Source organism: Nicrophorus vespilloides, unplaced genomic scaffold (genome assembly GCF_001412225.1).
Source record: "Nicrophorus vespilloides isolate i.1.1-1 unplaced genomic scaffold, Nicve_v1.0, whole genome shotgun sequence".
In the NCBI taxonomy this organism is placed as follows: Eukaryota; Metazoa; Arthropoda; class Insecta; order Coleoptera; family Silphidae; genus Nicrophorus; species Nicrophorus vespilloides.
The window spans coordinates 1-138,127 of record NW_017097115.1 but is presented as its reverse complement, the minus strand read 5'-3'; the positions used below and the strand labels follow the sequence as shown (position 1 = coordinate 138,127).

General features: G+C 35.9%; 23 protein-coding genes, 1 long non-coding RNA gene and 1 other non-coding gene across 31 annotated transcripts; 14 read left to right on the top strand and 11 right to left on the bottom strand.

The window, feature by feature from the left end:
• Positions 1-18,860: 18,860 nt before the first annotated feature.
• LOC108558966 (sodium/hydrogen exchanger 10-like) lies at positions 18,861-49,367 on the bottom strand. 3 transcript variants are annotated; one of them, XM_017916068.1, is made up of 10 exons: positions 25,986-27,698; positions 25,756-25,930; positions 25,321-25,625; positions 24,992-25,256; positions 24,703-24,937; positions 24,402-24,650; positions 23,833-24,346; positions 23,660-23,783; positions 23,510-23,605; positions 18,861-18,881 (listed from the first exon to the last, which is right to left on the bottom strand). In XM_017916068.1, exons 1-10 carry the CDS (start codon positions 27,578-27,580, stop codon positions 18,876-18,878), a joined length of 3,564 nt encoding a protein of 1,187 aa, XP_017771557.1. In that variant the 5' UTR covers positions 27,581-27,698; the 3' UTR covers positions 18,861-18,875. The 3 variants fall into 3 exon arrangements, with proteins under 3 accessions (XP_017771557.1, XP_017771556.1, XP_017771558.1); XM_017916069.1 differs by lacking the exon at positions 18,861-18,881 and adding an exon at positions 49,162-49,367 and having other exon boundaries at positions 23,453-23,605; positions 25,986-27,217; XM_017916067.1 differs by lacking the exon at positions 18,861-18,881 and having other exon boundaries at positions 23,451-23,605.
• LOC108558962 (sodium/hydrogen exchanger 10-like) lies at positions 27,801-32,496 on the top strand. The gene is given in 9 exon segments (XM_017916065.1): positions 27,801-29,216; positions 29,267-29,455; positions 29,536-30,084; positions 30,135-30,622; positions 30,687-30,989; positions 30,992-31,265; positions 31,324-31,572; positions 31,624-32,014; positions 32,103-32,496. Coding segments are annotated over 9 exon segments (3,906 nt in total). The 5' UTR covers positions 27,801-27,810; the 3' UTR covers positions 32,160-32,496.
• On the top strand, positions 32,539-34,571 carry LOC108558969 (origin recognition complex subunit 6). Its single transcript, XM_017916074.1, has 5 exons — positions 32,539-33,418; positions 33,584-33,707; positions 33,759-33,997; positions 34,057-34,250; positions 34,308-34,571. The coding sequence occupies exons 1-5, from the start codon at positions 33,306-33,308 to the stop codon at positions 34,409-34,411; spliced, it is 774 nt and encodes a 257-aa protein (XP_017771563.1). The 5' UTR covers positions 32,539-33,305; the 3' UTR covers positions 34,412-34,571.
• Positions 32,704-32,775, top strand: Trnaa-cgc. The gene has a single exon. It is a non-coding gene; the product is annotated as a tRNA-Ala (tRNA).
• On the top strand, positions 34,670-37,483 carry LOC108558961 (sodium/hydrogen exchanger 10-like). The gene is made up of 6 exons (XM_017916064.1): positions 34,670-36,213; positions 36,266-36,440; positions 36,495-36,814; positions 36,866-37,112; positions 37,169-37,403; positions 37,476-37,483. The coding sequence occupies exons 1-6, from the start codon at positions 34,670-34,672 to the stop codon at positions 37,481-37,483; spliced, it is 2,529 nt and encodes an 842-aa protein (XP_017771553.1).
• On the top strand, positions 36,526-39,025 carry LOC108558968 (sodium/hydrogen exchanger 11-like). The gene is made up of 7 exons (XM_017916073.1): positions 36,526-37,704; positions 37,763-38,036; positions 38,090-38,338; positions 38,399-38,537; positions 38,663-38,788; positions 38,854-38,890; positions 38,950-39,025. The coding sequence occupies exons 1-7, from the start codon at positions 37,536-37,538 to the stop codon at positions 38,982-38,984; spliced, it is 1,029 nt and encodes a 342-aa protein (XP_017771562.1). The 5' UTR covers positions 36,526-37,535; the 3' UTR covers positions 38,985-39,025.
• Positions 40,002-66,452, top strand: LOC108558967 (phosphoenolpyruvate carboxykinase [GTP]-like). Of its 2 annotated transcripts, XM_017916072.1 has the most exons (4): positions 40,002-40,640; positions 40,895-40,928; positions 64,276-64,539; positions 64,603-66,452. In XM_017916072.1, exons 2-4 carry the CDS (start codon positions 40,909-40,911, stop codon positions 66,254-66,256), a joined length of 1,938 nt encoding a protein of 645 aa, XP_017771561.1. In that variant the 5' UTR covers positions 40,002-40,640; positions 40,895-40,908; the 3' UTR covers positions 66,257-66,452. The 2 variants fall into 2 exon arrangements, with proteins under 2 accessions (XP_017771561.1, XP_017771559.1); XM_017916070.1 differs by lacking the exons at positions 40,002-40,640; positions 40,895-40,928 and adding an exon at positions 63,882-64,183.
• Positions 66,453-67,594: 1,142 nt separating this feature from the next.
• On the top strand, positions 67,595-69,123 carry LOC108558978 (lethal(2)neighbour of tid protein). Its single transcript, XM_017916086.1, has 2 exons — positions 67,595-67,889; positions 67,949-69,123. Exons 1-2 carry the CDS (start codon positions 67,634-67,636, stop codon positions 69,103-69,105), a joined length of 1,413 nt encoding a protein of 470 aa, XP_017771575.1. The 5' UTR covers positions 67,595-67,633; the 3' UTR covers positions 69,106-69,123.
• A 24-nt stretch (positions 69,124-69,147) lies between these two features.
• LOC108558977 (DNA-directed RNA polymerase I subunit RPA1) lies at positions 69,148-74,367 on the bottom strand. Its single transcript, XM_017916085.1, has 9 exons — positions 74,158-74,367; positions 73,932-74,099; positions 72,892-73,876; positions 72,491-72,834; positions 72,310-72,424; positions 71,901-72,252; positions 71,513-71,838; positions 69,376-71,450; positions 69,148-69,254 (listed from the first exon to the last, which is right to left on the bottom strand). The coding sequence occupies exons 1-9, from the start codon at positions 74,318-74,320 to the stop codon at positions 69,157-69,159; spliced, it is 4,626 nt and encodes a 1,541-aa protein (XP_017771574.1). The 5' UTR covers positions 74,321-74,367; the 3' UTR covers positions 69,148-69,156.
• Positions 74,368-74,611: 244 nt separating this feature from the next.
• On the top strand, positions 74,612-75,279 carry LOC108558980 (40S ribosomal protein S27). The gene is made up of 2 exons (XM_017916089.1): positions 74,612-74,719; positions 74,970-75,279. Exon 2 carries the CDS (start codon positions 74,970-74,972, stop codon positions 75,222-75,224), a length of 255 nt encoding a protein of 84 aa, XP_017771578.1. The 5' UTR covers positions 74,612-74,719; the 3' UTR covers positions 75,225-75,279.
• A 66-nt stretch (positions 75,280-75,345) lies between these two features.
• On the bottom strand, positions 75,346-79,859 carry LOC108558979 (AP-1 complex subunit beta-1). The gene is made up of 6 exons (XM_017916087.1): positions 79,652-79,859; positions 79,101-79,587; positions 78,850-79,040; positions 78,319-78,791; positions 76,672-76,998; positions 75,346-76,612 (listed from the first exon to the last, which is right to left on the bottom strand). Exons 1-6 carry the CDS (start codon positions 79,757-79,759, stop codon positions 75,421-75,423), a joined length of 2,778 nt encoding a protein of 925 aa, XP_017771576.1. The 5' UTR covers positions 79,760-79,859; the 3' UTR covers positions 75,346-75,420.
• Positions 79,860-80,278: 419 nt separating this feature from the next.
• Positions 80,279-83,373, bottom strand: LOC108558981 (sialin). Of its 2 annotated transcripts, XM_017916091.1 has the most exons (5): positions 83,254-83,373; positions 82,434-82,768; positions 82,141-82,380; positions 80,909-81,832; positions 80,279-80,852 (listed from the first exon to the last, which is right to left on the bottom strand). In XM_017916091.1, exons 2-5 carry the CDS (start codon positions 82,707-82,709, stop codon positions 80,730-80,732), a joined length of 1,563 nt encoding a protein of 520 aa, XP_017771580.1. In that variant the 5' UTR covers positions 82,710-82,768; positions 83,254-83,373; the 3' UTR covers positions 80,279-80,729. The 2 variants fall into 2 exon arrangements, with proteins under 2 accessions (XP_017771580.1, XP_017771579.1); XM_017916090.1 differs by lacking the exon at positions 83,254-83,373 and having other exon boundaries at positions 82,434-83,167.
• LOC108558982 (GPN-loop GTPase 3) lies at positions 83,212-84,519 on the bottom strand. The gene is made up of 3 exons (XM_017916092.1): positions 84,419-84,519; positions 84,275-84,357; positions 83,212-84,220 (listed from the first exon to the last, which is right to left on the bottom strand). Exons 2-3 carry the CDS (start codon positions 84,317-84,319, stop codon positions 83,453-83,455), a joined length of 813 nt encoding a protein of 270 aa, XP_017771581.1. The 5' UTR covers positions 84,320-84,357; positions 84,419-84,519; the 3' UTR covers positions 83,212-83,452.
• Positions 84,520-84,736: 217 nt separating this feature from the next.
• Positions 84,737-85,832, top strand: LOC108558971. Its single transcript, XM_017916077.1, has 4 exons — positions 84,737-84,795; positions 84,854-85,038; positions 85,106-85,442; positions 85,501-85,832. The coding sequence occupies exons 1-4, from the start codon at positions 84,774-84,776 to the stop codon at positions 85,635-85,637; spliced, it is 681 nt and encodes a 226-aa protein (XP_017771566.1). The 5' UTR covers positions 84,737-84,773; the 3' UTR covers positions 85,638-85,832.
• A 505-nt stretch (positions 85,833-86,337) lies between these two features.
• On the bottom strand, positions 86,338-94,029 carry LOC108558970 (clathrin heavy chain). Its single transcript, XM_017916075.1, has 12 exons — positions 93,554-94,029; positions 92,415-92,821; positions 92,090-92,354; positions 91,777-92,029; positions 91,375-91,711; positions 91,146-91,320; positions 89,089-91,091; positions 88,773-89,022; positions 87,988-88,707; positions 87,648-87,929; positions 87,363-87,591; positions 86,338-87,278 (listed from the first exon to the last, which is right to left on the bottom strand). The coding sequence occupies exons 1-12, from the start codon at positions 93,599-93,601 to the stop codon at positions 87,178-87,180; spliced, it is 5,070 nt and encodes a 1,689-aa protein (XP_017771564.1). The 5' UTR covers positions 93,602-94,029; the 3' UTR covers positions 86,338-87,177.
• A 735-nt stretch (positions 94,030-94,764) lies between these two features.
• LOC108558963 (60S acidic ribosomal protein P2) lies at positions 94,765-95,872 on the bottom strand. Its single transcript, XM_017916066.1, has 4 exons — positions 95,769-95,872; positions 95,314-95,485; positions 95,042-95,134; positions 94,765-94,862 (listed from the first exon to the last, which is right to left on the bottom strand). Exons 2-4 carry the CDS (start codon positions 95,483-95,485, stop codon positions 94,789-94,791), a joined length of 339 nt encoding a protein of 112 aa, XP_017771555.1. The 5' UTR covers positions 95,769-95,872; the 3' UTR covers positions 94,765-94,788.
• Positions 95,873-96,619: 747 nt separating this feature from the next.
• On the top strand, positions 96,620-97,773 carry LOC108558976 (coiled-coil domain-containing protein 42A-like). Its single transcript, XM_017916084.1, has 4 exons — positions 96,620-96,727; positions 96,783-96,956; positions 97,006-97,161; positions 97,213-97,773. Exons 1-4 carry the CDS (start codon positions 96,665-96,667, stop codon positions 97,693-97,695), a joined length of 876 nt encoding a protein of 291 aa, XP_017771573.1. The 5' UTR covers positions 96,620-96,664; the 3' UTR covers positions 97,696-97,773.
• On the bottom strand, positions 97,733-106,518 carry LOC108558974 (fatty acid synthase-like). Its single transcript, XM_017916082.1, has 22 exons — positions 105,751-106,518; positions 105,588-105,690; positions 105,349-105,522; positions 105,083-105,287; positions 104,817-105,020; positions 104,632-104,761; positions 103,937-104,580; positions 103,699-103,884; positions 103,371-103,642; positions 103,138-103,315; positions 102,908-103,085; positions 102,604-102,846; positions 102,385-102,545; positions 102,070-102,327; positions 101,633-102,017; positions 100,994-101,572; positions 100,809-100,939; positions 100,596-100,752; positions 99,004-100,547; positions 98,655-98,949; positions 98,288-98,548; positions 97,733-98,230 (listed from the first exon to the last, which is right to left on the bottom strand). Exons 1-22 carry the CDS (start codon positions 105,790-105,792, stop codon positions 97,799-97,801), a joined length of 6,762 nt encoding a protein of 2,253 aa, XP_017771571.1. The 5' UTR covers positions 105,793-106,518; the 3' UTR covers positions 97,733-97,798.
• A 94-nt stretch (positions 106,519-106,612) lies between these two features.
• Positions 106,613-110,230, bottom strand: LOC108558975 (cyclin-L1). Its single transcript, XM_017916083.1, has 7 exons — positions 109,803-110,230; positions 109,545-109,729; positions 108,000-108,120; positions 107,451-107,720; positions 107,221-107,396; positions 106,937-107,161; positions 106,613-106,869 (listed from the first exon to the last, which is right to left on the bottom strand). The coding sequence occupies exons 1-7, from the start codon at positions 110,052-110,054 to the stop codon at positions 106,638-106,640; spliced, it is 1,461 nt and encodes a 486-aa protein (XP_017771572.1). The 5' UTR covers positions 110,055-110,230; the 3' UTR covers positions 106,613-106,637.
• A 1,004-nt stretch (positions 110,231-111,234) lies between these two features.
• LOC108558973 (cytochrome c oxidase subunit 6C-1) lies at positions 111,235-111,918 on the top strand. 2 transcript variants are annotated; one of them, XM_017916079.1, is made up of 3 exons: positions 111,235-111,340; positions 111,551-111,717; positions 111,786-111,918. In XM_017916079.1, exons 2-3 carry the CDS (start codon positions 111,551-111,553, stop codon positions 111,856-111,858), a joined length of 240 nt encoding a protein of 79 aa, XP_017771568.1. In that variant the 5' UTR covers positions 111,235-111,340; the 3' UTR covers positions 111,859-111,918. The 2 variants fall into 2 exon arrangements, with proteins under 2 accessions (XP_017771568.1, XP_017771570.1); XM_017916081.1 differs by having other exon boundaries at positions 111,291-111,340; positions 111,531-111,717; positions 111,786-111,914.
• A 1,623-nt stretch (positions 111,919-113,541) lies between these two features.
• LOC108558972 (serine-rich adhesin for platelets) lies at positions 113,542-121,418 on the top strand. Of its 2 annotated transcripts, XR_001890921.1 has the most exons (6): positions 113,542-114,294; positions 115,464-115,824; positions 115,913-117,121; positions 117,189-119,786; positions 120,398-120,502; positions 120,944-121,418. XR_001890921.1 is itself a non-coding variant. In XM_017916078.1 (5 exons), exons 2-5 carry the CDS (start codon positions 115,464-115,466, stop codon positions 120,982-120,984), a joined length of 4,209 nt encoding a protein of 1,402 aa, XP_017771567.1. In that variant the 5' UTR covers positions 113,543-114,294; the 3' UTR covers positions 120,985-121,418. The 2 variants fall into 2 exon arrangements, 1 of the variants encoding a protein (XP_017771567.1); XM_017916078.1 differs by lacking the exon at positions 120,398-120,502 and having other exon boundaries at positions 113,543-114,294.
• Positions 121,419-123,141: 1,723 nt separating this feature from the next.
• LOC108558985 (probable ATP-dependent RNA helicase DDX27) lies at positions 123,142-125,696 on the bottom strand. The gene is made up of 3 exons (XM_017916095.1): positions 125,510-125,696; positions 123,605-125,357; positions 123,142-123,545 (listed from the first exon to the last, which is right to left on the bottom strand). Exons 1-3 carry the CDS (start codon positions 125,609-125,611, stop codon positions 123,166-123,168), a joined length of 2,235 nt encoding a protein of 744 aa, XP_017771584.1. The 5' UTR covers positions 125,612-125,696; the 3' UTR covers positions 123,142-123,165.
• Positions 125,697-126,564: 868 nt separating this feature from the next.
• On the top strand, positions 126,565-130,189 carry LOC108558984 (GMP reductase 1-like). The gene is made up of 6 exons (XM_017916094.1): positions 126,565-126,777; positions 128,628-128,747; positions 128,852-129,109; positions 129,164-129,352; positions 129,420-129,603; positions 129,664-130,189. The coding sequence occupies exons 1-6, from the start codon at positions 126,691-126,693 to the stop codon at positions 129,861-129,863; spliced, it is 1,038 nt and encodes a 345-aa protein (XP_017771583.1). The 5' UTR covers positions 126,565-126,690; the 3' UTR covers positions 129,864-130,189.
• Positions 130,190-130,360: 171 nt separating this feature from the next.
• LOC108558983 (putative vitellogenin receptor) lies at positions 130,361-136,827 on the bottom strand. The gene is made up of 11 exons (XM_017916093.1): positions 136,574-136,827; positions 136,303-136,505; positions 136,098-136,228; positions 135,799-136,045; positions 135,455-135,739; positions 134,910-135,399; positions 134,637-134,838; positions 133,950-134,579; positions 133,501-133,883; positions 132,244-133,445; positions 130,361-132,176 (listed from the first exon to the last, which is right to left on the bottom strand). Exons 2-11 carry the CDS (start codon positions 136,502-136,504, stop codon positions 130,612-130,614), a joined length of 5,337 nt encoding a protein of 1,778 aa, XP_017771582.1. The 5' UTR covers position 136,505; positions 136,574-136,827; the 3' UTR covers positions 130,361-130,611.
• A 382-nt stretch (positions 136,828-137,209) lies between these two features.
• Positions 137,210-137,827, top strand: LOC108558964. Its single transcript, XR_001890920.1, has 2 exons — positions 137,210-137,366; positions 137,469-137,827. It is a non-coding gene; the product is annotated as an uncharacterized LOC108558964 (long non-coding RNA).
• Positions 137,828-138,127: the final 300 nt, after the last annotated feature.

Sequence of the window (138,127 nt, the reverse complement as noted above, 5' to 3'; positions counted from 1 at the left end):
GAAAATATAAAACGTGAATCACAATCGCCTCGTGTGATCTTTCTCTCTCATTCTCGCTCTCTCACATATACGCTTTTCCTCATCCAACGTACGCGAATGAGTGCGTTTAATATCACAACACCCTCGCCGCAATTTGAATCGACCGGGGCTTCGTCTCATCGGGAATTTCTCGGCTCTTTTCCAGAGAACACGCACTTTCAAAACAATACAATAGAAAACAAAAAAATACTAACAGGAAACCGAATTTTCAGCGAACGCAATTATTCATATTTAACTGGGAATTAACAGATATCAACGCACGCTATTCTCGCGTATTGTCTACAATGAAATCTGTATTCAAAATACAATTCTTATTGTAAACCGCAGCAAACCTCAATACGACAATGATGTTAGGATTTATCTCTAATTTCGCTGCACATGAATCAACGGCATTTCTTTTTTTTTTCCCGTTTGCCACTGATTCATGCGTAACTCGGATGAATATTAAATAGTTTCACTCGTATGAATCGAATAACGTTTTATTAATTTGTCACAACTTGGCATTATTATTGGATAAATTCTAATATAAAATTAATTTTTCTCTTTTAAAAACGACGAATTAACATAAACCTCAATAATCCATTAGATAGTTAATTTTTTTGATTAAATATATAATGATTTATTCAAATAGAAAAAAAATGTTCAAAAATCTATATTATTAATATTAACAATTTTTCTTGTAAAAAAAAGTTTTGTATTAGATTTATTTCCTTGTTTTTGAAGACATCATTATTATATTATATATATATAATATCATTTAGCAACTTTAAAGATACATTCAAAGTGACCTAAGTCCATTTATATTTAAGAGTTTGCTAATAAATCCAGTATTACAAATTCTCCGTTCACCAAAAATCTTGTTGATATTAAATCGTCTTGTTTCAATTCATTTAGAATAAACTTCTTGCATTTCTGGCAATATTAATTTAAGATATTTGAAGATCCGCACTTTCTCACATTATCAATAATGAAATGAACTTAGACCACTTTCAAAATGTTTAACAGAAGTTACACTATGATTACTTAATCAACGATACGTGTAAAATTACTTGAACATCTTACATATAAATATTCGTTTTGTTTTGTTTCTTTTTTTTTCCAAAAGACTTTACAATTATTCAATTATTTTACGAAGCTTGAAAAATCCTTGAGATCTTTGAACCGTTAAATACGAGTATATGAACTGTTTATACTATACATTGTTTTTGTTTATTATAATCGGTTATTAACTTAATGAACATTCCAAAAAATTAGTTAATTAATTTGATTTTTATGATTAATAATTGCCATTTTTCCTACCGGGAAACTAAAAATATGTTCAAAAAAGGAAATTTTCTTCATAAACCGAGGTTGTTCACAAAATTCCTTCGCATTACATATTGATGTTTGAAAACGGAATTATTTGGGAATTAATTTTTAAATAATTCAATAAAGTAAAGTTTTAGATCGTTAATAGTGGAAGTAATTCGCAATTAATATTTTCCATAAAATATTTCATATCAATGAAAACTTATGTTTTTCAACATTAATATTATTAATTTGTTTTATGTATACAACTTAGGAAAGTAGCACTAATAATAGAAACTAATAATACAAATGAACTAATTAACGAACTTGACGTCTATTTGTTGCATCTTTAAGTCGTTAGTTAACTAATAATAGGTCAATGTTAAGATTCAATGTACAATGTTATATATTATCAATTTGTTTTAAATATCATTTAACAAAGTCGATAATTAGTTCAATTACATCTAACTAATTATCGACACTTATATGTAATAAATGTGAGATATTACATTCAATGAAATATTGCATTATTTGAAAAACGGAAACATAGATTATTATAAAATTACATTTGAAAGAGTTGAACAAAGTAGAAAGAATATAAACAGTTCAATTTTCCTCACAAAGTTTTTTTTTTAAGAAGGTACGTTTGTTGAAGGTGGTTAAGATGAGTACAGTTTTATTACATTTTTGTAGTAATAAAAAATTGTTAGTAGTCCGAACGCGGATCCGATATGGCATACACTTAAGTGTTCATTCACATATCTTCGGATGAATTTGTACATTTATGAGGTCTCGACTTCCTCCTCCTGATGTACGCAGCTTATGGAATGAGACGCGTGTCATTCATGCGGCCGACCGGCTGTGGCCACTTGATGATGGATGTTGGATCCACGATTTCGTCGCTACGAACAACAACAAAAAAAAACCTGGACGTGATCCATGTCCAAAATGTATTCGAAAAGGAACGCCAGAGGTGGTGGTGGAACGATATGTGAAGAAGAAACGGCCGGAGGAAGAGAAGAAGAAGAAGAGGAGGAGGTTGTTGCGGAGAAGGCATGCTCGAACCGCAGCCGCCCATCTAACTATTAACTATTGTGTGAGAATGTACAGTTAGCATTAAGGTTCGTGTCTGTTTTATCAAATATGTATTCATTCGCCTTTGCCGCAGGAAGTGTATGTGCATGTACCAAATGTCCTCCTCCTCCTTCACCGCTTCTTCTTCTTCTCCTCCTGTCACCCCGCGACCGGCCCAAACCGAACCGATCAAACGTTTTCTACTTCTCCCTCTCGCCTCTTCCTCCTCCATCAATCAAGACTTGCATCTCATTCCAATGAACATTCGTCCAAGAATATTGATCATATTCTTGCACCTCTGGAAATGCAACCATCAACATACACAGAAAGAAGAATAAATGATAAAAGAAAGAAACACACAACATGTCACAATTAATTTGCGGCCATAAAAAACCGGGCCGGCACACAGAAACAAAAACAAAGTTGAGCTTTAAAATGTTCATTAAATAATTAAAACTTCCGACGAAAGTGACGTGCAATTATAAAACGGCAACGGACCGTACACTTGCCTGCGTAGGAAGAAGCAGCAGAGAGATGTAAATTTCGAAAATTCTTGAAAATTCAATTCGAACTAAATCTTGTTTTTAACCTAACCTCTGTCATTGATGTCAAATTGCCACTCAAAACAATTAAACACAAAATGCCAACTGCGTCAAATCTAATTCTTCAAATAACCTTAAATCTGTCATAGTTGTCAAACAATTTTGTTTAATGTCAAATACAGTCACTTCTTGACTTACAATGGGATTACAATAATAACTTTCATTTCATACAACATTTGTATTTTATTTCTAATTTTTACATTACGAAGAATGCAAAATACGAAAAGTTCAATTCAATTTGAAACAACTAAACGCACGCTGTATTCCAACTGCGTCAAATCTAATGCTGTTCTTAACATCTGTCATAGTTGTCAAATGCGTTCTTTATATGTCGAGTCATAAATCTTAACGTTATTTATATATCTATTGATTTATTTTTTAAAACTATGCAGTGAACGAGTTTAGTTATAATAAATAAGGTATGTTATATAATGCTGGTACGTTTTTAAGTGGCATCTGCAAATGCTTCTTATACCATATAAAACGATTAATATAAGCTCAAATAAATATGGCAGGTGAAAGCTGATTATATTTTTTTGTATTAATTGATATGGACTTCCTTTACATAATTACTTTATTCATCTTAATTTTAACAAATTGCATCTAAACTGTTTGTCTATTTTCATGACTTTCATACGATAATTTCAACGTTCATTGAGTAACAAGATGATAATCTATGTTTTGAAATATTTTATACTAGAATCCCCCAATTTACACGGTAGATATATTTGTCAGAAAAATGTGTAAATCGAAATTGTAAATCATAAATCAAACAAAAATATTGAAAGGCAAAAAAAATGTTCCTTCAGATCATTTTATTTTCAAACTTTATTTTGAAAAATTGCAATAGCGAAAACGTGTAAAAAAAATGTATCGTGTAAGCTTATATTATTTTTGAACTTTTATTTTAAATTTAAACCGTGTAAAGAAAGTAGCGTATAATACGAATTATAGGTGTATTAATGATATCTAATCTAAGATAAATTGACAATAATTGAATCTATTTAAAAATATGTTTATTATGTAGAAATATTTCTGTTGATAGATAATTTGTAAATAATATTTAAATCTCTGCAAAACAATCTCATTTTGTTTGAATCTTATATTTCGTTTATAAAATTGTAATTCTAATATCTAAATAAATTGTACTCAAAGGAATGTCATCAGACTGTATCACTTTTCGCGACTCACTTCGATCTGCCATCATAAATTTATATTATTTTAATATGATTTAATTAAACTAAAAGCTTGAATGCAAAACAAATAAGAAGTTTGAAAAAGTTTATAATAATTTTTAAATTCTTTAATTTCGTTAATTATATAATATAATAAATGATTAATAATAGTTTAACACATGTAAATTACAGAGTCGCATGAAATGATGAATTGCACATTTAATAGTTAAAATTCATTTGTCTATTTCACAGGTCACCGAGATCAGAAGCAGAATATAAACAAGCGTTCACCTTGTTTGTGAAAGTATTCTCTCTAGATTCATTTTAATTTTTGCTCACCGTTCTTTGTTCAAAATACGTTTCATTTAATTATTTTGATGACTCTCTTCTTTTCGATGCGGTGTTACGCAATTGAAAGCAAATCCATAATTTTCTCTACTTTTGGACACTTTTTCTTCAATTCCAAAGATCCTAGTATAAATCTGATTTATTCAATGCTTCTATCAGTCCGAATTCAACAAAGATTGAAAATTTCAAAACAAACTAAATTTCAATTCTGCAATGATAAACACCACAAAATTAGTACATAAAAGTCCTTTGCAGATGTTGTTTTTTTTTATTATTATTGCACAATATTATACGTTTTTATTTTGTAATTTATTGTTGCAATGAATATTAATAATAATAATAATAAAATTAATAATAATTGAAACAAAATAAAAAATACTCAATACAATAATATAAATAAATTTTGTGCTGTTTATTTTTATGTTATTTCTTTTAATAATATTATAAAATTGTATTACATAATCTTTTATAAATGATTTATAGAATATATATAATTTTGATACACGATATTTGTGCAATAATGAAAAAAAAAAACAAGTATGGAATGTGATCGAAAAGTGGATTGAGTTTAAAACTTTCATTAGGTTTGATTACATAAAATGAATGATAGATGTATTGGCCGCATTTTTTTGGATGATTTTCCCGCGGCGTCGGTGTTCAAGAAGGCGAAGAACGTGTAGGAGGAGGAGGAGAAGGAGAAGGCATTGGATTCGTGTGCGTGTGCACATAGGTCTGCTGTTCTGAATTACGGCGAGGAGAGGATGACAGAAAAAGAGAAGAATATATCGAATGTATAAGAATCTGTAGAGTGGGAGCGAGATGGGAGGAGTGGAGAGAAAAAGAAAGAGAGACAGGGAGCCTGCTGTATTGAGGACTGCATTAGCATGCAGAAGACGGTGGACTCCTTAGAGAGACATTTTATATACTCTCCGTTACATTCCTATCCGGCTTTTCAGTTTGGAGATGTGCCAAAAACATCTCGCCTATTGTCCACGCCGCATACTAATTCATAGATATCTATTGACGATAAACGACGACCCGACGACGTCCTTCTCCAATCGGTTGGTACATTCGAGAAATCGGACGCTTTCGATCCAATACCAACTGTGCATCCATCTCCATATATATTCAACACATTCAACCACTTATTCCACTTACTCTTTCCATAACAACGAATATAGAAATTTATTTAATTCTCTAAATAATCAAATTAAATACTTCACATTTTGCATAATACATTTAATCTCTATATGCATTCAGCACGTACCACTTATATAGGGTGTCCCAGCAAATCCGGAATATTGAAATTTCAAATAAAACACACTTTTTTTTGAGAAAATACCGAAGTTTACAGAAGTGTTAAGTTGAACAAATCTCTGTATAACAAAGTTTGAAGGATAGGGTATGCAAGCAAGAACGGAAAATATAAATTTTATACTAAACACATTTTTGTGTATTTACTTTTAAATTTATATTTTTCAGTATTGCTGGGACACTCTACATAAAGATTTATTCAATTTTCCAAACAATTCATGTTTTAGATATCATATTTAAGAAAATCGATCCACTTCATCCAATCCTAACATTCCCTTTGTTATAAAGAGATTCAAGCTAAATACTTCATATTTCACGTAATATATTTAAGAAAATCGATTAATTTCATTGAATATAATTGAATTTCCATATACCACTTGTTTCACTTATTCTATACAAATGCATACAGTTAACTTATACAGGGATTTATTCAATTTTCTAAGTAATAATATTTTTATTCGCCACAAATGCGACTAAAGTGTTAATGACCTAAATCTTTGCACCCATATACACAATTAAACATACAAATTACCATAATAAATCATACAAAAAAGGCATTCTGAAAAATAATTTATGTTTTGTTGGGTTGTCCGGATAATTCATACCAATTTCGATGCCTATATATATGAAAATTATGAAAAACAATGAAAAAGTGAGATTGAGAATCTAAGTTTGAATCGGATCAAATTAAACTGACATATTTAGTATCCTCGTGAAGATGAAAGAAAACAAAGCGCATTGTAGACTTTGACACTTTTCTATTACTGTAAAACCAAAAATGCCACTAAAGCAATAACTAAGATATATTCTACTTACGGAGAAGTCCATTTAGCTAAAGCAAAATGAACTTTAGGAACATAATTCTCTAAATTTAGAGCTGATGATTTCAACATTAAAGTTCTGCTAGTAATAACGATGAAATCAAGACTTTGATCGAGAATAACTCGCACTACACACCACGTGAATGAGCAGAGATACTAAAAATATCAAAAACATCTATCAACGAACGTTTTTGAAGCTTGCTTACATAAACCGTTAAGATATATGAGTTTTGCACAATTTAACGGACAAAAATCACGACAATATCAGCCACTATATTTCTTTTAGAAGGTTGACCGCCAACGGGTTTGTATGCGAATCAAGCCTGTTCGTGTATTTTTTCAAGAAATATTTGACAACTTCTTCCACTGTTTCTATTCCAAAGTCCTGGCGCAGTCTCTTATTGACGATTCTTCTAATACATTTAGATTGGATTGCTCATGATTGCTTTGTCATCTGCATGTTTGTTTTCTCTGTTGGTGTATCTGCAGTGTATAATAGATATAAAATTGGTCCCAAGACACTACTTTGTGGAACGCCCTATTCGATGGGACTGAACTCAGTTTGTCCTTCTTCCAATTTGATAAAAAAAAACTTTCGATCATTTAGGTTAGATTTCAACATGGATGAGGTAAACAAACGAGGAATTACCTCATACCTCAAAAGAATTATAAGAAGCTACCTCAGCGAGCACTCCATAAAGATCTTGAGCACCAAAGACGAAGAACAAATGCTAATAAATAGCGGAGTTCCGTAGGGATCAGTGCTAGGCCTATGGAACCTGTCTTACGACGGAGTGCTACGGATAAATCAACCTGCAGACATAACAGTCATTGGATATGCGGATGACCTGGCAGTAGTGGTGGTAGCAAAGACAGAAGAGGAACTGTCTGAAAAGGCAAACTTAGCCACATGCAACATACAGAACTGGATGTCAGAGAGAGCTCTGACACTCGCGCCAGAAATAACAGAGGCGATGTTACTGATCGGAAGGAGGAAAGCAAAACCTATAAAATTTATCATATCTGGCAGAGAAATAACACCGAAGAAAGTCATTAAATACCTGGGGGTGTCCATTGACAGTAGCCTGACCTACGATGAGCATATCAGGGCAGTAGCTATCCGAGCAGCAGAAACAACTACAGCTGTAAGCAGGTAGATGCACAACAAGGGTTGATCGAATTCTAGCAAGAGAAGATTGCTGCTCCTATATGGGAACAAGCAATGACAGTTCTAAGCTATAGGAAAGCGCTTGAAAGGGTCCTACGGAGAGGAGCAATTAGGATATTCAGCGCGTATAGGACAATTTCCAGAGACGCATTACAGGTGACAGCTGGTGTGCCACCATTAGAGCTCCTTGTTCTAGAGAGAAGCTAGAGCCAGAATGCTGCAAAAATGACAAGATAAATGGCACAGGTAAGAGAAAGAAGCCTGAACTCGGCGCCTAATCCTGAAAATAGAGCCTTGCTTAAGCAGAAAGCACATTTCACCTGAGCCAGGCGCTGTCTTGCCATAGATGCTTTGGCAAGTACCTGGTGCTGGTACTGTGAGGAGGACGATAGCCTTGGGCACACGCTATTTAGGTGCTGCAGATGGGTTGGAAAGAAGCACAAGGCGGATGCAAAATTGGGAGTTCTGCTAGAGCCAGAAAATATTATCAGTGAAATTCTGAAGAGTGCGGAGAGCAGGGATATTGTAAGCAAAGAAGACGAGCGGAGGCTGCAGAGGGCTTACGAGGATAGTGGCAGTGAAGGTCAGCATTAACATGATGTAGAGGAAGTGCCAGAGAGCCAAAGACACTCAGCATCGCAGAGTAGTATAGTGATACAGGTCCTGCATGCTGGCGAAGAAGTGTAGAGGTTTTAGTGCGGTAAGAATCCTATGTCCCTATGTAAGGTTTCCTCCTCTACAAAAAAAGGTTAGGTTTCAACACTTCATAGAAAGTTGCATTTGAGAATTAACTTATATTATCTATTAATTATCTTATGTTATTTGCTATACTATAATAAATTTTGTTATGAATTAACTTTTATTTCAAGTATTTTGCTTTATTAATTATAATGGTTTAATCTCGTCATTTTCCATTAATCATTTTCAATTACTCCTTTTTAAATCCCAGATGTATTTCTTATCGATTTTCAATTTGTTGCACATTCTGCTTTTTTATTCTCTCTCTCTCTTTTTCTTAATTGTTTCATTACATTTTCTATTTTCATCGAGTAAATGTATCGTATTTTATCTTCCATTTCTAAAACAATCTTCAATCTAGTTAATTAAATAAGAAATCTTAATTTATATCTGGTTGTGCTTTTATCCAAAAAATAAACATAAAATATTATAATATCAATATATAAAATAATATTTGAAAAAAAAAGTATGAAATCTATTAAAGTTATATTTAATATAATTTTATTTTCTCATAACATTCAAACTGATTTTCTAACCTCTGGTGTAGCACAAGGTAATATACTTTATCCTATTTTTGAATACAAGCACGTTTCACAGCATTTTACACTTCATTTTCTCAATAATAATTCACCGAGTATTTAAAAAAAAAACTGTGTGGAACTATCACTATTTATAGTTCCACGGATTATGTAAACATACCTGAAACAGAAAATATTGCTACTAATAAATGTAAAACCTTAACTTAAATGAAATATGATACAAATTATATAAAATTTCGATTCATCTACGTAGAAATAATTGGAATTTCGAAACCACAATGTGTTATTTGCAATATAAAAAAAAAACAGAAGAGTTTTTTATAAGAAAAAAGAACGAACTGCAGTTACAAATAAATCATTAGTTAAAGCTTCTTTTATAACTGCTTTTCATATTACAAAAAAAAAGTTTATTGAAGCCATGCATCTTTAATATTTGCGAAGAATTGTTCGGAATAACCGAGGCTAATAAATTAAAAGATATACACATATCTAATGATATTATTTATCATAGAACTACTCTTATTGCGAATGATCTTCAAGAGCAGTTAATTCAGATTATTAAAAAGTCGCCGTGGTTTGCAATCCAAATAGATGAATAGTGTTAGTTCGTTTATTGGAATTGAAAGCAGAAGTGGAAATATTTATAAATGATAAAAAAAGCAAAGTATGAATTGCAAAACTTTGTTACTTGATGAAGGATTTATGTTTGAATTCAATTTTCAAGAAAAAGTGTGGTACAATTTTGGATGCATATTGGGAAGGAATATCCGCACCTGTTCACCATACAACAGTTATTGCCTTTTGCTTCCACATATTTGTGCGAAAAACGATTTTCTGCAATTGTCAATATTAAAACGAAACAACTTAATCAACTCCGAATAGACATTTGCATGCGAGTAGCAATGAATAACGCAATGAGAATTAAAGATCAAATATACAAAATATTGAAGTGTGTTCTGCAACAGAAGTCCCACTTAGTTCTGATTTTTTTATTTATGATATATTTGTTTCTGTTTCATTATTATTACTATTCTATTGTTATTATTGTATTATTTAACATTTCAATTATGTTTTTCTTTTGTATTTTTGCAACGAATATTATTTTTATTATTAAATTCACGCAAAAATATTTTAGGATTTTAATGACTACTAAACCGCCGATCTAGGAGATACTCTGACATTAATATGTTGTTGGTATTTTCTGCGAATTTCAATAATTGATCTTTCACTTGGATAGAAAAACGAAACAAGTTTTACTCTCCAAGAGATGCTGTATAACTTGTAAAAAAAATAATATAAAAAAGATAGAAAATGAATAAGTTATGACTTTTTCAAAACCTTTCAGTCTTTATAATAAGTAATTATAATATTTTCGATTCACATATTTTTTTGTTATATTTAATATAAATATTTAAGCAAAACAGACTGAAACTAATTTTATTATCGAACAGCACCGAAACGATCGACTAAAGCTGTTTATTTTTTTTAACACAAATAATTTTACGGTTTTCATTTTTGAAGTGGTTAGTGGTGAATAGCGAAGGGTGGTCGATATAAATGAATCGAGGGGCGATGGCTGCGATTTAATGAAGCGAAACCCTTCAGCTGGAGAAAACCCCACGTTTTTCACCTGCACCACCAATGTCCGATGTGTAAAGAAGCGTAACATAAAAATTTCATTGAAAAATAAAGAGAAAAAATAATCAAGAACAGAAAAAGATAGCAAAACGCGACTTGTCACATGAAAATGTCGAGAAGAATAAGAAAAAAGTAGCAAAATGCGACTTGTCACTTGAACATTTCGGAAGTAAAAAAATAAAGAGAATACAAAAAGATAGCAAAATGCTATCTGTAACGTAGAACGAAGAAAAGAACACAAAAAGATGAAATGAAATTTTTGAGGAAGAAAAAAATAGAGGAAGGAAAAGATAGAGATAGTAAAACGCGACGAGAGAGTAAATATATGAGGGTGGATGTGCGCGTCCCTTTTTAAATTTATTAAATTTGCATAATTACACGCGTGAGTATTACGAAATTACTGATGACGGCCACACGCACAGCTCCATTTCGCACACCCAAAAAAGAATACACATTATAATAAACTACAACAACAGCAAGAGAGAGAGAGAGAGAAAAAAAAATATATATACACACATTTAATTCGTATAAAACATAATATAAAAAATGTGAAATGTTGGCGTAATAAAACGGAGAGATAATCTTCCGTAATTAGCTTTAGAAGTTTCGTTTCATTCTTTTTTCATTTGGTTTCGTTCTTTGGTCCGTTTTTTCTTTTTTTCTTTCTTGGGGTAACAAGGAAGGCGAAGAAGATCAAAGGAAAATAAGAAAGAAAGTTATGCCAAACGCCGGGCCATAAGTTACGGAGGTTGCGCGGAGGAGGCTCTCTTTATCTCCGATGATCTGTTTAGGTTTCGCCCTTTTCGCCAAGGCCATTAGTGTGAGAAATTATGCTTATTAAGCGTAATAAACAGCAATAACGGATGGAAATCACCGCATTCCGTCGGAATGTCGCAGGACCTCAAGACCAAAGCTCCTGTCTTCCTATTTTACATTTTTTTTCCTTTCCGAACGAAATCTCCGAACGTTTTCGGTGCTTTTTGTTTTCTCCTTTTCGTTTTGTCCTTCGTTTACACATTATAAACACTATCTCCGCATCTTCTTGTTCGCTGGTTTCTTTCTTTCTCGCTGTTTGTTTGTTTATTTATTTTTTTTCTCTCTTTCTCAGTTCGTTTCCCATTTCTTTGGATTTTGTCTAATCGTTGTGCCGGATCTTTCAGACTCATTACATTAATATGTATGTAAGGTTAATTAATGCTACCTGAATTATTCATCGTTTGCACACAAATACATTTTCGTCCCCCTTTTTTTTTCGTTCCTACTTCTATTGCCCATAAATTGATCACGAATGTAAATTAGCATTCGAAAATATCAATCGATTGTCTCGATAAGAACATCAGATTTTGTATTTGAATTAGACACATTATTTACTCGAAAAGTGATAATATTTATAGTTTGTTGTGAATTATAAACGATACGATTATGTATAGTCTGTTAATTATGTCATAATTAACAGATTGTTTTTTTTTGCCACATAATATAAACGATACAATACTATCCCCCGACTTACGAACTCCCGGACTTACGAACAAAATTCTAAAAGCTCTAACTTGTTACAAGGAATTAACTGTCCAAACTAAAATTGATCATTTCTTTAACAAAATATGTATCTGTTTTGTTGCATTTGTATCTTTTGTCGTTTTTTATTAAATAATTGTGATGTCTACATTTCCACAGAAAAACGCATAAAAATAAATCGCACAAAAAAGGACTAGACACACGTATAAAAATAAAGGAGACGTTCCATATTTTTTTAAAACCACATAAAACTAAATCAATGAGTTACAATATACCGAAAATCGCATAAAAAGGGGTTTTTTAAATTTCAGAAAAGTCTTAACAGTTTCCTTCTAAATTTATACAGAAAAATTTTACAAAAAAAAAAATACGGTAAATTCCTATGAAAGTTAATTTTTCTTCAAATTTTTTCTTTAGAATTATCGTCGCTATATGAGAGTGTTCGGCATAATTTGCGAACTCACTTTCATCACTAGAAGAGATAGTCAGCATATCAGATCTATGTCCTGAAGATAATGATTCTTCACAAGTAAAATTAGTCTCAACATCGCATGTTGATTTTTTCCCTTTGACAATATAATCAGTGATTAAACTTTGCGATGGTTTTGCTATTTTTTTTTTGTACAGTTCCTGATATCCAGAAATGCAATTCTGAAGGTCGCGTTGAAACTTGAATGCTCGTTCAGAATTATCATCTTTTCGATGAAATGGTTTGCCAATTTGTGTCAAAACGTGTCAAAATGGCCTAAAATAATTATTTAAAAAAAAATGCTTCTTGAAATAAAAACCGCATAACTTCAAAACCGCATAAAAAGAGAACCGATTGTAAGTATTTTGTTAATTTTAATCTATTTTTTCATATTTATGCAGTGAGTAATACGGAATTTAACATTTATAAAAGTCAAAACCATGATGAAGTATGGTAAGATTAGTACATTTTGATTTTTTCAAATTGCCCCGACTTACGAACAAATTCAACTTACGAACAACCCATTGTACCGGAACTAGTTCGTAAGTGAGGGGATAACTGTACTATATTTAAACTCATTTTTTCTATAATTTAAACCTTAGATACCAACATAAAATCATTCAAAAAACAAATCTTTAGTCCAAAATGATAATATAGTTCTCAAATTACAAAATTTGATTTTACATCTAAATGTTTAAAAGCAAAACGTGTCTTATATTTACAATTAATAATAAAACTATGATATTATATAGATTGTGTGCAAAATCAATCAAATGTGGAATATGTTTTCAATATACTCAATAGTCTCAAATATTTATTTATTCTAATTTCAACGTTTACAATCATTACAATCACATTTCTTTATCTTTTCTCATTTTTGAGATGGAGTATTCTACTTAAAAAATGATCTTGCAAGCGTCACATTCAAAATTATCAGTCTTTTTTTTTGTTGATTTCAAATAGTTGAAAAAACGCTTTGCGATCAACGTGATGGACTTCGAAATATATAATAAATATTTGAAATAAATTATAATAACAAACCATGAAAAATTGTTTAAAAATTGCAATTTTGTTTACTTTTTTCATTGTTTTTTTTTACCAATTTTATCCTAATTTAAATTTTTTAAATTTTTTGTTTCCCGAGAAACAAAAAAAATCCATGAAAAAGAACCATTTTTTAATAATAATTTTAATATTATTGCATGGATTTGCGACATTTTATAATTTTTAATTTCTAAAATATATAATAATTTGAACTTTAATACTTAAATACAAAAAAAAAAAAATAAATAAAGTTATTGTAAACACAAACAGCAAATTTTTAAAATCAATGAATAAATCTAGTGTGTGTGTGTTAATGAAGTTACATTACTTTTAAACTATCCAAGACTCACATCGTTCTTTCATCAATCAATTGTTGAAACGTCATATTTTTTTAAAATTTATATTTAAAATTTTTATAACATTTGATTAATTTTAGTCACAAAACATACTTGAACAAGAAATATTAATTTGAAAATACATACAAAAATATTCTTATTATAATTTATCCCATTTTGCCCAAATTTGAGTGAAACGCAAACATTCTTATGAAAATTAAATTACAAAATATTTATAGACAATTATGTTGTTTTCTCATTTTATTTTCATTAAATAAGTTAAGAAGGCGTTGAGCGAGATTGCATGTTTTGTAAAAATCTATTCAATTTTGATAATTATAGAGCAATTAGATGTAATTAATCGAAAGTCGTTTCTTTTTTCGTTTGTTCTCTTTCCGAAATGTTGTGATTGGTGCGTTTAGAAAATGTTGTGTAATAAATAGCAAGCAGCGCATCATCGAGAACTACGTTTCGAAATCTTGTCGCAATTGTGTTGTTCACAGTTATGATGGTAGGGAATGGCGAAAAGATGATGGCCTCTGAACGGTTGATTTGCAATTTCCAACGAAAAAGAGAGGTGGTGGGGAGACTCGCGTCTGCAAGATAATACTGCAGAGGCTAATGACAACTTCCTTGATGTTCGTGATGTTTGTGGTTTTTTCTTTCTATCTTTCTATATTCTTTCGGATCGGAGCGCGTGCCAAATTACAGGTAGTCTGTCCACTGGACTAGAGAAGACCCACTGGACTGGGCAGACCGGACCGAAACGGTATCTCGCCAGAAATTGCTACTATTAGCAGAATATTAAACATCGACGACCGACGACAAGGGTTCTACCTCCTTTCTGCATTTGCACATGAATCCGTCCCATCTATTCCTTCCTACACGCATCGTGCGCAACGCCACTTTTCTGGCCGTTCGTTCCTTCGAACGCACGGACCAAAATCAAATCCCATTAGAAATTACGTTAAGTAGCAGGTTTCACTCGTTCGACGTCTCGTTTTGTAACATCCATTACATATTATACATTCGGTGAATACGAGAAACTCATTTTCCTTTATGGCTCATGAAGGAAATTGACCATTCCTAACCGAACGAGGAGAGACAGAGAAGAGAACTGAGCAGAGATAACCCGTAATTATCGGACAACGTATAATAAATACCCCATTCGTCTAGTTCTCTTTTTTTTCTTTCTGCCGAAGAGGCTAAATACATAGGCTTGGACGAACAATTTACGTTCCACTCTTTAATTAACATCTCAAATCGCTACTAACTGAAATTTATTTACTGTTTTTTTTTTCTTTGTATTTTAATGAAATCATTATTTAACTCAAATAAAACTCCTAAATAATTATATAGTTTTTAGTAATTTGAAGATTATACTTTAACATTTCTAATTGATTAAACAATCATAATTGACATCTACAAAATGTTAAGTTATTATAATTGTGTCTTAATCTGTATCTTTATATATGTAGGAAGATGTTATTTTAATATCTGTTCTAACTTTCAATTAACATTACATGCAATGTTTTTTTCTTAATATTTCTTAAGTCGACAATTTAATCAATAGTTTCAGATGTTATTTAAATTTGTTTGTTAGTTAATAATATTATTTCATTGTTTATGGTTTGTTGTTTTTTTTTTCAATAAATAATAATTATTATTTGACAATTTGGAAACTGAATAATAATTGCATACTTAGTATAAATCATATGTAATGTGCACTTATTATGTAAGAATATAAATATATAATGATTTTCAGTTTCTTTTATTTCTTATATTTTATAAATCTTTGAATGGAAAATAAAATCAAATGAAAAAATTCTACTAAAAAGGAAGAACTTAAAGAAATTTGCCTGTATTGGCTGAAAAAGCAAGAAATCAGATTTCTTCTCAAACTGTCAAATGACGTTACATGAAGAAACCCAACTGACGTTCTTTCTACAACTTAGCAAAGTATGTTGTTTGTTCCATTAGAGCAAATTCCTTTAATGCATTAATTAATTATTTTAAATTGTTAAACGTCAATTAAATAACGGACGTGTTTCTTGCATTTGTGTACAAACTATCAAAGTATTTTGTATAATGTACTAGTGTAAATTCCTTACAAGAATTGATTCTTAAGTTGTGAAACGTCAATTATATGATAGTATACAACCTGTCAAAGTATGTTGTTTCTTTTTACTACAGTAAATTTTTTCAGTGCATTAAATAATTTTAAACAATTGTTAAATGTCAATTATATGACGGACATGATCTGACGTGCTTTTTACATTTTCATACAAACTGTCAATATATGTTGTTTGTTTTAGTAAATTCCTTAAATGAATTGAGTAATTTTACAATTTTAGTAAAGAAAAAACATAATAATTCTGACGTTAATTTCGCATATGAGAATATATACGTTATATATAAGTTGTATATAAGTTATATTAAAAAAATATTCATAAATGTGTAAAACATTTATCCACAAATGGAAGAATTTAATTGAATAATAATATGAAGCCATTTAAAGCAAATCATGAGAACAACGCTTTGATTTTGAAAAAAAAATAGACTCAAATTAAACACTTCTTTATGTCCTCCTACGAATACTGAATAATAGTAAAATAATTAAATGTTAAAGAAACTGTACAAAATAAACGTACTTTTTTTTTTGTTACATAACTTATATTTTAATCTTATGTAATTAAAAGTTAATTACGTGACGGAGGTGCCACGACGTGCATTTACATTTTTATACAAAACTGTCAAAGTTTTGTTGTTTATTGTAATCGTATGTCGTTGTTTCTAAAAGTTCTAATAGATAAAACTCCTTTACCCTTTTTTAATTGAACATATAAAATACATGTTTTTGGATTTCTTTTAAAACCCATTAAAATATGTAGTTTAGATGCGTTCCTGAAGACAAAGCGCTAAACGAAACAGCGTAATTGTAATACTTATATATATTTGCATTATAATATATGTTTTATATAACACAAACATTTGCACACAGAAATATTAAGTTTATTTTTGTGGTGAAGGTCCTGGCTTTTCTGATATTTTTGTTTTTTTAGTAATTTGTCGCTTTCTTTGTGTTTCATTAAGCAAATATTGGTAGTAGACGAATGCAAAAACAAGTAGAGGAGTTTTCGCCTCTACTTGCTTTTGCATTCTTGTCAAAATTTGGATCATTCGCTACAATTTCATCAACGATTACGGTTATCGTTTTTAAACTTCTTCTAAGAAAATCTGTAGCAAGTTTGGTTCATCGTCTTCAGAATCACTATTTTCGCATTCTTCAGTTCCTTGATCTGCCAGTTCTTGAAGGTAGTTGTTGGTAAGGCCCTCACCAGAAACCTGCAGTAACTCCTTAATATCCTGCTCATCTACATCTCAAACAAGTATTAGTACCAATAAGTATTTAGATCTGTTTCACGTCTCTTTATAAATTAAATAGTGACATAAATGTGCCTATACTTATAAGTACCATCAGACGCAGGGGGGTAAGGTGAATATGGTTTTTCGAGGACAGTTGGTACGATTCATTTACAAAGCATATGACAGAAGAAGATATTTCGGATGAAATCTGAATTAATCGTAACCTTTCAAATTTTTATTTTACGAGAAACAAAATTTGATGGTAGTGTGCTGGTGGTAGTGTTTTTTTTCAAATTTGTTATTGACAATTGAAAAAAAAACTTTCATTAAAGATTTCTAAAAATATTTCGACCAATTTCGACATACAAAGTTAAATATTTACATCGATTTTCGACATTCAGAAGATTGCAGACGAACAGTAGCAGCAAGTAATATACATTATACATATATATATAAGGTACACTGAAGCATGCTGCACATAAAATTTTCTGTATCTATTTAAGTTGTATAAATAATATTTTAAAACATAAAACAGAAGTTGTCAACGAGGGAGATATGCTGCATCAAGAAATATTATTATATGCAAGAAAGCATAAATAAAGTTTTTAAGGATCGCCGAGAATTCGAATAATCTCTATTTTTTGCGTCGAAAGGACTGATGAGTTGCAGTTGCATCAAGAGAATAAATAACAGCCTTTTGTATTGTGTATTGTATTGTGTAATAAACTTTGTTTATTGTTAATTCTGAATATATTTTGTATTTATTTTATATATACATATATACAAATATATATGTGTGTTGTAATATTTTTACAGTTGGCAATGGTCATCTGACCTTTTTTTGAGCATGGATTTGAAAAAAATAACAAGTGGCTTTGGTATCCCTGAATAGACGGCAAAGGGTTAAATTGCAATGATTTTTTTTTTAAATTATGAAACGTCAATAACATAACTGAAGTGATCCGAGGTGCTTTTAACATTTTTTAACCAATAGTTAATGCATGTTGTTTGTTCTTCTAAAGTAAATTTCTTAAAAGCATTAATTAATTTTCTTAAAATGTCAAATATCAATTACATGACAGACGCCAGGCAACGTACTCTTTACATGTTCATACAAACTGTCAACTGATTAACCAGAGTCGCTTAGGAACAGAATAAATAAAAACTTATTTTATAATTGTTTTTCTCTATGTTTATTCTTCGACGTCTCCTCCTCTTTCTTCTTATTCTTCTTATTAATTAAATGTACGATGTTTATTTGCTTTTGTCCTTTTATTTCGAGGCAATAAAGCACGTGGCATGGCGCGGTGCGGCGGTCGCCGTGGAGTGCGTGATGATGCATTCCATCTCCTCAACACCTTTATGGTAAGGTATTTGTATTGTTTGATCTTGCGATACGCTCACCGCTAAAATTATATTCAAATTACATTTAAACAAAACAGATGTGAAAAAAAAAACAAACAAACAAACAAATAAACATATATACATGTAATCATGATTCGTTGTGTTGCACTCTCATCTCGCACCTCGTATAATTGCGCACTTTTCCACATGGGAAAGCCGAACGGAAGAGTGGAGAGCATTTTAATGACTTAATATCGATCGTATTTCGCGTGAAAAACCGCACTGTAATTGTCGTTTCAATATTAAATTTAATTTAATTGATACGGTTCGATATTATTGTGTCAATTGCTTAATTGTAATTCCCGTTTCGTTTCTCAAAATCGAAATGCATGTATGCTATTTAGACTCATTTTTAAACATAATTTATTTTATTCAATTAAGATTTTTACTATAACATTGATTATTTTATATTAGCAATTGACATATTTTAGTCTTTATATGATTTCAATAAAGATCTGATACAAATAATTGGAGATATTCTAAATTTGCTATTATTTTCTAAACGCTCTTATTCAGCTATTTAAATATCTACATCATTTCCTCGCCTTTTCTTCTCAGCGTTTTTTTTTTAATATGAAAAACTTGAAGTGTTTCCGATGGTGAACTAGGATGAATACTTGTAACATCCGGAATGATTAAGCTGCGAGTATATCACATAACGGAGGTGAATCCCTAAAAGTAAGCGGTGAAACCCAGACGCAGCCCAACATCCTATTAGGCATCCTCGACGCTCATCCTCTTAGAGAAAGAGAGAAAACGAAAAAAAAAGGCATCGGATATATGAGACCAACCCCAACGAAGGAATTATATTCACACTAAATTTAGATACGCATTCGAAGCGTTAAACACGATCGATCAATTTCGAGAATTCGGCTTTGACTCATCCGTCTGTCCCCGACAAAAAGATTAAAATAAATAGAGTCGAAAAGACAAATGGAAAACACAACATTTGTCATTAAACAATAGATTGTGGTTTTTCGTTTTTGATCTTCGCCGTCGAATGGATCGGATACGTTCGCGTTTAGCATTCGCCTCTCGAAATGATGTGAATCATGTGTGGTTTCCATTTTATGCATCCTTCGGATCAATTCGAATCAATGCCTTTCGGCGATCTTTCGGGTTCGTTGGCACGGTACGTGGGGTGTGCGCGTCAACGCGCATGACTTGTTCTGGGATTGGAAGAGAGTAAGAGGAACGGATGCTGTGATTCGCTTTCGGGCATCTAAGTGAAGGGAGATGAGAGCCAGTAGGAAAGATGCTGGCTGATTAAGCTAGGCCCCGCCCCTCGCACGTTTCCACCAATACAACCGCTTCGGTGCGTTCCTTTCAACTTTATCAACTTTTCACACTTTTTCACACCATCTTCTACTACTTGTCACCAGGGATACCAAAGCCGCTTGTTATTTTTTTCAAATCCCTACTCAAAAAAAGGTCAGATGACCATTGCCAACTGTAAAAATATTACACAATAAAACACAATACAAAAGGCTGTTATTTATTCTCTTGATGCAACTGCAACTCATCAGTCCTTTCGACGCAAAAAATAGAGATTATTCGAATTCTCAGCGATACTCAACAACTTTATTTATGCTTTCTTGCATATAATAATATTTGTTGCTGCAGCATATCTCCCTCGTTGACAACTTCTGTTTTATGTTTTAATATATTATTTATACAACTTAAATAGATACAGAAAATTGTATGTGCAGTATGATCCAGTGTACCTTGTATATATGTATAATGTATATTACTTGCTTACTTGCTGCTACTGTTCGTCTGCAATCTTCTCAAAGTCGAAAATTGATGTAAATATTTAACTTCGTATGTCGAAATTGGTCGAAATATTTAATGAAAGTTTTTTTTCAATTGTCAATTACAAATTTGAAAAAACACTACCATCAAATTTTGTTTTTCGCAAAATACAAATTTGAAAGGTTCAGATTGATTCCGATTTCATCCGAAATATCTTCTTCTCTCCTATGTTTTGTAGATGAATCGTACCAACTGTCCTCGAAAAATAATATTTACTTTGGCCCCGCTGCTTGTCACTTGCTTGTATACTGTCAATTGGCGTGTGTACCAACTTAAGTTGATTTTATTAAAAAAAATAGATAAGTAATAACTTCTATACATTTTGCATATACATTTTGTGTACTACTTACCACGTATCTCCAAAATTTGTTTGCGCTTTTCCGTTTTTTGGGAGAACTCGTTCATAGTTTATCAAGTAGAAATAATTAGGTGATGAGTTCAAAACTCAGATCAAAAAATACACTGCAGTGAGGGTTCATAAGCATCGAAAAGTTGACAGCCATAATAATAATAAACGGTACGTTAACCTCAAACTTACTAACATAATGACAATTAAAACACTAACGTTGCGTAATGCGGGTTGCTGGTAGACTAAAAAAATATGTAATTTGTTTAAAACTCGCAGAAGAAACAATGAACGAATGAATGAAGAATTATGATAATTTGTGATTAACAAAGTTATATGTTAAGTAAAAACGGATATATTTTTGTAAAAAAAAAAATAACATAACAGATATGTATTTTACTATACAAAGTGTTTTCAAAGTATTGTATAATTACCAACTGAACTGTCAAAGATTAATCAATTATTGTGTCAATACAAGGGTTGTCAATTCAAATATCAAATCAAAGAAAAAAATAAGATGCAAGGGAGATTATGGAATTTGGTGCTTATTATTTTATTTACTACTTTAATTCAATTGTAATAAATTAAAAAGACTACACGATACTTACCATGTACTTATGTAAGCAGTACTTGCAGACGTGAGTGAAGTAAAGTACCGACTTTGCATATACTTTAGACATTCAGTTTAAGTATATAATTAATACATTGTAGCCCAAGCGATAAAAAAATTAATTATACATAGATAAAGTTAAGTACAAATAGTAAGGAGTAAAGAATGTATAGTGTTCGTTGTTGTAATATAGAGAAAATAGTTGAGAAAGAAATCTGATTTATAAACATTGCAAGAAATAATTTAGTATCAGTTCGAATTGCTTGCGTAGCTGAATATGAATATCATCAACAACATAATTGAGGACAGTACGTTTTCAACATCTTCTTTCAACAAACAATCTACTTTTTTACTTTTTCATTTCCATCAAAACGTAGATGTTCTGATATGTCCAATGTTCAACTTAAGAAATTTTATAAATCGAAAAGATTACTTTCAACAAGAATTGCATAAAATAATTGCATTTAATCCATTAAATTATAAATAAAACGTTTCTTATCGATTTACATAATTGGCAATGAAAGATGATGGTATATAAATAGCTGCGTTTATTTATGGGTCGATTTGAAGTACTATATTATATATATATAAGACAATTTGTGTTTCTGATTGAGTCGCGTCGATGACTAAATGCAAATACGTGCGTTTGAATAAGTTATATGCGAATAAATTCAATTTCAATTCGCGATTTATTTAAATCGATCGCATTTGAATACGCATATGGTGCACCGGGCAATTTATCTATTTTCGTTAATTGCTTTTGGCCGTCTTCACAGCGCCACAATTATCAAATCGTATGCAATTCATTGTAATTTTAAGAAACAATTATGTAGTTGTGTATGAATATTGGATAAGACAATTATATGTTGCATTAGTTTATTTGTATTATGAATATATTTGTAGTAGTATTTGTATTTATAATGCTGCTTCCACACTCTGAATGATATATAACGTAAATGTCATCGTCAAATGGATGCGCAATGCGAATTTGGTACATTTAGTGCCAACTTTACGTACTATTTGTGTATAATTATTTTTTATTATTATGAATAGACAATTTTCAATTATATTATGTTCATAAAGTAAGATAATAAAATGTGACATAACAATGACAACAATGATTTCTAAGTTTTTTATAGTTTTCCACATCAAATATATACTATTCATTTCTAACCATCTATTAATTTCTTTCTACCGAATGAATATACAGTGGAACCAACTTTATTCATGTATGTATCCGAATAAAAAGCCAAAGAATAAAAATAACCAGAGATATGAAAAGCAAAATCATGAAAAATCGAGACTTTTTTTCCGGCATGGGACGCATTATTTAGTTTATATGGGAAAACGAGTTTCACTAAACGAGTATTTCACTATATGAGTAAAAATCCGGAAATTTTGGAACACGTTAAACTCGTTAAGCGAGGTTCCACTGTATATGTTTATATAAGTGATTTCGAAGACAAACGTGTTATGCAACCAAACGTACAATTGAATTCCATATGTCATCCTCAAATATAATAAACCTAAGTTTAACGTCTACTTATTATATCCGTTCATCCGTCCATTAGGTTAGAGAAAAATTCTCATCTTCATTTAAGAGAATATCATTTGCATCCTCTTTATCATTACAATCTAAAACATACGATATTGTACCAAATCAAATGATTTGGGGGCGGTTGTGGATATAGTTGCATGTATCATAAAATCCGATACTAAAGTTGGAAAGTTTTTATATAGATGGTTGCAGTTTCAATTTTATATATTAAGTCATTAAACTGCTAAGTAAATATTTATTAATAAACAAATTGACAAACGAATTAAAACAAGAAAATATATTAAAAAAAAAAAAGCTACTTAACCTTCTGTTTAAGAATGCTTTTCAGAATTCCAGGTTGAATTTGTCGGGAATCACCTTCGTTTCGTGTGCTCTTCTTAATAATCTCCGTATCGACATACTAAAAATAGAATGCTTAATTATAGAATGATCATTTTAAGACAAATTAACTTACCGTCTCCGAAGCTTCTCTATAAGACATAATGCTGTCGATGTAAGTGGATTTTACGGGAATTATCACTAATTTGGTTTCGATGTTCCGCTCGGAATCTTTTTTCAAAATCAACTTTTGCGCCGATCTAGGATTTGTCAGTTGGTTAATAAATCTTTTTGAATAATATTGATCACCTGGGTAGGAAACAAGGAGCGTAATAGATGTTGTTTGTTTTGATATCCTCAACGACACCCTCAATCAAAAGGATATCTTTAATCCTATCGGACCCGATAAACGATTTGCGCTTAGAAAGGTCAGGAATGAAGGCGCGCATGACGACGTTGTATATGTCTTCTTTGCTGAAGTTCTTGTAGATTTGTGTTTCCCAGAGAAGAGAGACCGACAGGTGGATGCTTACAAACATCCAGAGATCGTTGAAGAGACTGTTTTTGGTGTTGCCATGGTAGGAAATGGCATCGTGCAAAGTTGAAGAAGGTATCATAAAGGCCTTAACTGCAGTCTCGCAGACGACTTCGCAGTTGCTTGGTCTGTTGGTCAGGGTTGCCAATTCACCAACGGAATTGCCAGGTATCAAAATCTCATCTTTCGAATTGAGCAAGTATTGGGTTTGGATATAATCTTTGATCGGTAGAGCCCCGTAGCCGCGCACCATTTGGTTCTTCGGACTATATTTCAATCTGGCGAAACCTGAAATTACATATTACTTTGTTCTTGTAATTATCAACTATTTGAACAACTCAACCTTCTATTATCACATAAATCATGTCTGTGGATTCGTTTTCTTGTATTATTATGTCTCCAGCCTCGAATGTGGTCAGCGTAGAGTTTATGAACATGAAAATCGCCAAATCATGCGAATGCCACAACCATGGAACTTCGTAGTAAATCTCTTCGATGCGCTTCATCGGGACACTCTTCAATCGAACTACCGTCTTCATCGCCATCTCGTAGCTTTGCTTCAACTTGTTGAAATCCGAATCATCGATCATACCTAAACAAACAAGATTTGAATAGACCGCAAGCAAATAATTCGAATATTTCACCTGAAGATTTCAAATCCAGCATATCTTGCTTCATAGCGTTCAAAGCAATCCGCATTGCTTTTTTACTTTTTACCGTGACAGGAACCCAAGGCATACTCTTATGGATGTTGATGATCTCGTACAGCAGTAAACGCTTATCGCTCTTCATCTTAATCTCAATGTCTTTACGAATTTCCGAATGTCCCGTTATCTGCGATATAGATTTTAACACTTCCTCGCAGGAAGTTATCACCGCCTTCAAAACCACAATAAACACAAATTGTGTTACGATGAAAGAGCATTCAATTACCTGACCAATATCCAAAGCGTAACACATTCGTGCAGTTTGCAAATTTTCGCAAATTTGAATGAAATTCTTTCGATACTCGTACAAAATCACGACAAGCTTCAGTAAACGCAAAGTCCTCATCAGATCTAAATACAATAGGAACGACTCGATGAAACTCAGCTCCAAAGATCTTGGATCGATAATTTTGAACCTGCTCAGCTCATCCAATAAAACGCTCAACATATCTGTTACCAAAATGAAAAAGTCTATTTTGTTCCAATGTCTCCTAAAACAAACAAACAAACAAACAAAGCTCATTCAGTGCACACATTTCCAGAAAATTATCTCACTGGAAATAAAGTTTCACGCCTTCCTTGATGTAAATATGCGAAAAAGCCATAACTTTCAATATGAAATCAATAAAGAAAATCAGCGTCTCGATTTTCGTCGGTAAACTGTCGTCAATTTCGCCTTTCAGCTGCAGCGAATAAATAACAACTGTAGCGATGATGTACAAGTAAATCACAATTTCGTAAAGTCTATTCATGCAAATTTTGTAGCAAATCTTCCTGAACATGTTTCTTGGTTTTTTGCATTTAGTGAATCCATGCTTCTCGAGTCGCAACAGAAATTCTTTCACGTATTCATACCATGCCTAAAAAAAATACGCAGTTATCCTAATCTTTGCAATTAGTAATGATCAATAATATTTTCAATTGGGCAATGTATTTGTACTTACTAAATAATCGTAAATACATGAATATAGTTATAGTTACTACACTAACCTTATTTGTGAATAGATTCAATAACGGAGTTATATTCACTTGCAAGTTATGCGCATCCATTGCGATTTCTGTTGCCAGAAGAAGCGGTCTCATTCCATCCGTCGACAGCAAACCTTTTTCGTGCTGTCTTATGAATGAAATCTTGAGCGTTTTCAAAACCTTGATTTTGGCTTCACTGAAATATATAGTTTAATGTAATGTAAATATAATTCCTCTCACGAAATAATTACTCTTTCAGATGGATAACTTCTTTCCTGGTCGGCTCGATGACCACCTCCTTGCGACAGTCGGCGCAGAAGGATTGCCTGGTGCCCCAAAGATAATCGTCATCATCATCTTCATCGTACTCCATCTCGTAAGGATGATCCATCGTAGTTAGAACATCGGTCATCTGCCAGTTAACATCGGAGAGAAATCGATCAGTCTTCATCATGGCAATGAAATTCTTCTTTTTGGCTTCGATGAATTTGATGCAATTATTCATGTTGGTCTTCTTCATCCTGTTGATAGCGGTCAGGCCGAATGTTCGAAGAAAGATTTTGGTGGAACATCCGTTGATAAGGAGACTTAGCCAGATGAAGGTGAGCGTGTGCGGACAAGATTTAGCCGCCATCTCATGGCTCTTACTGTGATGGAATATCAGCAAGAACATGAGCATCTGGATGCTGCCTTTCTTAGCCAACCAGAAGATTGCTAAGATGCACTTGTACTTAATACTGTGCCCGATGTTGACGAGGAACGGCATCAGTATCATCAGACAAAGGAATCGTCCAATCAAGGATGCCACGTACATCATGAAGTACTCGGAGATTCTGGCCAACTCGAAGTTCTTGATGGCGAATACGAATATAATAGAGCTTGTGCCGATGTACAAGATGTACTCCAGGATGGAATTGAGAATGTCCCAAGAGAGGTTCAGTTTGGACTCCACCTCGTTGGTGAGACGGGTCCGCTCGACGGAAATGATCACGGAAACTATGAACGTAGCTAGTGGACCGGAAAGGTAAAGCACGTACTCGCAAACGAAGTAGGTGAAGTACGTGAGTAACAAGATGGCCAGGAAGGACAGCTGCATTTCGTCAAATAGTTTCACAAGGACCATGCGAACTTTTCTCGCCACGAGGATGCCGAAGAGGATGCCGCCGATGCAGTAACGCAGGAACACGCAAATCACGTGATACCATTCCACGATGGATCCCTCCATGACACCGAAAAAGATTTGCAGGAGCATCAGACACATCGCGTTTCCCATCACACACTCCGTCTCCAGCGTCACCAATATATATCTGAGGTTCTCGAACTCCTTCAGCTCGTTTATAGTTTCCAAATTGTCGATAGATCCCAAAGCAAAGCCAAATACAGGGATGAAGATAATCATGTGGGGCACGTCGCCGAGGGAGATGTGCGTTGCACCGATGAACATGCTGAAGATACCTAGGCCAACGGTGCTCAAGAGGAGAACCTGCGGCACGACACGACTGATCAGGTGGACATCCAAGCCGTATCCGATTTTCAAGATGTAAAGGGGATGGACGAGGGCGAACACGACGCGTGGATTGATCGCAAGAAGAAAATTAAACGAAGCAATTTTGGTAAAATAAATGCAAGAGGTCACGAATATGGATACCAGCAGAAGAATAAACTTGTAAGTGATTGGCAATCGAAACTTCGTGGCGAGTTTACTTAAATATATAGATATTATTACATAAGTTCCAAGGGCCATCAACCCCACCGCCGGTACATCCTTCCAGTTATTCACCACAGTAATCCTGTATAACGATGATATAGTATTCACATTTTCAATGTAGTCATTTGGATCATCCATCGTGTTCTGTCTTATGTAACGCGTATATTATTAATCACAAAAAAAAACAATATTCGAATAGTACAAAGCTCACATTGATCAAATCATATGTGAAGATTGACCGTTGACTCAGTCACACTAAGTTTACAATAATTTTGAAAATTATCATTTTTTAAATAACGTCATACATTTGAAACAAATGTGTGTTTATTGTACATAGCAACAACGACAACAACTCACAAAGATCAATCATGAATAACATAAGCTTCTTCAGAGAAATCGATGATATGGGCAAGGAAATCCAAGTCGTCTACCAACTTGATAGATCTCAGATCCGATGGGTGGGCAGGAGCCTACCGATATTCTTCATCTTTTTCTTCGCGTCCATGGTCATCGCATCTCTGCTGAACAGGCTGCGAATTCCACACGAGCTGATAACATTGGTGCTGGGTATCTGTATTGCTGGCGTCATCGCCAACGTGCGTGAGTATTACATCTACAACAAAAACTTCATCGAGCCACGTAACGTGATGATGATACTGCATCCGATAATAATCATGAAGCTGGTCTACAACATCGACACCTACTTGTTCTCCAAGTCCATCATGCAGATCCTCCTCATTTCAACCTTGGGCCTGCTCATCTACATATTCATTTTTGGTTTCTTGCTGGTTATGCTGATACCAAGTAAATTCATCACCCTTTCGTTTATTAATATCGTCAGCGCCGGTATAATTCTGGCACCGATCGAGGTCCCAGATGCTATACTGGAACTGGACCGAATCAAGCATTTGGAGGTGCTCATGAACGGTGAATGCATCTTCGGCACCGCCTTATGTTATATGACCTTCTATTTGTGCTTGGGCGGCTTCGAAGGAATCGTCACCGAGTGGTACCACGTTATCTGCTATTACATTCGGTACATATTTGTCTCGATAATCATCGGGTTCTTAGTGGGAAAGTTGGCTGCTGTCGCCTTCAAACTATTGTATAACGATGCCCTTAACGCTGCCACATTGATGGTAGGATCCAGTTTCTTCGTGTATTTCCTCGCCGAAGACATTATATACACAAGTGGACCTCTAGCTACCTTTATAGAAATGTACTGCATAGCTCTTGAGAGAGGAAGCCTATGCGCCGATGTGGACAATTCCATTCAGAACTATCTCAACATTGGATATTACACAGGAACTTTGTTTTTCGTCATTCTGTTAACTTCGAACATCGTTACCAGCATTTACAGATTGGTGAGCGTACTGCAAGTGGCGGTGTCCCTAGGTTCTTATGTTGCCGGTAACGTAGCACGACTGTTGATTCTCTTGATGCTATCACCAATCTTGAGTAGAATAGGTTACGGTTTCAACTTTACAAGTATGTTGGCTCTCTTTTGGGCCCCGAAGAAAGGACCGATGCAGCTACTTCACATCTCCGCCTTCCAATATTACAACCTGACAAAGTACATGGGCAACGAGTTCATCTGCTTTACCATCATGTACTTGCTCCTGATGGCCCTCATCAATAGCACCTCGCTAAAAGCTATCTTGAAGAGATTCGGGTTGCTGGAGTTTTCCGAAGCAAGGAAGAATAATATAAATAATTGTTTCTCGTATATCAACGAACGCAGAATTCGTTTAATATCCATAATGAAGATGAATCGGTTTGTAAATCTATTTTATATTAGTTTAATATATAATACTTCCTCGTTAGATTTTTCTCAGATGCAAATTGGCCATTGATACAAAGTACAACTGTACTCACGAATGTTTTCAAAGGCGACACGGAGGAAAGTGAAGCAGACAACGAAAATATTTGGGGACAGAGAAAAATGATTTGCCCAGGCTGTTCAAAAAACATATTAGTTGAACCATCAATTAAGGACCTCGCAGACATTTCCAGGTATTTTTTTTTTATTAGAAAGCAGCTTATATTTTAGTTTTGATTTAATACATGGAGTGTGAAAAAATGAAATGTTTTAGGGAAGTCCGCTTAAGAGTGCTCAAAGCACAAAGAGTGTCCTATGCCAAACAGTACGAAAATGGATTATTGACAAAGATCGAACTTCGCGGTTTGCTTCAAGCAGTGGAAATCGCCATGGACTCTCAAGACATGATTATCAAACTGGACGAACTGTTCCGAATGTTCAATGACAAAGTAAGATCACCTTGTGCGACCATAGTAGCATTTAATAACCTATCGTTTTTTCAGCGATTGTTAGAAAAGATAAAAATGTATCTTCTGCAATTTAAAGCTGATGATTCGTACATGTTGCCAAAGAGTAAATGCAAAAGATGGTTATACAAGTTAACCTTGCATCAAGCGTTTCGCATTACCTACTTCTTAATCATCATCATTCAAATGATAAGCCTCGTCGTCGGATACACTTTCTACGCTTATCATATGGACAACAAACACATGATGATCTTTCACAATACGTTCTTTTTTGCGCTCTATCTCATACAATTCATTGTTATGATCATCGCGTACTCCAATTCCGGTTTCAAGATTGCATGTAAATATTATGCTAGGTAATAACTGTTTTTTATTTGTTTATTTGTTGTATTAAATGATTTTTTATATTGGGTAGGAGTCACTGGAATAAATTTGATTTGCTGGTTCTAATATTGCACAGCATAGATGTGATTGTATCGCCCATTATAGAGGATTATGGTGATCTTAAGTCTAATGCTTACTTGCAGTTCTTCCTGTTTACGAGAGTGCTACGTGTTGTTAAGCTAATGAAGCTGCTGGAGCACTTTTTCCCTAAATTTATTACGTACTGCGATAGGGCGATTGATGTTAGAGTCACATATGCGTTTACCATTGGAAAGGCCCTTGTTGTAGGTTACGATGATGTCTTGGAAGTGTTACCGAAGATGTCCGATAATGAAAAAATCCGCGAAAGTATTCGCCTGAAGCTGGATAGCGACAGGTTGGCATTAACAAAGGAATTAGGAATGCTAGGAAAAGACAGGCCGTGGATTGCAATCACTGTGAAAACTAAACAGGCAATGGCTGCTACGTTGATTCACATGATCTCCAACGTGGACGAACTGAAATACGCTGGTATTTATTATATCTTTTTAATTGCACACCTACATTATCACTTGATTTTTGGTTATTATTGTAGGCATTGTTGATAATTACGAGTACGAGAAGCTTTACTTGACCATCACCGACACTCTGAAAGACATTGGGAGCATCAAGAGTTTTCCTACGATGCCGCCTAAAAGTATTTTCTTTGAAGTTCCTTGGATTTACGAAGATGACACCATCATTCACTTTCTGTACAATAAGGTAACAACTAAAATTTGGGATGCCGGTGATATCATTTGTAAGCAAGGAGAAACCGCGGAAGGTGTCTTCATACTGGTTGCTGGTAAATTTTGTTTTCGTTCAAATCGGTGCGTTGACTTAATGTCTCTTCGAATTTAGGTTTATTCAAGATTAAGTACGTTCCTGTCGATGAGTATCTGGCATTGATGAATAACTACGGTCTTCTACCGATCAAGGATTTCCTGAAAAACACTCGCTTTAAAGAGATACAGGACGAATATCTCATGATGGGTAACAGCCTCGGAGAACTCTCGGTCTTAACTAACAGACCTTACAGTTCGACCATCATCGCCGATGCTCCGAGTCAAGCCTTTATCATTCCTGCGAAGGTCATGAATGAAGCCATCGACATCTCCTGCGATCCGGTCAATGGGTACTATTAAATCTAACTTCCATTAATTTAACTTATATCAACATCATCCATCTATCAGATTGGCTGCACGTTTATGGAAGTACATAACGTTCATTTTGGCGAGGAGAGTGATGCAAGATACGCCGATGTACGTTTCTTACAGTGAAAGCAAACTGAACGTCATCTTGAACCGATCTTTTGTGCCAGATCTAAGTTGCTACAGGATGGTCGTTCTTAGTGAACTCGTCGAAGACGTCATTTTAATTCAAGGCCTTATCGTCGATAACAATACAAGAGAAATCTACACCGCTCCATGCTACGTGCCAAGGTATTTTTGCAATAGAAAACTTATTTCGTTCATTCTCATCGCAACTTATAGATCAGTTCAAAAAATGCTCCTTCCTTCAGCCTCCACTATGATGCATGTCCAATTCTGCACAAAGTTGATTATAATTCCTGTAAAAGACGCGGATCAATATGAAACTATGGAAAAAATACAAATCCTATCAGAGCTGGTAAATATTACATTATCGTTCAGTTTCCTTTCACTAAACATTGTAATATTTCTGATTAAGATGGTAAAAAGTGATAAAAAGCATCTGCTGGAAATAGGCAAATCCGATAGCAGGAGTAGACGCCATTCGTGGAATATGAAACGAAAAGGAAAATCACGAGTATGTATATCCTATGATTTATCATTCATCGCATTCTTAACAAAACATTTAATTTCCAGTTTGCCTCGACAACATCAAGAAGCTACGTTTACAAAGGTACTTTCATAAGTATTTCACTATTAACTATTCAATACCATCGAAAACATTGTTTATGTTTTTCTGAAAAACTATCCACGCTTTTTAGGTTCTGCAAGCTCTACTGACATGCCGGAAAGATCATCGAAGGTGTTGGGAGAAATAGTAAATACGTTGTGAACTAATTAAATATGTTTATTAGTTAATTGACAATGAAGTACGTAAGTTCAGAAATAATCAATTTTATTATTGCGTCCTTGTTTCTAAAAAAAATAAATATTAGTATTTGTAAAGAAGAGTTTCTTTCTATTTGGTGATTTTAAACCACGGTAGAACCTCGCTTAATAAGCATTTAGCTTAACGAGTAAAACAAATTCAGTGACGAGGAGAAGAGAAGTTTCGGAATGTTCGCCTGCTACAACATTTTCCAAACATGTGTTCTGACATATTATGTGTATTTTTTGACCAACCATTATTCTATAATAATACAGTTAAGATGCAGTGGAACCTCGCTTAACGAGTTTAAATAACCATAGATAAGAAAAGCAAAATCATTAAAAAGCAAGACCAAGTTATTATTAAGTTATATTGGAAAATTTGTTTCACTTTACGAGCATTTACGAGTAAAAATCATTAAATTCCATGGTTCCATTGTATAATTATTGTCTGTTAAAAAAGGTAAAGACAATTTTTTCATTATTTTTTGCATCGGGGGTGTAACTCAGTGGTAGAGTGTCTGCTTCGCATGCTGAAAGTCCTGGGTTCAAATCCCAGCTCCTCCAAAATTGCTATTTTTTAGAATTTTTTTTTATATACCCCGTTTTAACATACATTATGACCTCGTTTAGTGCTTAGGATGCTTTTCTAAATTAATAGCTCTATACGAAGTCACATTAACATATATAACTTCTCTTAGAATTCAACTAATCCGCATTATATCGAATCAGATTTAATTAAATTACAAATAAAAATGTTGGCTCGATTACCAAATAGATTGAGAAACGCTGGTATAGAGTCTATTCATTATACAGTAAAACGTAGATTGGATGTAAAAGCGATGTTTGTATTATACGTGTTTTTGAATTATCCGTGCTGTAACGTTCCCTAATTACTACGGATAATCGGTGATTCACTGTATTTTGAAAAGTCATTGATCGAAAATGGCCCTCCTCGACAACAGCTTCGGACGCCTATGGAGTTTTTAAATTCCTGACTATTATACTTCCAGGCTTTCATGTGATGATCATATTGTTGCATAAGTAACGTATATGTTAACCGAAAATTCAAAAACGTAACCAACAAAATAAGATTGATGAAACTCAAAGAAAATAGCTCAAATATCACAAGAATGTCTTCAACGGATAACAAAATACTTACGAATGTTAGCGAACGTCTGGGCCTTCAAGATGAGATTCCCATAATTAAGTAAGATAACTGTTTAGATTCTCAAGTATCAATTATCAAGGGATAATAAGAAATAATTAGTTTTATTTTTATTAAACCAATGTATTGAAAGAAATGTAATGTTTTATATTTTGGGAATAAATACTGTGGACAAAAGCCCATTATTATTTTTGTAACATATTTAAGGAAGGCTGAGGAATTTCTACGTATGTATCAAAATAAAGGAGGTATCCAAAATCTGAATGATTCTGCAAAGGCTGTTTTTTGCTTGGATCTAGCTGCATCATTACTTGGAATTGGCTTTGATAAGGTACATAACATATACTTGATTTACAATCATTATAATGTACATTGATTATAGGAAACAGCAATTAAATTATCCGGTTTAAAGAAGACAGCCTACCAAAATAAGCTGCACATGGTAGAGAAGGTGCTTGAATTGGATAAACCTCTTACCATTGGAGAAGTCTGTGTGCAGTTCAGTTGCACTGTTGTCAAGGAATTGGCAGAAAAGATTTATGAAAAGTACAAGAATCAGGGAATCCAAAGTGACTTGGATCATCCCCAGTATGTAGCTGTTTCAGTATTCACAGCGTGCAAGTAAAATGTGTAATAGATTTACCTTAAGATCTGCGATTGATTTTGAAATGCAATTTTAGATTGAAAAGTTTTAAAATTCAAAAATCCCAGCTTGTCTCGATAAGCAGATTGAAGCTATCGCAATGGAAGGAGCTGGAATCGGAGTTTGCGAAGTTCGTAGAGAAAGTAGGGTTCACAGCAAATATCGGCGGAAAGAAGAGGAAGGGCGCCAATGAGTTTCACACTTATTTGGAGGAATTTGCTAAAAATGATGGTATGTCCTGTAGATTTATGTTTGCGTAAGCTTATTTGTTTATTTTTAAATTTAAAGAGAATAAGGTTTCAAAATCTCCAAAGAAATGTGAGAAAATTGAGGAGTATAGCGTTTGGAAGGAGCGAATCTTGGAGCAGGCGAGGGCTGCACTTGAAACGTAATTTGCTTAAAATCTGAGGTTGTTCATTTTAAGTTCTTTTAGTAAATGATCAAATCATGGTATTATTATTATTAAAAGAAAACAATTACGAAGCTGATGTTGCCAATGGTGATGAAATAAAATTAATATTGTGTTTTATTTTACTTTATTTAGTTAATAGAATCAAGGAAACTAATGTTATTTAAAAATAATTGAAAAGTTGATGTTGCTAAGGGAGATAATAAATAATGTTAAAGTGAGTTTGTTTTATAATTGGACAATGAATTATAGTTTGGAAGGTTTCGAAATATACGAGAATAGCCACGAACTACATTCGGATATAGCGATATGCGTGATCCCGGTGCTATTGGCTATTATCCTGACTTCGGTGCTCAGCAACTTGTACATACCTCATGAACTGGTTGCGATGTTGGTCGGTGGAGGATTGGGAATTATTATCACCTACATGCCGTTACTCCATAGGATGGCTGAGCGATTCTGGGCTCCTTACGACGTTCTGGTTGTGCTGCAGCCGATTCTGATGTTGAAGATGTTGTACACTGTGGACACGTTCATATTCATGAAATCGCTCTCACAGATATTGCTGGTGTCCACCGTCGGCCTGTTCATGTTCATACTGATCTTTGGCTTCTTCCTGATGATCCTAACACTGCACGAGGCGAGCCTAATAAACGTGATAATCGCTGGAAGTATTCTGGCGCCCATCGATATTCCGGATCTTATTTTGGAACTGGAGAGGGTGAAGAATCTAGAGGTCTTGATGGACGGCGAGTCGACGTTCGGCACTGCGTTATGTCTGATGACGTTCGATTTGTGCGTTGGTGGTTACGCAGGGATCATAACTAAATGGTACCAGGTAGTTTGTTTCTATTTGAGATACATAATAGTGTCCACGGTGGTGGGTTACATCCTCGGGAAGACTACTGCAGTACTGTTCAGGCTGCTCTACAATGACTTTATGAACGCCGTGGTTGCTCTGGTTGCGAGCAGCTACATGGTTTATTTCTTGTGTGAACACATCTTTTACTGCAGCGGAACCATAGGTTGCTTCATAAACATATTCTGTTTGAGCCTGGAAAGGCCGAGCCTCTCGCTCGATGTGGACGTGGAGATACAGAGGTTCCTCAACATTTGTTACTACAATGCGGAATTATTCTCTACCGTAGTCCTCTCAGCTTGCGTGATGGTTCGATTGTTGGACTTCTTTAAAGACTTCCAGTTCCCATTGGCCCTCGGCGTTTACATAATCGGCAGTGTCATTCGATTCTTAACATTGCTTCTGCTCTCGCCAATCCTGAGTCGCATTGGGTACGGATTGGATTTTACCGGTTTATTGGCAATCTTTTGGGCAGCGAAGAAAGGTCCGCTGCAGATAATCACGACCATCGCCCTGACCCATCATTCCATCATCGACGACGTTGGATCGGAGATACTGTGCTTCACTTTGGTCTACTTAGTGCTGCTCTACCTGATAAACGGCACCACCTTGAAGTTCATCCTGCAAAAATTCGGACTGATACTTTTCTCCGAAGCGAGGAAGAACAATATCAACAACTGCTTCAAATTCATAAATGAGAGGCGACTCAGGTTAATCAGCGCCTTGAAGATGAACAGGTTTTATTCGGATTCCAATTGGCCCTTGATACACGAAGCCACAAAACTCTTCAATCCGTTCAAAGTCGAGACCGTCCACGGGCTAGTAGAAGACACTGATTTGTGGGGATTTCGTACAACTTATTGCCCGACGTGCGTGAAGAACGTTCCAGTCGACCCGACTAAAAAGGACTACTTGGAAATGATGAAGTGAGTTGCGCGATTATCTAAAAAAAACTATTAATTATTGTCAAGTTTTCAGTGAAGTGAGGAGAAGAGTTCTGAAAACGGAGCGTGTTTCTTACGTAAAGCAATACGAAGTAGGCATTTTGGATCAACATGAGTTGAGGGCTCTTTTAGAATACGTTGAAAAAGCGGTTGATTCTAAAGAACTAATCATCCATCTAGATGATATAATGAGATTATTCAAAGATACCGTAGGAAGATACACCCTGGAAATAGTTTCAGTCAATGATATCTTTAAATTGCAGCAAGTCATTTTGAAGTTGAAAAAATACCTGATGTCATTCAAGTTTCGAGATTTGGGCACCGCTCCGCAGAACAGGATTAAGCGGACGTTTTACACCATTGCCATCAGCAGAAACTACGAGTTCACGTTGTACGCCATCATACTTTTGAATATCGTTTCCGCAGTCGTCGAAATGTTATTACTATACTACCATATTCCGGATTTTGATATTATGGTCATCGTGAACACTATCTTCTTTACCATATATTTGGTGGATTTTTTCATCAAGATTGTGGGGTACTCCAACTACAGCCTCTCGCAAGGTGTCAAACTCTTTTTCAGGTAACACAATCCACACTAATTAGTTAAAATTCCTCTCATGAATGATTCTAGGTTGATTTGGAATCGTCTCGACTTTATGATGCTCATCCTCGCAACGATCGACATCATAATAACCAATTTGATTTACTTGTCTAATGCGATTCGTTATAATTACGTGCTGGAATCGTTTGCAATTTTGAGGATATTCCGCATCTTGAGGCTCTCAAAACTCGTCAGCGAAAAGTTCTACCTGAAAATGCTGTCGCATTGCGACAATTTGATAGATAATAGACTGACATACGCGTTTACAATTGGAAAAGTAAATTGATGGACGCTGCTGTCATTGAAATATAATTAGTCTCATTCTGGCTGCAGGCTTTGGTGATTGGTTACGAGGAGGCGACTGAATTGATTCCGAAAATCGTGAACAACTTCAAAATCCAAGAGGGAATTCGCAGTCAACTGGAGAACGATAAGGTGACCGTATCTAAGGAGCTGGGAATCATTGCCAAGGAGCGACCGTGGATAGCTACAAATGTGAAAACGAAACAGGCCATCCTAGCAACTCTTGTCTTCATGAGGAATAACATTTACCAATTGAAAACCGACGGTGAGTTTGTTATTTCATTTCTTATTTTATATATATGCGTGTTTAACATTAGGAGTTGTTGATGTTTTTGAGTTTGGTAAGCTGAAGAAAGCTCTCGATGGTCGCTTTAGAGCTGCTTCTTATTACAAAACGATGACAGCCGTTAGTCCAAAGGCGTTCTTCTACGAGGTCCCATGGTTATGCGGTGATGAAGCTATCATGGATTACCTCTACATAAACGGAACAACGAAAATTTGGGACGCGAACGAAGTGCTTTGCAGTCCGGGAGATACAGCTGAAGGAATCTATATTCTTGTTGCAGGTGAATAGATAAACATATTTATATATTCAATGTATTATTTTTTTTTTACTTCTCACAGGTCTCATTAAAATGCAATATGATCCATCCGATGAAATGCTTACGCTTTTGAAGAACTACGGAGCGCTGCCAATCAAGGATTTCCTAAATAATAAGAGATTTAAAGAAAAACACGAGGAATATGTTCTAATGGGAAATACTATCGGGGAGATTGCAGTTCTCACCGGACGGCCGCATAGTTGCACTATAGTTGCTGCAGTCCCAAGTCAAACATACATCATACCCACTGATGCTATTAATGCTGCTATGCACTTAAGTGCAGATCCAATCGAGGGGTACTATATATGTTTTATAACGTTTCTACATTAACCTATTCGTTAATTTGCAGATTGGCTGCAAGACTTTGGAAATACATTTCCTGGAATCTGTGTAGAAGCATTTTATCCGAGACTCCGGTTTACCAGAATGCGAGCCAGGACCAACTGAATTTAATCTTGTACCGTGGCGTCGTTCCCAATTTGAACTGCTATGAAATCCTGGTACTTTCGGAACTGGTGGAGTTTATAATCATTATCGAGGGTTTGGTCGTCGATCACAACACCAGAGAAATATACACTGCCCCGTGCTTTCTGCCCAGGTTTTATTGCACCAGCTTAAAATGCAGTTACATAATATTCAATACATAAGTTTTATTTAGAACCGTACACAAGATCATCATACCGGATTGCAGCAATATCAAGTTAAACATCAATATAGTCACGAAATTGATGATGTTCCCAATTAAAGGTATAGATGCGAGCGAAATGATGATGGAGGAACAACGCATATCAGATCTAGTAAGTCCCAAACTCATTATAACAAAACGTAATGGTTATTATCTTAAATGTGACCTTAAAATATTAAAACAGAGAACTGATTTAACATTGACTATTAATATCGTTTAATTATCATTTAATTACAGGTGCCACATCCGAAAAGCGATTGTATCGTGAAAATCTCGCCGATGGTTAAAATAAAGAAGCGTGTTAACATTAAATCACAAATGAAAAGAATTCAAAGTAAAATTCCGAACACTGTCAGCTCCAGGGTAAGTGTTCACTATTCATTATAGATTGATACTATTTTTACAACTATTTCTCTTTTAAATTGTAGTTTTATCCGGGCGAAGCCGGAGATAGCAACTTGAAATGTAAGTTTGATTTTTTTTTTAACTTTCATCGTTTTGATCTACAATCAATTCAATTTCAGCTATCAGCAGAATGGTTGAAACTACTGCAATTTAAACTGTCATTTAATTTAATTTATAAAATATGATATTTAAGCCAATTTGATTATGATATTAATTACATTATTTTAAATTGAATTTTTTAATTCAATCTTATGTAATCATTTTTTAAGGAATATTCGAATACAAATACTTCCTTCACAATATGAGTTACATATTATCATTGTGTTACGTTTACTATTAGAAAGATGATTGTATCATTATTCCATTTATATCTGTTAACATTAAGTAGGAAATGACAACTTTGTACACGCAAAACTATTATCACGTTTCGCTACCGTCGCTTATGCGCTATATATAAAAATGAAATTATTTACATTGCATACGAAAAACATATAATATTATTTATTTAACATTTTCATAGAAATACTGCTAAAAGTATATTTTATTGATAATATATTAATGGAATATTATTCCAATTGTAAATGATCATCGGGCCTGATCGTGATTCTTCGATTCTCCCAACAACTAAGTTTATATTTGATTGTTAATTCAATTTTTATGTATAGTTAGAGTATAGTTTGTAAGCTTTGATCGGAACCAAATCGGAGCACATGGAAATATGTAAATGAATCAAGTTTGTTTATTTAAATTTGGCTAATTGAGAGAGAATCTTATGTTGCAAACCGATTATGATGAAACCTAATATGATTGACCACAATCTCGCACAAGTAAATTGAGCCGAATGTTATGATTTCTCTAACATATGTCTGCATCTTTTAATCAAACTCGCTTGTTGCGCGTATCAGGAAATATGATATTAATGGATTTTGGTTGTGATCAATACTGATAATGACGCACCGCGTTTAGAGATCGGCACTTGGCTAATTGATCCGTAACATGAAAGTGTTGTGCCGAATGGATATTGCATATGCATTATTCGCGCGCAACGGTAAAAATAACATTTTCGAATTGCCATTTTCAAGAGGGAGAGAGAGAGAGGAACTGCAAGGTAGGTAGGTAAAATATATATATATATATATATATATATATATATATATGAGAGTGTGTATTTGGGATCGTTGATCCGGAATATGTGAGGAATGGAAAGCCATACGAACGAGCGGGGACCGGTTATTATCATCAGTCTCCGAAATCGAAGCCCTAGAGCAGCGCGCCGTTTGCTAATGAGGTCTGCCCTGTCCTGTTGCTCGAACAAGAACCCGTGCACTTTTTGGATTGATCGATTTGATTTGATGATGGTCTGTCTGTCTGTCGGTCGTTCGGTTATAGACAACAAGACAAGTGAATGCCATCGAATCGAAACATAAAAATATACGCCGCCCGAGTTTCCTTTAGGGTCATCTCGATGTATCCGAGTGAAGAAAAATAGATAACATTTTAACATTTAGATATGCACAGCTAAACTCTGCCGGTTTGTCTGTGTATTTGTGTGCGTATGAGCTGCGTGTGAATGTACATGTGTTGTATTCGTTGTGTGGACAGACAGAAACACGCATTCGATATTATTTTTCGAGCAGAAGAAGAAGAAAGCCGCCGAGATAAGTCGCGCAAAGTGTATTCGAACAAAAAAACTTTTTTTTTTCGTTTCAATCAGACTCGACAGATTTCAAGTCGTCGATACTAACAAACGCGCTCAATCCAGGAGATCAACGCTAGGAAATTTTCGTAAAGTATAGGAAACGCAGTGACGGTTAGTGTTTTCATTTACTTCTTGTTATTATTATTATTATTATGCTGTTGGGGGAGAGAACATCTTCTTATCTTATCGCTCTCCCCTACGGCGATTAGCCAGAACTATCGGAAGAGATTTTCGAGATCTTGTGTTTACATTCATCGAACAAGTCAAAAAAAACTAACTAATAAAGAAAATAATAAGTGTGATCTTCGGATTCGATTTCTCCGCAAAACAACAATACGCATTTTCTCACTTTCTCTCTGTTACAGATCGAACAGCCGTGATGATTTTCTTCTTGACCAGGTGAGCATTCTGCATTTCTGATTAATTTATTTATTATTTGGCACCTTTTTATTTTATCATCGGTGCCAATTGGATGCGTCCACGTAATTGTTTTAGTCTCTCTCTCTCTTTATCCACTTGCGTAACTGAAGCGCTACCGAACTCGCGCGTTAATGGCACTAATGAATGTTAGATAATCTGCACGCGACAGTTCAAGGTTCGCTTCTCTTTAATTGCTGATGGAATTCGAAAAAGTTTTTTTTTTTTTTGTAGATAATTTCACTTTCTTGTTTTGCAACTTCGTTACTGTATCGTCGGTAAATTGGATTTTAATGCACATTTCAATCGCTCAACTTTTCGTTAATGGAATCTCACCCACTCGGTTTCTTGCTCCAGTTACCACCGTTATTATAAATGTCGTTATGCGAACATTCTATCTATTAATAATAAAGGGCTCGGCTCATTGAGAATTCAACAGTTGCATGCAATCCGATGCGGTATCTTGTTCTCTATTCTCTCCATTTCAACTTCCGCAATTCCATTTTCAACACCACATAATAATTAAAGCCACAAACGCACACAAAATTAAACAAAGTTTATAGTCGAATGTATACTGATTAACGCATTAGTTTTGTTATAAATTAATGATTTCTTTCTATTTTACCGTTATGTTTTTAAGACAAAACAAATTCAATTATTATGCAATGAAACCGGCTTTATATATGCACCAATTAAAGAGTAATTAATTCCATATTTCATAAAAATCCATTAAATATAGCAATTTTTTTATTGTACTTTTAAAATACAATTTCCGTATATTCATCATTGAAATTGAATTACAAAAAATCTCTGGAGGTAATTTAACTCACACTATTAAGTATTTCAAACTATAATAGGTACAGCAATTCCATAGTGGCGGTTAACTATAAGTGACTTTATACAGTCTATTTCTTTTATATTTATTTAGTTCCTCGATTTGTTCGGTTTCAAACAGTCCTGTATATAAGCTGAACCGAATAGTATGCGAGATATTCCTGTATTTTTATTAATAATATGACTGCATGACTATGAAAAATGATAAAACATACCGCATAATAATTGGTATATATATAATAATAATAATTTACTCGATGTAAATGGTTTCGAAGTAATTTGATTATTTTTTCGGTAGATTAATAATTGTAAAGTTGCAAAGATCAAAGATAATGTTATTTGTGAAGTTAAACAAATGGAAAGCGATTATCATTTGTGAATGTCGCCTCAGTGTGAGAAATTTAAATCGCAGTGCAAATATGGTTGCATATCTCAAATATTTAAAAATTATTAGAACTTTTTATGAACTGACATAAAATCTATCTTTTTATCAAGGACGAGAAAGAATAACAATTTACATTTCTCTTTTATACGCTAACAAATTGGTATTTTGTATACCATTTTCTTAAAAAAATTCAATGATTGAATATTTAAATAATTCCTACATTTCCCAATAAATTTTATTAAATGATTTTCAACTGTCGTCATTTCTGTTTTGTGCCTTTTTTATGGTACTTCCTTTTAACGCGAGACTGCGTGAAATAGGAAAATCTAATAGTCCTTTACACAATTTCATTATAAAAATATATTTATATATTCGAATTCCGATACTCTTTTCTTCAGCACGCTCATCCCATTTAATAATAGTAGATTTTTAGACATATTCATCAATAATCTCTTTTAGTCCAATGTAAACATCTGTTGCGGCAGCTTATACTCTTGATCTTTTCTCATAAAAGGCAAATTAATATTTTAGGACTTATGCTCGATCGGAATGTTTGGGAAATGATCTGAATCAAGCTTAGAGAATGACTTCGTTGCTTGCTGGAGGGTTTTCATCTTTGATATTAGTCTGTCAGCGCTCGGCAATCTTTTTGTACTAGGAGGGCATATTTCAGAAAAGCGGACACTGTGGGATGAAAATGGGCACTGTGCAAGGAATGGGTGTTTGTTATTCAAATGTCTAAAATTTAGTATGTACACTTTAAAATTACTCCGCGTTGCCCCCTGCTTTAGGTGGTAAAATTTCTTTTTCACTATACATAAACAAATTTGGAACATTTTCTATTTCCTAAAATATATATTATAATTATAATGCAAATAAAATGTACGCTCATACTTCACTATACGTTCCTGGAAAGTTTCCATAGAACACATGCCAAAGATTAACAATCTGTTGGAAAGTGATTTGAGTTTACTAAATACTTACAGTATGGGGTTTCTGTCGAAATCCCGACAACCATAATCCCGACAGTATCAAAATCCTGACAACCATAATCCCGATTATATCAAAATCCCGACAGTATTCCAGATCGTAGTCACCACCTACTACATTTTAGTAATTACTTGAAAATAAAATAATATTTTTATTAAAAAAAAAATAAACAAAACTGCAATTTTTATTTAAAAAAAAATCGTCTGATAATTTTGCACCAATCCAATATTTGATATAGACGTAAAACAAATGATTATAAAAATTAGATTTTGTTGTGTCTAACCATTATTATTATTGTTAATAGAGAAAAAAAAAACAAACTATGTATTTACGAAGTCTCTTAGTCTATACGTCTTATTGTATAAACAGATACAGAAGTACAAAAAAAAACTCCACCTTTTTGAATTCTCCAAATTAGGTGAGTCGCTTAATCATCAATATAAACAAAGCCCTATTCCTAATCACAACTCCCATCCCGATGTATTCTAGAACAATCGGGATTTTGATACTGTCGGGATTTCGATTGCCACCGTACAGTATGATCAGTTGGAAACAATGCAATTTAGCTTCTTTTTTTTTCAAACAACTCTGATTAATGACAACTGCTGATTTGCTCGTTTAACAAGTTACGATCCGCAATCAATTGGAAATCTTAGTTTTTGCTTATACGCGTCTAACCTAATATACTTCTTCTCTTTTCCCCTCCACACTTCACTTAGTTTGCGCATCTTGCATAATTTCGCAAGCCACTGTTTTTGTTCATTGATGATTTACCTAATCTAATCTGAGTTACCAAAGTAAAACATATGCAGGCGCTGACCATGAGTGAAGTTGAATAAGCAATTCGTGCAAATAGAGTTGCCTACCTAATTAACATCTATTATTTTAAATTGAAAAATAACATTGTAATATGTGTATTAACAAAAAGGATTTTTTGTTGTCACATTAATATACTTTAGTAATTCTTTTAAAGTAATTACATGAAAGAAAACTGATATTGACTATTTTCGTTGATTTTGTAACTAAAAAAATATTCATAATATTACGAAATCAATTACTATCATTCTTATGAATATTTCAACTTACGCATAAATTCAATTGATTTTATCAAACGTAGAAACTGGGAGAAAGCAAGAGACACCGAAAAATCAATATAAATTGAGATTATGAAAAGTGGAGAAAGCAAAGGCATTTAAGGCAGACTGTGCCCTCTTGAATGTCGAGATGTAAATTAATTTAAAAAAAAAATTGATCGCATCAATGTCGTAACTAGGTGAAAGCAATTCAAATTTGAAAAATAATATCGCTTCCGATTTTTAATTTTATTTACTTTTAATTGACGTCGTCGCCGCCGTCCCTGTGAAACGATCGTCGAGACGCAGAAGTTTATTGTGAGAGCCGACGTAGATTTGAATATGTATTAAACTTTGTACCAAATTTTGAAGCACCGTTAGCTTAAACTATTAAATAACACATTATATCTATCAAGGTTGAACTACAGATTATTTCACATGCGTAGCAGCAGCTTTCCATCGAAACAATTCGAATACTTCACGATAAAATAGTAATTTTTATTTAGTTTTTCGAATCGAATTTTTAGATACGGAAAGCAATGATATTTTGATTTCATTTACCAAACGCTACTTTTGCCTGTTTGATTGCTATATTCTATGGTAAATATTGGACGCTCGCAAATATTTGAAATGTTCCGACAACTCTGATATTGGCGACGTTGTTGAAAGTTACTCCTTTACATTGTAAAGACGCAATTAATGAGAGGTAAACATTCCATGGAAATGTGTGAATTTCTAGATCATCCCAAAGTCCGTGCCAAAGCGAAAGTCCACAAATCACCTTTAATCTTTTCAATACATCGATAATAACAACAATACAACTATCGAGTGGCTCGGCTCGGCGATTAAAGATATGCAAATAGTAAGTGCTTTTCGAGTTCAATCATCAATTGACGTCTTCTTCTCTTAAGTTATAAAAAAAAACTTTCCGCTCCTGATAAATTTATTCCCGGAGGGTCCAAACACCTGCGACCGAGGAAGTTCGTTCAGTGGAAAAGTACAAGTTCGAACTTGAAATGCGCCCTAGACGTGGAAAAATACCACAAGACGTCTTCGTGCAATTAGCCTTCGAGCAGGTACCAATTGGTCCAGACGGTCAACCCGAATTCCAACCCATCCTCGTGTGCATTATGTAAATAATGTCTAACGTGTAAAATGGGAACGGAACGAGCGTGTTTTTCTGTTCCCATTTCGGAAATCTTAGATTCGAAATCATCTTATTATCATCATCATCATATTTTTGGAAGTTTATATTTATATTTCTCTGCTCTCGTCCCTGATGGTAACAGCAATCTTGATTCGCGCTGATAACGTTTGATGTCGATGGAAGGAACATCGCAAAATCCAAGATACATACAGAACGAGTGGGATTAGTTTATATACGAGTTATCGAATAGGATGTAGATAAGATCTGTGTAATATTATATATATTTACGCTGGACGAGCCCCCAAAAACTCGACTCAGATAACCTTTCGACTTGTTGAATTAAGCGGAATTTTCAATTTGCTGAATAATTGCTTGAATTATCGCTTTCGCAAGCCCACCTCGATAGCAACGAGAATAAAAATACGTAGTCTTTTTTTTAAATATTTTTTTCTATTTGTTTGATAGGCTATATTTCGAATTTTACTATTATCAGGTGATAAGATTGTGTAACCGAAACGTGCATATTATATATTTTATCAACCCGTTGTGTAAAGTACTAAATGCATTCGGAATTTATGTTGCAGTTGATACAAAAACGATGATGTACTACAGAAAACCTATTGCATCATCAATACTGATGATGAAATAATGCTGAGATTTTTCAAACTCAAACATTCTAAGTGCTAGCAACATTTATACAGGTAAACGTTGTTTTACGCCGGTTCGATTTACGCCGATTCACAATAACGCCACTGTGAAATGACTCTTATTAATTGCTGATTTTACACTTATATAGAACTAAACCCTATAGTTACCTCACTGTAAATATGGGTTCATTTTACGCCGATTCGATTTGCGACGGCTTTTGTAGGAACGGAACCCCGGCGTAAAACGACATTTACCTGTATTTATAAATTTCCGAATTTGATAAATCGAGCCTTGTTTCATTGTTACAATATTATTTTACATATTGTATTTAACAAGTAATTCTGACAGGTTCAGTAACTTCAAATTAAGCAAATTTGTTAATAACTTTTAGTTGGTAATTGTGGACTCAAAAACAGGTATGAAAAATAAATATGAGTATTGAAAATTTTTAATCAAACTTTTATAGCTTTTTCATAAAAAAATCTTAAATAATGTATGTGTTTATACTTAGATAATTTTGGTTATTACTTTGTTTAAATGTTGTGTTGCGTTATAGAAATAAACGCGGAAATTGTCAAAAACAATCTTTCACCAGCATCTACAATTTGAGCGAATGACACAAGGAAATACAATAACAATTATAAATATAACATAAATACATCAATAAGTTTTATTATGATGGCAATGATACAATTCAAGCATAAAAAGACATATACTATCTTAACTATCTCAATTTTATAATAATAATAATAATAACATTTATTGCAACATAATTAATAAAAACCAAATTTATTTATTGCAAAAGACTTCTGTCCATAGATCTGTCTGCCCTCTAATTTTATATTATATTAATTTCAAAAAGAAGGTGAAACGTATGGGAAATATTTCATATGATGTTCACCAACTTCAATTTTGAACTCAATAAAGAAAATGTCATTGGAATAAATGCACGTATATACAATAACAATTATAATTATAACATAAATACATCAATTATTAAATTTAAAAAAAAATCAACAAATAATTATAAGTTTTATTATTTTGACAACTGTTCAAGGATAAAAAAAAGGGCAAACACTTTCTTAACTATCTCAATTTTATATTACATCAGTTAAAAAAAAAAAAAGTTAAACGCGTTATGTCTAAATGGGATTATTGACTTCTACGGGAAAATCCTAAAAAAAAAATCTATAAAAAGATGATCATGGTTTATTTGTTTATAAAATTGTTACCGGTGCGATATTCGCAGCGCGTAGTATAGTTTTCTTTAATCTGTGGTTGAAGAACGTTCGCGTAATATTTGGATTACTCATTACCATTTGGCACCTTCCACGCGCTGCGCTGTTCAATCATTTGGCACCTTCCGTGCGTTCCAATTCCGTTTTCTCCGTATTACTTTTTATAATAATCTCAGGCAATAATAAATTACATTAGGTCTCACATTATTTCATTACGAATATTTCTTTACAATTAACATTAATTGGTTAAATTTTCATTTATTTCATTATATTTTTAATATACAAATCAAAATTGAAATCTAAAGATGATCTTTATACAAAATCAAATTTGTGATTTTTTTATATCTGAAAAAAAACCTGAAATTATTTTAGTTCCGGGACAACGATTATTTGCGCAATTTTCCATTGCCGAACTAAATATTTCCTTATAAAACAAACATTTAGAAATAACAAGTAAACGTCATCAAATAAAATAATTTAACAAAAACAAAACTGATACGTTTCACTCGCATTACATCATAAGTTCTAGATTACACACTAGATCTTGTATGTTTATCAATGTTTCGACATCTATCTATATATGTATTTGTTTTTTATAAACATAATTTTGCGAACTCGTAACCTACGATCCAATTATGACTAGGTTTATTCCCTATTCGTCACGTAAATTAATGTTTAATTGCACAACAAAAATTATATTAACACTGGATGGTGATTGCAACTGAGCACATATTGGTTTTCTCATAGTTCATTTCGTTCTGCTACGATTGCATATTTTATCAAGAAATGTGAGAACCAGAAAGAGAAGACGAAGAAAAAAATCTATAATTTATGTTAGTCAATATCCGATAGATATTTTTATATTTATAAATTCGTATCTGGATAAAACCGGCTGAGACGCTCTTATCACCAGAACTTCAGACACACACACATTATTTTTTTTGTAAAAGAAACGCGATATTATGTTGCGGATTATGACATTGAGCCAGACGTTTTATTGTCTGAATAATTAGTTAAAATTTTGATTATTTTTCTCACGTCAATTTAATCAGCAATTTTAGCATCGATTTAGATTACCCAAGTTGCTCACATTGCCTACATAAAATTGCTGATATTGCTTATTTTCTAATTACGTGTTTATTTAAAAAAAGTTAATTACTATAATTATATTTTTCTAATTAAGATTTTTACTAATAGTAAGAAATTGTTAATTAAATAGTATAAAATGAAAAAGGAAGAAATAAATATAAACATGTGCAAAAAAAAAACCATTTATAGAGCATAGAAATATTCACTGCATAAGCACATAAAGAAAAGCTTAATCGTATAATTTGTTAATCACATTTGTCGGCACATGGACTCAGAATTTGCGACGCTGCTAAAGCTGAGAATTAAAAAAAATGAGCAAATTCCATAGACTGCTCCATAGCAAGTTGAAGTTTCTTTAAATATAAAACCAATGGGCGTAAAGACCTCGTTAGCTCTTTGACCAGCCTATTAGTATATATATTTTTATTGTATGTTAAAATTTATTTATATATAAATTGTACTTTTTTTTTCTCTTCTTCTTATGTATCGATGTTTGGCCAAAAAAAACGAACTTAATAATTTAAAAGAATGAAAAATCAAAGAATTAAATTAAATTTGGTAAAATTAACTGAATTAAATTATGAGTGAATTGTTTTTGTGTGATTGTAATAAGTCCTCAAATATATTTCAAACTAGTTAAACAACTTTTTAATCTAAATTTATGATTATCGCGGTGACGCGAGAAAAAGGAAAAGTGAATAGTTAAAAGTATAAATGCAATGTAAATAACAAAATGAAATATAAATAGTAATACTTACAAATTTATAACTATAACTAATTAAAAATACGTGAAATTATTTGATTTACTTACGCATCGGCTTTTTGTAGTTTGTTGTCAAAATTTGTATATTTGTAAATATCTACTTGACAAGTTGCAAGTGAAAATAATATTAACATGAAATTGAACTGATTTATTATTATATTCTCAAAGTAGACAAATTACGTTAACATTGGATAGGAAGGAACTTTTATCGCGTTTGTCGTGCAGTTTCCCTTTCGACTGATAAGTGAATGGGATGTTTGTTAATTTCCATAATTTAAATCTGATCCAACGAACGGAATCGTTCGCGGCGGTCGTCGCAAAAAATTTTCCTCAATTTATTTATTGAGGAATATTTCTCAATTGATTGTAATTCGTCGTCGCGCACGACCTTTGCATCTCTTCATCCTGTCATGATCTTATTTGGAAAAGCACACTCAATTATACCGAACTTTCTGTTTATTCCCGGTAAAAATACACAACACACGTTAATCTGACAATGACATTTGACAATGAAAGCCAACGTTGATTTTTAACTTATTATTTTTATTTTACAAATTTGTTATTCCTAATAAATTATAATCAAATTAAATAATTAATAAATCGAATGTTTCAAGTTGCCTTTAAGATTTGTTTAATTATTTTGTAATACACATCTTAACTTGTTTTTAATTGAATTGTTATTTACAAACATTTCTGTCTTGCACAAATATAAAAAGAGATATCATATCAGAATCTAAATAATAATTAACATGAATATTGTTTATTATTGGATTCTATTTACAACTCTTGATTTTTATAACTCACCCTGCCTGTGCCCTAGGGCGTTCTTAGGCCGATAGATAAGACCTTGCGTACGATGTGGGCCGTTCCCAGCAGTGCGATCTTTTGCACCTGCTTAGTGCTAACTCTACTTCCAGGTACTTCTCGAATCCCATCTTGAGAGTCCCGAGAGCTCCAACCACGACCGGAACTACTTTAGTCTTTGTCTCTGTGTTTGCTCTTGGACTGGACTCCAATTTTTCCCTTTTTTATTAGGACTCCAGAGGATTTGTCCAGTCCGAACTCCATCGAGATATCATCGCTGATTTTTTTTACTATTCCGATCTCCTGGTCTAGCTGTTTCTTATCCCTTGCATATAACTTAAGGTCATCCATGTATAAGAGATGGTTGATTATCTGACCATCCGCAATTAGTATCCCCAGCTTTATAGATCTTCAGGACTGCTATGATCCAACTATGAGGTACGCTATCGAACGCCTTCTTATAGTCTATCCATCCCATAGCAAGGGAGACTTTTCGTCTTATAGCGTCCTCTCTTACCATCCTGTCAACTAGGAGTTGGTCCTTACAGCCTTGTGATCTTTGCCTACATCCTTTTTGTTCAGGCGGGAGCAATGTGTTTTCTGTCAGATGGCTATACAGTCTGTTTATTGGCCACAATTATGACAAAAAGGGCTATCGACCAATGTCTTTCTGCTTCTTTATTATTATTTATAGTTTATTTTATAATCTAGAATGTAACGTGAAATATTGAATATAATGTACAGTGGAACCGGTGGCAACCGAAATCCCGTCTATCGAAATCCCGACAGTGTCTTTTATTATTATAAATTTCTACAATAACATATTTATGGTAGTCGGGATTTCGATATAGTCGGGATTTTAATACAGCCGGGATTTCGAACGTCGGGATTTCAATAGACGGTCTTTCGGTTGTCGGGCTTGCGATATAGACCCCAGTGGAACACATCGCTTAACGAGCATAATCCGTTCCAAAATTTCTGCTTTTTCTGCAAACACAAATAATAATAATACACCTAAAATGTGTGCACAAGTTTTGTAGCAGGTACACAATCTACGACTTCTCTTCTCGTCACTCGTTTTGCGAAACATCGCTCGTTAAGTGAATTGCTCGTTATGTGAGCCTTGTGCCAGTGGTTTCACCATGGGACCACATAAAAAACAATTATTTTCAAGCTTTCTATTTCCCAGTGGTTTCGCAGTGGAACCACATTCTTGTGTCCAACCATTATTATTATAATTGTTAGAGACTATTGAGACTCCACAATGACAACACCAGACAATATTCCACTGTGTCCAGAATTCCATCCCTGGAACACGACATGTATTTTTTTTTTTCAAAAACTAAAGAAAAATAAAAAAATGATCATTAATTAGTAAAGTACTGCACATAAAAAAATCGACAATTTTGACAAAAAAATAATCTCTTTCCTAAGGTTTCTTTCCTAATTTCCTAATTGATCATTGAAATTCTATAAATGACACCTGTCAAACTTTCAAACGTCACTCACCTGTATATGTGAGATGAAATTATATAAAAGTAAATGTAATTGAAACAATCAGTTTTTATCTCGCTGTTATTATTCCAAAGCGGTCAGAAAATTTGCGCAGAATTTACAGACGCACTGTAAAATACCTCGAATTGCTTGACACAATAAAATTTCCAGTAAATTAATCGCATTATTCTGTTTATATTTATTGAAAATATTCATATTTATATTTAACCAAGAAGTTTTTTATCTTCGTGTTTTGTCATTTAAGACTTATTAATATATTAGAATAGATTTATTAAAATAGATTTATAATATATTAGGGGAATCGGAAAGTAATGTCGATTTTTTTTACATTCAATTCAAACAAATAAATTTTCAATTTGTTTTTATTTTTAATCAATGATGTAATCACCTTCATTATCAATAACCTTTTGCCAACAAGTGCGCAAAATTTTCAATGCCGGATCGATACAAATCAATTACTTTTTGAGCATAATATCTGGAGATATCATCCAAATTTTCATATACAAAGTGTTGTAGCGATCGCTATCAATGGAAATCCAATGGTTCAATGTCGGGCGAGTATGGTGACTGAGGCAGTACCTTCTACCCTAATTCATTACGCATTGCGGACTATCGTGTTACAGAACAGCGCCTTTTCTGTTGACAATCGCTGGACACTTTTCAATTAAATATTGATCTGTTCGATCCAATTGTTCACACTAAAGATCTTCATTCATAATTTGTCCAGGTTTCAGCACTTAAAAATTAAACCCACTGCATTTTGGATTATCATTGAGCAGAGGTTCCCAAATTTTTTTGTGAAGTAGACCCCTTGCCATGTTTTTCGGTTTTGGGTAGACCCCCTACTTTCCTGATATTGATATTTTGTAAATTTCTAACTGTAGTGAAGTTTAGTGTTAAAAACTTAAAGTAAAAATACATGTTAAGTTTTATACATAAATTAAAACTACTCAAAATAAATTTTTGTATCTGTTATATAAAATATACGCAACATAAAATTAACTAAGCAATAAGTAAATATTTTTAGTGAGAAGGATGAACCTGATGCTTTAATAATAAATTATCAACATTTGTCGTCAATTTTGTAAGGTTTAATCTTAAATCTCCTCGGCTAATGATGTCCAGTGTGTTTCTTTTTTTCGTTAGGAGATTGGTAACAGCGCTGAACCCCCTTTCCACTAGGTTGATGATGGAAAGGAAATTAAAAATTTCCTCGCTATATTCCATAATACGGGATACATTCGTTTCTTCTATGTCACCATATGGGTTAATTATCCACGGTGGTATTACCATAGTCAAAACGTCCTCAAACCTAGTTTCTAAATCTGAATAGAGGGCATTTAAATGTTGAACGTAGGTTGAAACGTCGTCTTCCTGGCAGTTCGTCTGTGACAAATTGAGGAACTGTGAAAATTGGCCCCGTCCAATATTTTGCTTCATTAGTTTAACTCTGGCAAGAAACTCTGATAAGATAGACTTTGTTTTAATCAAATTTAGACGGTCGCCTAGTAACTGCAAATTAACCGTATTAAATTTTGTAAACAAATTTGTTAAATAGGCGATGTCTGTTTTCCACTTCATTAAATTGTCTTTTAAAATTTTATCTTTAGTATGCAAAAAATTTTGTCAAACATAAGCCTTTTGACAGCCAGCTTCAAGTGTGAAGGAGTAATTGATGAAAGTGTTCGTCATTTTCTTCACACAACTGCCTAATTTAAGAGATTTATACAATCTAATACTCAAATTTTTAGCAACTAAATAATGTATATGTAATATTATAAGATAGTATAATGTAAGTAAATAGATACTATCAGTGTATGTTGAGATCCACTATCGTGAGATCCCCATTTTCATTTCATGGATCCCCAATTTTTTTTTCGCTGACGTAGACCCCTTGCAGGTTGTCATAGACCCCTGGGGGTCGATATAGACCACTTTGGGAATCACTGTCATAGAGTATCCATTTTTCATCTTCAATGATCAAGCGATCAAAAAACGCTTCTGTATTGTAACGTTGTAGCAATAAGTTGCATGTGCTGGATCTGGATCAGTTAGCTTTGTTTTCTTCGGACAGATGCGATACCCAAACACCTGCACTGCATACTTTATCAATCTGCTACAAATGTTGACAGTTCCTCAATTGTCTGACATGAATTTGCTTCCACTATTGTTTAAAGTTTGGTGATCTTCCTGATCGATACGAGTCCGAAAGATCAAAGTTAATGAATCTGAACTTAGAAAACCATCTTTGCCATATAAGAACGTTTAATGCACTTGGGCTTTTGCTTTACTACCCTTGTGAATCTCACAATGCATACAATGCCGGATATTTGGCTTGCTATTTCACCCAAAATTGCAAAAAAAAAAGATTTAATTATTTCCAAGTAAACAAGTCACTTTAATATTAAAATGTCTTTAGCGCGACTTTAAAGTACAATATGAACTGTGACATGCAAAATAATCGACATTACTCCAATCTCCATCTTATTAATAAGAATTGCTTAACTTTCAAAAGCTGTCAAAAATATTTTTTTTTTATTAATTTAGTTTTGTTTCTATGATAACATTAATAATACAAATAAATATACATTTGTTATTGTACTCACTATAATTGAATTGACTAAATTTATCTAGATTTCGCTATCAAATATTATTTTTGCTTTTCTTCTTTTATATAGTTTTTTTTAATACAACAACAAGAGCACCGAAAAAAATCTTCTACAATTACGATATCACCACATTCAAGTGGTGCTACGATTAATTGATATAAAAAAAAACGTATGATCGATGCCCGATCATATCAATCGCATGTTTATTATTGTTATTTTGTGAAAATTAATCATTCGCGATTATTTATAGATAAAATATTGGTATTAACTAGTATATTCTAATTAATAATTTCTATTGTAGATAAAAAATAAATATTGAACTTTTTTTGATTCTGTATTATTTGAAAATATCTAATTTTCGGAAATAATATAACAGTATGTAGAATGGAGATTTGTAAGTGAAACTAATTATCTTCTAAATAGTATATTTTATTGTATATTAACCTTGTAGACTACAAATAAAAATAGCCTTGATTGAATAAAAATTATTAGCTACACCAGACGCATTATTATTGATTGTTCTAAATTGGAATAATCTTACCTAAGTTGGCGAGAGCACAAAAAAAAACGTGTTGCGAAAACATAAGCAACTGTGATTTTTTTTTGTTGATTTTACTATAGTAGCGTACGCTCCTTTCACTTTTGTTATTAACCACAGAAACAACACATTTGTCTATATATATAAATTAATCCAATAATGATGTTAATTTGTAGAAACTTGAGAATATCCTTTGAGTTTTGTCTGAAAAATGTTTTTTTCCATTATACATCTTTGGGGAAGAAGAGAAAAAAAAGTGAAGATCAACTCTCGTTCGAGTAAATGAATAGTCATAATTGTGTAACGATTTGTTCGAGCCTCTCGGGTCATCAAAAAAAAAAAGAAAATGATAACGATAATGTTGCTCTTTGTACGAATCTCTCGTGACATTCGGAGTTCGTTATCTGTGAGATTAAACCAGATTATCGCAACCCGTAAATTTAGCAATTACTCACGTCAGCTTCTCGCAAATCTGTGTGGTTCTTTTTACCTTCGAGAAGAAGGTGAGCTGATCGAAGATGTTAAAAATTGATAATTACGAGTCAAAGATCTCAGGTTTCGTAACTGTTTGTTCAACAAAAACAACGAAGCAGAGAAATAGAAATAAAAAAGGACAACAAAAATAGCATGGCGAGGTCGATGTCGAAAGCTCTGCATAGCAACGTTTTTGCTTAGCAATAGGAAAACCAATTGCATCAGTCGGTGAGACACTCCCGCCGCTCTCGACCAATGGGAACGTCGCGCGAGTCGAGCCCAAAGTCTGAGAAAGTCGAGGAAGGTCAAGGATCAGGAGATTTGTTGTTTTTTTTTATATATATATATAAACTTTTTGCGTTTATCGTCGTCGCTACGATTGCAAAATAGCTCACATTCAAAGGTTGGGGGCTTGTCCCCGGATCAAGTCGCAAAGCATAGCAGAAAAATATATATGCAAACAAACAACAAACGTTTGTAATTTCGCGCTGAAAACGTCGACGAGGCATTTGCACCTTTCTACCGATTGGCCTTTCTGCGGAGGTGTGTCGATGACGTCGGCAATAACAAACAAGCGCTATGTTTTTTTTGTTTCGTTTGATGCACACTCCACACCACCCACATTTCACTTTTGCCGAGACCGCAATAAAACTACGAACGTAGCATAATCGTCTCTTTAAATAATATATTTTAATTCTTAAAAACCAGAGTGTTTTTATAATACTGAATATTTTGTACAGTAATGAATAGAATTTTCTTTATTTAATATTAACTGTTAAACCAGGGCATCCATATACGTTTTTAAATTTTAGTAATTATAATAAAAGTCTTAATATGTATAAATATAATAGTGAAATGGATTTTTGTGCAATTACGCGAAAATAATTATTAACTATAATAATTTGCTTCTCGATACGGAAGTTCGTCGGTTCTCGAAAGGCAATTGTTTGCAGTGTCGACCTTTTGGAAATTGATGAATCTAATAACAACAAAATTGATTGAATCATGAAAACATATATTTTCTTTATTTAATGTAAACAAAATTACTAGAAAAAATGTGAACTAATTCAATGAGTTTTATTTTGATTTTGCTCTAAAATGGATTTTAGTTTATTATTAAAAAAAAAATAATATTAACGCAAAAACATTGAAATCTGCATGGACCACTTGAAACAATTAAACAAAAATATATTAATGTACGTTATAAGTAAATCCCATCTTGGAAATGAAAAATTGAAAAGGGAGAATTTAGAATCTAAAGTTAATTTTCAAACACGCGGATTTTCCAAATAATAATCAATGAAAACGTTTTATTTGTTCATATTTGCTGGTCAGTCTTTGTAAAATTGTATTAATTCAAATATGTTAAAGTACATATCTTCATCCCTATTGTAAGAAAACATAGATTTTGCAAGATATACACCAAAATCATTTATTGTGACTTTTCCTCAATCTTTATAAAATTGGATGTTAATATGAATTTAGTAAATAATTGGTTAATTTTTACACATGAATTTTTTTTCTTTAAATTTATTCTGTATTCTTTAATTCATTGACATATGTATTTTCGGACTATAAGACGCACCTTTTTTACATAGAAAAATGGATTCAAATATTGGTCTTAAATCAGTTGCATCTTATGGTCCGAAAGTGACATATTTATTTTTTTTTCAATAAATCGTCTCTAAATTTGAAAATAAAACAGAAAAGACTTTCATATAACGTGAGGTATAAACTAAATGTGATCAATTATGCAAACCAATATGGAAACAGAGCAGCAAAAAGACATTTTGGTCCACCACCAACAAAGAAAATGGTTCGAGAATAGAGAAAACAAGAGAAACAATTAAAACTGCTAACTAAAGACAAGAAAACTCGTCTGTAAAAATGAAATAAAACAAAAAATACTTTCATATAACGTGAGGTATAAACTAAATGTGATCAATTATGCAAACCAATATGGAAACAGAGCAGCAAAAAGACATTTTGGTCCACCACCAACAAAGAAAATGGTTTGAGAATAGAGAAAACAAGAGAAACAATTAAAACTGCTAAGTAAAGACAAGAAAACATTCCGTTCGCACTTAGAAAAATGGACATTAAATTTGGACATTTTTTTTTTTTTCAATAAATCGTCTCTAAATTTGAAGTGCGTCTTATAGTCCGAAAAATAGGTAAGTATTTCACGTAAGCAATTGAATCACATAAAACCGTATTTTCAAGGTTTATTTACAATAAGTAATATTAATGATTATAAAAAAGTCAAATTAATTGGTTATAACATATTATAGGCATCATTTTGACATATTGTGTATCAACCAAATGTGCTGATCTAGAAATTTGTTACTTTGATTGATTGGTTACTGTTTTGGTGATTTTTCATACAACTTGAATCACCTAATTCAAATTTACAAATCATTAATAGCTTTTGTTTATACTTTCGTGTTTTATTATAAAAAAAAAAGCTAAATATACACTTCGGAGCTTAATTGCGATTTCCTTAATTGCTAATAAAACTATACAATTGAATACATAAAGTAACTGCAATTATTTTGAAAACAATGACTTTATGAGTGTTTAAAAAATGCTCATTTTCTATAATTGCATACATAAAACTTGAATAAAATGTTCCAATTCCGTCTGATAGTAATTTTATTGGTATGTGACAATTTCCAATGTTTCGGACTAGTTGTAGTAACGTAATAGCATTTCTAAGCGTTAAATTTTGAATGGGTCGCGAAAGGAGAGCTGTCATCATGTGTCAAAGTGAGGGATTGGTGAAATACTCTTAGCAATTGGATCGCAGTACAACAACAAACAAATATGTTAGATTGTGAGGCAAACAGGTTGAGAAACGCTAATCTAAGCAAATTACTTGGTAGTTATGCAAACTTATGACAGCAATTTGCTACTGACATTTATGTCATTATATTTGATGTTTTATAGAGTAAATGCTTCAAGAAGAAGTATATTTCTGAATAAATAAATAACATAACACAATATCAATTTAATCAATATAAAACAATTAATTGATTATCTAAAAACGATATAAATTTAATTTAAATACAATTAATAGATTTAAATTGAATAAAATTAAAAGCCACTATAGTATTTCATAATACGAAGAATTGTAATATGGTATTGATATTTGAAAATTTCCAATGTTCAGTTTTGAATTGTTGGCTAAATGACAGCTGTCACCATGTGTCAAAGCGAGGGACTGGAAAATAGTCTTAGCATTTGGGTCGCAGCACAACAACAAATAATAATATCTCATGCTAATCTAGGCAATTAGTTGCAGTTGGTAGTTATGCAGACTAATGACATTAATTCGCTACTGATATTTATGTCATTATATTTGATTTTTCATAGAGTAACTGATTGAAGAAGAAGTATATTTCTGAATAAATAAATAAGTTTTAAAATGAAACTAAGAGTATCTGCACACAATAAACTTAATAGACTTATTATCTATGGTTAGTTGAGTAGTTAATAACTTGACTAATCCAAGCTTACTGAAACTTAGAAAGTAGTGCAATTTCCAATTAGTTTTTTTTTGTTTTGGACTTTGAAATCGACTACGAAATAAAACTATTTATTTGCACCTTCCGATGTGTAATTAAAGGCTGCGATAACCTTTGAGCTGGAGGTGTGTTCGTGACGTCGCAACGAAATACGCGTTCCACTTCATTAATGAACGGAGAGACGTGTAATTAATTCTGACGAAGCAACCGAACTTTGAATGTGTATCTTACGATCATCGATCGATTTGTTTCCTTGCTGCAAAACCTGCTATTATTATTATTATAATATTTAGTGTTATTGGTTGCCCATAATACGTTTGGCACAAACAGACCAGGAAATGAACTCGCGAATAATCCGCGGTTACGCAATCGCAGGTGTATTTTGTCATTTGCAATTCAGATTAGGAACATATAAATTTCGTGCGCATCGTCTCCGAAAACTACGTTCAATTGAATCTTCTCGCATGCGAAAAGCAATTTATCAACGGATTACACTAACTTAAGGGAATGCAATTTACTCTAACGCAAACGTTCGTTTTATTTTCCGCGTTGGAAAAAACGGTATTTTCCAGCGCACATGAACAACCTTTAATGTTGCTATTATCGCGATGCTCTTAACCTTGAATCTTTTACTTTTCGAAAAGAAGGTGAATTTATCGCGTCGCGTGGCTATTTATAAAAGGCACGATCTTATAGAAAAGATTCGATTGTTTATTTCATTAAAAAATTTAAAAAAACACTGTTTTGCGTTTATAATAAATGTCAATGGCAACATTTAAATAAGTTTTAATTAACTTATGTAATGTTAAATATACATTTTTAGAGTAGGAAAAAATATTTTCAATATACAAATACATCGGATTCACTATAGTTCGCTTTTAAAATTTCAAAATAAACTAAATTCTAATTTAGCAAAATAAATTTAAAGGAAAGTACACGAAATACATTTAGAATATAAATATAAAATTGTATATTAATTAAAAATATGAAAAAGTATTCAAATTATTGTCCAAAACGCTGAGGAAAATTACCAATGCTCCATGGTTCTTCACAAACGATGACATCTATAAGCAAACTAACATCAGTTTCGTCAAGGAAAAATTAGCAAAGGCTAGCACAAGATACTATCATCGGCTAGAGAAACACCCAAACCCACCCAACTGATGCTACTGCAGATCATCGTCAAAGACTGAAGAGGTTTAAACCGCAAGACTTACCCAACCGATTTTAATAATCAATAAGTCAATGTTTGCAAGTGCATAAATAATTATTGTATATGTGAAGTGGGGTTGCTGGATCATATCTTCATTAAGTATTATAGTGTCTTTTTTTAATTTTTCTTTTTACCACATTCATAAGGCTTGATATATACACTCGGTCCTCTTTTTATGCGGTTTTTATTTCAAGAAGCATTTTTTTTAAATAAATATTTTAGGCTATTTTGACACGTTTTGACACAAATTGGCAAACCATTTCATCGAAAAAGATGATAATTCTGAACGAGCATTCAAGTTTCAACGCGAGAATCAGAATTGCATTTCTGGATATCAGGAACTGTACAAAAAACTAGCAAAGCCACCGCAAAGATGCGAAGTTGAGATTAATTTTACTTGTGAAGAATCATTATCTTCAGGACATAGATCTGATATGCTGACTATCTCTTCTAGTGATGAAAGTGGTTTCGAACCAGTTCGCAAATTATGCCGAACACTCTCATATAGCGACGATAATTCTGAAGAAATGTGAAGAAAGATTAACTTTCATAAAAATTTTCTATATTTTTTTTGAAAAATTTTTCCGTATAAATTTAGAAGGAATATGTTAAGATTATATTTTTCTGAAATTTAATAAACTTGTCTTTGATTGTTAACGTTTTTATAAAATTATGAATAAACATTTCAGAAAGAAGTAAGATAGTAAGACTAATTATTATTCTGAAATTTAATAAACCCTTTTTATGCGATTTTCGGTATATTGTAACTCATAGATTTAGTTTTATGCGATTTTAAAAAGTTATGAAACGTATCCTTTATTTTGATACGTGTATCTAGTCCTTTTTTGTGTGATTTATTTTTATGCGTTTTCCTGTGGAACGTATCTACCGCATACAAAGAGAACCAAGTGTATGTCAGATGATAGATTGCTTTAAAAATAATAAATAAAACAAAAAATATTAAACATAAAAATTTCTTAAATTGATGACATTTGAAAAACTATTTTTTTAATTTAACTTGAATTTGAAAAAAAAATATTTGGTCATATTTTAGATGTTAATACACATAATTTTTATGTACATTTAAGTAAGTAAAAACAATATTAAAACTATGTTTGGATTGCTTGTTTGTTAAAATTCTATAAATTCACTAAAACTTAACTTACGCTGCAGATAAAGCAACTAACGATAAATAAAAGTAAAAAGATCAAACAAATATGGATACGTTTTATTGACATACTAATAAAAAAAATCTGCGTATTAATTACACCATAATCCTATTGTTTTACGCAAAACAAACAAAACTAATAGTTTAGTGTACTTATCGAATTCCAAGTATTCGCTTGAATTTATCAAATTACTCATACACAATCGACTCGATACCAAATGATTTATACGAATCACAAAACGCTGCGAACAAACTAATTCCAAGCTATTAATAATTATCGAATTTTGCATTGTTTTTTTTTCAGTCATATTGCAACAAAAAAAATGCGAAACAATGATAACAGATTGTGGAAGCCGATTCCACATGGAAATGTTTGCACATTTTGATTCCGCCAGGCGCGTTAATTAATCTCATCGAAGGAGAACGTGAATATTGAAGACGTCAATGAAGAAATGACGTTTGCGCTTCGAACAAAAGAAAAATGACTAAATGTCAGTTGCGTCGTCTGCGTGGAGATAAGAACAAAAGTGTCAAGTATCAAACGTAATAATATCTAGTGGTCTATAATATATTTTACGTTTGTATTTATTGCTTAGTTTATCGTCGAAACAATTATATTTTTTTATTTGTTGTTTAAAAAATGAAAGGAAACGTTAATATTTCTGACGTTCTAGAACTCGGAACATTTGAAAACATACCAAGCTGATAATGTTTGATCTATTATGTATTCATATGTTTAACGTTTTAGAATCTACGTAAACTGCAGTTTCATCCAATTGGAATAAAAAAAACTCAAGTATAGTCGATTCCGTATAATTTGGACACCGGTTAATCGGGACAGCAGCCTATTAGGGACAAATCCTGAACGGAAACATAATAAAACAAAAGGAAATGGAACTTCGGATAATTGGGCCAGCCGTTTAATCGGGATGTCCCGATGAGTGACTGTATTTCTTTTGCAAGTTTTTAAACTTAAAGTACATTTACTCCTCACTTTACGATCTATCTGCTTAACGAACACTCGTACTTACGACCAATCATCTTTCGGCCTGTAATATGAATAAATTTTAAGTTTGTTGGATAATTTTTATAATTTTATAATATTTCAACGTATCGATCGCCAATTTCCTTAACGCTTATCGTCCAATTAAAGTATAAGTAAAGTATATTTATTTCGTAGACTAGTGACGGCGAACCTATGACGCGCGTGTCAGTGGTGACACGACGAGACATTTTGAGTGACAAGTCAATAAGTCAAAATATATATAAAAAAAAACATTGGAAGTCTCGTCCCCTTCATCATCAGTGTATTCAATTGATACAGCAGCCAAGTTAAGCTAATTTTTTTCATAATTTTGATACACTTATCCCAAAAGGTTCGCTATCACTGTCATAGATAGATAATAATGGATACATTGTCTACCATTTTTCAAGAGTAATATATGGATTTGGCTCGTAATTTACTTTTTTTTTGCGTATGTGTATATTTCTTTCGATATCTCTCGCACTCGATCATCGTTATCAAAATGAAGTCGTTCTCTTACATACACACGCATATTTTTAGACTTTGATTAAAGACGCGAAATCTCGAACTTATGTTATTTATACTTACTTCTGTGACCGAAGATAATTTTCGGCAATTACCAAACCTCCAAATGTCCTTACGACATTTCTTCTTTTGTTTACACTGCGATAACAGCTGATGTCCTCTTTTAATTTATTTTTTTTTGCGATTGCACGTTTCAAACTTCTTACGTAATTCGAAATAGTACTCAATAATAGAACACGTCAATGATAGTGAGTAATTTTGATGAAACTAAGTACTGACAGCTTCATTTGTATTATCCATACGTATTTTCAATATTGATCTATTGAAATTATGTTTTTTGTCTCGTTTTACAAGTGTCATATTCGAAATAATCAGTTGATTGAAATCTTCGCGATCGACCAAAACTAAGTGAAAATGAATTCAAATATTATTAGAGCCTAAGTTTACAAGTAATTTGTGTGGATGCAAACCAGTTTTCATAATATCGAACTAAAAAATGATACTTATAATGTAAATAATCAATATAATACATTTGAAAATACAGCAATTTGTTCCGCAATATTTCGGACAGTTTGAAACTCGATTACAAGTAACAAAAAGAGACTTATTACATAGTAAGTAATTTGTCTATTTGTACTCCAATTTAGTTAATAAATTATAGCTAAGTCGTATACATAAAAAAAAATGAAGCATTTGTTCATTATGAGAATGGGTTGACGAGTTTCGAACATTCAAAATGTAACGAGCCAGTATATGTATATAAATTAATTTATATTATTCTCAAAGTGCCAATATTGTCGTTCTTCGAATAGATTGGCATACCAAAACAAATATCTGCTGGCTATAAATAATACATCACACGATTCGTGCTTGTATGTATTTCTTTTACAGTGATTGTCTTTTAATGTTTTCTATTTTGGTTTCTGGTTACGAGGCTCGTGTTTTCTGTTTTAATTAGCATAGAAAGGTGGATCAGAAAACAACTCACTCTCAAATATTATTATTTATCTTGGATGATGATTGGACAATGTGGAAAATTGTAAGAGTTGTTTTTTTTGCTTTAGTCCATAATATTATATGGTACAATTGTTATATAAATATAATTCGATATTATTGAGTTAATAATCATTAATGAATAGTTGGTACCGAGAAAGATTGTTATCCAACGATTTTAAGTCCCTTATCATCTTTGTGTAGATGTAATGTATATTTGGCAAATTGATGATAAGGTTCAGTATTTTTTACATGTGTATGTCTGTTGATGGGTGTGTGTACGTATGTATGTGTGTGTGTGATAAACTCCCCACCGCTCCCACTACAAACGTCCAATAGGAATGCGGCAAAATTCGGCATATATAGCAGCGTTCTAGTCAACATGAATCAATTCAGTCTACTTGGTTAGTACTGAATACATCGGTGTTGACTCGCGATTCAGTTGCAAACTGGCGATCGAAACCAATACAAAATTAATACCAAAATTTCACAGAACGAACTGCTTCGTCTCTGATTTCAAACAACACTACCTAAAATTCATTTTCGGCTTCTATTCTATGTACCACAAGAGTTACACTTAAAGTTTATACAAAAAAGAAACTTTCAAGCGTGATCCGTTTTTATTGAAAAAGTAAGGAAAACAGTAACAAGATGCCAGACATTATTGACAAGAAACCAGCACAGTAAGTATTTGATCTTTTTGTTGATCTTAAGAGATGTAATTAATCATTTTTCGAATAGATTTGATATTAATGTTTTTTTTTTATTTATTTAGATACGCCGGAGAAGTTGGACGTTTTGCCAAGAATCTCGCCCATCCGAATGTTGGACTCTTCAACCATTTGCGTGGAATTAGCGTAGTCCACGGAAATGTCCAAGACCTGTCACCGAAAGTGAGGTCTTACGTTGAGGCTAACATCGAGCTCTGCCAACCGGACAACATCCACATCTGCGATGGAAGCGACAACGAGAACAAACAGTTACTGAACTTGTTGCAGCAGCAGGGAACCATTGTACCTCTGCCAAAATACAAGAACTGGTGAGTGTTAAATGGTGTGCACCATTTGGAGCGATTTCTTATTTCGATCATTTGCATTTACAGTTGGTTGGCTAGAACTAATCCCGCGGACACAGCTAGGGTCGAATCAAAGACTTTCATCTGCACTGAACGCAGAGCTGACACCATTCCAACCACTAAAGATGGAATCAAGGGAACTTTGGGTAACTGGATGTCTCCCAGGGACATGGATGCCGCTGTTCAGGATCGTTTCAACGGTTGCATGAAGGGTCGCACTATGTATGTGATTCCGTACTCCATGGGTCCAGTTGGATCCCCACTGTCAAAGATCGGTATCGAACTTACCGATTCTGCTTACGTCGTTTCTTCGATGAGAGTGATGACCAGAATGGGCAAACCTGTTCTTGACAAATTGGCACAGAGCGACGAGTTCGTTAAGTGCCTTCACTCTGTGGGCACCCCAGCTAACGGCACCGTCGAGATGGCCAGCTGGCCCTGCGACCCTGAACGCACCATCATTCTCCACAAGCCACAGAACAACGAGATCGTATCCTACGGCAGTGGCTACGGAGGCAACTCGCTCTTGGGCAAGAAATGCTTTGCTCTTCGCATCGGTTCCACCATCGCCAAAAGAGAGGGATGGTTGGCCGAACACATGCTTATCCTTGGCATCACCAACCCCAAGGGAGAGAAGCGCTATATCGCCGCAGCATTCCCATCTGCTTGTGGCAAGACCAATTTGGCCATGTTGAACCCAACACTTCCAGGTTACCAAATCGAATGCGTCGGCGACGACATCGCCTGGATGCGCTTCGACGATAAGGGACAATTGCGCGCCATCAATCCCGAGAACGGCTTCTTCGGCGTCGCTCCTGGCACCTCCTACTCCAGCAATCCCAACGCCATGAAGACCATCTTTGAGAACACCATCTTCACCAACGTCGCCTCCACCAGCGACGGCGGCGTCTTCTGGGAAGGTATGGAAGATGAGGTTGACTTCAGCCAAATCAAGATTACCGACTGGTTGGGCAAACCGTGGGTCAAGGGAGAAAGCAAGACACCCGCCGCTCATCCCAACTCCAGATTCTGTTCACCAGCGGAACAATGTCCAATCATCGATCCAGCCTGGGAAGCCCCAGAAGGAGTACCAATCTCAGCCATCCTCTTCGGAGGTCGCAGACCTGCAGGAGTCCCGCTAATCTATGAAGCCAGGGATTGGCAGCACGGAGTCTTCGTCGGCAGCACCATGAGGAGCGAGGCTACCGCCGCCGCTGAACACAAGGGCAAAGTCATCATGCACGATCCCTTTGCTATGCGTCCCTTCTTCGGTTACAACTTTGGACACTACCTGGACCATTGGCTCAGCATGAAGAACCGCTCTACCAACTTGCCAAAGATCTTCCACGTGAACTGGTTCAGGAAAGACGTTGACGGCAAATTCATCTGGCCCGGTTTCGGCGAGAACTCCAGAGTTCTCGACTGGGTCCTCAGGAGAATCGAGAACGAGGATTGCGCCACCGAAACTGCTATCGGTTTGATTCCTAAGGATGATGCCTTGAACATGCAAGGTTTGAAGGAGGAGATCAACATGAAGGAACTTTTCCACCTACCCAAGGACTTCTGGATGGAGGAATGCTTTGCCATCGAGAAATACTTCAAGGAGCAAATCGGCATGGATTTACCGCAAGCCATCGATGAAGAATTGAAGGGTCTCAAGAAACGTGTAAATAATATGTAGATTATCCGTTTCTCTTCTACATATTTGTATATATTTCATATCTATATTACGTTATGCAACCAAATGAACAAGCGCTAATAATATTTTGATCCTTAAAGTTTTCCATATTTATAACGCTAAACAGTATAAATTTATTTAAGTTATATGTGATATATGTGTATAGTTCTATTTTAATAATAAATTCATTTAAATATAATTATTATTGCAACTTTTTCCTTTCCTTCTGTATTTGTATAGTTTCAAAACTCAAATTTTAATAACATTTCATTAATTATCATAAATATTTATAAACGGACAAAAAGTTTTATAAAAGTAAGTGTAAACCACTGATATTATTCTGATATTTCCTTAAACCATATAAGTAGTTTCATATAATTTACCTATATACTATTTTTTAGGTGCTTTATCAATTATTAGAAGTTACTTTCAGTGTACTCACACCATCCAAATTAACACTTTATATTAAAAAAAAAGTAGAGACAATATATTTCCTATTTGTTTAACTTTATACAAAATTAAAAACTATAAAAAAACAAAACTTAAAAACCGACAAACCCTAACCAAAACTATACTACTCATGTCATGTCATGTCATGAGTATCTGGGGACCAAAGACGCTGTGTAGTGGCGTGCCCTCAAACTTTGAAAGTTGAGTATTTTCCAAGTTGTAGAAAGATGATGTACGAATCAGAATCTCTGTGATTTTTAAAGGAATGTTGGAGAGATCGCGGAATGGTTATTATTAGCTTTTACTGAGAGTAATATGAGTTATATTCTAAATCAGTGGTTTCCAAACTTGATGTTACTACGCCTCCCTCAAAAGTATGTAATCATTTGGCACCTCCCCACAACCCTCCATTTCATAAAAGGAACGCGTATTACAGCAATATCGATAAGAGCACAGGAATGTATCTATACATGCTGGATTCCCCAAACATTCAGCTTTCATATGCATATATTGGATTTTTTTTTTTTTTAAGTTTAAGAGATTTATATCAATTTATTTATTGACATAAATCTCTCCGGCCCTATTTCTACCCCTTTTCGGGTTTAACAGCCACCACAAATTGTTGTTGATTTTCGGAATTGAACCAACGACTTTCGTATCAGATTTTTGTGATACAGGCGACCATAGCCACACGGCTACGGCCGCCCCATATATTGGATTCATTCTATAGTTTTCGAGTAAATATTATGTAAGTGATCCCTAATACGGCCCTGACCATCTGAAAATTTGGTTGCCTATATATTGAGCCATCAGCTATACAGTTTCACATGCAGATGGCAGGTACCCTGTTCAAAATATAAATAGTATTTTTTATCTAATTATAACCTATAATATAGCAACTTTCTTCTTTTTTTAATAATCTGGGCCGAAATGGTTAAAAATAAAGGGAACTTAGTCAGTGTAGGGGCCTGGAGCAAAAAGAAAATGTTCTCTGTGTCCTCATTGAAGAAACTACTATTTGATCCAAACTACATAACTCCAGTATGTTTGTTGTTATTTGTTGGAGAAATTTTCCTCAATTTGTATATTGTTGGCAATGTAAAATACACAGAAATCGACTGGATAGCTTACATGCAGGAAGTTGAAGGATTCCTCAATGGTACTTTGGATTATGCAGAGTTAAAAGGTACAAAATAATATCGGTTTCATTTGTGGATGTGAAAAATTGAAGTTTGATTGTTTTAGGTGATACTGGACCATGTGTGTATCCAGCTGGATTCCTCTATCTGTACTCCATATTATATTACTTAACTTCTCAGGGCACAAACATAAGACTGGCACAATATATTTTCATGGGACTCTATTTGGCTCAAACATATCTCACTTATGATATTTATAGGAAGACTTGCAAAGTACCTGGTTACGCATTAATTTTAAGTGCGGCTACTTCATACCGCATCCACTCGATTTACGTATTGAGACTATTCAATGATCCATTTGCAGTTTTCTTCTTTTATCTCTCATTGCATTTTCTATTGGATGGAAAATGGAAGACTGCCAGTGTCATATTCTCGATTGCTGTGTCCATTAAGATGAATATACTTCTTTATGCACCGGCATTGTTTATAGCGTACATAACAAATCTCTCACATCTGAACACATTCATAAACTTGGCTATTTGTGGTGTGATTCAGTTAATTCTTGGTGCTCCGTTCTTATATACCAATCCATATTCCTATCTAAAGGCTAGCTTTGACTTGGGACGCGTTTTCGAGCACAAATGGACCGTGAATTACAGATTTTTAGACGTCGAAATCTTCGAAAACAAAGTTTTCCATTTAAGTCTCTTGGCAGTGCACCTGGTGCTTTTGGGTATATTCGCAAAGCCGATTTGGAGATTCATGCGATCATACGCGAATCTGAGGGGACTGATCGTGCAAATGAGAAATCAAACGCTGAAGAGCAGCAAGAAAGAAAAGGAAAAATTGGAGAAGGAAGATGAGCTGAGCGCAGATCAGCAACAGTTTCTGGATAATCTGGAAAGGCAATTCAAACACAGGGCCGGTGCTGTCAGCAAAAAGCAGCTGAAAAGCGAGACGGAAGAGAAAGTTACCATCAATTTCTACAAGATAAGTCAGCTGATGATTCTACCCTTCTTCGTAACGAATTTCATCGGCATTGTCTGCGCCCGCTCTTTGCACTACCAGTTCTACAGCTGGTACTTCCATTCGCTCCTCTACTTGGCCTTCTCAACCAAATACAGTAAACCGTTCACGTTCCTTCTACTCGCTCTCATAGAATACAGTTGGAACACCTATCCAAGCACGAACGCTTCCAGTTCTATACTTCACATCTGCCACGTGTCGATTCTTTTGGGTGTCTACAGTACGATGACAGCATAATTATTTTGATTTTCGTTTTTTTTTATAACATAAAAATATTTATTTCTTAATTTACAACTTCTGAAGTAACGAAAACACTCCCGTTCCGGAATTGACCTTCGATCCAACCATAATGCGACCGGACGGCGCAGCCAAGTCGTCCGTTTTACCTAAAATTTGAAGAAAAAAATATTTTTATGACTGTCACCGCATTTTCTTTTTGTTATTGTTTCATTATTATATTTAAAAATAAAAAAAAAACAAAGATTTTTAAAACAATTGATTACGTACCTTTAATCACTGCATCCTTGAGGAAATGTAACGCCGACTCGTAAGAAATTTGATGAGTGATACTCGTATTGTAACGTTGGGAAACTCTCGACATGGATCTTAATTTTCCTGTGTGCGTCATGTAGTCGGCAACAAGTGAAAGATGTCTTGGATCGACTGTGATTCCGTAAACACCAAACACGTCTTTGACCTCCTTGACCAAAGTCCTTCCAGCAGCTTCGATGCCGTAGATTCTTGAAGACGCGACTATGTCGTTGATATATACCTTGTTCAAATCCAGCAACCGGAAGTGCTGGTATATGGAGCCCATGTTGAGACCTTCCGTTCGCAGCATAAGACGTCCCTTTTCCTCAAAAATCATCGCTCTCTTTATGCCCTTCGTCTGATTCAATACGCCCTTCTGGACTGCTTCCCTTAACATGCTCTTCAGGTCGATACGCTTCGCGTAAATTGGCAACATTATTTCGATCTGATACCATCGATTGTCTTTATCTACGTTGCAGTTGGATGCCTTCTCGTTGCCACCTTTCTGTTTGCTTTCGCTTTCCTCGTCCGATTCATCGTCGGAAAGAGGATCGATGTTTTCAACATCTTCCTCATCCTCGTTCATTTCCTCCTCATTCTCGTCATCTTCTTTCGTGTGCTTGGCACTCTGCTTAGCATCTTCCTTGTCCATTTCCTCGTCACTTTCATCGCTGCTATCTTGATTATTCCCTCCGGGACCATCGTCATCTAGACCCACGTCCACATCGATTTCTTCGTCGTCGTCGTCGATCTTCTTTTTCGTTCGCTTCTCTTTTCCATCCTCAGATTCGTCCACAGACAACTTGTGATGCTTAATGGCTAACTTTATGTGCCTCTTGATGACATTATTCAAATGCAACAGGAATTTCTTTTGCATGTACTTGATAATTTTCTTTGGCTTCAGATAATATTTGTCCTTGTACAGTTCGTACGGCATGAAATGGAATTTGAAAACCGTCTTCAGCTGTCTTACAGTTCCGTAGACCAACTTCTGCTGGACGTCGATTTTCTCCAGAACGTCGACAAGTCGTACGGGCGTCAATTGCTTGCACAGCTTTTTCGATTCCTGCTCTAAATTCTCGATACCTTCAAGGAAAGGTACTTCCATACTGGGTTGTCCGGTACTGCAGTACATGAAGATTTCTCTCAACCTTGGAATACCCAACGTGACGTTCATGTCACCTCTACCAGCGAAGTGGAAAGTGTTCAGTGTCATTTGGGTGGAAGGTTCACCGATAGATTGAGCGGCCAACACCCCAATCGAATCGCCTGGACACGCCAGTGATCGCATCGCCTTCAACCAGAAAGTATCTTGCAATTTTTTCTTTATTTTCTTATCTTTATTCTTTAAGTATCCCTCGAATAGATCGTCCACGCGTTCATTCACAGCTCCGAAATGAACATCCGGTTGGTAGCGAGACGCGACCGGATCGACGATCACTTTTTTGACCTCTCCGCTCTTGTACAATTTCACTTGGTTTCTCTGCTCCTCAACGCCCGCGTCCAAATCCTCTTTCATCGTCTTCAGTAAATCTTTGTTCCACATGGTTTTGAAATTGTCAGCCAAAAACGGAATCTGCTTTTCGTTCAAAAATTGCACCTTCGATATGTCCATTCCGTCTTCGCCGTAATTGAACTGTATGACGCTTCCATCGGAATCCCTTACGGTTAAATCGTAGGCGATGGTCAGTCCTTCCAAACTCTTGATCAAACACCTCTGCAAGTAACCACTTCGACTGGTTTTAACTGCTGTATCGATTAAACCTTCGCGACCCGCCATACAATGGAAAAAGAATTCCTGTGGTTGAATGCCTGTCATGAATCTACCATCAATAAAACCACCTGCTCTTGGCGCAAATTCGGTGACGGGAAAACTAGGCAATGATCGACCTGATATCATAATCGGTGGTCGTTTACCTTCCAACTCAATTTGGCCTAACAAACAAGAAATCTGCATAGTATTTACAGTGGTACCTTTCGCACCAGATTGAACCATCAATTGCAAATTATTCGTCGGGAACTTGTACACCAAACCAGACGGTAAGCAAACCCTATAATTAAACAGAAACTCATTATTATCAAGATATAGAATATAATTATAAATAAAACTTACTTGTTTATATCATTGGTGTACGAATCTAAAGTCGTTTTATATTGCCTATCAATAATCGATACAATCTTTGGATTTGATTTTTTTTGCTCCTCGATGATTTCCACGATTTCTTCTGTTTTCAAGTCTTCGGATAAACTGAGAGCACTTGTCACAATATTTTGGCCTAATTTCCTACTTTTCTTGATAATCTTAGACCTGATTTTATCAGCTTCGCTCAATACCACAATATCCCTCACACCCAGTGTGAAACCTTCGCTTTGTAAAAACACGGTAAATATACGAGACAAAGACGATAACAATTTAATAGCGTAATCGCCTCCATAGAGCTGCAACAAATACAATCATCTTAGATAATTTATTTGAAATCAATTTAAATTATATATCAAACCTCGTATATGCAATGCACCAAACCGTAAGCCGATGATCCGTAATGACTTTTATCCAAGATTCCAGCAATCAATTCACCATTTCTAATTATAACTTCGGCCTCGCTCATTTCCATCTCATCGTCGAACAACTTTTTCCCGCCCTGCAGATTCCACGCGTTTGCTGGAATTTTACTTTTACCAGTCAATGTGATGGACGCAACATTCTTAGGTATGGTATTTAATATTACGGTCGAGAGGATCTGCTTTCCAGACCAAAGAACCTGCGGCTTGAGAATAGCAGGCGGAAGAAGTTTAATTTTTGCAATTCGATGCCCGGACAAAGCCTCGTACACTAATTGCTGATAGTCTAGCCTATGAAAGAGTAATTTTTTAATCAATACAAATCTAAAGTAACAATAAAAAACTTACTTCGAAAAAAATCTTCCTCGAATAGTCATTTTCACGCCGCTAATAACGTGATCCTGAATCAAACCGCTCAACGGCGTGCCGTCTTTTGGTACCAAGTAATTACTCGAAACATTACCTAATTATAAATATTTTGTTAATATTTTTTTCGGATTTTACCACTTTTAGAACTATTTAGACTTACTTAAGAATTTACATTCAGTTTGCGAGATGGTATCTTGGGGAAAATGGGCGTTAATTTCGTCACCGTCGAAATCGGCATTGTATGCTTTGCAATTAGCATAATGCAACCTAAAGGTTTTCTCCCTTTTCAAAATCCTCGCGTAATGGGTCATCATACTGGGCTTGTGAAGTGTAGGTTGACGATTCATCAATAACATATCTCCATTCTTGAGATGACGTAGCACAGCTTTCACGGAACCGCGTCGCTCACAAGGGGTTAGCAAACATTTTGCTAAACTTTCTCTATCTTTTTTAGCAGCTGGAACTAGAACACGTCCAGTTTTTTCAAATACCACGTACATGGCCCTACAAAGATATATTAATTAAATAAAGTACAAAGTAGTTTAATATTTTGGTCAATACCCTGGATGAACATCAACTCCGTTTAGGATCAACTGGCGAACTTCTTCGACATTGTGCGGTCCAACTGGCATGTTGAAAGTTAACTTTTTAGCGATATCTTCTGGTACCCCAATCTCGTCAATATTCAAATTAGGATCAGGCGTAATGACCGAACGTGCAGCGTAATTGACACGCTTTCCCATCATGTTCTTCCTAAGTAATCCCGCCTTCTTCTCAAGAACTGCCTTTAAACTGGTGTCGTTGTTGTTCAAAAGCATATTCACTGCATTCTGCAATTCATCCCACGCCTTTATACATTCCACTGCCAAATTCTCCTTTTTATACGTAGAAATTAAGTTCATAAGATGTTTCGGCAATTCGCTTATATCAGTTTTCTTTGCTTTCATGAAAGAGTACAAAGTCATGCAACTTTTCATAATCTTAATGTACGAATCGTTTTTTCTGTGCTCAGAAACCGAGTCACCAGTTCTCATTGGTGGTCTAGCGTTTGATGGAATAACCGGAATTACTCTGCAGAAGAAAACGTCCAATGGACACGCCAATTTGACTTCTTTCAAAATGGGAATCATCAGCATAAGTACTTCACTATTACTATCCCATACCTTATGCATTATATTCATGATCTCAACAGTGTTCAAGTGCACAACTGACTTCATAAAATCTTTCAAAATATATCTATATTTTACTTTCTCTATAGACATTAACTTCTTGGAGCAATTAATGCATTTCACTGTTAAAACTCTATTAAACACTTGTGAAATGACACTTGATTTCACATATTCCAGATTGGCATTGCAAGGAACATTTCCATGGGCTAATATTTCATCTGCTTGTATTTCTAGGGTACTCAGTGTCTCCACCAGCTCTGGTGTCATATCTTTCAGACCTTTCCATCTATATATATTATCTGATAACTCTGCTGTTTCATTAATCATTCCAGCATTGATCATTTTTTGCACAACTCGGATAAGTTCAATAACAGGAGCTAAAATATTAACAATTATGATAATCAAGTATTAACAAGTTACACAATATCAAACCTCTTATCTGCAAATGGTAACAATCAAAGCAAATTAGCTTTAAAACATGATGCAAAACGTCAGACCATATTGGACTTATTACAGGCAATGGTAAACGAATATGACCAAAATGTCCTGGACAGTTGAACACATTCTTACATGTCAGACACGGATTTTTATCAAAAGATCCTGAAAAATGAATTAATTGTAAATGTAATTAAACTTAGTACATTTTATACTGCATTACCTAAACGTAAATCATATAAACCCCCGTAACGGGGGACCCCCATGGGGTCATAAGCTGATGGAACTGTGATTTCCAAAACACTCAACTTCAGAACATCTTCGTCAGTGTATGCGGAAAATTTTAATTTGTTGGGAACCAAATTAAAAAACTTTTCAAACTTCATTTTCACAACATTAACCTATCAAAAATAAACAGAGCAATCTTCTAAAAACTTAACCATGTGCCTACTGACGTACAGTGTTGACAATGTGAAAAATAAACATTTTAAAAAGAAAGATAATATTTAAAAGTAAACATTATTAATGAGTTCAATTATAAACAAATATTACCAGCATTATTATAAATATAAGTAATCGTAAATCTAATGCAATTAGTGGTTTACTTTGCAATCAACTTTAAATCTAGGGAAATTTAATCAAGCTGTAGTTGGTAGAATTGAAATATCTTAATGCAGCAAGTTTCACCCTATTCGCCTTTCTTTTACATGGCTGCCATTGAGCTGTAAGCACGTGTACACTGAACTAATTTTTCGTTTGCTGTGGTTAAAAATACGCTATTAAAGGTAAATATTGCAACAAATAAAACGTTTTTATTAATGGATTGTAAAAATTCAAAGATAACATTTTTTTTTATACCGAAAAAAGCATATTTTCTTATATTGCAACATGTCATAACATGTCTCAACATGTATATAACGTACCGCGTTAACCGCCTAACCAATTTTAATATAAATTTGTTTACGTTGTCTTTGCATTAGTACATAGTTCTGATGTTTTTCGTTTGTTTTTAATGTAATTTTGTTATTGTTTTAGATGCCTCTTGCTGTTGATTTACTTCACCCGACTGCCGAGAGCCAACGCCGCGCTCACAAGAAGAAGCGTTTGGTGCAACACCCCAACAGTTTCTTCATGGATGTAAAGTGTCCCGGATGCTATGCCATCTCAACAATCTTTTCCCATGCCCAATCCGCTGTACCATGCAAAGGGTGCTCGACCATCCTGTGCACTTCCACTGGTGGTAAGGCACGTCTGACCGAAGGATGCAGTTTCAGGCGCAAGCAACATTAAGAAACCAATGTTTGTTTCTTTTTTTTGTATAATTTAATAAATAAATTAAATCATATTCTGTTTTCTTTTATGAATAAAAGAAAGATAAACAAAATAAAGAGCATGTGAGAGTAACTGTTTATTCATTATTATAATTATTACACTTGGTTAAACGAGAATTAAATTACATTATTTTTGTGTGGGAATGTTAACGTACTTAAGCGTTTCTCATGATCATATCGTAAGCTTGGAAAATTGAAGCAGACACTTCAGTGGATTTAGTTTTCAAGCTGAGTGTAGCATGCTGAACACCAGGCTGCAGTTTTAGTTCAAGTAGAACCCAGATGTTGTTTGTAAGTTTCAAAGACTGATAGAGCATGTCTTGTCCTTCCACATTTCGCTTGGCAATCGTGAAGATGTTATTGTGTGTCATCTTGGCGGCAATTGTGTCTGCGGTGCCTCTAACATCGTTCAACGTATATTGGATCTCGTTGGCGGCTGGAATGTCTTTCCAGGTGGTCAAGAAGAATCTTTTGTCCAATTGGCCGTCATCGGCGAAGAGAATTTGGATGGGTACCGTGCAAGCGTAGTAAAACACGTCCACGTTGTTCTTAACGGCAACTTGAAGATTCATCAATGGATCCATTCTTTGAACAGGTCCGGTAGTGTTCAGAGCCAGTCCTGTTTCCAAGCTTTGCGACGGTTGCAAAGTACCAATATTTAAAGGAGAAGCCGGTGCAATTCCGAAACTGTTCTTGTTGAATTGTATCGCGAATCCGTTCATTGCCTGCATGGCTTTATTAGTGAAAGTCAAGTCCATGCTAATCTGGCCATTTCGTCTAGAATAAGTACCCATGATTTCCAGACCTTTGCCCTTTTCGGCCGGCAGCCAGCATGTCTTGGGAGGTGTGTAAAGAGTAGGACTGGAGCTGATACCGAAAATATCTCCCAACAATCCAGTGTTGCTGCTTGCCGGTGGAGGCGCGACATCCGGTGCTCCACCTCCAAGCAATATGTCCAAACCACCTCCCAACAAATCGATGTTACTGGAAGTGGGCGCAGCTTGAGCAGGAGGAGCGGCAACTGAACTACCAATATCCATGGATAGAAGATCTCCAATCAGAGAGTCCTGGCTTGGAATAACTGTCGCCTCGTTAGCAGTAGTCGAAGTAGTAGCCGTAGCAGTTTCTTCGGTCGATCCTTGTCTGATCGGCAACGTCTTCCTAATACCAGCACTACGACCTTCGACGAACGCAGTTGGTGGCTTGTGGTAAACACTGGCCAAAGAAGAGATGTGGCAAATCAGTTCATCCAAAAGCGTTGGTTCCAACAAATCGGTTTCTTCCGAAATCAACGGTTTATCGGCCAGTACCACTTCTTTGGCGGCAGCTGGATCAGTACTTAACAACCTAAACAAAACAAACAAAATATATAAATAAGGGCTACGAAAAATAAATCAAATAATTACCTCCAATAAATGAAGCCACGATCGCGAAGATCGGGGTTATCAGAATCTTGAGTGGCCAAGCTCAGAACGTGCTGCACCAAAGCCTGGGTGTGGGCAGGTCTCTTCAAGAATAATTTAACAACTGCAGTGAGCAACTGAAGTTGAACCTGGGCATTTTCATCGGCGAATCCTTCGAGGAAGCTGTCCAGCAATTCATCAGCGTTATCGATACGTTCCGCGTATTCCCCGATAATCCAAACCATACTAGCCCTCGCCTCGGGCTCATCCAAAGTATCTAAATTCTCGCAAAGGGTGCTGATAATGCTCTCGTACTTATTGGGATATTTCCTTAAAAACACACAAAGCTTGAAATAGCCTTTCTTTAGCTACAATATCCAAGCAAATATCGTAGCGCAGGTTCATGCAGATACCAAACGCACTCGAAAACATATAAACACCATACGACTCTCTGCAAATATCTACCATCGAATCGGAACCCTTGAAAACTTTCAACGGGGAATCCGCATCGCTTAAGATGTTCATATTTTGATTAAACATTCGGTCATGTACCTCTCGAGACAAATACTTTAATTTCTGCGAACGCGATTTCACGAATTCCAAACTCGAAAGAATACTCTGGACGAGAAACGCGGAGAGCGAAGCGGAATAAACGAAACTTAAACTGTGTATGTACTGGTTCTCGACGGCTACAGCTTCACCCACGCAGAAACCACCCAACGTACCGAAAGCATATTCAAGACTACCGCAGACCAGATCCACGTTTCCAGCAAGATTCAAACCGTAGTAGTCTAAAACTCCGACGCCGTTCGGACCCAAAACTCCAAACGAAAAACTCTCATCGAGGATTATCCGAAATTTAAACCGCTTCGCAACTTCAATCAACTGCGGCAGCTTACAAATTCTTCCCGTATTCTCTTGAATCCCTTCCAATATCAAGTATTTAGAGGTGAAAGAATCAAGTTGGTCTTGCAAAGATTCCAACAGCACGCGCAAATCCTCTTCATCGTTTGTGTTGTAATAATATAGGCGACATCGTTTACATTTCAACGAATCCATAACCGATTGGTTTATGTTTTTATCAACAACGGCTATACCATCCGGCATTAAATACATACCGACAACACTACCAACCGTTAATGAGCCGCAAGAGTATACCAAACCCAACTCGGTGCTGTACATATCAGCTAGCTTCTTTTCTAAAACTAAATGTAAATCCGTCGAACCTAAACCAACATTCTTGTTTCAAAATCAAATGCATTTTATATTATCGATAATATACCGAAGAAGCTTCTCGGTCCACAAGTACCAACGCCATATTTTCGAATCGTATCAATTGCAGCTTGTTTTACCGATTTCTCTCTGGACATATTTAAATAATCCCTACGCACTAAATCCACGCAACTGCTGTCCACAAGTTTCTTATCACCTACAGCAGATGTCAGAGAATCGTCCTCGGGATATAGCGGTTCCGGCTTGTAATCTTTCAATAGCTTTTCATAATTGTAAGTCCTAACGTTTTCCGGGTAAAACATGTTTATCAATTTGTAAATGATAAACGCGCAAATCGCGGTTGAAACGAACGCGAACATTTCTCGAAATAAACATTTGTTTGGTTGCTATGGATATATAGAAATAAAAGAGATCTACCTGAATATATCCTTGATGACAACGATGGCTTCTTGTACAACGTAGTTTACCTTCGTTTGAATCAAATCGAGCAAAGTTGACACGCAACGCTCTGCGGAAGGTTCAACTTTGATAGCGCATCTTCCAATAGCGCGCACCGCTTTTCTGACAAAATCAACATCGACTTCTGTAGCGTATTCCTTCAGTTCGCTTAAAACCTGAGCAATATTCGATTGCGAAGCCAAACGAATCATGATGTCCAATTTCTCTAGTTTAACGTAGATGGGATCGTTGTATTTCACAAAGAACACCTTCATTTCATGTTTGAGAATGTCGGGTCTCTTCTGCACAATCAGATTGATGTTGCGCAATGCTACGTATTGGACCTCGGGCTCCGAAGACAACAGAGTCACCAACGGAGGAGCCAATTTCTTGCTTAAAGTCCCGCAAAACTCGGTGTCGCCAGCCAAGATTTCCATCATTTTCATTAAAACCTAAATACAACGCATTAAGTTAACGATTTTATTAGTGCCATATTCATAATCATCTCACCTTAACAGCTGAAAGCACAACTGCAGCATTGGCATGAGCTAATCGCGGTGTGATTCTCTCGCAAATGCTCTGAGCTTCACGTTCGTCCTTAGGACTGTAATTTGAAAGGGAATCAAGGATGAAAACTTGACCCCATTCAGTACATTCATTTAAAGCAGTCAGCAATTTATTGATTGTATTGGTATTCAATTCTAAAAAGAAAAAATAATTTCACAATAACAAAAAAAATCTCATCAAATCATAAAACATACCAACTAATGGAGCTCCAGTTGGACTGTTCTCATTGATCTCAGACAAAGCAGCAACTGCATTGGCAACAACCATAGGATTTGAATCACTCAACAAATCTTTCAGTTGTTCCAAGAAACCTTGGTCCTCAACAAGACCAGAAGAAATATCATACAATTTAGCCACACACACAGCTGCAGTTTTTCTCACATAAGGATCTTCATCCTTCAAGCATTTCCTTAATGGTTCACACAAATATTCAGTGATTTTATCCACACGAATACAACCCATTGTGCGTACTGCCAAAGCTCTGATCAATGGATTTGGATCCTCACAATCCTTGACAAATGTATTCACTGCCATTATGGCCATATCCGGCTGAGATTTTGCATAGTTCATCAAATATAGGTAAACCAGTTTCTTCAACTCCAAGTTATCAGTTTGCATGCAGTTGACAACATCAGGAAACAAAGCAGAGACATCTTTACCAACAGTCATAGAGGCTATGACCTGCAATTAGGAAAAAAACATTGATGAAGGGAGGATGTGATTGTTGAAATTGATTTCCAGTTACCTTCTTAACTGCCTCCTTCTTCTTTTCCTTTTTATCACTGTTGAGCTCGGATTTGAGTTCAAAAATCTCACCCTTTTTGGTGGTAGTAAAATATTTAGAGTCAGTCATCTTGGTCTGACTAAAAAATTTATTTGATTGCAATGCAATATTATCAATAAACAGAGACACCGACCAACACCGACACTGATAGACACACTTGACAACTCCCCAATGGATGTCATACGTCAAATTACGTAGACAATGCACGCATGTGCAATTGGTTGCCATTATTGGATTCAAATTGGAATTCCAACCGAAATTAAAGTTAGTTCTGGTTAGTTCGCATCTATCCAAATTGGATCAAATCCAATTTGAAATTAAAATAATGTTTACATTTACAATATATCTTTATTATAATATTCATAACATTTTTTTGTAACTAGGTTAAAACAATATATTTTTTCTATGGAAAGTATAAGCAAATAAATTTACATGTTCTATGCAGGAAATTTTCTAAATAATAATCGCAAGTATACCACTGCCTGCACCAGCCAATTGAATTTAAGATAATAATTATTGAAAGCTGCAGTCTTCAAACATTTCACTATAACAAAGTATAACTGGCTGCATAAATTATTTAATACATGATTGGTAACTTTAAATACTGTTCGAATTTTATTGTAATATTGATTTGACATAAATTCTCATATAATCACAACGTTCTTATATAAACATTATTACATCATCATAATAAAATCTAAATACATGTTGCCGGTGAAATAAATCAAGTACTTTCATTATTAAGTCTCCGTGTAAATATAAAACTAAATATAAAAAATATATACCCAATATATATATATTATAAACAATAGATTTGTTTTTTTTGGAATGTACTCATTGAGAACAAGAATTGTGTTAAACGTGGAATTATCCTAATATCACATTTATGCTATGGCTGTTAAGACATAAATGCATAATAACTTTGCGCCCTGAATTGTTATTTATCATTTAAATACTACAAGATTGTACACATAATATTGTCGGAACGAAACAAGAGAAAAATATTTTTGAAATGTAATAAAAATTAAGTAACAAATTGCTAAGTGGCAACCGAGTTTGTCGGTGTTGTAACTACAACTGGAACCTGAGTATCATTTTGTTTTAGCATAGCCTCCTGTTCGGTTGTGCTACTGGGAGGCTCGCATTCGTTCCACGATTGAATCTGCAATTAATGATATTCAGTTATTTTCTGTTTATTCTCTTTTGATTTTAGTTTACCTTATCCGTGCCGAAGATTTGATAGACTATGTAGGTGGAAATTGCAACAAAAGAAGTCACATTGAAGACGTTCCTCCATGCGGTTAGAGTGTGTCCGCCTTTGGTCATGTATCCTGCAGCTAACGGACTTAAGAAACTGGCCGACATGTGAATGGTTTGGGCAAAGGCCAGGACTGGTCCAGCGAAGTTCGGGGCGATGTCGACGACGTTGGCCATCGCTCCAGCATAAGCTGCCGTTATCATGGTTACAGCAATGAACCAAACGACGAGAATGACATTAATATCACAGCCCAAGTAACTAATGCTAAGTACTAAGACACCCGGCAGCACCTGGGACAAAGCCGTAAACAGTTTCCTCACATTGATGAGGGACATCCAGTTTTTGGTCACCAATTTATCTGCGATGTAGCAGAACAGAACCGAGGCCAAATAACTGCATATGAAAGGAGCACCAGACAGCAATCCATTTTTCTCGATGCTGAATCCGAGAATCGTTTTCATATACTGCGGTCCAGGTATAATGAAGGTGTAATGCACCCAGATCCTTCCGAACGTCGTGATTCCTATGGCCCAGGCGGGCTTCGACGTTAGAATGCTCGTCCACGGTACCTTTTGCTTTCTCGAAGACTCATACGTGTTCACCGTATTTTCTTTGATGTATTTCTGTTCGCTCAGCGAAATCCTCGGATGCGTTTCCGGACTATCGAACGCCAATAAATACCAAATCACGCACCAAACAACTCCGATTGATCCAGTCGTATAGAAAACAGATCTCCAACCAAAATTGGCAATTAGAAATCCGCACAGCGGATAAGTCAAACCGATTCCAATGCTAAACCCTTGGAAACTCGACATAAATCTACTTCTTTCAGGTACTGGAATCCAATGTCCAACCAATGCGTACATAGCAGGCCATGTCAAACCCTATGATAATAATTCTAATTAGTATGAGAGTAAACGCATTTTTAAAAGTAGACTTGTTTAAAAAAAAATTCTAAAAGATTTCACCATTCATTTCATGATCACAATAAATGATATAATTAAATGACATCGAAAAAATGTGACGCAGTTTTATGTAACAAATAAACAATTCTAAGAAATGAGGTCAATATTATGTGTTATTTGCAAAGCTAATTTTTGTTTTTTTTCTATATACATTCCATACATATAGATGGGTTTTTCTAAATGAATGGCAACCTTGAATTTAAATAACTTTAATTAAAAGTACTTACTGATGCAAAGCCTTGAACACTGCGCAGTATAATTACAATACTGTAGTGCACTTCACTAGCCCATGGTATACATAGGCTACACATGGCTGTGGCTAATTGGGCATAGCCGAATACACGTTTTGTACCCAATTTCTGTGTGGCTAGACCACCAACAACTTGAGAGACTATGTAGGCCCAATAAAATGATGCCAAAACATAGCTCTGCACTTCTTTGGACCATTGCAGAGTTCCATGAATGTCCTTAAAATACTTATTATATAGAATTGTCAAGCAGATGTTAATGTTTTGCTTACATTTTTAATAGTAACACCTTCATTTTGCTGTTGCAATTGCACATCATAGCAGTACTGATCGGTCTGATTCAAATATTTGACCTCTGGTTCTTCAACCATGGCCACGATAGCCATGTTGATGTCAGTACGCATCATGAATGAAACTAGAAATCCTGACCATGATAGCATGTACAGCACTAACCTGGCAGGCACTTGCCCAAATATCCGATAAACTAAACATTTGCTCTGGTCAGGCTTTGGATAACTTAAATCACTTTTGTAGACGGGTTCTTCCATCTTCCGTCCGTGCGTTGCTCTTCTCTCAATAATTTAATACTTTTTCATAAAATTAATCACTACAAATTAAAAGCACTCAAAAAAAATGATGCGGGCACGAAAATAAGAATTTAGAAAACACTTGTCTTAATCTAATCTTGCCATGCATCGCTTGCGCTCATCCAGCAATTGTCGGCCGCAACACAATGGATCTGCGCTTAGTTTCTCAGACTTTTCAATTAGTTATAATTAATGAATTAATATATACGTTCGGCGATTCGCAAACGACTAATCACGATGGCCTCAATTGCTGTAATCGTGAATAGCGAATAATTACCATGTTATGAAATCATGACACATGAAAAATGTATTGAGCGAGCAAAAAAAAAACACGCGCGCATAACCGTGACCCTATACAATCAATTCAGCAATGATTTGCGAATGGTGAAAAAAAATATGTATAGATTTCAACGATGCGTAACAGGATTAAATTGCCAAAGCAAAATAATAAAATAATATGTGATTTGTTATTGTTGTTCGATTTTATTTTGTTGCTTTGCTTTACCTTATATCGATTCAAACTACACACATCTAACTTATTCAAACGGAAAATAAAATAATCACGAACAAATCAATAATTTATTAACTTCTTGTTATGCGCGCGCGAAACGACGGGTGGCCCACTTAGATCCGCCATATTAAATACGAGCACGCCATCACAGCTGATGATGCACAATGCTGACACGCTGATTTAGAAATAAATCTCATTGTTCTTCCTCGTCCTCAAAGTCTTTCATTTTCACATCCTGGTCTTCTCCGAATTGAAGAACATTATCTATGGTTAATAGGATATTCGCGACATTTTCCTGATCTTTCAAATTTAGCGGCAGAAAGCGAACCAGCGAGTAATCTTCAATTAACCGGCCTATCGATTCTGTCAGCTTCTGGTGCTTGGCGTTGAAGCTGGTGCTTTGTATGTCCCCCAAGATGGCACCAGCATCCGGTTCCAAGTACTTCTCGATCTGCTTTCTTGCGCCTTTGCCGAGCAAATCCACTTTAGACAGGATGTTCAGATGCGGCAATTCGAGATTCACCATCACGCTCAATGCAGACATTGTCGCCGAAATGAATTTCGCTCCATCCGTCATGAATTGCACGTCCACCAGGTATACGGAACACATGTTGAAATTCCAGTCCTGAAGCATTTGCACCAGCTTCTTCATGGCTGTTAAATGGGTGTAAAGTTCAATCTGACCTGGACAATCAAACAATATGTAATCATCCTCCTGGTCCCCTAGTTTTTCCTGCAACCACTCTGCATTTTGCACCAGATATTCTACGCAGAACACCAACCCTCCATTGGGACCAAAATGTAAATCCTTATCTTCCATTGTATCCTGCACATGGATCAGTTCCCTGATGTCAACCACTGGTTGATAATCAAAGTACTCTGCAGCTGGATCCAAGTTCACCACCTCAATTGTTCTCTTCGCATCAATTCCATGTTGCACCATTGCACTGCAGTAGGTACTCTATTTTTGTTTTTAATTAATATAATTTTAACTGGTCTAAATTTACAATCTTACCTTCCCACTTCCTGCAGGCCCTATTACTAATTGCGCGTATCTCATGTTTGTTGCAACAAGTTACAGTTGATATTCAATGTAACCTACAGATAAAATAGATAAATATTTACTACTAGATTATGTTTTTCAGATAAATTTGCTTACCAAAAAAGGCTGTAACGAGATTAGCACTCACGAACACGCATTTATTTTGACAACAAATCAAATGAACTAAACATTAACATGCTTACCAATTTTGATGTAAGTTGGGTTACATATAGCAATAAGACATTATTTCTCATCATATTTCTGAATTAAAATTCTCAACATAGTATATATTTATATGTATATATGTCTTTAAATTTCAAAATCCTGTTACTTTTTATAAATAGGATAAAATTTAAAATAACCAATACCTGGTGTTAGTTTGGTTCCAATCGTTGCTATTTCTTCTGTATAAATGTATATATTTACTTAACCTCACTGTAATAGAAGTTAATTTTATTAATTATTTATCAACATGGCTAATTACAATAATATAAGTGAGTGTTGTTCAAGTGGATACAATTACGATAAATATTCATTATTTATGTATTTTAGATGACGCACTAAATGAGAAATTACCGATAGCTCAATATGGGGAACCAATTTTAGAAGCTGAAAGTACAATAACAGATTTACTGTTTGAAACTGTACCAGATTCTATTGCAAATGAAGTGGAGAAAAACCTAAGTAAATGGTCATTAAAACTAGAAAAGATTAAGCCAGAGACACGTCAAAAAGTGGTAAGACACTGTAAACATAGATAATTACATCAATAAACTACTACTACCACCAATTAATTATTTCTAGAATATTAAGAGAAAGAAATATTTAACTAGAGATGAGCGTTTAAAGAATGGACTGCTTAAACTTCAAAAAGTTGGTTGGAATTATTCTCAGTTGGCTGAGATGAGATCCATGTGGTTGACATATATGAGAGACAATCTGGAGGGCATTCATAAATGTCCTGAACCCACAGACGCTGAATGGACAAATGTGTCAACAATCCTTAGTAAAAGTGAGCTCACAGGAGCTGATATTACAGTGATAAGATCTACTGTTCCCAATTTGATTGGTACTCGAGGAACTATAGTATTGGAAACCAAAGCCACATTACAAATAGTTACACCAAATAATAAATTAAAGAGTAAGTAAAAGTACAGTATATTATTTAATATAGTAATTTATTTATTTTTTTTTTACAGTTCTACTGAAAAAGCCTACTGTGTTTCAATTTGTATTGGACAAATTTAAATTTACTGTATTTGGGAAACATATTGCAACAAAGCCAAGTGAAAGAAGTGTAAAGAAAATTAAAACTTTGATGCATCCAGATTTGTAAATGTAGAATATTATTGTATATTTTCTTTTCATTAAATATATAAGTTTATTTGTTTGGAAATCTAGGATTGGTGTGACAGGGATAATATCAAATTGAAATTATTTATATACTGAGATGAATGAATGGAGGAAAGTGGAAAGAAATTAAAACAGCAAAAATATTTTTACCTAAAATATAATAATAATATAACTTATAACTGACAATAATAAGATTAAATCAATAATTTAAATAACAATTGACGGGAATAAATTTATACACCTTAGTTTTTTTTTGTTGTTATTCTTTCCTTGCTTCCTTTTTACGAACTAATTTACTACGTAACTCGATTACAGACCATCATAAAGTGCACTTAAATACAAAAAAATAAACTGGTTAAATTAAGTTGAATGAAAGAAAACAAAACAAAGTTCGAACAATTCTAGTTATTAAACCACTATACATTAGTACGCTCTTTTTTTTTAATATATTTGTATTTCATTAGTTTCTTTATAATATTTAATATATACATATAACAATTACTTATATGTATTACTCTTCTCATTATTATTTTTACTATTTCTTTACTTTATTTACAGTAAAAACAGTGCGAGCTCTCGTGTCTGTCATCACTAAACTAAATATTAAATAAATGAAACAATCATTGTAATGGTTTTGAGGAGGATGTTGTTAGCGATAAGTATAAACAAAGCGTAAAAACGGATTCCGATTTGCAGAAAACGATATATTAAAATAGATATTTTTTTAAAATGGAATGAATCTCAAACACCCAATAGAGAAAAAAACAAACAATAATGATTTCCGCTTAAAATAAATAGTAACATTAGTAAGCATTTCTTCGTTCAAGAAGAAAGTAAATCTGTGTGAAAAAATATTTTGGCAAAATACTCTTCTAGTATGTATTCTATATAAATATAGTATAAGTCAAAGGTAGAAAAAAAGGAGAATCTAAAATATTATTTAAAACAATATTAATTAAACAAAATGGACGCAAATGGATTACTCATACACGCATATTTATATATCTTGGGGCAATTACTTTTGGTCAAACGTCTGACGTCCCAAACCAACTAAACAAAATGCTATTACTGTTTTTTTTAAACGTCCTTCGCACTGCGTTAATTCTCAATTATTACCGAACAACTAAAGCAATTTAATTTCCTCCTGCTTTCGTGTTAGGAGGTATTATGTTTCCTTTTATCTTTCGTCTTTATTCCGCCTTAAAATGAATGCACCAGAAAACAGTAGCGACAGCGCAACAGCAGAGCCTACAGAAACCTTATACTTGATTATTGTGGATATAATTATGTATATAATGTTTATATAATTAATATTTTGTATAATTAATAATAATTATAGTGGTAATCTCAAAACAAAACATAAAAAAGAAAACTTCTATTGTCTCAGTTTTGCCTCCACGCACAATTGTTGCATTGCTTGCCGAGAGACAAAGAAATTCATTTAAAAATTTAAAAGTTGAAAGAAAGAATTGTATACATTATACGAATCGTATGTGGCTGCACTGACTTTCATGTTGCACGCTTTACATTCCGTAGCCTTGGTAAGGCGGCATTTGGTGGTTGTAGGCTCCAGTTGGAGGAGGCATGTAATTACCCGTCGGCGGGGCATATTGTTGCGGTATACCTGACAAAACAACAGGAACTTAATACACGTACAAACAATGGCATGCGAAGTATTTCCTGTAACTCTAAGATCAATTGGACTTACCCATGGCAGGTCCTGCTGTCAGCATGAGTTGCGGCTCTCCCATCATCATCGGTTTGTTAGTTTCGTGCTGTTCGGCCTCGCTCTGTCTTTGCGCGTCCGACTGCTCCAGCTTCTCTACCTTGGAGCTCAGTTCCCTCGTGACTTGGATTAGATAGGGCATCGCAAAGTCCATGATCTTATGCCTCCACGCCAATTCCAATATTACATCAGGTCGCAGCAAGTCATAACACTAAAATACATACAGATTTAGCAAGAAAATTCCAAGTATTAGTTAAAATAAAATACTTGATAAAGGCAAGCGGAGAAGCAATCGTATGCTTTACGTTCCAAGAACCATGCCAGCAATTCTTCGGCCAACTCGCCTTGACGAGATTCGGCGGTGTATTCCATGGCGTCACGGAACAGCTTATCCTTCTTACATAATTCCACGCTCTGCTTCCACCTGTTGTTGCCTTTGTATAAGTACGCGGCGATACGTCTGAATTCAGTCAACTCGTGTTTCTCCAGGCTTTGTGCTAAACCGATATTGTCGAAGTTATCGAAAGCGTCAATTGATGTTCTCAATCCCTACAATACCACATGGTTATAATAACAGCAAGAATTTATTTATATAAATTTATGTTACCTGGAAATCTTCCTCTTCAATGAGGAGGTTGTTCAGTGCTTCATTAATGGCCTTGTTGTTCAAGCTCTGGACGCTGCGCAAATAGCTCTTTACCAATTGCAGATGATTGGTTTTGGTGAAGAAGCTTACAGCTCTTGTATGATCCATGCGTGGAGCCAATACCAAAAGCATATCATTGAGAAGTAGCGGTTTGTAATCGAGATAGAATTGGATAGCCTTGTAATACAATTCAATGTTGGCCACTTTTGTAATTATATCTTTGAAATGTCCCTCGCGCCAGGCTTCCGTGGGATGCGCCATCATTGCCAGAACGGCGTTGTCGTACTCTTCATACTTGTCGTACAAGAAAACGAGTTCTGCCCAAAGATGAGCTTGTTCGGCGGCCCTAAGAACCTTCGGAATGTTTACTCGAGACCAGAAGAGCTCCAGATGTTCACGCATTTTCGCCGGCTTATATTTGCTGTATAGAATGGCAAGTTCAGTGAACATACCCATATGGGCTCTTTCCAAGCCCAGAGCAGCCTCCAAAAGCAATATCAACTCTTCGAAGTAGCCACGATCTTGATAGTAATTGATCAAATCCTGAAGCTCATCAGCGTGAACAACGATGTGGAGACCGCACATCTGAGCCAAACGGAATTCTTCGGCATCAACACACGCGAAGCAAACTTCTTTCCACGTGCGTGTGCTATTAGCTTTACGAGCTCCATCAACTGCGCCCTATATCGAATAAAATGGCAATAGTTGAAACACGCACATAGTCTAAAAATTATAAAAAATCTTACCTGGAATTCTTTGAGATGAACCAATGTTATAGAGAGGCGAGCAAAGTTAGAAACATTGTTGTACAGAAGCTTTGCGGCATCGTACATCTTATCATCGAAACAACGATCACCAATCTTCTGAATGTCAGCATGATTAGGTCCGCTGATGAACTCTTCCAAATCAGCTAAACGGCCAGTTTTAGCGTACGAATAAATAAGTTCGGATTCAATATAACTTTCACGTGCTTTCTTACGAGCCATTTGTAAATATCTACAAAAAAAATCCGATTAATATATGTTCAATTCAATTAAGAGTATGCAATGTTTTAGAATTTACCTGACTAAATCTTCCCAGCTATTATTCTTTGAAGCTGTTTCTACAACAGCCATGTATGCGCTAGGATCATCCGCTTTGATATAAGAGTCGATGGCTTCTTTCACCAAACCCTGGTTTAATTGGGCTTTAGCCAACTGACTCCAAACAGCTGGTTCATTGCAGCGTTCTGCAAATTCGTAGGCGCGATCCAAATTCTTGACTTGTTCGATCAAAACTTGAATTGCAGATGTGTTTACATCAAATTTCTTGAAAATAGCAAAAGCTTCCTCGTACAAATGATTGTTGATGGCGATATTGGCTATATCCGGAGCATCGTAATTGTCCAACCTATTGATGTAATCCATGACTCTTGTGGCATCCGCCTTAATTGCAGTTAAGATCAACAAGTTTTGCAAGTTCCTGTGATCTGAGAATACTGAGTTATCCAAAACGATTTTCTCCAACAACTCTATTAACTCATTGGGCAAATCGGCAGTCATAAAAGCCTTGACGGTAACAGAAATATCTTCTGGATCTTGGGTTTCGCTTAAAGCAGTTTGCACTACTTGGTCGATTAGCTGTCTTCGGTAGGGATTGCTTTCGATCAAAACTTCGGCCCACAGTTCCGGATCTCTACGTCTCACCAAGTAGCGAGCTTCGGATTTGAACAGAGAGTTCTCGTTGCAGACTGCGATCAATTCGCGATCGCATTGTCCGCGCTCGTACGCTACGCACGCCAAGTGTGGATCGCGTTTCTCGCAGTATCTACCAACGACTCTGGAATCGTACCATTGGTTTTCCTTCAAGAATCTCTCGGCGTTGTTATTAGAATCGATGTAAATTTTAGCAAGTGCGTTATGGGTGGCTGGTTCAACACAACCCTCGTGGAATCTGCTCTCCAACCATGGCAACAATAGCTTAAGGCGGTTTCTCTTCTCGACCTCTTCGACGAGTTCATCGGTGCTGAACTGTCCACGAACAACCAGAATCAAATTCTTAATTATATCCTCTGCGCAATCAACATCCAGCAAACCGCCGACGACCACTGGAAGCCTGCTAGGGTTTACTTTTTGAACATAAATCTCGATGTACTTTTGCAAAGAATTTCTGTACAAGTACAAAACCAAATCATGGACAAAATCGAAACGATCGCATACGATGATCAACGGCAATTGATCAGTCAACTTGGCTTCCTTCAAGAAGTTTTTAACTCGCTCAGCATTATAGCAGTTACTTTCTCTGCAAATCCTCTCCACTTCTTTAATCTGGCCAGTCTTACAAGCCGCCTGGATGTATTTGAAGTGCACTTCTTGATCTTGGCTGAAGTTAACAATGGATCCAAGGAAATAGAATAGCCCTTCATAGCTCTTGAAGCTTTCGAAAAGATCGATCAATGCTTTAGTGGTCAATTGTTCGTGGTATTTAGTAGCAATTTGAACGCATATTTGCAAATTTTGACGAATGTTCGCGGCAAGCATTGCCTTCAAACATTCCAACGAGTCTTCAACACTCAAAGTACCGAAGAAACCGACCAACCAATCAGCAGGCAGCAGATGCGTATGCACAACGGCTCTTTTGATGTCGTATAAATCGGTGTAATGTTCTAGAGCCCTTTGCAAGAGGCCAGCTTTCTCACAGAGTTGCGCCACATGGGCCCTATCGTAATGAGTAAACATATTGTTACCTAAAATAGCATCAGCAACTTGCGGCGCAGACATCAAATTCATTTCCAAAAGTCTAGTTTGCAAGTGACCTTCGGTAGGCCTGTTGTTTTTCAATGCATCGAGAAGGAAAGCAGTGCACTGTTGCACCATATTTTGTTCCATGAAAATGTCAACGATTTGGTTGATATCGGCGAGCGGTTCTTCATCAGCAACCAGCATTGCCGCGAAAGCAGCACCTTGTTCTGGATTTGTACGCATTACTGTGCGCAGCAAACAAACGTAATCCGGTGTGTAGGAGACTTTCTTCGCGTAGATGACAATTTTCTGAAACTGTCCAGTTTCCGCGAAACTTTGAATAACCTAAAACAATAAAATCATAAGAAAATAGTGACAAGAATAAAATATTGTAATTACTTTGGCGGGAACATTGGCTCTAAGATAAACTGCCAAAGCAAAAGATGGTTCTCCTTGCTTCACAAGATCGCCCAATTCTTCGGAACATTCAAGCTTCTCTTCCCTTAACCATTTCTCCAATAAATGTTTTCTGCCTTGCAGCAAGACTGGCTTGCACAATTCCAAGGATTCGTATCTAAAATATTAATAACTTTAGTGATAATGCAATATTAAATTGATTGAATCATACTTGTTCAATTTTCCTTGGTCCAGCAAGATCCCAAAATATTGGAGAAGTGGACTGTTCTGACCGGCTGGCGTCGGTACTTGTTGGAACATTTGAATTGTAGCAGGGGTACGCAAAATACCCTTAGGAGCATTTGCCGCCACTTTGGCAGCTTCTGCGTATTGCGCATTTTGGAAAAGCATCTGGAATTTACTGATAAAAAGCTCCTCAGCACCGCACAGGTTATTGCGGATAGCGAGTCTCAACGCCAAATCTTGATTATGCAGCACAGTATTTACATAACGAATGATATTATCTTCGTCGACGGAAACCGACAATACTTGTCCTCTTCTGTTAACACCTGAAAATATGACGATTCGTTATTAATATAACATAATGTGCGCAAAATAGCAAAGATTTTTATACCAATTATTCCGCCAGTAGCTTCATGTGGAGCTGTAACGAAAATCGTATCGCCCGAGATCCGATTCATATAAATACAAGTCGCAGTTTCGATATCGTACAGATGGATGTATCCATATTTGGTAATCAGATAGATTACATCATATTTGCTGGAGACCTGCATCGCTACAGGGAAATCATTTTGAGCTTCTGGTGGGAAGAAAACATCGACGGATTTCTTTGCGAATGGTTGGTTGCCTGTTGGACATTGTCCAACCTAGTCAAGAAGAATAAGTAATGAGAAATCAATAAAATTTAATAATTGTGCCAAATTTACTTCAATGATGTGAAGCTTTCCGGCTTGCGCCGTCCTGACTGCGAAGCAAAACAGGGTCGATGGTTCTGGATTGCCCTCCATCTTGAAGGTAGCAAAAGAAGCAGCATGACCTTCGATTGGTTGAGAGCATTTCCTTTCCACTGAATACAATTGCATGGCGCCGGCAACTCGACTTTGTTGGGCGCTGATACCGACCAAAAGCAACCAATTTTGCTTAGGGTCTGTACGATAGTTGATGATTTGGCAACCGTTCAACGAAGAATGTCTAAGGAAATCAATCGTCAGTTTTTTCGAGAACATTGTTCTTTAGTCATACACGATTTACCTATCGAACATTTTGACCGGAGTCGAATCACCTTCCATCGACCAATGATAGACGGCCGTCTCTGTGACGAGAGCCAAGGTATTCAGAGAGATCCACTTCCAAAAGATAACGTCTTCGGCCATCAGATGTGCCTTCATCTTCGACTTCATTTCGATATTGAAGATCTGAAGGGTCTTATGTGTTTCGACGCCAGCTTTGCCTTTGAGGGCGATCACTTTCGACGCCGGATTCATGATAGCGCTCTCCGCGGTGATTGGTCTGCGGATGAGGTTCTGGGGATCGGCCATGTCGATGATGACCACCTGCGACGTCTCGCCGACCTTCTCGCGCACGCAGATGAATTTGTCGCTCTCCATCGTGAGGCATGTGAAGGAGATGTTGGCCACTTGAATCCCCACATTTGTTAGCTAAAAAATGCAAATTATATGAATTTAATAGGTTTAGTTTCACTTCTCATTCATGCATAGTCCAATTGGAACTTTGATGTGACCTAACTGAAAGGTCAATAATATAACCAAGAGATATCAATCTCGTGAAATGTCAATCAGCTGAGTATAAATAGCGTATCGTATTTTTAAAATAACAATAAATATTTATATTTTCCGCTCACTGTTGGTAATCGCAAAAAAAAATAGAAATCGTGTATGACTCAACGTAAATAACGTAAATGTACAATCAAATCATATGTGAACTTGCTTATGCTTATGAGTCAATTTGCTTTGAATAAATCAATAATTGAATGGACGTTATTGCTATAACATATGAATGGCACCAATAAATCAATATCAATGTTTATAAATTTCATGTGATAAGACAATATTCATGTTAGATAAGACCTTCTGGGGTACCTTAGATAGTTTATGTATAAATATAAGTGAGGAATATGTTACAATATTGTGTTGTAATAATTTAGGGGGTGGATGGTTTTTATCTTAACAATGCAGTCTCGCTCCATTTACGCCCCTCAAATGCAACGTTATTTTAGCTAATGGCAGGAAAATCGACCGGCATTACAAGCAGAAATTTTCCGTTTAACAAACTAGGTTAATTCCGAGGAAGCAATGGTATCGCGATTGATTGTGTATCGGTATATGAGATGGGTAGAAAAAAAGAAACATAGGTTTCGGTGAGATATCTACCTGTAGGTGTTCCTGGAACCGTATAGGTAGCAATTGCTGCTGCGACATTTTGTTGCCTTTAGGTCGAACTTGAGCACTTTGATGGCAACCTGCAGTTAGTGTTTTGTGCGGTGAAAAAAACTGCCAGAAATTGTTCTTGCTCTTCTCCAACTGACAGCTCAGCTACACGAAACACCCAATACACGGTCACAGACAAGAGACTGCGCTTTTTCAAGATGGCGCTCTGAAGAAGAGGCCGCCGCCGTTGCTAGTTTTCCCCACCCAGCGTACTACTAAATTGCACTCGAATTGTCTATTCCTCTGATAGAACAGAAAGGAACGGAGCACTTCGAAAACGGAACGAAATTAGTATCCACCGAAACAAACGTTCAGTTCCGTTCCACCGCTAAAATAATATTAAAAAAAATATAGGGGCGTCACTTTAAACTGCCATGTGGCACATACCGACAACGTCACGCAATTATTGACATATCTCTCATGTCATTCGTGTACTTGCCTCTCTGTTTTAATACACCCACTTCTCTATCTCGCATTAAAATGAATCATTTTAACGAGAAAACAACAACAAACAATATCATTATTTAATGGCAGGAACTAGCGAAATTGAAAACGAATGCAAGAGATTTGATAAGTTAGGAAGGAAGTAAACTTATTAATTGATAAGAACGCCAACTATATGATCAGCTGATTTGTAAACAAAAAGTTTTTGTATATAGAATTATGAAGATAATTATATCATCATATCATTTACCATCATAAATTTAATAAGAAAACCAAATTAAGTAAAAAACAATTAAGTAAAAAAATACCTGAGTATTAATACAAACCTTAATTAAATACAAATAAAATTGGCAATTCACCAATTACTATCTTAAGCCAAAATTAGATGAAAATCAAATAATTATTACGAACTTTAAGTATAAAGTAATTAGTAAAATTAATAAACGATAATACCAAAACAGACAAGATTATTAGTTAAAACCCAAATTAGTAGTCTTTTATGTATACATAACAATTTAAATTTCAAAATGATTACCACAGTAAGAAAAATTAAATGTAACTAGCTTCATTCGCATACGCACGCAACACGCGAACTTCACAACGGCAAAATTGCTGTTTTTTTTGTACGAGTTTCTGGACAAAAAATGACAAAACCAATAAACCTTTAACAGTCATTTATTATAAAATTATGGAGACGAATGTTCTTAAAAAAGAAGGACATAGGTACAAGATTTTTAGTCGAAAAGACCGAATCCCATGTCATCGTCTTCCTCGTCGGATTCTTCCTTCTTCTCCTCCTTCTTGGATTCTGTAAAAGAAGAAATACGTCAATACGAGAATTTAATATAAAATTGTTAAGCTACATTTAAAGCTTAAAATCAGTTTAAAGGTTTCTCAACATAGAATTCAGTCGAAAGATGGTATAGTTAAATCATCATTATGTGAATTAATTCAAGATTTGAAATGCTAAATGCTTGTGAAACTTACCCTTCTTCTCCTCAGCAACTGGAGCACCAGCAGCAGCTGGTGCAGCAGCAACGGCGGCACCACCGACTGGCATGGAGCTCAACTTTTCGCGGCCTAAAACAAACATAAACAAATTAACAAGATGTTTTTTTCTGCACGTTTTTAGATGCTTAGAATTAATAAGAATCAGTATAAGTTGTTGAAATCACGAATAATCATTCGAAAGATGGTATGAATAAAGATCATCATAAACATGGTACAAATTATGAAAGATTTTGTTTTGTAATAAATACCTTGGGCGATAAGTTCGTCGATGGTCTTGCCGTTGAGTTCGGAGATGACCTTCTTCAGTTTCTCACCATCGGCTTCAATACCAACGGAGCTGAGGATCTTTTCAATGTCTCCAGAAGCTGGGGCATTGTTGCCGCCGAGCACAGCCAATAAGTAAGCAGCCACGTAACGCATCTGCAAATTGAGGAAACAATTAATACTATAATATTAATCAACGCACATGTAAAAAAACAAAGCATCAATATTATAGGCAACTGGTCTATTTGATGAAGTACAAAAAAAAACAATTGTAAACAACGTGTGCAACTTAACCTCAATTTGCTAAAATATTTTTTAATCGTTAAATATCTTTGGTAACTTTTGCAATCACATTATAAAATCAATTAGATACTTTTACTGGATATTCGAAATAATGGTTGTTACTAATATTTACTATAAATACACGAGAATTACTTACTTTTAAGTCGTTTGACACGAAACGTGTATGCTGACCAGCGTAGAAATGTAGGAAAGGAAGTTAGTAGATGCGTCACCCCCCGAATTCAACTCTACAGCCCTGACGTCATATTCGCGCATGCGCACCAACATTGAAAACGTGAGATTGTGGAACTATTCGAAAATTTTGTATCATTCTTTACTATACTTTACATAACTTATTTGGTTATTATATTCATTATTTTAACAAGTATTAGTTAATTTTAAAGTTCTAAAACAAGTATAGAATATTTTCATTGTTTATATAAAGTTTAGTTGTGTTAATTATTTGTTTATTTTTAAGATTATTTATTTATTTCGTATAGTTGAAGCTTGAATTTCGTATGTTTCATATTATTTAGACTTTGTAATATTTCCCAATCGGTATACAAGTAGTATATGGGGTATATATATACGGGATACATTTTTTTTTATTTGATCTATAACGCGTAACCATGGAGAGTTTTATAATTTTGACTATCGTCAAAAACGTTCAGAAGTTAACTTCTTTCTTGTTTTATCAATTTGTCTACTAATTTTTACACTTGTTTCGCTCAAGATGAATGTGCAAAAGATAAAACAATCCAAACCGATTTTACAATTAAAATTTCCAACCAGGAGACCGGATAAAGGGGAATTCGATTACAGAGAATCTCAGCTTCTAACAAAAGCAACTAAGTATAACTTATACATAGAACATATACAGAGTTCATACATGTTCATTTTTTATTTGTACACAGAATTTTCCCGGATTGGGATAAAGCCAGACATACAATAGATGTAGATGTTGTTACGGTAAAGAGGGAACTTCGCGAAGCCGAAGAGAACCTGAAAAAAACTCGTTTAGAAGCAAAGGAACGATATGCGGCTAATGACTCAATGTGGGCTGAACTTACAAAGAAGCAATTGGACTTGAGACGAAGTTTTTTAAAATTTCATAGTGTACGTAATTTTAGTTTCATGCTTGATTTAATTGAATTTACGCTTTTATTGGTAGTTTGTACGCGAAAATGAGGATAAAAGGATACGAGCTGCGAAAAAGATAATCGAAGAGAAAGAGATGCAGGAGAAGAGAACGCAAATGATCAAAGAGACGGAAGAAATGTGCGCCTGTTTAGCAAAAACCAAGGGACAGTTCGAGGCTAAAATTAAGGATTATAGAATTTATGAAGTATTGTTGCTTAATTGTTTAAGATGTAAATACATTTGTCGCTTTCTAGGACTACTTAGTAGGAGTTTCTAATATACCTGGGGAATTATTTCATGGTGTAAATGATATTATAAAAAGATACGAGTCTTTAAAAGAAGCGAAAGAAGTTATCAGATTGAAGCGATTAATCGAAATGGACGAATTGGATAACGCGAAAAGTCGATTGGTAATTTGTAACTTAAAAAGCTGATAATACAATGATCAATTGAGTGTTTAGGTGAAAATGATCGAGAGGAAGAGTCAAGCTTTGATCGAGATGAACAGCAAAGTTGTGGATCTAATTTGCAGACACGACAGCGCCAAGGATTGTTCTTTGCGATGGGAAAATATTGTTGCTGCAATCAAAGAACGCACGCAGATGAAGCAGGCCGAAATCGATGGTGTAAAGCTTTGCACATGGAACATCTATACTCAGATGTGCGCTAGAAAAACTGAAGCTCCGTCATTAAAGAGATCGGACTTTGAAGGTCAATTGATGCACATTAAGAAAACGCTGCAAGAACTTAGAACCGTTCAAAAGATTGTCGCCAAACAGTGCGTCAATTATACCGGTGTTAAACGAGAAAAGAAAGACCGCAGGGAGCAAGCGACGAACAGGAAATTCGCACATAAAAATTCACAATACGTGACCAACGTGAAAATGCGCTCCAATTTTTTATCGCTCTTCGATCCTGTTAAAAATCCACTAAATAAAATATAAATACGTAATCAAATTCCAAACTAAAAAAGTAGATAGATAGAAGTCTTTATTCCCACTTAAACAAACAAACAAAGAATAAACAAGATAGTTAACAATAATTTAATTATGCGATCGTTTGCTTAGCCATTCTAAACTCGTCGCTCTCCATCCCATCTCCATCTTTACCCAACACAACATTCTCGGTTTTCAAACCAAATTCCAGTATAGAGTTTATTGCCTTTACCATATCGACGTTTTCCAGGATAGATGCGTGATCGCCTTTGAAGAATTCCACCTTGACGTTTTCAGCAATGTGTTTGCTCAATCCGTAATCTTTGGCTATGTCAAAATCGACGGAATTGGTGGGTCTGAACAACGTAACCGGAGTGATCAGTTTATCAAAAGACGTTTTGTAATTGTAAACGGCTTTCAACCTCGCGTAAGAAGCAATGCAAACGGACTTTAGATATTTTTTGGTGTGCGGCAATCCCTTCGGCGTTATATCCACTGCAAGTTGAACTCTCGCCGCAAAATCTTTGCATTTTAATAATTCATTCTAAGAATAGCAAAAAGAATAAACATGTTGATTTGAAATAAAACGATGTATACTTACGCGAACTTCAGCGATCTTATCTACTGGTAAGTATACCGATAAAAGGATGCAAATGAGGCTAGTTTCAAACTCAGAGTCCGGTGTAATTATCATATTCTGTTCAATAATGTACTTCATAAAAGCAGGTGACCCGTCCAACAGAATCAAATTCACCTGATGCGTCTTTTCCAATATCGAAATTATTTCTAAAGCGACGACGCCCCCAAGACTATAAGCAATCACAGTGAACGGCTCGTTTGGCTTTAATTGCTCTTTCATGATCTGAAAATGAAGCTATACAATAACTGAACAAAACTAGATGAAAAAAAAAACTTGAACATAGTTCAAATTGTCCGATTTAAAGTAAAAAAATATACTTAATACGTACAGGTATTAATGACTGTGCAATATCTTGAATAGTGTTGTTATTGCCTTGATAGCTAAATTGCAGACCATACGTTTTGGCATTCAGTAATCTGGCCATAGGTTCATATATTGAACACATTCCTTCGATGCCGGGCAACATGAACACTGTTCCATATAATGCGGACTCGCTGGGAAGAGTGACCAGTGGTATTTTATTGTTCTCTTCATCCGGTATGAAACGCAACAGAAGATTGACCCTGTGCGTTACTTCGCTCAACGTGCCCTCGCAAGTCTTTTCCATTGCAATCTCCTTCAAACTGCAAACAAAATTCAAGTACTCGTACTCGTTCATCTCACCCACAAATAATTACCGTGCAAAGGTCATGCTTCGAATATCCTGAGGCGCCAGAATCACGTCGTACTCCCTCTCCAGAGTCTGCTTGATTTCGACGGCCATCATCGAATCCATCCCGAGTTCCGGTAGCGTCGAATGAAGACTAACCGTTTTCAAATCTCTTATGCCCATGATGTTAACTACATTATCTACAATATTGTCGGCACCGGAAGCACTGCTACACTTCTCTGCGACGACCATGCTTTCCACGATTGTCGCACGACTCCTCATCAATCTATCCAGAACTTCTAGACAGCTGGAGATTTTCTGCTGCAGCGTTCCGCATATGACGATTTCCTGGTTAGATTCCTGTTTCTCCGCAATCACTCCAACATCCCCTATGGCGCCCCACTGGATGGCCAAAGCAGGATACCCGGATTTGCGTCTCTCTTCGCATATCCTTTCCATAATAGAATTCGCCCATCCGTAATTCGTTTGACCGGCATTTCCACGACCGCAAGTCACCGAAGAGAACACGACGAAATCGTGCAGCTTCGGACACAATTTTCTGCTCATCACGTCCATATACTTTGTCACCGTTCCTTTGGGCATTTCAGCTGCGATGAACGAATCTTCGCTTTGGTTTTCAATTAAAGCATCATTCAAGCACACGGCCAAATTGAATATTGCCCCAACCGGACCCAAATGATTCGATTCTTCTAATAATCTTGCAACTCCCATTTCGTTCGATACATTTTCGGTAGATGTAATAACGCTGACGCCGTAACTCTTCCATATCCTAATTCTCAATGCTTGATATCCCGTCTTCGGTCCATTTCTTGATGATAACACAAGTTTCCTTGCTCCTCTGAGCACCAGCCAATCGGCTAATTCCAATCCGATTCCTCCGAGTCCACCGATTATCACGTAGCTGTAGTCCGGATTGCAGGAATACCTAGGTGTAGCCATAAATCTGTTTTGCTTTAAATCATCCCTGATTTTAATAAGCACTTTGCCCGTATGCTTTCCCGTGGACATGTACCTAAAAGCAGCTTCTATTTCGCACGAACTGAATATTGTGTGCGGTAGAGCTTTTATCCATCCGTCGTCGATGCCCTTCGCTAACAAATTGGAAAGGGTTGCCTTTATTTGCGATGACGAAATGAAAAGCGCGTCCAGCATAATTCCATGAAAACTACATCCTTTAGCGACGACGGATTCGGATAATCTCGTATTATTCACTAAATCAAATTTCCCAATTTCCAAGAATTGCCCACCCGGCGCCAAGCATCTCACCGAAGCGCTTAATTTTTCATCAGCTAACGAGTTAAGCACTAAATCGACTCCTCTTCCTTTGGTGCCTTTAAACACCATCTGCTCAAAAGTTGTGTCTCTGGAGCAACCGATGTGATCGTCGCTTATTTGCGGGAAGTTCTTTCGTATAAAATCTCTCTTCTTCTGAGTGCCAACTGTTACGAATATATCGCAATCCCATGCAAGGCAAAGGTTTATTGCTGCCATCCCGACGCCTCCGGAGCCGGAATGGATTAGAACGCTTTGTCCTCTCCTTAATCTAGCTCTCTAGAATAACATCAATTATTTTTAATTATAGTCATGGAGATAATTTACCATTAGAAATGCGTAGATGACAGTTCCATAAACAGTTGGTACGGTGACAGCATCCTCGAAACTCCACCGATCCGGAATAGTCCAAATCAAATGAACATCGGCAGCAATTAAAGTTGATAAAGCATTGAATGGAACCATTCCCATAACTCTCCGTCCACTAAAAGAAATGCATTAAAACTATAAATGTATAATTTGAAATTATCGATTTCGCACTTAGAATCAACCCCGGAAAATTCGAATCCTTGCACACATTCCTGCTCCAAGCGGTTTCTTGTAATCACATCATTTTGGATGCGACCGGTAGCCGTCATAATGTCGCGAAAATTAATAGCGCAACAATAATTCTACAAGTGCAATCTTCAAATTTTAATAATCTATAAATCGTCATTTTTTCTTACGTGAACTAAAAGTTGATCCGGTTCAAGTTCCATGCCACTTTCCAACGGTCCTTCGATCCATCTTAAACTACTCAAATCGCCTCTCACCAAGACATTAACAAAGCAATGTTCGTGACAAACATAATTGGTTTCTTCGAGTGCAAAATGCTTGTACGTACCCCAACTATTATCTTTCCAAACGTTAATACCCAAACCTTTCTTTAGTTGTTCCTGGTAATTAACTTTACCGCTCATCATGAAAACACAACGGACTCTATCCTCCATACCGGGTTCACGTCTCAAGCAATTCACCATGCCCAAAATACCGCTTCTTGCATCTTCCGAAACCAAAACAATGTTTTGATCTAATTTCAAGCACATCTGCACTTTGCTCAACCACTCCAAATCATCATCGACGTTTATGCAATGCTGGTAAGACCATATTTTAGATTGCTTCATCAGCACTAGACGTTCGAACGGTGTTGTGTAAATGGCAATTACCGAAAGTCCATCCGGAATTGAATCGATTTTATTTGCGAGAGATTCACGAGAAATTATGAAACCGGTTGGAAGAAGCATCTTCAAAGCAGTTTTCATTAACTAAAATTATTTGAAAATCAAAAAACATTTTGATGTTAGATAAATCGCAATTCTCCAAACCTTTGATTTTTGCAAGGCATTGTTCGCTACAACCAAGTAACAGTCAAGTTCGGAACCGAATACTCTGTCATCGATGTTTATGCCCTCTTCGAAATCCTCGACGCAATTCGTTAGAAAGATTTCGGGTTGAATCAACGGTTGATCGCGCAAAGTGGATAATATAATCGGACTTATCGGTACTATTTTCTGGTCGCAATTTTCCACCACTTTCACCTTAATCGTGTATTTATTTTCTAAAGCTAATTGAACGGCAATCCGCACAGAATCTTTCAAATCCATCTCAACTTCGTTCGACACAAAACGGTAATTTTCCAAAACGGGTTCGGCTTGCTTTCTTCGCGCAATACCACTTGCCGACAATCCGCGAATTTCAATTGCTCCTGACCTAAATTCAACCAATATATAATTAAACTAATTAATTAAATATCTTTGAGCACCTTATTATGTTGAGATCTTTGTAAAGGTAAACAGGAACCACGCATTTATCCTTTTTAAACATATGTGCGTAACTGATGTGCTTCTTTCCATCCACTTGAACGAAATCAATTTTAGTAGGCACATACAAGATTCTTGTATCCTCTTGCAAGATCTGCATTTGCATCATATTGTCCATGAACGTGATCCAATTTCCTGTCCAAATGATAGATCCGATCGATGCATCTAAATTGCATTCTTGCAAAGCTCGAAATTCGCCTCTGGAAAAAGTTTACATAACTCAAAGTCTTCTTAGTAATGAGCATTAAGACATATACTTGTAGTTATAACCGCGCAATCTGAGTTCTTTGTAAATATCTCTGTGGGATAATTTTATTTCGTTAGAATTGTCCATAGTGGTTGCCAATTTATTCCAATCTTCATTTTCGTTTCCTTCCACGATTCTTCCTGTTACCACGACCGAACCTCCTTCGACAATCTTGAAAATTATATAATTAATTAAAAAAATATCAGAAAATTAAAAAAAAACAACGCACTTCGAAGTTTCCACTGCCTTTCTGAATAATTATAAGGAAAATCAATTTCCCCCTGTTCGGTATTTGGCATGCCCTTATGAATTTAACATCCGTAAAAATTACGTTCATATCTGAAGTGATTTTCCCAGTCATCATAGATAGCGTTTCCCAAACTAAGTTTAGGTAACCAGTAGCAGGGAACAGAAGACGACCGTCGATGACGTGTCCTTTGATAAATTGCCACGTGTCATCATTCAAACCGACCTGTTCGCAATTGATTAACAATTATTATGAAGAATAATATAAGAATCGAATTAATGAATACCTCGATGTTTCTGTGTCCCGTCTTTGTACGGTCTTTAGCTTTGTACACAGTAACGAACCAATCTTTAGAATGGTCCCAATGTATGAGAGGTGAAATCATCGGTGTTCCTCTGGCAACTGGCCATTCGATTCTTGAGTACAATTTTGCAGCATTGAAGTTAGCACCTCGATTATACACACTTTAAAAAAAAAATCAAAAAAATCTCTCAAAATAAACTATATATAGCAAACCTTCCAAGCGCTTCTAAAATTCCAGAGATTGATGAATTTCCGTAGATTACATCGTTTTCGATTTGAAACTCGAACAAATGTTGATTATTCGAAGAAATGCCGTTAAAGATCTCTTGAGATAATTTCTCAGTCAAATCCTCACCAAGAATAGGAATCAGCAAATTAGGCGCAAATGTATCTGGAATAATATATTTTTTTATAATGCAGACATTGATTAACACCAATTAAATTACCTGTGTTTTTTGAAGATTTTGCAATGTAATACGCAGTTAAGAGCGTTTGTTGCAGACTCATCTTATTCAAAACGTACATTTGCGTTAATTTACCCAAACCGTTTCCAATAACTGAATGCAAACCTAAATTGATTGCTTTAAATAATTCGTAGATTCCGAGTTGAATTATAACTGAAGTGAGAACGGTGTGCACTTTATCATTTTCGTTGAAAGCGTACAAAATTTTCTCCAACTGAAACGGAAATTTGTTCGAAACAATCTCGTTTTGGCACCTGTAAAAATAAATACATAGAATGCTGAATATTTGTGCAACAAATCAATTATATACTTTTGAACAAACTGCGCAAAAATTGGAAATTGTAAAAGTTCGTCAATTCGAAAAATACCGTTCGCTGAGGCGAATTTACATTTTACAGCTGTTGGAGCGCCATCGTAATACGTCAAACATTTTTGTTGGATTCCTTCGTCAGTTATGATGGCATAACCACGGAACAAATACCCAGCTATTTGATATCTGTAAATCACGACGTTACTCGATAAAATAATACGATTTGGATAAAGCTTACTTGAAGGATTCTTGCAGTAAACCGATGAAATCCGCATTTAATTTGATTTTGTTCAATTCGTCAAAGAAGTTGTTGACTATCTTTTCGCTCCTCCCGCCAATACAGACCAAACGCGGCGTGGAATCTTTGATTTTATCGTTACTCAATTTGCAATTTCTTCGCAACAGAAGATGGCTGTTGGCACCGCCAAAACCGAAGCTGTTGATACCGAATAGACCGTTTCCTTCAGGTACCGGCGTTTTATCTGCAACAACTTTCAGACGACCCTCAGAAAACGCGGCGATTCCAGATCTAGGAGTTTTGTAGTTTATATTGGGAGGAATCATATCGTTCTCCATTCCTATGATAACTTTAATAACGCTGCATAAACCGGACGACGGCTCGTTGTGACCTATATTGGATTTTACTGAACCAATTAATAACGGAGTTGTACGATCCTTGCAGAAGACTACATCCAAAGTTCCCAATTCTTCAGGATCTCCAACTTTCGTCCCCGTTCCGTGCGCTTCCACGTAACTCAAACTGGATGGCGGAACACCGCACTCCTCGTAAAATTCGTCCAGAAGAACACGCTGGACTTTACCGGAAGGATAGGTAATTCCTTGTTCTTTAAATCCATCGCAATTAGTCTTGCTGTGAAGCACCTAAGAACAACACAAAATCGAATTTATTCTATAAATTTGTTGGTAAATTACTTCAGCGTAAATTCTTTTGGCGTCTATGGACTTTTGCAAGACGATTGCACAAATTCCTTCGGATCGGGCATATCCATTGGCAGATTCATCGAACGATTTGCAAGCTCCGTCCGGACTCAGAACGCCCAATCTAAAGTAATTCAAATTAAGTAACGCATTTTTCAAGTTAATTTGTTATTCATCACCTGGCGAATTGTAAAGATACGAGTGGATGCAAACAAAGATTACATCCTCCGACGATAGCGGTAGAACATTTACCTTCCCTCAGAGATCTGTAAGCGCGCTCGAAAGAAAACAATGAACTGCTGCAAGCCGTATCCGATAGGTAAGATGGACCTTTCAATTTTAGCCAATAGCTTATTCTTTGCGCCAACATAGATCTCGTGCAACTACCAAAGTCATAAGAAATAAAACCAAATTGTACAGTGTTAAATTACTATGTAAATTTTACCCCATTATTCCGTAACTTTGGGGGATGTGCAAATCGTAGAATAACGATTTCTCTGATTCTGAAAAGCAGGCGCCGATGAAAACGCCGGTGTTTGTTCCTTCCAATTCTTTGGGATTCATTCCGGCATCCATGACCGCTTCGATCGTTTTCTCCAACAAAATACGACACATCGGATCCATTGCGTTCGCCTGCTTCGGATGAACACCTTATTGAATATATTTAAATTTAATGTTCGAACATATATTTTAATGCGAATCATCAAATACCAAAGAAAGCCGCATCGAATTTTTCGACATTGTTAATTTTTCCGGTGCGCTGCGGAATCTCCGGATGCGTCGCATCCCAACGACGGAAGTCGCCTGATACTAGATCCACCTTTCCGTACAGATTCGAAGCGAATTCACGTACATCATCCGAATCCGGGAAACTTCCCGAAACTCCTGCACCGAGAACAAATATAGTAAAGTAGACTTACCTTGACTTTGTTATCAACTTCTTATTTTACCTGAAATAACAATTTCTTCGCCAGGAGCAGCATTGATCAATTTTTGACCAGCCAAAATCGATCTCTGTCTAACTTCATCGGTCATTTCGATTAAGCCCATATTCTACAATAATAATAATAATAAAATATATAATTTTTTCAATTGGACATAAAAATTACTCACCGCGTTTTGCTTAGGAAAAGAGGCAACCCACGAATGAGACATCGGCGAGGGTGGTCACATTTAAAGTCTTCGCTTAATGATATTAAAATTAATTTTGCATATGCAAAAGAAATACGTAAATTGGGCTGGCCGTGACCTGCAGAGTGCATTCAAAGAACAAAGCACTCGATTGTTCTTCCAACCCTTGATCAAAAAGGCGCATTTCAAACAATTACAAATTAATTCTTTTTATTTTTGTTTCTTTAATACATATTTTTTAATCCACTTAAGTCTCGGTATTTACATCATTCAAAGATATTATTTTTGTACAAATAAAAAATAGTCAAAAATAATTATAAGATAATTGTTCTCCTATAATAATGTCGTAAGTATTAGTATCTCCACTTATTATTTACATTTTGTTTTTAGGTAACAAAAAAAAAAGAGAAGAAAATGCTTACAACAATTTTACCACAAACTAAATTATATTAAGTTTCCTTTTTTTTCTTCAACATTCGCTTACAATATAGGTACATACATAGTTTTTCGTCGCAATTTTCATTTAACAATTAGTCTCTCCAAATCCCACCGGTAATGCAATTTTTAATATATTTTGTATATAAATGAAAGACAATGTCAGCACAATTAACATCTTGTTTATGATTTTTAACCTATATTTTTTTTTTGCAATTGTTTCAGTTAGAAAATATTACATAAATTATTTGTTTTATGCACAACGGAGTATAAAAATAGATTTTTTTTGTTTTTCTTTAATTTTGTGGGTCGGTCGTTTATGGAACTCTTTTTTGTGGAGTGGCAAATTTCATTGATCAACTGAAGGTATCCTGTGGCAGTGAGAATTGAATTGCGTTAACCTATTTACTATTTACATGGCGATCACACCGCTCCTATCTTCTTCGATCTTTGCTCCTGTCTTCTTTGCGGTCCCTCTCTTTGTCCTCGTCCCTGTGTTTCCCGCGTCTGTACCTCTCTTTTTCCTCCCTCTCGTACTTCTTATCTTTTCTTTCCTTATCATCATACCGCTCCTTCTCGTATCTTTCATACCTTTCTTTATTCTCGTATTTTTCGTACCTGTCGATGTATCGTTCATTACTAGGCGAACGCGATTTCCTTTTATCTCTGTAAAACAATGACATATTAAAAAAAACAATAAATAAAGATATAGATAATTGTATAGAATACATGCCTCGATTTCCTAGAAGTTTTATGTGGGGAAGTTGACCTGGACCTTGAATAAGATCTTCTTTTGTGACCCTTTTTCCTGATAACCTGCGGAGATCTGCTTCGTGATTTACCATGTTTCTTGGACCTCTTATGATGTTTAGAAGCGGGTGAATGACTTGGTGATCGAGTCCTGGACCTCGACCGTTTCTCATTATTTATGGTGGGAACTATGTGACTCCCGGATCGACTTAAATATTAATAATAATTTAAACAAATCCGTTTGTATAAAGTAAAATAAATAATTACCTTATAAATCCTCCCCAGGCGTTGTGAGCGCCAGTCGTTTTCTGCACATTCTGCGGACTCGAAGGACTATTATTATTTGGCGTATTACTTCCAGAGTTTCCTTTGGCTTTAATTTTAGCGTCCTGATATTTCTTACATAGTTCATCGACATTTTTCTCTAATTCATCTACATTAGGCTAAAACATATCAACGTTAATAACGAGTCTCTCGGCTCTACTCAAGATGGATACCTTGGGTCTATTATATAATCGTAAAATTCGCACACAAACATCTCTTATATCTGGTTCTGTAACTCCAAACAGCGAGTACCAGTTTGGATTTTTGGGCAATGGAAGTTTCAATTTCCTAGCGGTGAGGTAGATGCAAGCACAAGCTACAGTTTCAGGCTGGTATCGAACAAAAACGTCAGTCCTAAGTGAGTCATTCATGTAATTCCAAGAATATTGCATCAGATTTGGATTTTGCTCTAAGGCAAGCACTTGAAGATACATAACTATGATCTAAAAAAAAATATATGAAAATAGTATCAATCAGAAGATGATTATGTAAGATCAAAATCTGGTTCACTCAGGATTACTACATTGATCAAAACCAGCATTACAAAACCAGCTATAGGAGATACAAAATATATTTTTATTTTTAATACTTATTTACTATTAAAAAAATATTCAGATGATTTACGTGCAGGAACTGAACTTGAACGTGATCAGAACTGAAAATCATATCATAGCTAATGCTACTATATATAAGTTTCATAGAATGAATAAATAAATACTTACTTTATGAGGATGCTTGATGTGCACACAAAATCCTAATTCCTTTAGGACTCTCCTCTCAGCTTTGATCACCTGATTCTTTAGCTGGATGTAATTCTGGTCCAAAATTACTGGCGTTATGGGTCTAAGTGTAGATCAATCAAGAACAGAAAAAATCAAACAAACAAGGGGACATACATTATTACAAATATCGATAACGAGCTCTAAACTATATGATAACAAAACGTCACTAAAAATCAACAAAACTTTGTATTCAAAAAATACAATGTTTTCAAGTATTAATTAATTAATATCAAATATCATCTAGTAAATAATTACTTTTAAAAAAATGGTGGTAATAAGTTTTGTTCATTTTTAATGTGCATTCTGTGCCAGAACATTTCCAAGTGAAATATAGAGAAATTAACCAGAGAAATTTACCACCATTTTTCTAATTGGGTTTTTTCTACATTACCATAGTTCATCCAACATCAAATAAAAATTTGATTTTGTTTTGTATTTAGAATTTTGGAAAGACGTCCTGTGTTGCAGGTCCATTCCATGACAATAAATTCTCAAGATGGGGGAGGGATTAAAATGTGGATGTGGTCATTTAGAGCATCCTAAAAAACATAGTCTTAAAATGATTAATAGTAAAATACAACATTGGCTCATATTTTGTTTTTGGATTCTATTTAGTAAAAAAAAATAATAGGTAAAAATAAAAAGTGAATAAAAAAAGATTGAATTCAGCAACGCTGATTTTGAATATATATATTTTTTGTGTCCGGCTCTCACTTTCTTCTCCCCCCAGAGTCCATATTCTCTTGACGGTGACTTGATGTCGCTCTTTACAATCTCTTCCAGCTCCCACCACCATCCACTCTACAGATGCGTTCAGAATTGCAACCCTCTGTTGTTCTCTTCTTCACAATGCATTGTGGATGGTGGAAGTCTGTACTCATAAGTACAAGAACCAGAGCAAAGAGAAAGAAAGATAGAGAGAGACAGTGAGTTTTTGATGGCGCCCATTAAACAGAGGCACAGCTCTTAAGGCTTACCTCTCGGAGCCTCTGCAAACCAACAACACAGCATTGAGTGAAAATTATTTCACGGGGGGAGCAATAAACAACACATGAAGAAATAGTTTATGGAGGGGCAAGAAATCGTTAAACAGAAGATATATATGTACACAACTATATAAATTAAAATTAAATAATATCATCTATTTAAACGAATCACAAACCCAACTTAAAATTTACTATTAACAAAAAAAAACAAAATATATCACTCTTTCCAATGTTATATAGTTAATTAGTTGCATTGCATTGAACAAGTCCAGTATATGAAATTGGAACAAGCAATTAATTGGATTTAAAGAAAAATTATAATCCAATATATCTGCTGCAAAAAGTAAACAATTCTACTTTCTTATCAAATTATAAAAAAATAGTGTAAATTTCTCTGCTTATGTTATAAATTTATTTGAAGTAGAATTTATACACACATATTTATGTATATATTAAGATTGTATTGATCTTGATATAGAGTACAGAAAAGTCAACTTACTTGTTTGAACTGATTTGTCTAATATGGGTGAAAACATTGATAACATCTCTTGCTCTACGTGGAGCTTCCTCAATCTTAGAGGCTAAACAGACACATGCCATTGCTGTGTGCTCCACTGGGTGCCTCACTAAACTTTTCGAATAATAAAACCTTTGCAATAAAACTTGCCCTGTAGCCATAGCCACCTACAAACAAAAAAATTGAATACATATACATATAAACAAAATAATAGGGTAATGCAATAGGGTATATCTGTACCTGGGGAAGTTTCAATAAAATCCCTGCAGTTTGAATCAGCTCACAGCCATAGATTCTAAGATCTGTTTCAGTATCAGCATCAAGACCATCGATTTGCGACGGTGTTGATGCCAATTTCTCCTCAGGCAACAGTTGATTCTTCAATGTCAACACTATTTTTCCGTAAGCTTTTCCACTGTTGTTACTTTTTGTGGTGCTGCTGCTTCCATTGCCTTGCTGTTGCAACGGATCACTTTTATTCGAACCCATCATTGCCTCGCTAAGTGGAAATTTCAAGCTCAGTTTTAACCTCCAAGTTCTCGGCAAAGGCAATTACTTGGATTCGATGGCCACAAAAACAATAACAAAATGTGAAAACGCACCAACGATGCTTTTGCGTTATGTGCAGAAGATTTTCATGTTTTTGACAGACCACGAAAATGGCACGGTCGTTGTTAGCCAACTTCAGGTTGGTTAAACAACCGTTTACACCAGTTTACACTCTATATAGATACTTCGAAACATCGGTATTTCTAATATTTAAATTTCTAATATTTTGGTTCATTTTTAACTAATATTTCCATAATGAGTTGATAATTATAAATAAGTTGTTAATAATACAAATTTACTAGTAAAAATAAATATCCTAAATATTATATTAATACAGTGGAACCTCGCTTAACGAGCACCTCGCATAACGAAAATTTTGCTTAACGATCAAAATAAATTGTAAGAAAAATGACTCGCTTAACGAGTGACGTTTCGCATAACGAGTGACGATAAGAAGATTACTCGCTGCTGCATCATTTTTAAAACTTGTGTACACATCCAATACGAGTAAAAATCCGGAAATTTTGGAACGGATTAAACTCGTTAAGCGAGGTTCCTCTGTATATATGACATAGTGCGCGTGCGCGCGTATTATTTTATGCAAACACACAAAATGAATGGAGCAAAGTTTAATGATTCAGGATTATTAATATTCTTCGGTCACATAGCTGCCCCAGGCATGAGGGCACAGTCCTTGGCCTTCTCCACGATATCATTCAGGTGATTCCTTCGTATGGGCATGGGATTTGCACTTGGTAACTGGTTTTCCATCTACACAGAGGTTTTCGTCGAACATTGTAAGTTTTCGTTTGAAAAATAGAGCCACATTAATTAGGCAAGAAATTACACAAACAAAAAAATTGTCTAAACAAAAGTAAAAAACGAAATATGACATTTCTTGTTTGTTGTTGTTGTTTTGGTTCGTTGTCACATAATAACATAAAACTTACGAATGGGGAAAATGTTCACATTTTCTCCATTTGTAAGTTTGAATGGATTAATATACTATTTATAGGAAACCAAAATAATTTATAAATAAAATCTAAAGAAACGGCTAATAATAATGATTTTTCAATTGTAATATTAAAAATTTTCCCGAACATGATTAGCGTAGTTGCTTCCGGCGCTTGCGCAAACCTTACCCAACCCTACATTTTGACGCTTCAATCACAATTTGACATTACTTGTCACCTTGTTTCATAACCGTAGCCCACTTCGATTCTAAAAAAGTAAGTCTAAACTGAATAAACCGAAGTAACTACATCTAATTTACTTAAATTAATTGTTAACAAACGCATCCACTGATATTTTTTGTAATTGCTATAACTAAAATCGAGAGTTATATAATCTTATAGGTTATTGATTTTTTTCTTTATATTTGGATTATATCAAACAATATAAAACTATATTCATTGTAAGGAGCTGTGTTTTATTTTCAGATGGCTGACTCTGTTGCTAATGTGAAGAAACCTGTGCTCCGTGGACTCTTGCACTCACAAATCAAGAGGAACTTGGGTGCTGCCATTGTCCTGAGCATTGTCTCTGGCATTGCACTGAAATATTTGGTCAATGAACCACGTAAAGCCCAATACGCTGAATTCTACAAGTGAGTTATTGTTATTATAGTGATTGCAGTGATTTTATGTAATCATCTTTGCATTTTGTTTTTTTTAGGACCTATGATATTGAAAAGGAATTCAATGAGATGAGAAACAAGGGTGTCTTTGATTCATGCAAACCAAACTAAATGTTAATCAATTTCTCCCCCTTAGAATGAATAAAATAGTTTTAAATTAAAAAAAAGTTAGTAATGTTGATTATTTTCTAGAATATTATATATTTTGTTTGTTAAGAAAAAAGAAATGAAACAATGAAATATTTTCATTTTCTATCAGTTTGTATATTTTCAGTAAAAAAATCTCGCGCCTGCAGCTTTCCTCTTCTTCTAAGAGCCTCTGTCATTTAGCTGTGACCTGCCGACTCATTACGTTGGTCACGATCTGTATTATGTGGTGGAATTCTTGAAGAATAGGTGGGTGTTATGTATTGAGGTATGAATGGCGAAGATGAAATTGGATATTAATTGGTATATGTCTGATCGATTTTGAATGGCATCTATTGAAGTTGGCAAACTATACCTATATTGAAAGTACATCAAACATTTTCCAATAAAAGAGCTCTAATAACCTTGTAGAACTAGACTTGCAGTGGCGGACATATCAGATCAAGGGCGGCTCCTTTAGTCAAACTAGGCACTGCGGGGAAAGACCAGTTGCAAAAGGCTTCCTTGTTCTGCATTGTCACTGTGACCAGTTCTGATCCAGAGGCAGAGTCTTTGACGTGATTTAAAGCGGCAGTCATTTCTGCGAAGTCGAACATCGAAGCATCAATGTTTGGAGAGATTGACGGGTGAAAGTGTTCCTGTATTCGAGTAAAGTCGAGAGACAACTTTTGAACGTCCTCACCTTCTTCCACTCGTAAGATATTGGAGAATACAAGCTCGATGACTCACAAAAGGTTCTGAAGGACGCTCTTTTTTAAATTTTATCAGATTTTTAGTTTTAGCTATTCTCCCAGTGTTGTGGAAAATCTTCAGTAGCCTTCTCCGTTTGGACACAGCTATAGAATATTTGTTGCTCCAGCAGGTGCAAGATAAAGGGTGCAAGGGTAAAGACTGTAAAGAACCGACAGTTTTCAAATGGTTTTGTTGGCCAGTTGGAATGTATTCTCATAATATGATGCAATTTGGAGTAGTGGGGTGGTCCAAAGACGCTGTATGGTTGAGTTTTGATTTTTCTTTAATGTATAAAAAATTGATGTCTTTCGGCTATTTACATAATGATTAATTTTATATAGAAAAAGTTCTGTTCTTCTTCGTAATGAGCTCTCATCTGAGAGAGCGCTTCTATATTTAACTGTGTCTTGTCGAAGCCAATCACATGTGCGGTAGCTATCAAGATTCGATGTAAGCGAATCTAAATCAATGGCTACAATACAATGCACTCCAATGGGCTCATGAAGGATTAAACGATTAAACAAAGTTCTGTTCCTTCCACTCTGAAAAGAGTGTCAGTATGCAACTTAGCTCGCACAGCGGAGTGCATGTAGCTTTTGTAGTCTATGCTTTTTTGATTAAAAAAGAGATTTATATCAATTTATTATTGATATAAATCTCTTTGGCCATATTTCTACCATTTTTGAGGATCGAACCAACGACCTTTCGCGATACAGGCGATTATAGCCACACGGAATCAGTCTATGCTATATATGTAATTGAAATTTGACTTGTCTGGCGACATGTAACTTCATGTGCGAATGGTGCGAACTAAGTTGCTAAGTTGTTGACTTCTACTCTCGGTAGAGTGGAAGAAGAAGAAAATATTTTGGGGTAATTAATTTTTATTTTGGTTTTCGTGGCCGATATCCAACGGCGTGAAATTAGCTGCGGTTAGTACAGTGTATTTTCATTTAGAAACCGCGAAAGACATATTAAAGGTTAGATTCAGTTAAACTTGTTTATTTTGATAGAGAAAAGAAGGATTTGTAGTTGGTTCAAGTGGCGAGGTGTGCTCCTAGGATTAGAGTGTATCTCTTCAATTCGAGGCAAAATTTGAAGCAGCAAAAGTATATAGGAGGATTGGTTGCAGTACCGTAAAGTTAAAGTTACTGAGACATATATCGTTCTGTATATGAGGGCCAAGTGGACATAACTAACTTTTAAGGTTATTTGGTGCAATTATAATATTTGAGTGTAGTTTCTGTTGTACAGTGGCAAAAAGGGTGGTTGGTGGTAGGTGGCTGCAGATTCTGGCGAAAGAAGGGGGGCCCGACTAAACGTCAACGTGCTTGAGGATATGGGGGCAGTTTGCTGGTAGACCGTTCGCTGGATAGATGGGTGTGCGTTGTCCATCTGGTGGCGTTTTGAATTTGGCGGGCAGTCCGTGTACCCATGATGCGCCGCGGCCGCGAGTCGCGCATCCAGTTTGCGCACATCAATGGCGTCCAGTTGTTATTGTTGAAAGCGTATAAACTATTTGTGAAAAGATTATGTGCGTTTCCCGTGTGTTTTTAGCGCGTGGCGAGTGTGTTTAGGGACGGCGCGTGGAGTTTCGGACGAGTTGGGTCGTCCGTGCGATCCGCGGCCGGCTGTTTGTGCGTTTAAAAGTGTGTCACATAAAATGGGGTATGTAATGTTTCTTAGCCCGTAGGCAAATCAATTTCTGTCGGGTGGAAGAAAAACCGTCCGACCGGACTCTTGGATCTACTGCAGCGAGAGCGTCGGGGGTCGCCAGAAAGGGAATGGGTCGCGGATGATCCGCGAAGGTCCCGGCGCCTCGTCCATCTCGCGTCCCCGCACACCATCCGCATCCCATCGGCTTCATTGCAAATGTCCAATATTTGACAATAGAACACATGGAAATACACTCCCCCGTCTGGCCCGTACAAGATGGCTGCGAGCGCAGATCCATCTTTTTCCATGACAATCTTCCTTCGTTTTCGTCGCCGTGTTCCATTGTTTATTATCGTCGTCGTATCCCCCCAATCTCATCCCCCGATTCGTTCCATCCGCGGCCCCGGCGCGCCCTAAAAATCTTGGAACTTTCCTTCCTCTTCTCTCTCTCTCTCTCTCGCTCACTCGGCAATCCTTTGATTCCCCTCCAAACAAATCCGCCGTCCACCAAATAGAGATTTCCATCATCTCAATTCCCCGCAAATTAACCATCGCGTACCCCATCGAAATTTACCACCCCCACCATCATCATCTGACCCCCAAAAAAATATCCGCTTGACAGTTTTTAATTATCTTTCCATTAAACATAACCTAATTGTAATTGTTTACATTTTACAACCCCCCTCGTTAAATACTCATTAATCACACATAAGTTGATTATTGGAACATTAAAATAAAAATGGAACTGTTATAACTATTTGAATATTTTAAAGCAACCTAACTGACAATCACCTAAGGCACTTTAAAATTGAGTATTATTGCAAAAGTAAAAATGCACTTTTTGCATTTGCATCAAATATAATTAGTATAATTTGCATTAAATCAACCCTTATATTATGTTCTTGTTTACTATTGATATTCTACTTGATTATTGATACTCTTTATTAATTGCATTTTTCCGCAATTTAATTAATTTGAAATATTTATTAAATGCCACGTATTTTCGTAATATAAAATACGTGGATGATGGCGATTTTGAAAAGTGCGATAAATTTTCTTTTCAATTTTCTTGTAAATAAAGATAAAGACTGTTTCACATTTGATTCACATTTATCAATAATGATAATTTGTTAATAATGTAGTTATTATTATAAATTTGTTATTTTTTTGTTTGTTTTCAGATGGCAGCAGATAGTGCGGGTGTCGCCTTAACAGCGGTGGTAACCTGCGAGGGAGACTTGGATGATCCAGAGTTCGCTGGAGTATTCGAGCGAACCTTAGCCAGTCTGCAAGGTATCTTGGAGGAGGGTCCGATTAAAGTGCACAAGCTGGAGCCTTGGAATTCGGTGCGCGTGACGCTGTCCATTCCGAGGGAGGCGGCGTTGCGGCTAAGACAGCTCGCAAATGATGGATCGCAACAACTGCGCGCACTTGGCATCCTCAGCGTGCAGGTGGAGGGCGACCAAGTCATCTCCTTGCGGTTGGCCGCCACCTCATCTACTGCCGAATCGCAAGAGATTGTTCTGAGAACGGGGCAACAAGGTTCGATACATTCAACATTGCACATTAATTTTAATGTACATTGTTTTTGTTGTTGTTAACACAGCCTCTACTGTTATTTGTGTTTCAGATGGCAGTGGATCGAGTGGAAGTACTAGTCTGTCGCAGTTGTTGGTTGGTGGTGCCAGTAGCGGCGGAGAAAGTGTTGTGTCATCCGGTACGGCGACGGCGAGTAGTAACTCAAGTATTACTGCGTCTTCGGAAAAAGTGCAATTTCGTTCACCAAATGTGGTATGTCCGTCGGATAGTATAGTACCAAAAGTGCCAGTGGGTAGTGCTAGTAATGCGGTTACGCCACCGACGACGAAGACATTCGCGGGACCATTTCCATTCACCAGCATGAACCAAGCAATGCATAGCAATGGAAACGGTGGTGTCGGTGCCAGTGCGCCGGTTGCTAATTTCTCTACCCCGCCGCCACCTTATCCCGGAAAACATCCGCCGGTCACGTTGTCCAGTCCGCTGCTGGTGAATCTTCTTCAAAATGAAGGGGGTACTTCATCATCAACATCATCATCAATTAATTCGACCGCTTCAACTTCTTCGAGTACGCGATTGCAATCCGAGTTGACATCAACTAACAAAGTTAGGACGTTACCTTCGACTCAACAAGCGTCCAATAACAAGATTCTCTATAATGTCTTGCCTCAACGACAGCAGCAGCAGATCACAAATGTCACTTTGTCTACACAACAACAGCAGCAGCAACAGAAACTTGTTATTCGAGAGCAACCCCCACCACAACCATCACAGCAGCAACAACAGAAGTCTCAGCAGCATCAGCAACAACATCATCATCATCAACAACAACAAGCACCATCTACACAAGTTGTTGGACATCATAATCATAGCATGTCGCAAGTTGCATCTACAACATCGTCACTATCTACGCCGATAGTGACCGTAAGAAATCCCACTGTGCCTTACAATATATTCAATCCACAACCTCAAACTCAGTTGCCACCTCCTTCATATCCAAATACGATACGACAATGGGGTGATTCGCTTGGACAGCATTATCAACAGCAACAAATGCAGCAACCGCCGCAGATGCCACAACTGCAAGAATTGATGCCATCTCTGACCGACCTGAAAGCCGATCTAGACCAGCTGTTGCCGACGCTAGAAAGGGATTTAGCTGGTAGTCCGCCGGATTTACCGGATCTGCTTAACGACAAATCATCTAAAACCGTTTACCTTATTAATCCATTGACTGGTGAACTGGAACCGCAGTCTAATAGTGATAGTGAAGAGGAAGAGTTCAGGGATGTTTTCACAGGTATGTTGATAATAAATTGTATATCTGTAATATCTAATATTGACGTATTTTTCTATTGGTAATTTAGGTTTACCATCACCATCAACTCTATCAGATGAGGATACCAATTCCACGATTAGACCGGACACCACGGATCAAAGTGATAGCGAGAGTAGAAGCTGCCACAGTGATAGTAGTAAACATTCGAAGATAAAGGGGCGGAATCGGGATGCCAAAGGTCGCGACTCGCCCAGCGTTGCAGGGAAACCAACTGAGAAAATCAAGTTACGTTTAAAGCTGGAAAAGTCTGAACCAGTTAGTCCCGCGTACAAAGTTGACGTTAGTTTTATAAACACGCAGCAATCGAAAAAGTCAACAATCAGTGCATCTAGTACCGGCGGCGGTGGTGGTGCCCTAGGTGGCGGCATTGGCGAAGAACCGAGAGTCCCACCGCTACACATCTCGTTACGCGGCCGGAATCATGCAGTGATAAACAACAAGAAGAAAGTAAAAACTAGTGCGAGCGACAAGGTACGGAAAGTGCAACAAGTGAAAAAGGACCTGGGCGACGACGAATGCGATTACGAATCGCGTAAAGTGAAAAAACCCAAACTGAGTGTAAACGAAATTAAGAAAATTGTATGTCTGGGAGATGCGAAGGACGTAAATGCTTACGTGAATCTACATTTTAAGGAGAAGCTTAAGGAGCGACGTGGCAGTGATTCCGAATTAGCGAGGAACAATAAAAAATTTACAGACAGCAACGGTGTTCTATCGGACGAGAAAAAGCGACGGCTGAGTCAGACAGCGGCAGAGGATAGTTTCGATTTGTCTCTGACGTCGACTACTTCTGCTGCGAGTGCTACTACTACTGTGTTGGGTTCCACGAACATGGGTACGATGTCGTCGATTGCTACTAGCCATAAGATCAGAAAGGACAAGGCGAAGCTGAAAGAAAACTTTAAAAACAAGGAATTGAACAGATTTAAAAGTTACTCTAAGAATATAGCGGATATAAGTCCCAGGCGTAATAAGCAGCAACAACAACTAGTTGCCTTACCTACAGGGGAAATTGACATGGAGGCTAAGTTTAAACAAAGGTTAATGGAAGATGGAGGAGACAGCAGGACGGTCACAACGACGGTCCAGCAACTAATTCACATACCTAATAATGCACTGGAAGTGACTGATCCAAAAGTGGAGGACTTAATTCAAACATTGACAAATCCCCCACCGATCAAAGACAAACCCCCCGAGCCTGACAAGTGTAACACGCCTGACCGAAAGAACGATGATAAACCACCGAACCATCGATCACCGAATTCCGGTGCACAGGGAGAAGATAGTGGTATAGAAAGTATGGATGCTTTGAGCGAGAAGAGCCCCAACCAGGCTAGCCAGAGCCCGCACGAGGAGATCCCAGATCCCACGCTACCATCTAAAACCAAAACTCATCATCAAGTGCCTGATATACTCGATATTGAAGCCCAGTTAGCCAAAATGGAGGGACTTCACAGTGAAGATGACCTCAACGAAAACAGTAGTACTAGGACCGCTAACAATACGACGACCACCACCACCAAATCAAATTTGGAACATTGTTGTGTTTTAACATCCGCCCTTCAAGACAGCCTGTGCAAGGGTACCGTTTCGTTGACGCCTCAGCCGACGACGAAGACGACGTCATCTTTGTCATCAAACAATTCCAACGCCGCCGCCGCTGCTGCTGGTGCAGTTAAGGAGCAGCAGCAGTCGATGGTGATGCAGAAACAACCCGACGTGAGCATTCTACCAACTACAAATAAGAGCAAATCTTTGGAAAACCACGATTTAGAACCACTTCCTATAAGAGTGACACCTCCACTCTATACATACTCGAATCCGGAGAAAAGGGGCACAGACAGTCCGACCCTCATGTCCGACAATGAATTGAACTCGATCAATCAATGCAATCCGATCCTCCCGAAGAGTCTGTTGGAGCAGTTGCTTATAGAAATACCGACGGAAAACCAGATGCCAGCAAATTCTCCGAGTCCTGCGACACGATCGGTGCGAACGCGTGCGTCGTCCAAGTTGAATAGCCCGGAGCAACTGTTGAATTCTCCAAAACCTGCGAAGAGCACGCCCACGGCGAAACGAAAACGGCTCGAATCGGACAGCTCTGGTAATAATGGTGGCATCGATGTGGTGGATCAACGTAGTAACAAGAAACCGCGAAAATGTTCGGAAAACACCACTGAATTGATTAAAGCATGTTTAGATTCAAGCACCGCAACCACCGTCACCAACAAAGTTGTAAATAATTCCAGCGGTGCAGCGATGACGACGACGATGATGACGACAGTAACGACTAATACGCCGGTAACGACTAGCGCTGCAGCTCTGAACATCGTCAATCCAAAAAAAGTGCTGGAAGAGAGTTCGGATAGCGATGAGCCTCTCATAGAAGTTGTCGGGAAGGTGCGGAGCAAGAGTAACAACAATTCCACCAATGGCGCTAACGCTACCGCCAAAGTGAAGTTAAAAGGATCGGTAAATGCGCCTCCTTTTTCCCCAAGTGTTATGAGTGGTACGAGACGGTCGATCCGAGCAGTACCGGTGGCAGCAGTCAATACGAGGAGCAAAGGGGACAAGAGTAGTAGTAACCCCGACAACGATATCATCCGTAGAAAAACTCGAAGTACAGGTGGGTCCCAATTTGACAACAAATTCTATACTAATATTGCAAAACCAGCTTTCTCGACACAATTTATCTTTTCAAACTAATATATTTATAAACTAATTTTACAAAAAAAAATTCAATATATTGACAAAACTAAAAAGAAATAGTAGTATACTTTTATAATAATGCACTTTATTATATTAATCTAAAAACCTTAGACTTGATACTCCAAGTATTATGCAATGAAGGCACAGATTATGATTAGTCACATTTTTTCTTTGATAAAAGTATATCAAATAAACAATATTTTAATGAATAATAACGACAAGACATACAGTGTTATCCTAAAGTCACCTTTACTTATAGAACATTGTCACTATCACTACTATTCTGCAATTATAAACACAAACATGACTGGCTCAATGCAAATGCGAAGAACACAAATGTGAACACAAAAAGTATGAATGAGTTTGTATCGCAGGTTGTAACCTACTTACGCAGTTATAATATATATTTCTTGTAAATCGAATAATACGATATTATTATATTTAATTTTTGTGTGCTTATGTTTATCGCAAAGAATAATATTTTTGCAAATTTATTTTGATTAATTCCTATGCATGTTGATTTTCAAGAAACATCCAAGCAATTGTGTGATGGCACAAGCATTCTAAAACTTACTTGAGAAGCAAGCAAGCATGAGAGGCAAATCGACCGCGTGCGTAGTAAATCGAATTCGCGTAAGTAGGAGACTGCCTGTAATTGACTTTATTTAAATGTAAAACTAATATAGTTTAAAAGTAAATAATCAGTGGATCCCCATAGAATTATAGAATTACGCGACAAATACCAAAGTTTCTTGCAAAGTGTAGGACAGTGCACTGAGACAGTTGGTAGAGATGATGCAAATTTTAAATCCGTTTCGAGATTACGATAGATATGACGAAAAAGAGATTATATTTTCCAAAAGTCATCATCATCGCTTTATCGAAATTGTTATGCGTTTTTATAAAAATAAATGAAAAAAAAAATAAAGTTATGTTATACAAAGCAGCATTTATGATTTTGATCAATTTATTTCAAAGCTCGCTCAGTTTGTTAATTGAATTCATTTTGTTGTTCATGTATAAAGAAGTTATTGTTGTCTATTTGTCTAATGGTTCGTTGTTTTGTGTTTGCAGTATCTGAGGGAGAAGGGAAACGGAAAAAGGACATTAAGTGACAATGCCAGGAGGAGGACTGCTGCCAATGCGGCGTCGGCAGCAGTCTGTGTCGCCGTCGTCATCATCATCATCGTAGGTGTCGTGCATCGTCACCACAGCCGCCTCCGGCTTTTCCAACTCCGACCTCCTCTACTACAGCTGCTGCGGCGGCGGCGGCATTGACTACCGCTGAACTCTTCCGTTCGCTGTACTGCGGACCGCCGGTCGGGCAGCAACAACGGCTGCCCCAAACAGCACCTCCTACGCCCACAAGCGAGGTGGCGAACGCAGGCTTTGCGGATTAAGTACAAAAAAATATTTAAAAGAGAAATTTAAATACCCGCTGACACTGTATAGAATGTGATATATACTGTACATAGTTAGGTAATTGTATATATATATATATAATATTATTATACAAGAAGAAAAAAAAACACATTGGAAGAAAACGAGATGATGCAAAAAAAAATATCCAAACCAAATCAGAAGATATACACACACACTCATCTACACACACACATTCACTTTACACGCTGAAATGAGATGGTGAACAGATTTACAAAGTGAGAAATGGTGGGAAATAATAATGAAGAAGAAAAAAAAGGGATGCAAAACTTGGTTTAAGTTTAAAGAAAACATTTGATTACTTTTATCACGGACAGTGCGATTTAATTTTTATTATTTGTTCTATTATCTGTTTTGTCTTACTTATATGTAAAAAAAAGTTAATATTTTTAATTTAGTACATACGAGAAAAAGGATTATTTACAACAACAAAAAACATCAACAACACAAGTGGTTTAGTACAGTAATTATCATCCTAATTAGTTTATATTACATGCAATAAAATTTCTTCCGACGTTGCCTTTTTTGAAACAAAAAGTAGATTGTATGACCAACAAAAGAAATGCCTTGATATTCTATTTGTTTGAGGCCAGACGACAACAAAAAGAAACGTAAATCAGAATCAAATAATTTGATTTGATTCCGTTACGTTTCTCCTAAGATGCACACACACACCAACGTCAAAATCAAGATCGAAGTGGACGAAACAGTGATTTTTCCCTTTTGTTTCTTATAATTTTGTACTTTTGACGTTTCTCTTTCTCTAATTTATTTGCTACATCATACGTGATCTTGACGGAAAATGTTTAATTATAATAATATTTATTTAGTTTCACCATTTTACATTATTTTTTTTCCGTTTTCTTTCATTGTTTTATAATACGCGACAACAGCGTTACGTGTGTCGTATTTGTGAATACAAAATTTAAAAAAAAAGAAGTTATGCCCAAGTGACCACGCCCTACACCCCCCTCCCCTCGAAAGAGGTTAACAATTGGTTGGACAAAAGCCCGTGCCCCTCCTGCTCCTCGCATCCTGTTTAATAACAAGAAAATCTTTCATTGAATTTCAAGAAGATGATGAAGAAGAAAAGCAAAGAAACCCTGTCTGTATTTCTTATATAAATATGTATATATCCGCAATTATATAATATATATTACTTTTTACTTTAATTTTGCATTTTACTTGGACAAACAGTGGATATATTATTTTTTAAATATAATTTCTATGTATATTTTTTTTTATCTATACAATAATATTTGTGAAATTGTTGACATATTGTTTATGTTTTATTATTATTTTTTTTTTGTAGCTTAGTTAATATTTTTTTATTATTTTCTCTTTGTTTTATTTATATTTAAAATATATCGTAAATGAGGGAAATGAAAGTAAAAAAGCAACCACCGTGAAAACAACTTATAGACACAATATATAAGTCTATATATATATATATATATATATAGAGAGAGAGCGAAAGAATGTGATTATTTGTTTAATATTATTTCTTATTTTTTTTGTTTTAAATTAATTAATTATCTTTTTGTTCTCCCTCTATTCATTATTATTATTTTTTGTTTCTTTTGCGTAAAATACGATGACTTGTAATATTTCTTAATTGTAGATTTTGTGGAAAGGTTGATGAAATAAGCTATATATTGTTAAATAGAAATATCTTAATATATAATATTGTTTTCATTCAATTTGAAAATTATTGGTTTCTTCTTATTTTTTTCTTTCTTTATATAATATAAATATATATATATATATATATTTGATTTAATCGAAGAAAACAAGTGAGAAGAAAAAAAAAACAAACAACGTTAAGATTTTTATAAAGAAGTTAACGAATCAGTTTATTATTTTTTCTTTTTCTGCTGCGGTTTTCCGAAAGCTTTCCCTTGTCCACCTCCGAACATTTTTCCTGATTTACCACCGCCGGCGCCGCCCTTCTTTCCACCAGTTTGTCCTTTCTTATTGTTTGTCTGCATCTTTTTGGCCACGTTCGCGTCGTACCTCAACTTCTTCGCGCCCTTCTTTGAAGTGTCTGTCAGCTCGGACGTGAAGTTCGAGGATTTGCGTTTGACGCCGCCGCTTCCTCTTGCCTGAGACTCGACGATTGCGTTCATCTTCTTCGGTTTTAACTTACGTTTGGCCGCCCTCGCCTGCAGCAATGCCACTTTGTCCATTTCGTTGCGAACAGAGTCCGGTGCATTGCCTTTTCCGTTTTTACCTTTACCTACAAAATAACACATTGATTTCTCATTCCGCAAATAATAACAAATATTTAGATCGTACCTTTCTTATCCTTGTTTCCTTTCATTTTTTTATCCTTTAACGATGTTCCAGTCAACGAAAGACGTTCTTTCTCCTTGCGACGTTGATCCTTCGACTGGAACCAAGGTCTCGAATCCTGCTGAACACCCTTCAAAATGTTGTCCGCGCGATTCGCCTTATTTTCCGCCATGCTCATAAACCGCTCTTCCATCTCTTCCCTCAGAATGTCCTGAAGTTGATCCTCAACGCCGACCAATTTCTTTTTGTACTTGTCCAAAATATCGTTAGGAATGAGCCTACTTTTTACAGAACTCTTGGCTTGCTTAACGATCTGCTTGACCATCTTCCTCTCCAATTCGCCGGCCAACGAAACGGACACACCAGCTCTTCCCGCTCTCGCCGTTCTGCCCACCCTGTGAATGTAATGCTCAAGGGTCGCGGGCATCGTGAAGTTGATGACCGTTTGAACTCCGACGATATCCAAACCACGAGCCGCCACATCCGTGGCAATCATTATATCAGCCTCTTCCTTCTTGAACTTGGCCAATGCTTCCAATCTCTGTGGTTGCGACAGATTACCGTGCAGTTCAACCACTTTGACGCCGAGCAACCCGAGCAGAATGTGTAACCTGTGCGCTTGCTTCTTAGTCTGCACGAAGATAATGCAATGATTCCGGAACGTACGGCAGACGAGCGCGGCCAAAATAGGTTCCCTATCGCCCTCCTTATCTTTGCGAATCCTCACGAATTCCTGCCTCAAGTTAAATGCCACCCCTTGATTGCTGTCCACGAACAACCGAACGGGTTTATCCAAAGATACTGTCGCCAAATCCTTCACTTCGTCTGTCATCGTCGCTGAGAACAGCATAGTTTGTCTAGTTTTCGAGCACTGCTTAATGATTTCATTCATCTGCTCGGCGAAATACTCATCCAACATCCTGTCGGCCTCGTCCAGAATTAACACTTCAATTGAATCGAGTCCAAACGTCGGCGTACTTTTCAGATGATCGATCAGACGACCCGGCGTCGCAATAACTACATCTGGATTTCGCCTAAGCACATTCTCCTGAATCTTCAAATCCAAACCGCCTACAGCTAGAGCTACCTCTATATTAGTATACTGTGTTAATTGTTTAGTAACTTGATACACTTGTACGCCAAGCTCTCGAGTGGGTACCAAAACCAATACCCTAGAAACAGCAGTCTCTGCAGGTCTGTACAATAATCTCTCCAGTGTGGGAAGCATATATGCTGCAGTTTTACCAGTTCCAGTTGCCGCACACCCGCAAATATCCCTACCCAATAAAGCCACTGGAATAGCTGCAGCCTGTATAGGTGTTGGATGTACAAATTTCATATCACCTATAGCTTTCATCAAGGGTCTAGATAAATTCATCTTGTAAAAATTAACAGCACCGCTATCATCATTACACACTGGGATATCTTCGAAGAAAGCATCCTTCTCAATCTCACTGCTCTGCTTTTTCTTGTGCCTACTCTCTTTAACCTTAATGTCATCATGTTTCAACTCATCATCAGATAAACTTACATCAGATTGGTTTCCATCAACATTCTCATCAACATCGTCCTCTTCATCTTTCACCTTTTCTCTTGCCTTCTTAATTTTATCATCAGTTTTAGATTTTGCTTTCCTCTTTATGTACTTGTTCAAATCATTCCATGTATCTTCATTGTACTCCTCTGTGCTGGCAACAAATTGAAATCCAGTATCAAAATCCTTTTTCGTTATATTCTTTTGCTTTCTAGGTTGAAACTGAAATAAAAGAAAGAAAAATGGTTATAAAAATCGCACTCTAATTTTTGTAGGTTTATAAAAATTAAATTTTCATCTAAACATTCAACTAATACCATGTTTTTTAGGTTAAGATTTAAAGAAATTAAGTGAAAATATAACTGTGTACATACCATAACTTCATCGTCGGATTCCTCCGAAAAACATTCCACTTCTTCGTCATCTTCAATAGTTTTAATTAAATCTAGAGACTTATGTTTGGCGGGTTCCTTCATTTCGCAGTTGTTACAAGTAGAGGTTAAGTTTGTAAATGTCAAGAGATGTACGGAACACGTGTGTTTTGAAAATAATCGTACCAATCGTACGTTGCATTTTGATTCTTGTATGTGCCAATAGATGGTGAGTTAGGTAACGAATAGTCGTAATGTTTTTATTTGTTAAAACAAAAATATGCAATTAGTAATATATAGAAAGATTATTCAATCATCTAATGCACTAACAATAAATTAAAAATACTAATTAAATTTGATTGATGATTTGTAGAATAAGTTGCCTATTCCAACCGCTAGTTACGTAACCAAAAGTTGAATAAGGCTGTTATTGTTAAAACCATAAGTCAGCTATATTTGAGATAATAAATTGTTATAAAAAGCATTTAGATTATACTTATGGATTTCGATTTTGATTTAATCTATAATTATTTGTTTATTACTGATTATAATCGCCGATTAAAATAGTTTTCATAATTGAATATTGATTGAAAATGTTTGTAATCTATATAAAATATCATTTTTTAATCAATTAAGCATATTCATAATATTCGATCTATATTTCTACATATGTGAGATCTTAGTGAAATTATATTTTCTGGAAATGTTGCTTAAATAATTAAAACAGAACTTCCCATACATTTTGATAAGATGGGATGTCATACTGACAAACAGATAATATATAACATAATTGTTACACTGATTGTTACACTGACAGTAAATAAATAACATATAACACTGTTTTTCAACTGTTATATCTTGAATCTGTAGTTATTTTTTTAAAATTATGATGTATATGTATGTAGGATAATTTGATTTGAATCATGAGCAGAAAAAAATCGATAATTTGTGGTAATTATGTAGGAAAAATAAAATGGTAAAAAGAAGGTGCGCATTGATATTGTGCACGTAGACGTCAGCCGGAGGAGCGCGAGGCTTAGCGCACTGGATCTATTAATACAGCCTTGCATGTTCAATCCGTGACAGTCCAAGTCCGGTGCAATCCAGTCCTTTCGCGTCGCGACTGAAAGAGTACATCGAGAGTAAACACAGCAGGTCGCAGCAGTACAGAGTCTGTCTGCAGGATGCCGAACATCATCAACGAGATCAAGCTCGACTTCAAAGACGTCCTGCTGAAGCCTAAAAGATCCACACTGCGGAGCCGCAACGATGTTAGTATTATCGATTCGCATCTTTCGGCATTTATTACATCGTGCACAACATAATATACTTACTTTTTTTTTTGTTGTTGTTGCAAGGAATAAAAATAATAAAATTCAAACAGCATGTAATAGAGTGCGCCCGCCCTTCAATCCACCTTTATTTATAAATTTGCTATTGGCCCCGTTCTCTATTTAACTTGCGCTTCAACTCGGTTCCGAAATATATAAATAATTAGCGTCAATTATCATAGTTCGAAATTTTGAAAATTACTACACGAACAAAAAACAAACAATGACGCACGTTACGCAAGCTGCTTACTTCAATCTTTACACACATTGATCGTTTTTTTTTATTTCGTTTTGTTTTCCTCAAATTTGTACAGAATCTTATCTAACCGAATGCTATTATGTTGCATGAACCCTATTTTGCAACAACACCAAATTGTTCTAATTAGACTAAAAAAAATTGTTGAAATAATATCAGTTTAGTTAAACTAAAAAAAAACGATTAATTTATCAAATATAAACTTTCAATCCAATGAAATCGTATTTTCTAGTACAGAAATTATATATATTTATTTTGTTCTTTTTATTTCAGTATATGTTTCTTTTTGTACGACATTATTATTATTCTTATTTTCTAAATTACTAACTAATAATTACTTCAAGACAATTTTTGATTTAAACATATTTATTTGTCTGCCCTCTTAAAGATATTGAAACTAATTGAGACAAGTGTATCAATATTTTTGTAAATTGTTCTTTTTATTTTAAGATTCGATCATTCGCGTGGTATTTTTATAGTGCGCTAAAACGCACGTTAATATCGCAATTCGACTGGTATTTTTAAATCGCGACACAGAAAGAAAAAGCAACCTCAGTACCAAACAGCTGTCTTTTTTTATATCTATTTTGTGCAATAGTTTGTACCATTTTTCTTGTAGTATTTGCTATTTCAAAGAACGAATTGATCATTTCGTGACAGCGCACGCCATTAAATCGTTTCCGATGCTCGATTCTCGACAAAAATTTGTTTTCAACGCACAATTGATTTCTGTTTAATAAACAATTAATAATTATCTGTCAGCGTGCTCTAGATTAAATGAAAAATCATTATCGCACGTTAAGTACGTCACTGATTAAATACTTTGAATTAATTAGTTTCAAATAACTTTTTTATAATTCTTCATAAAAAAAATAAAACAGTGCAAAATTAGTATTAATAGATGATTTCTATACACAGAAATAAAACATAATGTGCATTTTTGATAATATTTTAAACTTCATTTGTTTAAACAAAAATAAGAAAAGAAAATATAGATTCAAAAATATCTGAACTGAATTGAAATCAATTGAAGGAACACTTATGAGAAGCTGCACAAATTCTTTGATGCATCCGCTCAATTAGATGTGAATCTACTCCAAAGTGCGGATAAGAAGGCCGAACAAAAACATGATGTCAGTTTCGACTCGACTCAACAATAATAATATAGCAGGCAATTATTTCCTGTTTCCATGGGAATTCTTATCGACTGTTGTTGAGTTTGCATTTGTTCGGCGCTTCTAGTACATTCATTCATTATATATATATATATATATATTTTTATGTACTATTTATAGCTTTCAATAGTTAACGTAGCTTTCCGTTCATATGAACGTACACGCACAATATTAATTGATTAGAAAGATTTTGTATATGAAATGTGAATTATTTTTGACATATGTCAAATTGTTTGCACACCATTTGTTTATTAGTTGCTTAAGAACCGCTTATTTAGAAACAAAAAAGTCCATTATGTTGGAGTTAATCCTACTAATTTTGAAAATTATTGTAATTCGGTGGTTGTGTTTGCTTGCAGGTGAATCTATTCAGGTCAATTACATTCAGGAATTCGAAGAGGACGTACGAAGGCATTCCGGTGATGGCGTCCAACATGGATACTGTGGGAACGTTCGAGATGGCCAAGGCCCTCTCTAAGGTAATGTTTGTTTATGATTGAAATATCTGTGCCTGGCACATGCAGGTCGCGTGTGCACTTTGATTGATCTATTTGTTTTTTTTTATATGAATTTCGTTGAGCAGCACGGCCTCTTCACGACCATCCACAAATACTACAGCCTGGATCAATGGAAGAAGTTCGCCGACGAGAACCCCGATTGTCTGAAGAACATCGCCTGCAGCTCGGGAATGGCAGCGATGGACTTTGAGAAACTCTCCGAAGTGTTGAACGCCATCCCGGACATCTCCTTCATCTGCTTGGACGTAGCGAACGGATACTCGCAGCACTTTGTCGAGTTTGTGAGGAAGGTGCGAGCAGCTTTTCCCACGCACACCATAATCGTACGTAAAATAAGCAAGAAGGTAGATTAGAATTTGAGGAATATTTTTATTTAGGCAGGAAACGTTGTGACTGGAGAGATGGTGGAGGAGCTGATACTCTCCGGGGCGGACATCATCAAAGTCGGTATCGGTCCAGGATCTGTCTGCACAACCAGACTGAAGACAGGAGTGGGCTACCCTCAGCTGTCTGCAGTCATCGAGTGTGCTGACGCTGCCCACGGCCTCCAAGGACACATTATTTCCGTAAGGAGATAAAACGCCGAGATCTGTTGTGTTGTTGGCAATCGCTCAAATCTGTTTTGTTTTAAAGGACGGCGGTTGCACGTGCGCCGGCGACGTGGCCAAAGCCTTCGGGGCGGGCGCCGACTTCGTCATGGCAGGAGGAATGTTTGCTGGTCACGACCAATGCAGCGGTGAACTCATCGAGAAGGATGGCAAAAAGTTCAAACTGTTTTACGGGATGTCTTCCAGCACGGCGATGGAAAAACATGCAGGTTTAACAATATTAACGAACTATTACATCGACCTCAAAATATTCACATAATTTCTTTTAGGTAAAGTCGCAGAGTACAGATCGTCAGAAGGAAAGACTGTAGAGGTTCCCTACAGAGGTGACGTAGAGGCTACAGTATTGGATGTTCTTGGTGGCCTCAGGAGCGCCTGCACTTACACCGGCGCTGGCAAACTGAAAGAGCTTCCGAGGAGGGCGACCTTCATCCGATGCACCCAACAATTAAACACAATTTACAGCTAGTCACAAACTGGAGCACAATTATTATATGATCAACGCGGGGAGGGTTGAAAGACTATTTATTAAAAACGCGATCGCACACAACTTTTATTTCCTCTCCATTCAATTGAAACGAATTACTTATTAATGCAGAAGAGATCGCTAACGGAAAAACACCAACTTCAGGGATTATTCTTGTATTGTTTTAATTATTTATTTAAGATGGATGCGTGATAGATTGATTCATTTGTTTCTTTTGATTGATTAAATTGATTATTTTGTGAACGTTAAAGCGAGATTTAGTGTGATTCAACTACAGAAGAAATAAAGATATATAAATAACCTGATAATTTATATTTCACTACTATAGAACATCAATTGTGGTAAAATATCGATAAATATATAGAGAATTCTTGTGATTTAGGTAATCAATTAAATAGTCATATTAATTTATTTGTATTTTTATTCAACATTTTTAAAAAATTTATGAAACAAAAAACAAAACGAGATAAAACATAATTTTTTTAATATTTTTTAAACTTTAACATTATTTTTTTTTTAAGTTTTTTAAAATTGTGTTTGTAATTCATTAGTTCTCTCTATGTTCTATTCTTTTCTTTTTTTTTGGTATTAAAAACTTAATGAAGTACATGCGAAAATTTCAACGCTCGGTTGAAACGTTTGTTTACAAACAGTAAAATAACAGGCAATAAATAAACAATACAGGAAACATATACATATTCTGGTTTGAGAAAAATTGAAAAATTTAGTGTTAATCATCCAATCTGACTAGAGGTTTTTCCAGCAAAGTGTCGTTCGTTGGTTCATGATGATGATGATGATTGACCGGATTGCTGTATTCGTGTTGGCCAGGCGTTAACATGGCTCGACTCTCTGATCGTTGATTCGAGTTCATGCTATAAACGGGATTGTGGAAACGCATGCTGACATCGAACTTTCCGCTGCTGCGTTTCTTCAGCACAAAGTATACAGCTAAAGCGACGACGATTATCAAAATTGGAATGAGAACCCCAACGAGCACAGAACCGGAGCCTTTCTCCTCTGCACCATTGAAATTGTTCGCAGACGACTTCCGTACTCCAAATCTGGGCCTCCTGTCTTCCAAATCAGCTGATCGGGATGACTTTTCGCAATCCTCTCCTTCGGTGACGACTTTACCGGATTCGCACAGACAACGTGCACCAACATCGCTCGGTACGCAAAGATGACTGCACACATGTCCCACGCAAGCGTTCGTCGATTTCGGTTGCCTCGAGATTTGTGCGATCGCGAAATGTTCGCTTCCGTAGACGTTGCTCTTGAAATTCTCGCACGTCCTGTGCATCCCGTATAATGGACATTTCCCCATATGTCCGAAGCTGGTCATGTAATATAGGTGATCCTCAAAGAAGTTTAAACTGCTCGGTTTCGTGATGTTTGTGAAGAGGACGATTTTCTCGGTGCCGTCGTACTTCAGTCTGCTGATGCTCGACGTGTGCTGATCGGAGACGTAAAGTAATTTTTTGTTGCTATCAAAGGCCAATCCTGTTACGTAACCTGAAGAGCTCTTCACCAGCTCGTGTATTTTACTCCCATCCAAATTGGCTTTGTAAACCATCGATCTGGGACTGTTGAAAACCCACCATGTGGTCAGCGTGTAAAACACGTACTTGTTAACTGAATCCACCGTTAAACTCGTCACCTGACTGTGCATATCGATGTTCAAGACTTTCGAGCATTTCTGCTCCAAAAAGTTGCACACCCTGATTGACTTATCCGTACTATCCGCGTCCACGTAATAAACGTTCTTCGTAATCCAATCGACGGCGAGCTTGCGCGGCTTTCCAAGCTCTGCAATGTATTCCCCGCTCTTATTCGATCCATGTATCCTGTGCAAAGTTCCCGATTCCTCGATGGTAAAGTAAACGTACTCTTCCTCGACGTCTACATCTAATCCGGTGATCTTCGGCGTGTCTTCAGAGTGCAAAATAGTCAGCGAGTTATCCGCTTGCGATAATTGCCGTATCTCATTCTGAAGACTGAAGATCATCTTCATAGATTCTCCGATACTCTTGCACGAGGCTTTATCGTTTCTGATGATGAAACCTTCGTAGCAGGAACACGTGTAACTCCCGACTTCCTCCGTACACTTTTGACTGCAGATCGGCGGTTCCCTCATGCATTCAGCGATATCCTTGCAACTTCTTCCATCTCCGGACAATTCGAAACCTTCGTTGCACACGCACATCGGTCCGCTCGGTGTCGGCTTGCATTGGTGGTCGCAAGGGTTTGATCTACCGTTGCAAGAACTGGCGCACGCTCCATTCTCGTCGCTTCCTAAAAAAAGAAGGATAAAACCAAAATATGTACGAGATTATATTTTTGATGTGATATGACGATTTACCATCGTAGCAGTTCTCTTCTCCGTTACAAACGAGAGCAAGATCGATGCAAGCACCACTTTTACACCTGAACCCATGATCACACGGCACGTTCGAATTCAATTTGGAGATGTTCGTGTTGTTTGCGCAAATGCTTTCATCGCTACCATCACCGCAATCGTCAGTGCCATCGCAGATCCAGAAATTAGCAATGCATTTCTTGTTGTCGCACTCGTATTCATCGATGTGACAATCGGAACAACCCTGCTCATCCTCATGATGCGGACACTCAGATAGACCGTTGCATCTGGCGGTGTCCGGAAGGCAAAGAGACGTATCGCTCGTGCACTGAAATTCATTTGGACCACACTCCAGTTCACTTCTAAGCGCACAACCACGCTCATCCGAGAAATCAGCGCAATCATCGACATCGTTGCACTTTAGCTGTGCATCAATGCAGAGACCGTTGTCGCACGTGAATTGATTTGCATTGCAACCTCTCTGTTTGCAATTGCTATGCTCATCGGATAAATCCGGGCAATCCGCTTCGAAATCGCATTCCCAGTTCTTCGGAATACACATTCCGGAAAGACATCGAAATTGATTGGACGCACAGGTGTTCGAAGCGCAACCAACTTCATCGCCACCATCGTTACAATCTTTGATCCCATCACAAACGAACCTGTCGTGTATGCAAATATCGCTCGAACACTTAAAGTAATTTGCCTCGCACATCTTCGTTGTTTTATCAGCGCACTCGGTTTCATCAGATCGATCTCCACAATCAAAGTGCAAATCACAGACTAAATTCTTGTTGATACACTGACCGTTTTTACATTGGAAAAATCCGAATGGACAGGTGTTCGTGTACATGCAACTCTCTTCGTCTTCACCGAGCAAACAATCTTTGCGTCCGTTGCAGCGCAGCTCCTTCGGGATACAAATATCCGCGTTGATACAATGGAATTCGTTAGGGCCACATTCTTGCATCTTAATGCAAGTCGAGTTATCTGAAGATAAAGACATTCCCAGAGGACACGCACATTTGTAGCTCATGTGCAGTGGTAGACATATGTGCGAACAATTCTTTTGGCAATGATGCGGCGGGATAGGATAAGGAGTTGCTGAGACTAAATGCATATTCTCGATTCCCTCTGGTATATCCAAAGTAATTTTCTTGTTTAGACCATTACCGATGTTATCTTTCCGAGCCCAATACACTCGCCTAAAAATAAAATTTCATTATAACTACCATAAGATTTATAGAAGAAAAAAAATACCTGGAGTTGTGGTTCGTCCAAAACAGATCTTTGTTCAAAGTTGTGATGCTAACAGGAGCGGATTGTAAGGCACGAAAGCCGTGTCGGTCATCACCATCAGCACTTGTACTCTCTACATTTCCAGTACCGCTGTCCGCCCAGAAAACCCTATGCAAACCAGAATCGTAGTGCAAGGTTACAGGTCCCAAAAGACCAGATTCTGCGATGTGTGTCCTCGATGTTCCATCCATGCGTACTCGATCGATATGCACAGTTCTCTCGTTCTTATTTTGAGTGGCAAAGAACAGCACTCCTTCCTCCGGAACCAGCGCTAAAGAAGTAGCGACTTCTCCACCCATATCATGCACTAAAGTTTTGCGCGCTTTAGTTCTTAAGCTGAGAACCTGTTAAATCATATGTAAAGTTAAATGCGTATTTAAAAAAGAAAAACAAAAACACAAAATGAATACCTCAATCGTTTCGCGTTCGGTGTCGCACCAAAACAAATTGTTTCCAAGATAATCGTAATCCAAAGACTTTATGCTTCCGATCGATTCAGATAAAAGGACTTCACTCATTCCGCTCCCCAAATCAACACTGATTAACTTTCTGGTTGCAATATCCGATACGTATAAAGTGTTATTCAATGGACTGTAAGTCAATGCGCCGATTTCCTTTGCAACAGTTGGAAGAGCGGCGATGTCGTGTTTACCCAACAGCTGATGCTCGATCTGCACGAGCATATCTTTAGCTCCGACCACCAAAATTTGCTTCTTCAGAACTTCCTTGCAAGTGTGCTTATCTGAGGAGAGAATCTTGTCCTGACTGCAAGCACAACTATAAGACTTTGGGCCGCTGATTAAGCATATGTCGCTGCAGAAGGACATCGCGCACGGATTAAAAGATCGTGGCTTCAGCGCGGAATGATAGATGTGTAAGCCGTAGATGTATTCGCGCTTCTCCTTCACGAGCGTGTGGTGTTCTTTTCCGTTGAATTTATCGCAGGATTGAATCGAACGCGATCCCCAATCCGACCAATACAAGCGATTCTCGAAGACGGCGATCGAGTAAGGATGCTTCACGATTTCCTCCAATACAATCTAAAAACATATACATGATAAATGCGAATCAATAGATAGATTGAGCTATGCTCGAACCCTTCGATCCGTTCCATCCAATCGAATGCTTTCGAGCGTCATCGTTTTCGCGTCCGTCCAATAAAGACGTTCGTTCGGATAATCGATGGTCAGACCGTTGGGCCATCCGATATTGTTCGACACGAAGGTGATGTCTTGGGTTCCATCCATTTTCGACTTGGCTATCTTCGGTTTCTTGCCCCAATCAGACCAAAACATTTCACTGCAAATATATATATATATATAATACACATTTAATTTAGACACAATTCTATTGCAACTAAATGCAAATACCCTTCCAAAGGATTAAGAACTATGGCCCTGGGTTTGTTAATGTCTTGATTGACGAGGACGGTGCATTTGGTGCCATCGTTATGGCACACGCCGATGTGCTGCATTTCGGAATCAGTAAAGTAAATGTTTCCGGTGATCCAATCGACGGCCAAATCCTCCGGCGATCCCAAACCTGAAGTAATCAACAGTTCTCTGTGCGATCCGTCCTCCAGCGACCTGATGAGATTCTCGTGCTCCGAGAAGATGTCCGTCCAGTAAACATGATTTCCATCATAAGAAACACCGACGACTTGCTTCAGATCTTTCGCAATTGGGAATAGAAGTTCGGATTCGAGAAAATAACCGCGGATTTCCGTCTTCGAACTGAAAATCATCATCGCTTCACCGCCCACCACTTTGCACGTACGCATATCATCTTGAAGGATATACTTGTTGTCGCAGTAGCATTCGTACGACCCAGGCAGATTCTTGCATTTCTGATCGCAGATTCCTTTAAACATGCATCAAACAATTAAGTATTATTGACAGATTTCCAAAGAGAATACCATAAGTTTCACACTCGTTGATGTCTTGGCAAGTTTTATCATCGATAGTGTTGTATCCGCTGGGACAAAGACATTTGGGACCGGACGGCAGTTGAACGCAATCGTGAGAGCATTTGTGAGTAGCGCAAGTGGAGTTTTTATCATTGCAAGCGTTTCCTTCGTCCGTCTTATCCGGACAATGCGGTGTTGAATCGCAGACGTTCTCCACTTTGATGCAAGTCTTTTTGTTGCCGCACAAGAACAGACGTTTATCGAGTTTACAATCTTTGGGATGTATGTGGTTCTCTGCAAATTACAAAATATAATCAGAAGTTTACAAACAAAGATTGTGCAGTCATTTTTACGGCAATCCTCCTCATCGGAATTATCGTGGCAATCGTTTCCTCCATCGCATCTCCACTCATTCGGAACGCAATGTCCGTTCTTGCACTTGAATCCATCACACTCTAAGTTTATCGTGCATCCGATGGTCTCGTCTGTACCATCAAGACAATCGTTCTCCCCGTTGCAGACGAATTCCGTAGGAATACACAGCCGATCCGCGCATTGCCATTCCGTGCTCGAACAATTCGTGGGATTCATATGCAACAGCTACAAATTATAAAATCTTATTACTAATTAAATGAAAAAAGGAAAATATTACCTTAAAGTTTTCACAGTTGGCTTCGTCCGTGAAATCGCCGCAATCGTTTTCATCGTCGCACACGAAATTGTGAAAAATGCATTTCCCATTATTGCACCGAAAGTAGTTGGGTTCTTTACAGAAGAATAGATCTGCAAATAAAAAAAAAAATAAAAAGTTTGATGAATACAACCAAAAAATGAAATAAAAATTAATAATTAATTACCGCAATCCTCCTCATCCGATGAATCTAGACAGTCTGCGTGTCCGTCGCATCTTTTGGCTTTCGGTACGCATTTGCTGTTTCTGCATACGAAACTATCGGTGCCAGAGCAATTCGCATCCAGCTGGCTGTATAGGGAATCGAGGAAGCCGGTGCTGCAGCCGACCAGACCGGCCAGCAAAATGTAATTCAAAATCTTACACATACTGAAAATAATTATTAAAAAAAAAACAACAACTATTTTTTCAAATAAAATAATACGTCTGTAATTTACCTGACAACGAGCGAACATCGATAATTTAAAATTGTTAAAAATCGTTGTCGATGGTTTAAGATGAACGGCCGGATGGGAACAAAATGGTCGAGCACAAAATCAAACGAATGTGAAGTTGAAAGAAATAAAGTTAGAGGACAAACAAAAAACGTACCGCCAGGAAATGCTAATCTATAAATACGAAGATAAAAATGTTGAGAAAGTTTGCCGCTAAAACATATCTGTATGTACTTGTATGTATTTCATTGAAACATTATTATCTATCTATTCGTACGTTTATAGGAAACGTTAAAATATTTCATATATCGAAAGTATTTTTTTAACATCCACTTTATGATCATAATTTATTTAAATTCAATAGTTAGGAATGTATTCTTTAGCAATCTTATTACCATTCTAGGAATTATATTTACATTCGATGATAAATAAATTGTAAACAGTTTATAGTTTTCTCAAATAATCCCTCAAATAAATATTTTAAACATAAAAGATTTAAATTAAATTTAGAAATATTTTAACCTTTCCTATAAACGTACGAATAAATAGATAATATTTATCGGGAATAATGTTCCAATGAAATACATACAAGTTTCTCAACATTTTTATCTTCGTATTTGACGGTACGTTTTTTGTTTGTCCTCTCTCTGTAAATCTTCCATTTCTTTCAACTTCTCATTCGTTCGATTTTGTGCTCGACCATTTTGTTCCCATCCAGCCGTTTATCTGAAACCATCCGCATCGATTTTTAACAATTTTAAATTATCGATGTCCGCACTGGTCCGCTGGTTGTCAGGTAAATTATCGACATATTATTTTATTTGAAACATTAGTCTTTTTCTTTACTGACTGCATAATCTTTGCTTGCAAATTTCTGATTATATTTTGTAATTTGCAGAAAACCACATACATCCCAAAGATTGTAAACTGGATAAGCGTTTGTTCTTGTGCGGCAACAAAAAGGACTTGCATCAAATTGGAAAACGTCTGCGATTCAACACCGCATTGTCCGGATAAGAAGGACGAAGGAGACACTTGCAATGATAAAAACTTCACTTGCGCTACTCACAAATGCTCTCACGATTGCGTTCAACTACCGTCCGGTCCCAAATGTCTTCGTCCCAGCGGATACAACACCATCGATGATAAAACTTGCCAAGACATCAACGAGTGTGAAACTTATGGTATTCTCTTTGCAAATCTATTCGTACGTTTATAAGTGCTATATAAGAAAGGTTAAAATATTTCTAAAATTAATGTAACTTTTTTTTTTTTTTCCTCAATGAAAACAATTGATGTCATCGTTGACGGTGGCTCTTCTGAGGTGATTCAGGATACCTGAATCTATCGGGCTTGGTGGCGAAATGCAGGCATGACGGTGGTGATCCTCTCCATCAGGGCTTGCATTGCCAGAATGAGATCGGTGAACATTTCAATGCTGATCGCTTGGGGGGCGGAAACAGCTGCTGCAAAACTGGCTGGTCTGGTTTGGCCACGAGGCGCCGCAGAAGGCGACGGACGGGTCGGCTGGCTGGGCTTGAATTGCCTGGGAGCCTG

Coding starts and splice junctions, on each gene's coding strand:
- LOC108558966 (XM_017916067.1), bottom strand. CDS start 27,580: ATGGATGATCCAAATGACTACATTGAAAATGTGAATACTATATCATCG. Junction 24,651..24,702: donor GCTGGATTTGAAATCTTCAG/GTGAAATATTCG, acceptor TTGTTTGTTTAG/GTATGATCGATGATTCGGAT. Junction 23,606..23,659: donor ATAGAGAAGCTTCGGAGACG/GTAAGTTAATTT, acceptor TTCTATTTTTAG/TATGTCGATACGGAGATTAT.
- LOC108558969 (XM_017916074.1), top strand. CDS start 33,306: ATGAAACTCAAAGAAAATAGCTCAAATATCACAAGAATGTCTTCAACG. Junction 33,708..33,758: donor TTGGAATTGGCTTTGATAAG/GTACATAACATA, acceptor CATTGATTATAG/GAAACAGCAATTAAATTATC. Junction 34,251..34,307: donor GGAATTTGCTAAAAATGATG/GTATGTCCTGTA, acceptor TTAAATTTAAAG/AGAATAAGGTTTCAAAATCT.
- LOC108558961 (XM_017916064.1), top strand. CDS start 34,670: ATGAATTATAGTTTGGAAGGTTTCGAAATATACGAGAATAGCCACGAA. Junction 36,815..36,865: donor GGTGTCAAACTCTTTTTCAG/GTAACACAATCC, acceptor GAATGATTCTAG/GTTGATTTGGAATCGTCTCG. Junction 37,113..37,168: donor ACGCGTTTACAATTGGAAAA/GTAAATTGATGG, acceptor TTCTGGCTGCAG/GCTTTGGTGATTGGTTACGA.
- LOC108558968 (XM_017916073.1), top strand. CDS start 37,536: ATGACAGCCGTTAGTCCAAAGGCGTTCTTCTACGAGGTCCCATGGTTA. Junction 37,705..37,762: donor AATCTATATTCTTGTTGCAG/GTGAATAGATAA, acceptor TACTTCTCACAG/GTCTCATTAAAATGCAATAT. Junction 38,538..38,662: donor AACAACGCATATCAGATCTA/GTAAGTCCCAAA, acceptor ATTTAATTACAG/GTGCCACATCCGAAAAGCGA.
- LOC108558967 (XM_017916070.1), top strand. CDS start 64,152: ATGCCAGACATTATTGACAAGAAACCAGCACA. Junction 64,184..64,275: donor ATTGACAAGAAACCAGCACA/GTAAGTATTTGA, acceptor TTATTTATTTAG/ATACGCCGGAGAAGTTGGAC. Junction 64,540..64,602: donor CTGCCAAAATACAAGAACTG/GTGAGTGTTAAA, acceptor TTGCATTTACAG/TTGGTTGGCTAGAACTAATC.
- LOC108558978 (XM_017916086.1), top strand. CDS start 67,634: ATGGTTAAAAATAAAGGGAACTTAGTCAGTGTAGGGGCCTGGAGCAAA. Junction 67,890..67,948: donor GGATTATGCAGAGTTAAAAG/GTACAAAATAAT, acceptor TGATTGTTTTAG/GTGATACTGGACCATGTGTG.
- LOC108558977 (XM_017916085.1), bottom strand. CDS start 74,320: ATGAAGTTTGAAAAGTTTTTTAATTTGGTTCCCAACAAATTAAAATTT. Junction 74,100..74,157: donor TTTATATGATTTACGTTTAG/GTAATGCAGTAT, acceptor TTCATTTTTCAG/GATCTTTTGATAAAAATCCG. Junction 69,255..69,375: donor CAAGGATGCAGTGATTAAAG/GTACGTAATCAA, acceptor TTCAAATTTTAG/GTAAAACGGACGACTTGGCT.
- LOC108558980 (XM_017916089.1), top strand. CDS start 74,970: ATGCCTCTTGCTGTTGATTTACTTCACCCGACTGCCGAGAGCCAACGC.
- LOC108558979 (XM_017916087.1), bottom strand. CDS start 79,759: ATGACTGACTCTAAATATTTTACTACCACCAAAAAGGGTGAGATTTTT. Junction 79,588..79,651: donor AGAAGGAGGCAGTTAAGAAG/GTAACTGGAAAT, acceptor TCCTAATTGCAG/GTCATAGCCTCTATGACTGT. Junction 76,999..78,318: donor GTCATCAAGGATATATTCAG/GTAGATCTCTTT, acceptor TGTGTTTTTAAG/GAAATATCCCAATAAGTACG.
- LOC108558981 (XM_017916091.1), bottom strand. CDS start 82,709: ATGGAAGAACCCGTCTACAAAAGTGATTTAAGTTATCCAAAGCCTGAC. Junction 82,381..82,433: donor AAGGTGTTACTATTAAAAAT/GTAAGCAAAACA, acceptor AAGTATTTTAAG/GACATTCATGGAACTCTGCA. Junction 80,853..80,908: donor AAATCTTCGGCACGGATAAG/GTAAACTAAAAT, acceptor CATTAATTGCAG/ATTCAATCGTGGAACGAATG.
- LOC108558982 (XM_017916092.1), bottom strand. CDS start 84,319: ATGAGATACGCGCAATTAGTAATAGGGCCTGCAGGAAGTGGGAAG. Junction 84,221..84,274: donor GGCCTGCAGGAAGTGGGAAG/GTAAGATTGTAA, acceptor AAACAAAAATAG/AGTACCTACTGCAGTGCAAT.
- LOC108558971 (XM_017916077.1), top strand. CDS start 84,774: ATGGCTAATTACAATAATATAA. Junction 84,796..84,853: donor GGCTAATTACAATAATATAA/GTGAGTGTTGTT, acceptor TATGTATTTTAG/ATGACGCACTAAATGAGAAA. Junction 85,039..85,105: donor CAGAGACACGTCAAAAAGTG/GTAAGACACTGT, acceptor AATTATTTCTAG/AATATTAAGAGAAAGAAATA.
- LOC108558970 (XM_017916075.1), bottom strand. CDS start 93,601: ATGTCGCAGCAGCAATTGCTACCTATACGGTTCCAGGAACACCTACAG. Junction 91,092..91,145: donor GAGCCAATGTTCCCGCCAAA/GTAATTACAATA, acceptor TTATTGTTTTAG/GTTATTCAAAGTTTCGCGGA. Junction 87,592..87,647: donor TCTCCGCTTGCCTTTATCAA/GTATTTTATTTT, acceptor TATGTATTTTAG/TGTTATGACTTGCTGCGACC.
- LOC108558963 (XM_017916066.1), bottom strand. CDS start 95,485: ATGCGTTACGTGGCTGCTTACTTATTGGCTGTGCTCGGCGGCAACAAT. Junction 95,135..95,313: donor CGACGAACTTATCGCCCAAG/GTATTTATTACA, acceptor TGTTTGTTTTAG/GCCGCGAAAAGTTGAGCTCC. Junction 94,863..95,041: donor AGTTGCTGAGGAGAAGAAGG/GTAAGTTTCACA, acceptor CTTCTTTTACAG/AATCCAAGAAGGAGGAGAAG.
- LOC108558976 (XM_017916084.1), top strand. CDS start 96,665: ATGTGGGCTGAACTTACAAAGAAGCAATTGGACTTGAGACGAAGTTTT. Junction 96,728..96,782: donor GTTTTTTAAAATTTCATAGT/GTACGTAATTTT, acceptor TTTTATTGGTAG/TTTGTACGCGAAAATGAGGA. Junction 96,957..97,005: donor AGGATTATAGAATTTATGAA/GTATTGTTGCTT, acceptor GTCGCTTTCTAG/GACTACTTAGTAGGAGTTTC.
- LOC108558974 (XM_017916082.1), bottom strand. CDS start 105,792: ATGTCTCATTCGTGGGTTGCCTCTTTTCCTAAGCAAAACGCG. Junction 104,581..104,631: donor CCAAAAGAATTTACGCTGAA/GTAATTTACCAA, acceptor TGTTGTTCTTAG/GTGCTTCACAGCAAGACTAA. Junction 102,328..102,384: donor TTGCGCGGTTATAACTACAA/GTATATGTCTTA, acceptor AACTTTTTCCAG/AGGCGAATTTCGAGCTTTGC.
- LOC108558975 (XM_017916083.1), bottom strand. CDS start 110,054: ATGATGGGTTCGAATAAAAGTGATCCGTTGCAACAGCAAGGCAATGGA. Junction 108,121..109,544: donor AGACAAATCAGTTCAAACAA/GTAAGTTGACTT, acceptor ATCTACACTTAG/ACCCATAACGCCAGTAATTT. Junction 107,721..107,999: donor ACATCAAGCATCCTCATAAA/GTAAGTATTTAT, acceptor ATTTTTTTTTAG/ATCATAGTTATGTATCTTCA.
- LOC108558973 (XM_017916079.1), top strand. CDS start 111,551: ATGGCTGACTCTGTTGCTAATGTGAAGAAACCTGTGCTCCGTGGACTC. Junction 111,718..111,785: donor CAATACGCTGAATTCTACAA/GTGAGTTATTGT, acceptor TGTTTTTTTTAG/GACCTATGATATTGAAAAGG.
- LOC108558972 (XM_017916078.1), top strand. CDS start 115,464: ATGGCAGCAGATAGTGCGGGTGTCGCCTTAACAGCGGTGGTAACCTGC. Junction 115,825..115,912: donor TCTGAGAACGGGGCAACAAG/GTTCGATACATT, acceptor TTTGTGTTTCAG/ATGGCAGTGGATCGAGTGGA. Junction 117,122..117,188: donor GTTCAGGGATGTTTTCACAG/GTATGTTGATAA, acceptor TTGGTAATTTAG/GTTTACCATCACCATCAACT.
- LOC108558985 (XM_017916095.1), bottom strand. CDS start 125,611: ATGAAGGAACCCGCCAAACATAAGTCTCTAGATTTAATTAAAACTATT. Junction 125,358..125,509: donor AATCCGACGATGAAGTTATG/GTATGTACACAG, acceptor CTTTTATTTCAG/TTTCAACCTAGAAAGCAAAA. Junction 123,546..123,604: donor AGGAAACAAGGATAAGAAAG/GTACGATCTAAA, acceptor GTTATTTTGTAG/GTAAAGGTAAAAACGGAAAA.
- LOC108558984 (XM_017916094.1), top strand. CDS start 126,691: ATGCCGAACATCATCAACGAGATCAAGCTCGACTTCAAAGACGTCCTG. Junction 128,748..128,851: donor TGGCCAAGGCCCTCTCTAAG/GTAATGTTTGTT, acceptor TTCGTTGAGCAG/CACGGCCTCTTCACGACCAT. Junction 129,353..129,419: donor TCCAAGGACACATTATTTCC/GTAAGGAGATAA, acceptor TTTGTTTTAAAG/GACGGCGGTTGCACGTGCGC.
- LOC108558983 (XM_017916093.1), bottom strand. CDS start 136,504: ATGTGTAAGATTTTGAATTACATTTTGCTGGCCGGTCTGGTCGGCTGC. Junction 135,400..135,454: donor CAACGAGTGTGAAACTTATG/GTATTCTCTTTG, acceptor GCATGTTTAAAG/GAATCTGCGATCAGAAATGC. Junction 133,446..133,500: donor TGGACGAACCACAACTCCAG/GTATTTTTTTTC, acceptor TTTTATTTTTAG/GCGAGTGTATTGGGCTCGGA.